Source organism: Sinohyriopsis cumingii, chromosome 14 (assembly GCF_028554795.1).
Source record: "Sinohyriopsis cumingii isolate HCF-2022 chromosome 14, ASM2855479v2, whole genome shotgun sequence".
Taxonomy (NCBI): Eukaryota; Metazoa; Mollusca; class Bivalvia; order Unionida; family Unionidae; genus Sinohyriopsis; species Sinohyriopsis cumingii.
Genome location: NC_142974.1, coordinates 90,658,147 through 90,776,261, shown reverse-complemented (window position 1 = coordinate 90,776,261; position 118,115 = coordinate 90,658,147). Strand labels below are relative to the sequence as shown.

Below are 118,115 nucleotides of genomic sequence, written 5' to 3'. Positions count from 1 at the left end.
TGTGATTAATAATGCATATAATGATTGTCCCTGACTGACAAGTAAGGTAACAATGTGATTAATAATGCATATAACGATTGTTCCTGATTGACAAGTAAGACTAGAATGTGATTACTAATGCATATAACGATTGTCCCCGACTGACAAGTAAGGTAACAATGTGATTACTAATGCATATAACGATTGTTCCTGATTGACAAGTAAGACTAGAATGTGATTACTAATGCATATAACGATTGTCCCTGACTGACAACTGTTTCTCTGGACTATTATATCAATTATGATCCATCAATGATGAAATTGATCTGATAACTCTTGTGATGACCTTGATAATTTAACTTAATTCAAACATTTTTTGAAATAATATTTACATATTTAATTTTGAAATACATATTGCTGACACTGCAATGATAAAACAAATACTGGTGTCGTCAATGATTAGTAGGTAACAGTCTGATCGAATTTTTACTAAGATTTCTTAAGTCCGGTCAGGAAATCATTCTGCTTTGGTGGTCTATAACAAGTACCAATACCACAGGTTTAGATTTGAGTATTAAAAAGCCAAGCCAAAGAGTTCCAAGTCCTGTCGTTACAAATCTGGTACAAAACTATATCATGTGGTGAAAATATAGCATCAAACCCATAGGCAAACCGCTTCTATATTTTCTATTGACACAGTAGTTTTCAAATGTAATTTAGTGAGACAGTCTTCAATCGTACATTATCATTGACAAATTAGTCACCAGAAAGTGTACGCCAGTCATCACCAGGTGTACAAATACTACTAGCCATCGGGCAAGTAGTCCAGTTGTAATGTTACTTAACTCTTTTACATAATATACGGTAATTTCTAACCTTCAAGAAGTCAAGCACAGGTCTAATTCACATAACTGTTATATATCCATAATGAACGGCGGTTATTACCTATTACATAAAAGATAAAATATTTCCCTTCACAGAACCGTAATTAGAACAGATATCCCAATTTAATCCGCCAGTTTAAATAAACGAGTAAAATTACTATATATTCCTTTGTATATATGAATTAGCCTGAGACCTTATTTTCTTGTACACATTTTAAAAATGCATCATCCTGTATATTTTAAGATTTACTGCATGTCATCGTTAGATTTAAAATTAATAATCACCGCCCACCTAAATCGACGTACACTGATATCTGTATCATATCCGTATACTTCCCAAGGAAGTGAAACATGTATGACTGGGACCTTACAATACCTTTCATTCATAAATTGTTTCCGGTGTTGTGACGTCATGCCCAGGGGGAATCCCTATGAACCATTGATAGGTCAAACAGTTACTTTTTCCGTACGCTGTTAGAGACTAATGAACATTATCCTTCTCACTATTATCAATGATTATGTATTATTTGTAATGCGATAAGAGTATAATTGAAGTGCACACCACTCTAGTTTATCAAAGGCTTACCGTCTGGGTCGTGAGACGGGGGATCTTGAAACGACCAATAAAACACACAGACACATTGTTTGACATGGGAGAAGATGGCGGCGATCATTACGGTTTGGCGATATCGGAGCTCGTTTGGACTAAGATCTATCCGGCATTTCTAGGATGATTATCATCAATGAGAGTATTAGGCATAGAAGATGTCGAAAAAGGGTAGATCATGACGTTATTATTAAATGCAGGCCAAGAAGCGTTACTTCATTTCACTGGTATGTGGAATATTGCTCCTTTTAAGCTACCTTGGGTTAAGAAAGTTGCCTTCTCGTTTAAATTATGGTGAGCGATTCTCCTCGTTCACTCGGAGGGACTTTAAGTCTTATGCTGACGCAGACGACTATAGCTATGCCCAGGATCTGCACATGTCACCTAAAAACAGACGGGAGTTCGTGTCGGCCAGCTATAAGTTCCGATGCAGGATGGAAACATGCTTTGATTTTTCTTTATGCAGGAAAGGATTCAAAGTCTATGTGTACCCCTTGCAGGAGAAAGTATCTCCTAGCTACAGTAAAATCCTTACTTCCATTCAACAGTCTCGATACTTTACATCGGACCCCAAAGAGGCGTGTATTTTTGTGCTTTCTATTGACACATTAGATAGAGACACCCTTAGTCAGGATTTTACAAAGGATGTCCCAAGTAAAATTGCAGCACTGTCAACTTGGAACAATGGTAGAAATCACATTATTTTCAATTTGTACTCAGGCACGTGGCCAGATTATGTAGAAAAAATGGACTTTGATATAGGGGAAGCAATTCTAGCAAAAGCTAGTATGTCAACGAATCGCTTTCGACCAAATTTTGATATTTCATTTCCATTGTTTGCCAAAGACCATTCCCAAAAGGGTGGAGAAAAAGGTCATTTAATAAGTACAGGAAATTTTATTCCTCCAGTTCGTCACTACTTACTTGGATTTAAAGGAAAGCGATATTTAACAGGGATAGGGTCTGAGACTCGTAATTCTCTATACCATATTCACAACAACAAGGATATTGTACTTCTTACAACATGCAAACATGGCAAGGGGTGGCAGAAAATGGCATCTAAATTGAATGACACACGCTGTGAGGTGGATAACAAAATGTATGAAGAGTAAGTATGGAATCAGAGTATTGTGCTCGTAGTATTGTATGAATTGTTGTTTTAGATGAATGCCAGGCTGTGTTGTAAAGGGCCAGTAAGATTGTTGTGTTAGATGAATGCCAGGCTGTGTTGTAAAGGGCCAGTAAGATTGTTGTGTTAGATGAATGCCAGGCTGTGTTGTAAAGGGCCAGTAAGATTGTTGTGTTAGATGAATGCCAGGCTGTGTTGTAAAGGGCCAGTAAGATTGTTTTGTTAGATGAATGCCAGGCTGTGTTGTAAAGGGCAAGTAAGATTGTTGTGTTAGATGAATGCCAGGCTGTGTTGTAAATGGCCAGTAAGATTGTTGTTTTAGATGAATGCCAGACTGTGTTGTAAAGGGCAAGTAAGATTGTTGTGTTAGATGAATGCCAGGCTGTGTTGTAAAGGGCCAGTAAGATTGTTTGATCTTGCTGGACCACACTTAACTCAAGATCAAGTTGTTTTGTACCTCTTTTATCCCCTCACATGCAGGTACCAGAGAACGACTGGGTGAAAACATGATTCATGCTGGAGCATCCACTGTAATTCAGTCAGATTATTGTTGGGAGCTAATTAATCAATTTTATATAGACTAACCTATGTATCCAGATAGGAAGTATAATCTCTCTTCCATTGATCCATTGCATTAAATCCATTAGAACACCCACTTTTTTAGTATTTGATCCCTGTCAAAACAAAACATCTGTGTATTCAGCAGCTGTTGAACTAGCTTTTGAACTTGCTGACCCAGGTGTGGAAAGCAACATCACCCCCAGACAAGAGCAGTGCATAATCACCACACACATCAGTCGTTCCCAGTGACATAGTATTTGCTATACCGTTATGATGTACAGCTCTTGTCTTCGGTGGTAGTGCTAAAATAACAGGTGTTCGGTTCAGACAGGGATTAATACTTACCATCTGGATAAAAAGGTTAATTGAAATAAATGTATCAATCAGTCACAAGTGGCCCAGTAAACTGACTGAATTACAAAGTGGACATTCCAGCATGAATACTATGAGTTGTTCTATGCCACTACTCAGACAGAGAACATCAAATGAGAAAATTGTTTTCTTGAATGGGCTTCTCTGCAACATGACTTCTCATTTAGATGCCTAATTTTTAGTTCTAAAAAGAGTGATCCAAAAGTTACAATGCCTATGCTGTTGTACTACACTGGTCGGTACAAACACAGCAAGTTTATAACAGTGGTAGTAAAGAATAATGAACCTTTTCAAACAACTTTTTCTTACTGGTAATTTTTAAAAGGTAGATTTTGGTGGATGGGGTTGCCCCTGATATCTCTCCGTGCATCCCCTGCTTTGTTCCACCCACCCCTAAAATCTGTACCCCCAGGGTAAACTACTAGAAGGTAAAAATAGATTCTGAGGCCAATTTTAGTTGCATACGGGTATATGAAATCATCTTTTCATGCCCATTATAGTGCCACCCCACCCCCAATCGAAAATTGAGATGATAAAAAGTGTATATGATTTCAAAAGGTCACCTTCTTTCATGATGAAATCTTTTCAATATACTCAGATTCAACACAATCTATCCCACATTAATTATTGTAATTTATTGGACATTAAAATGGGGGGAAATTAGTGTCATATTGTTTTGAAAAAGACAGTCTCTTTAATATCTTGAATCATATCTACTTAGCTGTGTTAAAACATCCAGTGATTGTAGTCTATGCTCTATGCTGAAGTTATTTATGGTTGTAATATAAGATGGGAATTTCAGTAGATCCCATGTTTTTACCAATGGGTCATCTCTGTTTTTGATAAGTATGTAATGTGAATTCATTGTCATTTCTATGTATAAATTGTTCTTTTCACCTGCAGTGTGCATGAAAATTAACAATGATAATGAATTTATTTAAAGAACATTTGACCAACAAACCAATCTTTCACGAGACCTACAATATATGGTTATAGGGTGATAGTTTTCAGACCTGTGAGACAAAAAACTTAATTGAAATTTAACCCTTTAGTAGGAGTTGAAAATTCCAAAAGTGTTTGGAACTGCAGTGGCTCAGCATGTTGGTCTGACATCCAAGAGAGCAGCCTGGGTGGGCTACATGTACTGTACCATATTGTGCATGACACTCTACTTCAAGTACTTCAGCACTATATAAACTACTTTTGTTGTGCCATAAAACATTAAATTAATTGAGAACTGTTGGCCCAGTCCATACCCATAGCTCTATCATTGACCAGTCCATGCACATTGTGTTGTCATTGACCAAAGTTTCATGTCAATACCGTTAACGCTTTGACCCAATTTCAGGTGTCAATCCATACTCATAGCACTGTCATTGATCCAGGTTTCATGTGTCAGGTATTAATGGTGTTGGAGGAGTTTAGGACATTTTAACATCAGATAGAAACCCACCAGGTTACCATGGTAACCTGGATAAGAGCATGATAACCTGGATTAAATTCAGTTGTCCAAAGAAAGCTCATGAATATATAAGCAGTGGTGGTGTGATTCTCTGTGTTTGCAGAAACCACCTGTGACCGAGTTATAATCGTTTGAATTATCCCAATAGAAAGTTCATAAATCCTGCCAAAATCTTTCCCTTTCATTCATATCCATAAATTTTATAGATTGTTAAGTTTACCTTTTTCTTTGACAGAAATCATCTTAATCATACAAAAGTTTGGTATTCAAGCATAACAAGACTTTACATTCTCTTATGTGCATCATCAAAGAACTGACAAGCAAGTAGACAGCTCATACATTTTTATTTTTTATGACATTCTGGCTCGAGTAGATGGCGAATCACACCTTGAGAATAAATATGAATGCATTTTCTACCCTTAACAAGTGCTAAGTTCCATATCACTTAGCATTGGCATGTCAGTTTTAACTAACTTACGCCAGACCAGCCTACTTGTTGTCAGTCTAAAAATATTGCAAGGAAAAGACATCTTTCTTTTACACAGTACCTGTTGTACATGTAAGCTAGATACTAAAATAAGTAAATACTATGAAAGTATTTTGTTGCAGCTTGACACTTAGTCGATTTCTTGAAGATGTTTACATTTACAGTGATGCTTTTCAGTAATTTAGGCATCATTTTGTTGTGAAGAAAGTTTTTCTTGCAAGGAGCTATCATGTCTTTGACTCTTGAGTCAGACCTTTCGAAGTTAAGAGATTGAAAATCTAAAAATTTGAGTGATTTTCATCTGGTTACAGTTGCCACAGATCACCATTATTTTCAAGACTTCATTGATATATTTGGTGTGAAAGGGAAGATGTCAGCAGATATTTTTAAAATCATGTAATTACTTTTCACAAGAAAAAGGTTGCCAATTTACATTTTTAGCATTTCAGCCAGTTCCCACCAGCTTTCACACAATGCTTAATGTTGTAATATATTTATAAAGCAGTTAATATCCAGACAACAGCTAATTGGTAAATATCTAATGCTGGTAGAGATGTAATGTTCCAGTTCTTTTGCCAGTCAGCAGTCTTCCTGTTTGCAAACCCCAACATAGATTTCTTAGTATCATATATCCATACAGTATCCCTTCATGGTATCATAATCCTATACATATAGTATCCCCACAAGGTATCATATAGTATCATATCCATACAGTGTCCTCGCTTGGTATTAGATAATTTCATATCCATATAGAATCCTCACATGGTATCACGTAGTAATACTGTATCATATCCATATAGTGTCCCCGCTTGGTATTAGATAATTTCATATCCATATAGAATCCCCACATGGTATCACTTAGTAATACTGTATCATATCCATATAGTGTCTCCACTTGGTATTAGATAATTTCATATCCATATAGAATCCCCACATGGTATCACATAGTATCATATACATTTAGTATCAAACCAAGATTGTGTAAGATCCAGATAACTGTGTACTATGATACCTATCAATAATTCTATACATTTTGTCCCCACCTTTTTGTATGCTACATATATCCTAAGGAAGTGGATTTGCTGCAATGCTTTTAGGTTAGGAAAGTGAATGGTTGCATGGTGTTGCTGAATCTCTGATCATGTGACGTCTTACAGTTATAAAATGCCCCCCTCCCCCCCCCGCTGGGTACAGTGTAGCTGCAGTGTTGCAGACCCAAGTTCTTATCATTGGAGAAGGCATGCCCTACTGAAGTACATATTATAATTGGAAAAGGCATGCCCTATTGAAGTATGAATTTTAATTGGAGAATGCATGCAAGTATATATTATTATTGGAGAATGCATGCACTTTTCAAGTATATTTTAGAATTGGAGAATGCATGGTGTTATGATTCTAGGTTTTCAAATTTGTAAAAGAAAGAAGTGAAACCAACAAATTTAATAAAATCAACAAACAATTATGAAGTGAAAATTTAAAGAGAGATTTATAATATTGTGAATTAAAATACAAAATAATCCTAAATATCCTATTGTAAGTTCAAAAAGTGTAGGAAGTTCACAATGAATACTATTGGTCTTAAAGGTCCTGATGTACCAGTAGTCATGGTGTTTTGGATAGTCTTGAATGTCTTGTGTACCACAGTATTTCAAATCCAGAATGTTTTTGACTGAGTTTACAGTAATTCCAAAGCAATGTGTTAGTCTAGAATTCATTGAACAGTTTGTAATTTCAAATGAATCATTTAGTTGAGTAATTCCCCTCAAAATATATCTGAACACAACAGTAAATGATTCGACATACTGATTTAAAAACAAAATATATTATTTGTTTATCAAGTCCCCAATATATACAAATTTCACTTGGCCTAAGATGCAATAGAATGTTCTGGGATTCTGATGGAAATTTCCACTAATTTGTAAACAAGTTAGGTCCTGAACTTAAATTACAAGAAATAGAAAAAAACAGGTGTGCAAAATTTGCATCCACAACCCTCAATCATGCGCAAAAATCAAGCACACAGTATAGATAGATATACATAAGAATGGGTTGTTCAAGTACACATAATTAATTGTCGTGTTTTTCTATTCCTTTTTACAGTAGTTTAATGTTTACAGTATCACAGTACCAAATGGCAATACTGTTTAGTATATGGAACAGTTTACATTGAAGTTTACACCAAAGTTTTTAAATTAAAATCTGTTTATTCTCACATGTGTGTGTGTGTGTGTATATATATATATATATATATATATATATATATATATATATATATATATATATATATATATATATAAACTCCCAATTTCCAGGGCCTGAAAAGATTGGTAGTCTTTTATTTTTCTGAGATTAGTCCTATATTGCCAGAACGGATAAATATGAATATTTCTTAGCTATTCCAATAATTAGCAATTCCAATAATTAGCTATTCCAATAATTAGCAATTCCAATAAATTCAGTAAAATGTGATGCTAAATAATTCAAGTCTCTTACAAGAGTTATACATGTTTATTGGTGTAAGTGGAATTAGATTATTCAATAGTGAGAGGGTGCGGTTAAAATCAATTCAGTGAGTTTACTTTCCTTCATGTCAAGGAAGATACATGACATAAGACTTTATGGTACAAGGTAATTGCCAGACTCACAAAGAGTATTGTTTGTTTATTGGTTTGTTTTAATTGCACTTTTAACACATTACTGGCATCATATATGAGTGAACCTCATGCTGAGGAAATGGGAGTTAAGCACCTTTCCCAAGGCCATGAGGCTTGTGCTGGTCTGGGTGGGTATCAAACCAAAGTCCAGTTCTTTACCAACTAAACTACTGCAACTCTACAGAAGAAAACAAAATTACATGTATTAGAGGTCTGTTGTATTGCTGGTACTGTATACCAGTTTACTGCAGTATTTTCTGTTGGTATGTACCACACTACTTTTTCCCTGTATCTGTACTTCTGTAGTCTCTGTCAAAAAGGACTGTAGAGAAATTCCAGAGTAATCTTGTTTTTATATAATGATATATTCACCATGTTTTGATTTTTCATGAGAAAAAAATAAAAGAATGATTACTATTTTCACAAAACAGTTTTATTTGTCATACATTAATGTTTGAATATTACAAATATAATTATATTTATTTTTTGATCCTTTATTTAGATATGTGATGATCAAATGGGATGTAGTGAAATATATTTGGGTCAAATCCAGGTTTAAAATTTCAGGTAAAAACAACACACAAAAACATATCAATTTTTGTCTATTTATTAGCATATGGTAACATAATTAGTACATGGTATTCCTTTGTAAAACTACAAATCATCTTCAGGAGAGCAGTTTTATTGTTTGAATTTTTTTTGTGTAATTTCTCAAGTGCACTCAATATTTTATTGTTTGTTGAGCAATTATGTTTTATGTTTACTGGTTATCTCTGATAAATATCTTGCCAGGGTGTTGTAACCCCACTGAAATTTTCCCTGCCAGTTCTAGAAGTAGAGTGGCTAGTAAATTGTTGGGTTCAGTGTCAACACTTCCATTTTTATCAACATGGTCTTTACTGTCAGCACAATGTATTTTATGGTGTCAGAGATAGCGTAAGCTTAATCATTCCAGTCTAGTTTGTTTTTAGATTACAGCTTATACAACAATTAACATTAGAAAATTAATTTATTGTAAGGTACTGACCATTTAAATTTTGAGGGGGTTATTATAGGGCTAAATTTAGTTATTTCAGGTGCTATGGTATTTATATTAGTTTTAGAAGGAAAGATATATTTGTGTATAAATTTTCTAAATTCTCTACATAAATTTAATAACAGTATGTCTATGATAGAGTAACTCTACAGTCACTGTCAGATTTAGAGGCAGAGATTTGGGGTCAATACAAGGTTACCAGCAGCTATTCAAATGCTATGGTGTCAAGTTACAGTCCAGAGAAATTGAAACAAAGGAGTCAGTAGGACAGTTGGAAGATGTGTTTGTAAAGCTAATTAAAATCAATTATAGCAAGTTTGCCATAATACTTAAACATTAAAATTAGTGACCATTTGAAGGGAAATTTGAATCTCTTTTAGTAGGTATAAAGTGCTTAAAATAGAGTTGAGTAGTTATAGTTTAATTTTGAAGTAATTTGCTCAAAAGGATAAAGTTTACAAGTAATTTCATATTCAAAATAATATTTTTGTAAATTCTAACACACAGCATCAGTGGAAAAAGAGTGTGTATGGAGAGTACATATATGGCTTTATTTGGGATTACAAAATTTAGATTCTGTGCATTGTGATATGTAGATTAGAGTTAGATAAAGGGTCTGCACCTAACACAATCAGACCAGAATATTAGTTTAGAATAGGTCTTCAGGGAATGTTTTCTCTGAAGTCCGCTAGGATTGTTTAAATAACCAGGTCAAACATAGTGCAGAGAGTCAGCATGAAGAACTAGGGGCAACATACATCATTAAAGGTAGAAAAAGAAGAAACCCTCTTGCTTGTGACTAATTCCCCATAGCGCAGTGACATCAGAAAGGCGCTACTACAGTTTGGTGGAGAATTTAAAATGGAAATGTTGTGTTAAATTGTATTCTAAAACTTTTACTGGATTTTGGGAATTCCATTTTATTTTAGACTGTGCTGACTCCATATGAAAGTTAAGTAGCAAAATTTTTGTATATTCATCTTTAGGACCTTTCTTTACACTTTATTCTACAATTTTACGAAGTGATCTGTCAGGTAAAAATTTGTCATTAGAGATCTATATGTGCCTTTGATTCTTGTGATTCTACTGCATCAAAATGGATAGAAGCTGCATGGATTTCAGTCTCATGCCACCTTTTTCGGGTGATGGAAGCCAAGATGCAAAGTTATGGTTGACACGTTTCCAACTTCTTACAACAACTAAGGGACTAAATGACAACAAGGCAAAAGCAACCCTACCACTACTGTTAACAGATAACGCATTGCGCTGGTATATGTCACTGGCACAAAATATAAAGGATGACTTGAGCTTGCTCCAGAAAGAATTTATCATTCGATATGGGCCAGATGAAAGAGTGCAGTGGCAGAGAACTGCAGCTCTGTATCAAACATTACAAGATACAAACGAGAAAGTGGAAGATTTTATTGCAAATATAGTTGCTAAGGGAACTGAGCTAGAACTACCACAGACACAAATCAAGCATATCATAATCAATGGACTAAAGCCACATATACGACAATTCGTCTTACAACAGAATCCAGAAACGATTGATGATCTCCGTCAAAGTGCAAGACTCGCTGAAGTCACTATGACAGACAGCACTAAAGAGCAACAAACACTTGTAGCAGCTATTCAGAGACTGGAAGAAAAACTTGAAGCAATGTCAGTGGCAGTGTCATCCAAGCCGGAATTCAAACATTCATTGAAAGAAAGGGGACAAGGGATCAACCACACCAGGCAGCAACCAGAGGTTTGTGGATGGTGTGGAAGATTTCCTGGTCACGCAAAGCAGAGATGCCCAGCAAATGGCAAACAATGCCATAAATGTGGAAAATTTAACCATTTTGCGGTAGTGTGCAGATCAGCTTCACGGACTCAGTCAACAACATGACTAGAGAAATTAAAATTCCATCACAGTCAGAAAATGCTGCAATCAAATCTCAGTAGCATACAGGATACAATCACATCTGACATTAACAGAAATCACTTAGCACTGATTATCAATAACACAAAAACAACAGCACTAATTGATACAGGAGCAGCACTTTCATGCATTTCATGCAGACAACTGCAGTGTTTGGACAGTAATTTTGATTTGGAACCACCCAAAATTCCCTTCATCATTGGGGTTAATGGCGATCAACAAAAGCCTATTGGATGTGTAACTCTAGACCTCAAAATCAACCGACTTACAGTTCCACACAGTTTCCATGTTTTTAAACATTTACATTGTGACCTTATTCTGGGCATAGACTTCTTAGAAAGCAAGAGAGCAACAATAGACTTGAACTCTAAAACAATATCCCTGTATGATGGATTAATAGTGTCTGCCTTAAAAAGTGAACGTAAACAGAAAATAAGCCTTACTAGAACGGTTGCCAGGATTGTAGTGCCGGCACAATCTGAATGTGAGATTCCAGTGGAAATTAAAAACTGCCCAAGGGACAATATATTGTTACAACCTGTGTCACACTTACCCTCCACAACCCAGTTACTTGGTGCAAGAGCGATAGATAAAGTTCAAGGAGGCAGAGGACGATTTCGTTTACTAAACCCCACAAACAAAGATATAAGCTTAAGACCTGGTAAAACAGTAGCAACTGTTGAAATTCTTGAAACTGATGACATTACACAGCCTGATTATGAACCTAATATATTACCAGAAGAGCCTTCTACTGTGAACTGCACACACACAGCTGACAGTTCTGAAAGGGATAAATTTGTAAAACTTGCACAAGACCTTGGCTTTGATTTGTCAGACTCTGATTTGACTTCAGATGAAAAATTGTATTTCCAGGAATTTATTGGGAGAAATAGAGATGTGTTTGCGGTGGACTTGTCAGAATTAGGATGTACAGATATCTATCAACATAAAATTGACACCGGAAATGAGAAACCTGTTAGGCAAAGGTTCTACAGAACCAACCCCATACAAAAGGCAGAAATTGACAGACAAGTTAAAGAAATGTTAAAGTACGATATCATTGAACCATCTACATCACCATGGCAAAGTCCAGTGGTTCTTGTGAAGAAGAAATCAGGAGAATACAGATTCGCTGTTGACTACAGGAAACTAAACAAGCTTACAAAACCAGAAGTATTTCCTCTTCCACGTTTTGATGACATGATGGATAGCATAGGCCAATCTTCCGCAGTATATTTTTCAGTGCTGGACATGTTTTCTGGCTTCTGGCAAATCAAGCTTGATCCAGAAACTAGAGAAAAGAGTACATTTGTCATAGCCGATGGTTGTTATGCATTCAAAAAGCTTCCGTTTGGATTGTCCAATTCACCCATGAGTTTCCAGCTTACCATGACAAAACTATTGCAAGGTATAGCCTATAAACATGTTCTGTGTTACATTGATGATGTGCTGGTGTATAGTCGCACCTTAGAGGAACATTTCTCTCATTTGCAAGAAGTATTTGATAGACTGCGTAAAGCCAATCTTAAATTGAAACCCTCAAAATGTCGGTTTGCAATAAAAAGAGTCAAATATTTGGGACACGTTATTTCCAAAGATGGAGTAGAAGTGGACTTGGATAAGACCAATATAGTATCAGACTTTCCAAGACCGAAAAATGCACGAGATCTCAGAAGTTTCCTGGGTTTATGCAATTACTACAGACGGTTTGTGAAAAACTATAGTAATATATGTGCACCCTTGAACAATCTTCTCAAAAAGGATGTAAAATTTCAGTGGACTGATAAATGCGAATCAGCTTTTAACAAACTGAAAACAGCTCTGACTTCAACACCTGTCTTAGCTTACCCAAACATGGACAAACCTTTTATTCTCTCAACAGATGCTTCGGGACAAGCCATATCTTACATTCTCAGTCAAAAAGACGACCGGGGCAAGGAACATCCAATTTCTTACGGAGGCAGAGCACTTCGTATATTTGAAACAAAATGGGGTGTATCTGATAGAGAAGGTTTAGCCCTAGTGGAAGGAGTACGGTATTATAGACACTTTCTTGAACACCAGAAATTCACTGTGGTCACGGATCACGCAGCCCTAAAATACCTTAAGGACATTAAAAATCCAACAGGACGCTTGGGTCGCTGGAGTATGTTATTACAGGGATTTAATTATGAAGTCATTCACAAAAGTGGGGTCAAGCATACCAACGCAGACTCTTTATCAAGGATTCCATACAGAGAAGCAATAAACAACAATGACACTGCTTATAGTGACGATGAAACTGACTTGAGTATTTTATTTATAAACAACAATGAACCTTCAATGGTGACCTTGGAATGTGACCCTCCATGCTTCCCCAGCAGGGTACAATCTCAACCAGTCTCTGTGTACAGTATAGTAGACCAGACAGCAGATAAGCAGCTAGTATCAGCTTTCATTTCCAACAGAGGGGAGGAAATCAAACAGGCTCAGTCCCTGTGTCCTGACTTGGCCCCAATTAAGTGCTACCTAGAAACAGGCCAACTGCCTAGTGACTCAACAAAAGCAGCAAGGACAGTGGCTGAAAGTGAGCAATACACCATGCTTGATGGACTTCTGTACCATTTATGGGACAGACGGGCAAAGAAACTTCCTAAAGAAATCCGCATTAAACAACAGTTAGCCATTCCTACCGGATTACGCCATGAAATTCTACATAACTGTCATGATTCCTTAACTGGAGGAGGTCATCAAGGCTTTGACAGAACTTATGCAACAATACAGTCAAGGTACTATTGGCCAAAAATGTATGCACAGATAAAAGACTATGTTAAAACCTGTGAGGAATGCCAACAAGCCAAACAGCCATCTCACTCTACAAAGGCACCCCTACACCCTATGCCATCAGTTGGAGTATTTGAACGCTGGCATATGGATATTCTTGGTCCATTAACAATAAACAAAGAGAAATACCAGTATATCTTGTTGTGTGTGGACAGTTTCAGCAGGTTTGTGGAAGCATTTCCATTACAATCGCAAGAAGCGACTGAAATAGCTGATATTTTGTACAAGGAAATAATTTGCCGTTATGGAGCTCCTACAGCTCTAGTATCTGACCGTGGCCAGAACTTCCTGTCGCATATCATATCGGAACTCTGTAAGAAAATGAATATTAAACGCTTCCATACATCAAGCTACCATCCAGAAACCAACTCTACATGTGAGAGATTCAACAGAACATTAGCCCAATCTATGCGTACCTATATTGACAAAGCGCAACAAAACTGGGTCGATTTGTTACCAGGAATCCTAATGGCTTACCGCAAGACACCATGCACCAACTCAACGGGATTCTCTCCATATGAATTAGTCTTTGGGAGAGAAATGAGAGCTCCACTAGATGTTTCTCTTGCTGATCCTACAAATACAGAGAAGTCAGTAAAGGACACAACAGCAACCTATTTACAAAAGCTAAAAACACTGATGGAAATAACTAGACAAGTCGCCCAAGACAACATCCAGAACTCTCAACAAAAATATAAAGAATATTATGATACGCACGCTCAAGAACCCTCTTTCCAACTAGGACAACAAGTATGGATGCACAATCCAAAAGTACCAAAAGGGAGATCATCTAAATTACACAAGAAATGGACAGGACCATGGTATATCAGTGACATTGGGCCCAATCATACATACAAGTTACGTGATTGTGATAATCACAAACTACAAAGATCATTGGTCCATGCAAACAGACTAAAACAATATTTCAGCCCTGACAACAGAAACGAGTTTTTGGACCATACTACACAAATAGCTACACATCAGGAGACCACAACACCAAAGGACACACAAACATCTTTACAGACTGAAACATCTGGTAGCAAACCCTCAATTAAACCAGTACACAACAAGACAACTGATATTCCAGCACCTACAACAGATTCATCTTCCAAGCACTTGGCATCAGATGAACCTACAACAGCGCAGTCAAAAGAAGAATGGGGTATTGTTGATCAAATTCTAGCCTGTAGTCGGCATCGTGGCAAGCGTGTTTATAGGGTTAAATGGCAAGACTTCCCCAAGACTACATGGGAACCTGAAGAAGCTTTACCGCAGTTTTTGCTCCGGGAATTTCATGTAACAAAGACACAAAAAGGAAAGAGAAGAAAGTATGCAAAGTGAAGATTCCAAAGGGACTTGATCAATTAGTTCTTAAAGGTGGACTCATTATATTTGTTTTGCTGTGCTATACTTTCCTATCAACCTTTTCTTCCATATCTATCCTGCACATCTTCCTTCCTATGGTATAGCAGAACAGATGTATAAATCCCACACTTGGACAATTGACAGCTATGTTGCACATTCCAAATGGATTATTCTTTGCAAACAAATAACTACTGTAATTTTAAAAGCAGTCTATGGCACAATGTTAGTGCCAGTTCTTATTCAGTTCAAGAAAATCTTGAAATCCTTGTGATACCTGCAGATTACATTCAAAGTGAAGTGACATTCATGGAACATTATACAAAGTACTGTAGATTGGTGAAAAGTCAGACATTTATGGAACTGTTGTTCATGTGACTTTTGGTAGACAAAAGATGATATATAAATTATTAGTGTGATTAATAATTAAGTGTTTGAAATTATTTTACATATACATGTATCAAGATATTTACCTAAAATTAGCATCCATAAGACCTCTTGGGATTATAAAGTTATTTCTGTTTCTAATTGAAAAGATTGTAATAAATCGCAATATTTTTGTACCTTAATACCCAGCACTATGGAATGTAAATTCTATTTAGGGAGTAGATTTTGTAGGTTTGTAGTGTGCAAGGAAGTGTGTGTGAACACTGATGCCACATAAAACATTATGAAATACATGTCTAAATCCAATTTATTCAATAATTTGACAAAAACAATAGTATGTTATAAAAATTTGGGGACCAAATTTTGCTGGGCCGGAGGGACATATTATAGGGCTAAATTTAGTTATTTCAGGTGCTATGGTATTTATATTAGTTTTAGAAGGAAAGATATATTTGTGTATAAATTTTCTAAATTCTCTACATAAATTTAATAACAGTATGTCTATGATAGAGTAACTCTACAGTCACTGTCAGATTTAGAGGCAGAGATTTGGGGTCAATACAAGGTTACCAGCAGCTATTCAAATGCTATGGTGTCAAGTTACAGTCCAGAGAAATTGAAACAAAGGAGTCAGTAGGACAGTTGGAAGATGTGTTTGTAAAGCTAATTAAAATCAATTATAGCAAGTTTGCCATAATACTTAAACATTAAAATTAGTGACCATTTGAAGGGAAATTTGAATCTCTTTTAGTAGGTATAAAGTGCTTAAAATAGAGTTGAGTAGTTATAGTTTAATTTTGAAGTAATTTGCTCAAAAGGATAAAGTTTACAAGTAATTTCATATTCAAAATAATATTTTTGTAAATTCTAACACACAGCATCAGTGGAAAAAGAGTGTGTATGGAGAGTACATATATGGCTTTATTTGGGATTACAAAATTTAGATTCTGTGCATTGTGATATGTAGATTAGAGTTAGATAAAGGGTCTGCACCTAACACAATCAGACCAGAATATTAGTTTAGAATAGGTCTTCAGGGAATGTTTTCTCTGAAGTCCGCTAGGATTGTTTAAATAACCAGGTCAAACATAGTGCAGAGAGTCAGCATGAAGAACTAGGGGCAACATACATCATTAAAGGTAGAAAAAGAAGAAACCCTCTTGCTTGTGACTAATTCCCCATAGCGCAGTGACATCAGAAAGGCGCTACTACAGGGTTGTGATTTTCTTTTTCGCTAAGATATTTTTTTAATCTGAAGTTAATTAATTTTTTTAATTTATTTAATTGATATAATTTGGTGTTATTTTATTACAACCCAGAATGAGGTATTTTTCCAGCTATTGATAAACTCCTGTCCCAAAACATTAAATTGTTGGTCCCTAAATATAATTGCTGTTTACCATGGTAAGTATTGCAGTACATTCAGAAGTTCCATGGTGCAAGATTTTTGTGGTACCCATCCCAGCAATATTTGTCATGGCCTTGCAAAACATGAGTTAAAAGCACATACTGCTCATGAAATTACAGACAGGTTCCATTAAATTATTCTTAACACTGAAATGAAACTGTACACAAAAAATGAAACATTTACAGGTGAAACCTTGAGCGATCAGCTAGTCTTTTGATTTAAGACAACCATACATGACATGCAGGTAGCAGGGTCCAGGAGATTGCATATCAGTCTTTATCTTCTGGCACATTTGTAAAGAAATGTGTACAGATTTCTTGTAAAGTGGGTTTTTAGACCAGTCCAATTTTTGTACAGATCCTGATGTATAAATAAATAGTTATTATGATTATAAAATATATATCTTAGGTCTGATAGATACAGGGTGGTGTAATAACTCTGATAGATATAGGGTAGTGTAATAACTCTGTCATGCAAAGTATAAATGGTATTTAACTTTTAAAACACCTGGTCAGATTGGGCAAAGAGACAATTCTTGGGGCTTGATTTTTTTAATTTATATTTGTCTTATTTTAAGGAGACCACTCTAGTTACTAGAGTGTCCACCAAGGATGTGGGAGATCATGGGTTCAAACCCCAGCCGAGTCATTCCATAGACCAAATAAATTACAATACAGTTTCAATTATAGTACTAAAAGTTACTTCCATTGTAACACCACTCCGGTGGCCTAGTGGTTAGAGTGTCTGCCTCGGATGCACGAGGTCGTCGGTTCGATCCCCGGCCGAGTCATACCAAAGACTTGCAAAAATGGTACAAACAGCTGCCTTGCTTGGCGCTCAGCATTAAGAGGTTATTGTTAGGACTGGTCGGCCTGGTGTCAGGATAATGTGACTGGGTGGGACATCATGCTACATGTCTGTGGCATGATGTCCCAGTGCTAGACATCAATATAAATTGTCACACTGCAGACATCATAGTGATATGACTGAAAATTTGTTAAAGTTAAAAATCCAAATCACACACACACGCCTTATTTTAATGCAGTGTCAGCTGATATGAAGATTTGTTAATGAGAATATGTTTTTCTTCTTCATGCAAGAAAATCAATAATTATCAAATTTAACGTCAGATTTAAAGCTGAAGTATGTGCAAGATTAAATCTTGTACACACTCCAGCTTTAAATCAGTCATTATCACTTTCTCAGGTAAATCTTTTACACACTACAGCTTTAAATAAATTATTATCACATTCCCATGTTAATCAGTTACCTGAGATATATTTTATTTAAAGCTGGAGTGTGTACACGATTACCTGAGAATGTGATATATTCTCCCACCAAGAGGTAAATCTATTTTCCAATGTCTTTTGGATGGCAGACTTGATAAATGTATACATGTCAATGCAGACATGGTAAACACTAATGTAATTAAATAATTCAGCTGTGAATCAAAACGTAGTAAACAATAAGATAATTAAATAACACATGGTAAACACTAGGGTAATTGCATAATTATGCGAGTCCAAACATGGTGAACACTAGGGTAATTACATATTTATACTGCAAATCAAAACATGGTGAACACTAAGGTAATTCCATAATTACTCCCACCTCACCTTTTGCAGCAATATTGCACAAATACTCCCACATCACCACTTGCAGCTAGATTAGTGCTATATATATATATTAACACCAGGGACCTATTGTCAGTATGTATATAAGGGACATTTTGCTGTATGTACTTTTATTATAGAGATCTTCATCGGGTGTGTGTCAAATACATGTAGGTCTAGACCACTCATTGTAAGGGCAGTAGTCCCAACTTCATGTCTAATTTGTCACAACCACTCATTGTAAGGGCAGTAGTCCCAACTTCATGTCACAACCACTCATTGTAAGGGCAGTAGTCCCAACTTCATGTCTAATTTGTCACAACCACTCATTGTAAGGGCAGTAGTCCCAACTTCATGTCTAATTTGTCACAACCACTCATTGTAAGGGCAGTAGTCCCAACTTCATGTCTAATTTGTCACAACCACTCATTGTAAGGGCAGTAGTCCCAGCTTCATGTCTAATTTGTCACAACCACTCATTGTAAGGGCAGTAGTCCCAACTTCATGTCTAATTTTTCACAACCACTCATTGTAAGGGCAGTAGTCCCAACTTCATGTCTAATTTGTCACAACCACTCATTGTAAGGGCAGTAGTCCCAACTTCATGTCTAATTTGTCACAACCACTCATTGTATGTGCAATAGTCTTCAAATTTCATGTCTAATTTGTCACAACCACTCACTGTATGTGTAATAGTCTTCAAATTTCATGTCTAATTTGTCACAACCACTCACTGTATGTGCAGTAGTCTTCAAATTTCATGTCTAATTTGTCACAACCACTCACTGTATATGCAATAGTCTTCAAATTTCATGTCTAATTTGTCACAACCACTCACTGTATGTGCAATAGTCTTCAAATTTCATGTCTAATTTGTCACAACCACTCATTGTATGTGCAGTAGTCTTCAAATTTCATGTCTAATTTGTCACAACCACTCATTGTATGTGCAGTAGTCTTCAAATTTCATGTCTAATTTGTCACAACCACTCATTGTATGTGCAGTAGTCTTCAAATTTCATGTCTAATTTGTCACAACCACTCATTGTATGTGCAGTAGTCTTCAAATTTCATGTCTAATTTGTCACAGCCACTCATTGTATTTGCAGTAGTCTTCAAATTTCATTTCTAATTTGTCACAACGACTCTGTATTTGCAAGAGTCTTCGAATTTCATGTCTAATTTGCAACGACCACTCAGTGTATGGGCAATAGTCCCCCAATTTCATGCCTAATTTGCAACAACCACTCATTGTATGTGTAATAGTCCCACAATTTGATGTCTAATTTGCAACAACCACTCAGTGAAAGGCATTATTCCCCTAATTTTGGATCTGTGTGTAACAGTAATACTAGGTTTGATCAAACTATCAAATATTTTGCATGAATCTCTGTGAGGGGCACTTTGTGACTGTTTCATAGTAAAGCCATTGTTGGTACTTCTAGATTAACCATTTGTTTTATTTGCTGATACCTAAATACTTGTACCTGATACTTAGTTCAGTATCATTGTTATTAAATGTGAACCTGAATTTATAAAGTTTTTGTCCAGCTTTGTTGAATACCATCATTTGTTTATAGTTTTGTCTGAGTGTATTATTTTCTAATTTGTTAAGTTTTCAAGCCATTTTAATTGGTTGAAAGTAACAAAGTGTAGCATGCATACAACTGCTTAATTTATGACTGCTAATTATTAGGGGATCACCTGACTCACTTTAATTATTTAGCAAAGCATTTATATATTTGTATGAGTTTTCTATTTAAAACACATTCTTGCCTAACTTAAAATTTGATGGGAAGGTGTCAGGTATTCCATCTTGGAGTTTATTATACAATGTTATGATACATTAGTCTTCCAAGTCATTGTGATGCATAGTTATGATACATTAGTTTTCTAAGTTATTATGATACATGGTTATGATTACATGAATCTTCTAAGTTATGATAAATGGTAATACTGTATTAGTCGTCTAAGTTACGATAAATGGTAATGCTGTATTAGTCTTCTAAGTTATGATAAATGGTAATGCTGTATTAGTCTTCTAAGTTATGATAAATGGTAATGCTGTATTTAGTCTTCTAAGTTATGATAAATGGTAATGCTGTATTAGTCTTCTAAGTTATGATAAATGGTAATGCTGTATTAGTCTTCTAAGTTACGATAAATGGTAATGCTGTATTAGTCTTCTAAGTTATGATACATTATTCTTCTAAGTTGTTATCAAGACTAGTATCTGAAATTGTACACAGTACAGTAGTTCACTTACATGACTAGAGATTATTACCCCCTCAAATTGTACACAGTACAGTAGTTCACTTACACGACTAGAGATTATTCCCCCCTCAAATTGTACACAGTACAGTAGTTCACTTACATGACTAGAGATTATTACCCCCTCAAATTGTACACAGTACAGTAGTTCACTTACACGACTAGAGATTATTCCCCCCTCAAATTGTACACAGTACAGTAGTTCACTTACACGACTAGAGATTATTCCCCCTCAAATTGTACACAGTACAGTAGTTCACTTATATTACTAGAGATTATTACTCCCTCATATTGTACACAGTACAGTAGTTCACTTACATGACTAGAGATTATTCCCCCCTCAAATTGTACACAGTACAGTAGTTCACTTACATGACTCGAGATTATTTTCCCCTCAGATTAGATGGATCGTCTGCCGATTCCCCCTTTAAGTATTGGGTTTATCAATTATGCTGTTCAGATGGAGAAGAAATATCTGGTGTTCACGACTGAATTAAGTAGTTTAGTGTCACATGGAATCACACTAGACATTGAGTACCTGTCATCTATGAGAGAAAAATCAGCATGTTACAGTGTTTGAATTCATAGGATTTTTGAAATGATTAAGATACTCTGTTGATATAGCTTTTCTCTATACTTTCTGATCTTTTGCAAGATTCTGTATCTCATCTACGGTTTACCTGAAAGATTTCGGTTTACTGTTTTCAGGTGTGTTTAGTAGATTTATTGCCTATTGGATTATTGTTTTCAAGTGTGCTTCACGGAGTAACGAAAGGTGATTTAAATGCATTGTGCTGCCACATAACTGTTTTATTTGTCCACACTGCAAAGACCTGAGACATTATCCATCTTTTACAAGGAATATTTAATGAATAGCTCAAGGCGTCTGCTGCATGATGTTTTGTATATGATTCATTATGTAATTACTTTTTTGTTCCATTTTCATTTTGCTTTCCTTTTAGATTTTGTGACAGGTATGTTACTAATATTGAAACACAGCACAGGAAATCTGTAAATATTGAATGCAGAATGTAGAACACCAGTCTTATATTGTACTTTGTCAGACAGACATTTGCCATTTCTCAACCCTAGCTAAAACCAAGCAGCTGATGTGTGAGGTTACTGAATTTAGCATATCAGATCTGGTTGTTCCGTTATTGTTGAATAAATATTATCAAACATGCTATCAAGTTCAAAAGGTCCATTTGATTTGTACATATTTACTTGTTTATAAGTGCCATTTGATATTAAACTCTTTGTCAGCAAGACTCTTAGGTAAGCTTTAAAAAAAGGTATGGTGATAAGACCTTTTTATATCATGATAAGCCTGTTGTTGTTCTTGACAACATCATGTATTTACTGTGTTCTTGACAACACCATGTATTTGCCGGCATTAGGAAGTGTTGATTAGGGACTGTACTTACATGTTATACACATATTTATAAAATGCAGACATGTTTTTTGGGGGAGATCAAAATTTCCTTTTGTTTAAAAATCACCTCTATGCAATGTTCAGTATTTTTTTTCTTCTTCTGTTTTGCTTGGAAAATTGTTTAACTTAAATATGCATTTTTCTGTTGTGCTTGGAAAATTGTTTACTTTAAATTTGCATTTAAAAAAAAATCAGATTCTATGCATTTAGGTCAGCTCGTAGATGCTTTAGCAAATAACTACCTTGGAAACTTAGTTTTCGTAATCCATAGTTCACATACATGTTTTACATTAGATCAGTTTCTGGAAAATTGTTGCTCTGTAGTAAAGAAAATAGATATGTGCATTGATTCTGATGAATACTGGACTACTGTTTATGAAAGTAACTGATCAGACCACTGTAGTAATAGTAACTGATCAACTTTTGATGCTCCAGTGATCATGAACGCTTTTTATGTTTTGTGAGTTTCTCCTGTGCAGCCCTGAAACCTAATATTTGCTTACATCCTGATGAGTACTACACCATTGTATAAGTTGGTCACTGTGACCTCTTTTTCCCACTTGATTGTCTATATGCCTTTGCTGGTTAAGTTCAGTTTCTTTGCTTGTTTTGCTTGTACAGTCATCATATTGGATATGAACATGCACCCTATGAATCACCATGCCAGACATAAAGAAGTAACTGTAACCTACATTAACCAGCTTAGTTAACCTTCCTCATGACTCATTTTGAATCACCTTGAGTATTCACAATACATAGGTTGGGGTTTGTATCGATTTCTTGTTTTTTTATCTGAGCATAAAGTCAGGGCTTGTATCGATTTCTTTTTTTTTTATCTGGGCATAGGTCAGGGTTTGTATCTATTTCCTGTTTTTCATCTGAACGTAAGTCATGGTTTTTATCGGTTTCTTTTTTTTTCTTCATCTGGGTGTAGGTCAGGGTTTGTTTCAATTTTTTTATTGTTCCTCAGGGCATAGGTGAAGATTCTTGTTGTTCCTCTGGGCATATATTAAAGTTTGTATCATTATTGTATCAGAAGACATACAGTGCAATCTGGGTGATGAAGGCCCACTGGCTTCATTAGCCATATTGTCATTTCTAAGTTGCCATAAAAAAAATTTGTACTTACATTTATTTCATGGATGCCTGCACATTGCCTCAGGGGCCCCGAGTGGCCGAGTGGTCTAAAGCACTCTCCGTTACGGATCACTGCCATCTCACCTCTATCTGCGTGGGTTCGAGTCTAGGATTCGGCTAATGTGGGTATGTGAGAAAGCTTGCCAGTAGCTTCTCGTGGGTCGGTGGTTCTTCCTGGGGTTCTTCCTCCACCATTAATACTGGCCGCCATGCATAGCCTATCGTGTGCTGAAATATGGCGTTAAACCCCACAACAACAACATCAACAACAAGCACATTGCCTCCTCCTGGATAAGCATGTTTTGGCCTACATCTGTAAAACTTAGTAGCTGACCAGTACATGTTTGCCCCCCCCCCTCCAATTCTGTCCCTGATCCCTGATTGATCTGACTTGAACATTTTTACAATATTAACAAATAACATGTTGCTGTCTACATGTAGACATTCTGTAGCTCTTAGGGACGGTAAAATCATAATGATGAACATTTGTGTTGCTATGAAGGTTTAGTTGTGCTGTATGAATAAAAGGTAAAGATATAGTTATCCAGTTTTCCTTGATACCAGTATATAAAGTACATGCAGTGTACAAATTACTTGCAGTTTACAAATTACAGACAGTGTACAAATTACATGCACGATGTATCATGTTAATTACAGAAGTTGCATGCATTAATTCTAATATTGGAAGCCATTTATTTTGATTGCTAATGGCATTGGTCATTGCTTTTATTCAGCAAATTGAAACAGCCATGCAGTATTAATAGAATTTGCATCTGCTTGATATGTTATTGTGTGCCTGCTCCCCAGCTTTATTGACCAGATGTGGCACTGACAGTTGATGGTACCAAAGTAATTAAATTTGAAAGCAAGATGCACCAAGAACATATAATCTCATTACACTATTTATCTTGGCAAGCAAATTTTAGGGCCTTTATTGCAGGTATACCTATAATTTTGAATAGTTACTATGTAGATATATCTGTAATTTGGAAAAGTTACTATGCAGGTATACCAGCAATTTGGAAAAGTTACTGTGTACATAGGTCTGTAGTTTGGAAAAGTTGCTATTCAGCTATGCCAGTAATTTGGAGGAGTTAACAATGTAAAACTAATTATATATTTGTAAGAGTCCAATTCCTGGACTTCATCTGCAGTACAAAATGTTCATCTGGCTGTGTCTTACTGACATGATCCAGAGTACAAAATGCTCATCTGGCTGTGTCTTACTGACATGATCCAGAGTACAAAATGTTCATCCAGCTGTGTCTTGCTGACATGATCCAGAGTACAAAATGCTCATCTGGCTGTGACTTACTGACATGATCCAGAGTACAAAATGTTCATCCAGCTGTGTCTTGCTGACATGATCCAGAGTACAAAATGCTCATCTGGTTGTGTCTTACTGACATGATCTACAGTACAAAATGCTCATCTGTCTGTGTCTTGCTGACATGTTAGTAGCAATTGAAAATTAAAAACATAATATTGCAGGTGTGAGTGTTTATTTGTGATGAGAAAAGAAACTAAAGGATTTTATTGTACTATGTAAATTGTAAATAATTCTCATCTCTAGCTCATGATTTAGAAATTGTTTGTTACTTTATGCACATTATTATCCATGAATAAATATATGGAGTAAAAGGAAACAAAATAAAAAATTTGTTTTGATTTGGTGTTGTATGGCATAGCAACCCAAGCACATGTAGGTTATTAAGTGCAGATTTAATTGGATAGAAGGTCACATCATGGTAGCTGACCTGGGCTGTTATAATGATAGGATTTGAAGAAGCACCCTTTCAGTCACAAATCTGGCACTAAGCCATCAAGGATCCTTGAAGACTTTGTATTTATTGTAATATTTTGTCATTTTATATACTTGTATTTGGGGAAGGTTTAGAGCAGGCTGACTCAGGCTGCCATATTTAGCAGTAAACAAGCTCTGTATTCTCTAAGGGAATCTGACTCAGTTTTTGGCATACAGTAATATCAAATTCATCCAGGTGCTGTCTGCAAGTTCAACTTGTGGAATTCATGCCGTCAGATTGCAGGCCAATAAATTTTCATCCTGACAAACAACCCTGCTGAGGCTGAACCTGATCATGGACAGTGCTACAGGATGGTAATGGATACAATTAGAATTGTTATGGTAATGTAATTCTCTAGTTTCAAATTATGTCACTCTGAATTAGTGGGGAATAACACTGCCATAACCAAACACTTTTCCACTGCAATAAATAAAATTAAAATGTTCATGACATTTGGAATTTTGTTGTTCCTATTCGTAAGATTAAAGAGTAATTTGGTTGCCATTTATGAGCAGTTTTGCTTACATGGATGGCAAAATTCAACAAGTCAGATGATTGTTTTAGCAATTATAGGTATTATCTCTGTTCAGCCCCAATCCTGCCTGTAGGTGTGATGAGGCTGTACCCTACTTCCGACCTCTGCAGCATCAAGGTCATTTAACATACACCAAAGTGGTGGTATTACAAAAAAGCAGACAGATATAGCTCTGCAATGATACCAAATAATCTGGACATTCTAGTTGCACTTCAGGGGCCCCGAGTGTCCAAGTGGTCTAAAGCGCTCACTGTTACGGATCACTGCCATCTCACCTCTGTCTGTGTGGGTTTGAGTCTTGGATTCAGCCAATGTGGGTATGTGAGAAAGCTTGCCAGTAGCTTCTCGTGGGTCGGTGGTTCTTTCCGGGGTTTTCCCCAGGTTCTTCCTCCACCATTAATACTGGCAGCCATGTATAGCCTATCATGTGCTGAAAAATGGCGTTAAACCCTACAACAGCAACAACAACAACTAGTTGCACTACCGAATACAGAGGGAAAAAACTAATTTTTTGGACCTGTTTTTTTTTTCTCACCCAAAATTTGCCCATGGTTGGAATCCGAGTTTGTGTCTGGATTTTAGACTTTTTGGCCTCAGATCTAAGGCAGACTGGTCTGAACTGCACACAGACAGGTGAACCTTTGCAAAAAGTAGGATAAGATGGGCATTTGGAATAAAGAGTGGTCTCGATATGAAAATGATGGGTCTGTTAAGCAAAAACACAAAAAAAACAACTTTAACCCTTCTGCTCATGTGCGAGCAAAATAACCAATGGAAGATGTTTCCTACACAACTAGGCATTAGGCTAATGGAAAATCTCTTGGAAGTCGATGTATTAGGATGTAATCAGAAATAGCCCCCATAATGTGTTTCCTACTCACATTTCAGGCGAAAACGACAAAAAACCTCCAGGGCTTAAACACCCACTTTTAAAAAATTTGCAACACAAAACTTTCTTGAAATAATCTTGTGTCAAGAAACCACATATAAGACCATTTTGCATCCTACATGTTTATACATAGGTAGTTTTGATATGTAGTTAGAAGACCAACAGTCATTTTTGTGTTGTTCAGTAATAAAAATAGTTTCAATTGCTACTGTGTTGTCAAAGTTCAGTGTGTTCTTTACATATTAACTGCACTCCATACCTGTCCACTTCAAACAGTTTAGCAGTTTAACTCAGGTGCTGTTTTGGATCTGTCTTTTATCAACATTTTGTTTTGTCAGGCAATGTGTTTAGTGAAAAAAAGCTACATTTATTGTCAGGGGAGAGAAAATGATTATGCCTCTATGCCTAAACAAAATCTGAAGTGGAAACTCTTTTGGACAGATACCACTGAATGTGTCTCTGAGTTAATGATCCAGTATTATACCCTTGAAACTGGTCAGGTGTTGACTTTTGTAAATTACACCACAACAATGCAACATGCAACAATTCAAAGTGTACAAAAGCAAAATCTTTATTCTTAGCTTATGTTTCGGAGTAGAAGAGTGCTTATGAAATACCCCCAGCATGGCCAAGACTGCCAGACCAACAGCGGCCTCATTGGTATATTGTTGTTTGTAATCCCACTGCCAGTGTTTTGCTTGACTGGTACTGCCGCCTGCCTTAGTGATATCCTTAGTTTATGTGTTCCATGTATCCTTTGGAACCTGCCAACTGTAGTGAAAATAGGTCACATTGGATAGAAGTGGACACTTGTACTTTAGACCCACACAGCAAATTTTCCTGTTGAGCATTCTCTACACAAATCATGTTAAATGCTAGCACCAGGGTCAAGGTTGTTTTCTTGTTTTCTCCAGCCATATATATAATGCACGTTCATTGAACTCATCTGGGTGGTGTGGGGGTGGGAGGGGGTTTGCATCATGAACTGCCCACATTGGTGGAGATGAAACCTGAACCCATGCAGAGGTGAGATGTGAGCAATCTGTAAGGGTGAGCACCTCAGACAACTTGGCCACCCAGGGTTGTGCATGTGTCAACAAAATGCTGAAAGTTATTGAAGTTTGTAAATTTAAATACATCCTTTCCAATGATACAAATTTGCTTCAGATCTTATCTAATGGATGAATACAGTAAGTGATAAGTATTTTACATGAATGTCTTATGGGTTTGTGGTATGATGGGTCTTTTTCATTTGGTACCTACTGTGGTCAGGCTTAAGTTATCAGGATGTCTCCCATGCTTGTTTATTGTATTTTGACTTGAAGGGCAAATGCAATAAAATCTGAGGGATGCCATAAAGCCCACTGCAGATGCAATATAATCTATGATGGAATTCCACTAGCCTGAATGGATATGTCAGTTTTGATGGACAGCCATGGTAGTGGTTTCGTTCGGTTTTGTAGGGTTTGACACCATTTTTCAACACATTATACTGTGCATGGTGGCCAGTATATTTTGGTGGAGCAAAATCCTGGGAAGAACCACTAGCCCACAGGAAACCACTGGCCAGCTTTCTCATGTACCTATGCTGGTGGAGCTGAGACATTAGCTTGTAAAAAATGAATAAGGACTTGTAATACGGACCGTGAGACACATTGAGGCAGAGTTGTGATATGTTTGTTTAAAATTGGTTTCTAATGGTATATAAAGCAAGCCATATGATTTATTACCTGTAGACTTGGTACAGTATATCTTTAGAAGCTCAAAGCACCTTACAATATTAGGTTACACAAAAACAAACAAAAAAAACCCCGATAACACCTTTAAAACAAAAACATGATAACAATAATTAAGTAAGCAAACATTATTAAGTCTTTCATTCAGGTTTTTTCTCTTGATATAAGTGAGTTTTAAGAGTACTCTTGATGTGTCTAAGATCAATAGGCAACTTGTAGTGGGGTCCTGGTTAGTAAAAGTACGATGTCTGTATGACTTTGTTTTAACAGTGCGAGAATATGAGTGTTGGAAGAGGATCTTAAAACAAAATAAATACTAAATGGTCAATAGTTTATGATACACAGGAATGAGTTTATGATACACAGGAATGAGCTTATGATACACAGGAATGAGTTTATGACACACAGGAATGAGTTTATGATACACAGGAATGAGGTTATGACACACAGGAATGAGTTTATAACACATAGGAATGAGTTTATGATACACAGGAATGAGCTTATGATACACAGGAATGAGCTTATGACACACAGGAATGAGTTTATGATACACAGGAATGTGTTTATGACACAGGAATGAGCTTATGATATACAGGAATGAGTTTATGACACACAGGAATGAGTTTATGATACACAGGAATGAGCTTATGATACACAGGAATGAGTTTATGACACAGGAATGAGTTTATGACACACAGGAATGAGTTTATAACACACAGGAATGAGCTTATGATACACAGGAATGAGCTTATGACACACAGGAATGAGTTTATGATACACAGGAATGAGCTTATGATACAAAGGAATGAGTTTATGACACCGGAATGAGTTTATGACACACAGGAATGAGTTTATAACACACAGGAATGAGTTTATGATACACAGGAATGAGCTTATGATACACAGGAATGAGCTTATGATACACAGGAATGAGTTTATGATACAAAGGAATGAGTTTATGACACAGGAATGAGTTTATGACACACAGGAATGAGTTTATGACACACAGGAATGAGTTTATAACACACAGGAATGAGTTTATGATACACAGGAATGAGCTTATGATACACAGAAATGAGTATGATACATATGTGTTTATGATATGCAGGAATGTGTTTATGATACACAGAAATGAGCTTATGATACACAGAAATGAGTTTATGATACACAGAAATGTGTTTATGATACACAGAAAACACAGAAATGAGTTTATGATACAAGAAACGTGTTTTGATATACGGAAATGTGTTTATGATACACATAAATGTGTTTATGATACACAGGAATGAGTATATGATACACAGAAATGTGTTTATGATACACAGACATGTGTTTATGATACACATAAATGTGTTTATGATGCACAGGAATGAGTTTATCACACACAGGAATGAGTTTATGACACACAGGAATGAGTTTATGATACATATGTGTTTATGATACACAGGAATGTGTTTATGATACACATAAATGAGTTTATGATACACAGAAATGAGTTTATGATACAAGAAATGTGTTTATGATACACAAAAATGAGTTTATGATACATAGAAATGAGTTTATGATACACAGAAATGTGTTTATGATACACAGAAAACACAGAAATGAGTTTATGATACAAGAAATGTGTTTTTGATATACATAAATGTGTTTATGATACACATAAATGTGTTTATGATACACATAAATGTGTTTATGATACACAGGAATGAGTATATGATACACAGAAATGTGTTTATGATACACAGACGTGTTTATGATACACATAAATGTGTTTATGATACACAGGAATGAGTTTATGATACACAGAAATGTGTTTATGATACACAGAAATGAGTTTATGATTCACATGTGTTTATGATATGCAGGAATGTGTTTATGATACACGTAAATGAGTTTATGATACAAGAAATGTGTTTATGATACACAGAAATGAGTTTATGATACACAGAAATGTGTTTATGATACACAGAAAACACAGAAATGAGTTTATGATATAAGAAATGTGTTTTTGGTACACAGAAATGAGTTTATGATACACATAAATGTGTTTACGATACACAGGAATGAGTTTATGATACACAGAAATGTATTTATGATACACAGACATGTTTATGATATGTAGCATTGAGGAGGAAAGATTATGGATCATAAAATTAAGTTGCCATAACCCATTTTGTCTATTTAGAGAATGACTGATTATTAGGTCACTGTAAACCCATTTTGTATATTTAGAGAATGACATTGATTATTAGGTCACTGTAAACTCATTGTGTAGATTTATAGAATGGCATTGATTATTGTGGATTTTAGAAAATGACATTGATTATTATTTGAGAGTATGGCAATTTTTAAATGTGCTGCAATTATTTTTAGTTGACAATTTTTCTCGAGAGAATGCAGAAATAGAAAATGTTATTCCACTCTTTACATCAGCTTTTTGTATTTAGAATCGAGGTTTTTGTATTTAGAATCGAGGTTTTTGTAATTATTTGGGTTATTAATCTGCTATTAATATGTTTCCTTGTTTCTTATATTTGTAGTTTGTGTCATGAATAATACAAATGAATTAAAAGCGTCAAAACTTGAAGTCAAATTTGAGCCAGTAATGCTATAGTAATCCAAACGAACACACTGATAGTATTTGCCAGGAACCTAGAATTAAAATCAAAGGTTACCGTGTGGATGTGTAACCTTTGAAGCTAAATCCTGTTTCACCTCCTGTTTGGAGTAGATAAAGAAGTTCAACCAAGGATACCCGTTTAAAGCCATAAAAAGCTATGAAGCACACTCAATGCAAGTACAGTTCCAGATAATTTTTTAGATTTGACAAATAAAGCATGTGGCGTAGCAAGTATGGGCTTTATGCAAGGCATTATTGATAATGTATTCAGTACAAGTAGATTCCTCTGATTTTCTTAAACAATTGACATTTGTTTTGCAGGTTATGATCTTCAGTGTCAGACAGACACTAGCATGAAGTCAAGCTTATGTTGCCTTCTTTGTTAGGAATATTAAAGTGAAATTTCATACAATAGAACTTTTTAAATCAGTGTTTTATAATACCCAGGTGGAAAATTTTACACAAAGTAATGATATCAGTTTCGTATCTGTCTTTTATGCTAAAGGACAGCCATTTTAATTTTTGAGCAGTGCTTAGGATTTTCTTTATGAGTTTGGAACTTTTTCACAAATTGTACATGTACTTAATATTTGTTTGAAACTAATACAGTGTACATGTATTATGAATATAATATAATATTTTCAATAAATCAGTGCAATGACTGAATAACCTCATGATTGTACATAGGAGTATTTGATAAACGACTATAATCCGAATGAATGAACACCCTCATGATTAAACATAGGAGTATTTGATGAACGACTATAATCCGAATGAATGAACAACCTCATGATTATACATAGGAGTATTTGATGAACGACTATAATCCAAATGAATGAACAACCTCATGATTATACGTGGGAGTATTTGATGAACGACTATAATCCAAATGAATGAACAACCTCATGATTGTACATAGGAGTATTTGATAAATGACTATAATCCGAATGAATGAACAACCTCATGATTGTACATGGGAGTATTTGATAAATGACTATAATTTGATTGAATGGACAACCAACCTCTTGTATTTAGTGTGTCTGTGTGTGTGATTTGGATTTTTAAGGTGGCTTTAAAAAACAATTCAGTCATATTGCTACAATGTCTGCAGTGTGGCAGTGTATAGTGATGTCTAACACTGGGGCATCTTGATGCAGACATGTAGCCCACCCAGTCATATTATCCTGACACCAGGTCGACCAGTCCTAACACTAGCTGAGCACCAGTAACAAGGCAGCTGTTAGTATATTTATAAGTCTTTAGTATGACTTGGCCGGGGTTCAAATCAGAGACCTTCTGCATCCAAGGCGGATGCTCTGACCACTGGGCCACTGGAGTGGTGTTTTGAATCATATTCCTTAAATGTGCAATGATTTATATTAAAAAATGAGGTTCAGCATTGCTGTAAAAATGTATTCTTCACTACTCCAAAATGGCAGATTTTTATACCTTATGGATGAGTTTAAAAACCATTGAGAGATGGAGTCTGCTTGGGACAGGAGAAGTAGTTGTTGATAGACAGGAACTAGTCATAAAAGAAAAGGTTACCAGAATATATTAGACTACTTGTTAGTTGTACATCCACCACAGACCTAAATTACATACATCATCTTCTCCAGTTGACATGTGGAACCAATTAATAGGGCTCAAAGTATCCCTGAATGACCATGTGTTGTACTAACAGGAGTCAGGGGGTAAAGAGATGCTTTCCAGAATGATATGGTATTACAGCTGTTCCAGAGTGGGGATATCTGTGCAAGGCAAAAAATAAATTGGCTCTCTTTCCCAGATAGTTCTTAATTAGGGTTTAAATTAAGCTTGGAGAAGCTGAGAAAAACAGTACCCAGTATCTTGTTGTACATGAAAAAGTAAATATTAAAGTTGCTAATGAGCAGATTCTGAACCTTCAGGCATTAAGTAAATTATTGAGACTGGCCTGGTTTAAACTGTTTTCAGTATGGTAAACTGATTTTCCAGTAAATGCCTTTTTGTGCGTTTTTGTGTGAAACAAACATTTGTATGGATTTTCACATTTGCTCCTAATTAGTTTCACAAATAAACAGTAGAGGGATTAGTTGTTTATATTTGCAGAAGTTAAAACACAAACTTTACCACCAAATATACCATTCCTGTTGATCAAACTGGTATCAGATGTATGAACTGGTGTTTGTTGTTTTAATGCAGAAAGACTTTGTCAAGTTAAACTCCTCTGGAAACATGACAAGTATGAACCATTTTATTTCATAGTCTAAAAAAAATTGATGCTTAATTAGAAGCATAATGGGGGGTGGGGGGTGGTGGAGTTTAATAAAACAATAAAAATTGTAAAGTTACACCCATATTTTTTGTTGCTGAAAACTTTTGGTTTACATGGCTGTTATCTTTCCTCTTGACCTTACATTTTCTTGCTGCATTTGTCTAGAATTTCTTAAAGTTAATCTAGGTAAATCTTAGTAATAAATGTTGACTTCTTATCTTCAATAAATATTTAAACAGGGGTAATACATTACCAGTTATCGTTACATTTGCTTTTTCTTTTCCTAACACTAATGCCCAATCTAAGGTGAATTCCCTCCTCCAATTACAGTTAGTAATTTTGAGGCCTGGAATGAAAAGAAACTTAGTACCTACCTGATACCCAAGTCAGATGTAGATTAGCACCTTGAACAGCAGTATGAGTGCATTTTCTACCCTTAACAGGTGTCAGACTTCAACATCTCTTTGCCCTTGTTGTGGGTCAGTTATAAATAACCTTTGCTCACCTTTCCTACTTGTTATCAGTCTAGATCATATTAAGAAGGAAACAACATTGTTTTCGTTTACATAATTACCAGATGTAAGCTTGATACTAAAATGGGAATATGTTATTAACACTCTTTTCCTCTATTTCTTAACGGTATTGCATTTACAGTGACTCTATTCTGTAATTTAGGTGTAATTTTGAGGAGAAAGTTTTCCTTTTAATGGTCGTCTGTCACACATATTTATGATCAGACTCAGAGAAGTTAAGAAAATTGGTTTTTGATTTTTGATTTGGTCCAGCAAAGTTACAGTGTGACTAGTACATTTATCTTCAAGATTGAAGTTTTATTGATACATCTGATACATTTGAAGGTGCCAGCAGATATTTTTATATATATGTAATTGCTGTTTACAAGCAAAATGTTGCCAACAAGTATTTGAAATGAAGTTTTTAAGTGTCTCAGCCACTTTCCACTAACTTTCACACAAAGTATGCTGTTGTGATCTGTTTGCAAAGCAGATAATGCTGAGAAAACAGCTGATGATTGGTCTAGTCTAGTTGGGGTAATGACCTAACAGTATTCTTTTGGCCAATCAAAAGTCTTTTCTACAGTGCCTGTGTGTAATTCTCAAGAATGGAGGAATGGACAATTTAGTACATGTACAAAAGTTGATTAAATTAAGGGAGTTGGAATTCTTCTTTCAGATGCATATTACTGACATTTTTCTTGTGAAATATACTTACATAAAAATCTGCTGGTGTCTTTATTCAGACATGACATTGTGTAGATGCTTCCCAATAAGGTAACTAGCAGACGATATTCTACCCATTTTACATGGACGTTGGGCAATCTGGCAGTTTCTCCTATATGTGGTCACCAAAATTTACCGTTTTTAACAAGGCACTCTGAAGCAAAGTCAACTTATAAATCACAAATATAGATAATAACAGAAAGCTTGATTTGCATTCTGTTTTTGTATGTAATGTTCTTAAAAGTATCTTGAGATTCAATGAATTTATTTCAACCTCCAAACATCATATAAAGTCAATGGTAAATCTGCAGCTGACCACAGATATGGTAGCTGATGACATCATTGGGGAACGATCTATTGATAATCTACTGGTGATGATAGGGCAAGTAGGTGTAACAATGTTTAACCAGATGACAATGATCATTTTTGGACATTCTCTGTCTCTCAGCATCTCCAGTATAAAACTCATAAATATGTGTGACAACTCACTGACAAGGAAAATCATGACACCTGCATTACTGAAAGGTTTCACTGTGAATGTGATGAGAATACCACTAAGAAATCAAGCTGTACCTGCAGCTGCAATTTATTGCATTACATACATTGTCTCACATTACATGATTATCTTAGAAGCCAGTATCATATTTTCATGGTGTTGAGTATCAAGCTTATGTGTGGTTCCTTAGTAAAAGTGTTGAATGTTTTGTGAAGAAGTGTACTTGGTTGAGTATAATGAGTACATGGATGGGTAACTCTTGCAACTCACTTGTCCTATGCCCTGCATGGGAATGTTTTTTCCTGTGTCCTGTACAAGATATGTTCACTCTGACAGCTAGACAAAGTCTTGTCAGCATCCCACAGGGCAGGAAAGTCAGCAATTTAATAACAATGGGTAATGTATTACTATTATTAAATGTAGTTTTAAGGGATAAAACAAATTTTAATGATGTAATACTTGTTATTATTACCAAATTCCCTTCTCCAGCCCCACTCTGATGTCCTTTCATTCTGGGTTCAGGTCAGAGAAGTACATTGCTCCAAGTCATGAAGCGAGGAATGCATTGGACTGGGACTATATTTTTATTAAACACCTTCAATTACTATGTACTTCCAGTTAAAAATTGTAGGAGGAAATTCACATTAGACTGATTATTAGTGATTATTAGTACCATGAAAAGTGAAAGTTATGTAATACTAACAACAGGTACATGTGAGTAATATATCATTAAAATTTGTTTTACTCCCAAAATTACATTTGTCATTTAAAAAAACAGTCTTGAATGAGTTTGTTCACCATCAGAACCAATCAAAGTTCTGAAGGGATAAAAAAAAGTCAGTCACCTCTTTAATGTGCCTAAGTGGTGGTTTCTTATCCATTGACCCGATTTTACATATTTTAAATATTAAAATATGCACTTAATCTCATCAGATCAGTCCGTCACGGTAACTTGTTGCCATTCATACCTTCTTTATGTATGACACAGTTGTTATTTGCATTTCTGAGGAAATCATATACTGGGTTATATAGGTGACAGTTCTCCTCATTGTTAATCTTAACACCTAAGGGGATCATATACTGGATTATATAGGTGGCAGTTCTCATTGATGATCTTAACACCTAAGAGATCATATACTGGATTATATAGGTGGCAGTTCTCCTCATTGTTGATTTTAACACCTAAGGGGATCATATACTGGATGATATAGTAGGCAGTTCTCATTGATGATCTTAACACCTAACGGGATCATATACTGGATTATATAGGTGGCAGTTCTCATTGATGATCTTAACACCTAAGAGATCATATACTGGATTATATCGGTGGCAGTTCTCCTCATTGTTGATCTTAACATCTAAGAGACAGACCTGCCAACTCTTACAATTTTGCCATAAGTCTTACGAAAATTATCCTTAAAATATGAACTTACGGCATACTTGCAAAAAGTGTGGAATAACGATTGTTGCCAAAAAATCTGGATAATTGGTTCATCCATGTTTTGTTTGGATCCAGGTTTCATCTCAGAATTAGTGAAATCAGTCAGGGAACCAGACTATCTTTACAGCAGCACCCCAGGCACTTTGAAATGCATCTTATTGTTCATGCAAAGTGTCTGCATGATCAAAACTGTTGATCATAGAATTTTTAAAAATGGCATCCAGAAAGCAGTGCATGTTTAAGACGAAAGGGAAAATAAGCTTCTAGAAAAGTGTTAATAATCAACACAGAAGAATAAAAAGGAATATTCAGATTCTTATGAATAAAAGCTGGAAAGGACACAATTACATTTATTGGACATCACATGCCAATTTGAGTATGTCTCATGGCAGGAGATATGATTGCTGTCGTCATGTGAAATGGAAAAGAATTTCCAAGAATTATGTAAAGTTGAGAGAGAGCAACAAGCCATTGAACTGCATAGGGTTTGGAACTTGAATTTGTGCAACTATACTAGTGGTAAATAAAGTCTACGCGTACTTTACAAACTTTTCAATTGAACATGATGTTTATCGTTGATGTGTCAAACTTTTAATTACGTTTTCCAGCTCCACATTATCAGTTATTGATATTTTGTTACACCTTACTGAAAACTGATCAATCTTATGGAAAAAAATCAACTGCCTTACTGAGAAGAGATCATATACTGGATTATATATGTGGCAGTTCCCACTGTTGATCTTTACACCAAAGAGATCATATGCTGGATTATGTAGGTGGCAGTTCACATTGTTAATCTTAACACCTAAGGGGATCATATACTGGATTATATAGATGGCAGTTCTCCTCATTGTTGATCTTAACACCTAAGGGGATCATATCCTGGATGATATAGTAGGCAGTTCTCCTGATTGTTGATCTTAACACCTAAGAGATCTTATACTGGATTATATAGGTGGCAGTTCTCATTGTTAATGTTAACACCTAAGAGATCATATACTGGATTATATATGTGGCAGTTCTCATTGTTAATCTTAACACCTAAGAGATCATATACTGGATTATATAGGTGGCAGTTCTCCTCATTGTTGATCTTAACACCTAAGAGATCTTATACTGGATTATATAGGTGGCAGTTCTCATTGTTAATGTTAACACCTAAGAGATCATATACTGGATTATATATGTGGCAGTTCTCATTGTTAATCTTAACACCTAAGAGATCATATACTGGATTATATAGGTGGCAGTTCTCCTCATTGATGATCTTAAACCTAAGGGGATCATATACTGGATGATATAGTAGGCAGTTCTCCTGATTGTTGATCTTAACACCTAAGAGATCTTATACTGGATGATATAGGTGGCAGTTCTCATTGTTGATCTTTACACCAAAGAGATCATATGCTGGATTATGTAGGTGGCAGTTCTCATTGTTAATCTTAACACCTAAGGGGATCATATACTGGATTATATAGATGGCAGTTCTCCTCATTGTTGATCTTAACACCTAAGGGGATCATATATTGGATGATATAGTAGGCAGTTCTCCTGATTGTTGATCTTAACACCTAAGAGATCTTATACTGGATTATATAGGTGGCAGTTCTCATTGTTAATCTTAACACCTAAGAGATCATATACTGGATGATATAGTAGGCAGTTCTCCTGATTGTTGATCTTAACACCTAAGAGATCTTATACTGGATGATATAGGTGGCAGTTCTCATTGTTAATCTTAACACGTAAGAGGTCATTTACTGGATTATGTAGGTGGCAGTTCTCCTCATTGTTGATCTTAACACCTAAGGGGATCATTTACTGGATTATGTAGGTGGCAGTTCTCCTCATTGTTGATCTTAACACCCAAGAGATCATATACTGGGTTTATATAGGTGGCAGTTTGCCTCATTGTTGATCTTAACACCTAAGAGATCGTATACTGGGTTTATATAGGTTGCAGTTTGCCTCATTGTTGATCTTAACACCTAAGAGATCATATACTTCACTGGATCCAGGTTTCCATTGGAGTCCACCTGAATTTTACTCAGAATGGAAAATGTCCTTTTGGTGTCTGCATTAGAATGTGGCATGGTTACTACAAGTCTACTGAGTCCACGAAGAAGTTTAAATTGTTTCCAACCTCTGGGTAGATTTAGATTGCTTGGCTGACTACAAGAATTACTCAAGTACTGTCTGGGTCTAAACTTCTTTTAATGTCACTTAGATTTTCCACACAAAATACAAACTCGTATATTATAGCGTTACACCCTTTGTAACTATAAGCCTGATTTGCAGACACCTTTAATGTCATCATTATCATCATTATCATCACTGTCATCACTCTTTAATAATGGCAATCAGTTCTGGAATACAAGTATCAGTTGCTAATATTATAGAGGTAGACAAAGATGTCATTCATTCCAGGTGTTACATACAGATTACATTGACAGTGACATGTACTTTAGTCTGGTTAACATTCATGTTTACAGAGTATTAAATCAAGGTCATTGGTGTTTATATTCATATTTTGTTGTTGTGATGTATTGTTTCATAGGCATGTTTTATGCATATTTACATAAAATCATGGTCGCTGATTGTTTTCTGCAGGTGGTAACTCAAAACATTTATTATTATTATTATTATTATTATACAGTTAAGATTATGATTTCAGATGAACAATAAAATAATCACTATGTGAGTGGTTTTTCCCCCATTTGTATGGGAACTTTAGTGCGATTTCTGAGTCCAGGAACATTTCTTGACACGATATGAAAAACGATATGCTATTAGAAATGGAAATTATGTTTGGCTATAAAGTTGGCAAATAGTTTCTCTGCATGAGTAACTTTATCAATATTTGATACAGATTTAGATGAGGTTTCTGCCTGACATATCATTGAAATTTCAAATGTTGACCCATGTACCTTCATGAAAGTTTGTGAGTAAGAAAGAAGGCTATTAATTTGGGGTTAGAAGGTCAAAGGTCATGGCCACTTTGACTTTTAAACAAATATAGTTTCTGCACAAGACAGAAAATCACGTTGATATTGACCCCTGTTCGTCAGTAAAAGTCAGCTTATCCAGCTAGAGCTTGCAAGGAGGGCTTTGATAATAATGCTTTATTCAGTAATTTAGGAAACCAGCTCATATTTAAAATACAAGTAAATGTAGTGTGTGCTGTTGTGTATACAAATTAAATGTGGTGTTCAACATGAGTATGCATACACAATTTCCTATAAATATGGTATTATACAGGTGTTACTACATGTACCAGTAAGTGATCATTCACCATTTGTATGAGTTATAAAATTATGTCTCAGCAGAAAAGCCAGATTTATAATGTAAGAAAGATTTCTTATAATTATGAGTCATGAGGGATACAGTTTTTCCTATAGATGGATCAAGATATTGAGCTTCTTTAATGTATTTCATTCTTAAATGGCTGTAAGCTGGAAAAACACAGATGACCTGCATATGTATCATTAATAGTACCTTGGTGGAATTCGTCATTTTGAACAAGTTTTAAAAAGAAATCTGTAATAATCATTTACTATTACTTACTGTCTGTCATTATGCTTTTATAATCTAAATTTCATTTAAAGTAAATTGAAGAAGGATTTTTTATATATTTAGTGTCATGTCTTAAGATAAGTTGCTGGAAACTAAGGTGTCTAGTGCACGGTTTAAACAGCCACAGGCAACTAAGGGGGCACTCATCAGTTAATATGTACTTTTGAGAGAGTGACGTATGTAAGGTCAAGTAATTCGCATTTAAAAAATGCACAATGGAGAGAATGTTGGCATACCTCTATGCTACATTAATGTAATGTGGATGGTATTTCTTTGGATATTGTACTTTTGGAAATTTTACATGATTTAAGCACACTGCTAACTAAAATGACTGCTTACTTGTGTTAAAAAATCAGCCTGAATTAGTCTAAAGTACACTATACACAGCAGCTATTAAAATATGGAAAATGAATTTTGCCAGACTAGACAATATCAGCTTCTGAAAGTGCAATGAATGAATTACCAAATATATAAAATGTAAAAAAAAGTTATCGGCTTTTTTTTATACAATTTACCTCTGAAGATTAGGAAGTGAAAATGACCAAGTAGAGCTAGCACTTTCTTGAAAGGTGCACATCTGAAGTAAGGCCAAGCTGTATACTCTATAACCCATAGTACACCCATCAGTCATACAGCAAAATAAAGGGAATTAAAGGTTCTTTGAATTATACCTAAGATATACAAGGTCTTTTTTAAATAGCCAGTATAACCAGTGAGGAAAGCCAGGGAAATTCTTTTTCTTTAAAATCCTAACCCTATGCAAAATACGAAACTGTAGAGCGCCACCTAAGGTGTCTAGTGTAAGGTTTAAACAGCCACAGGCAACTAAGGTGTCTAGTGTAAGGTTTAAACAGCCACAGGCAACTAAGGTATCTAGTGTAAGGTTTAAACTGCCACAGGCAACTAAGGTGTCTAGTGTAAGGTTTAAACTGCCACAGGCAACTAAGGTATCTAGTGTAACGTTGAAACTGCCACAGGCAACTAAGGTGTCTAGTGTAAGGTTTAAACAGCCACAGGCAACTAAGGTGTCTAGTGTAAGGTTTAAACTGCCACAGGCAACTAAGGTGTCTAGTGTAAGGTTTAAACTGCCACAGGCAACTAGGGTGTCTAGTGTAAGGTATAAACAGCCACAGGCAACTAAGGTGTCTAGTGTAAGGTTTAAATAGCCACAGGCAACTAAGGTGTCTAGTGTAAGGTTTAAACTGCCACAGGCAACTAATGTGTCTAGTGTAAGGTTTAAACTACCACAGGCAACTAAGGTATCTAGTGTAAGGTTTAAACAGCCACAGGCAACTAAGGTGTCTAGTGTAAGGTTTAAACAGCCACAGGCAACTAAGGTGTCTAGTGTAAGGTTTAAACAGCCACAGACAACTAAGGTATCTAGTGTAAGGTTTAAATAGCCACAGGCAGCTAAGGTGTCTAGAGTAAGGTTTAAACAGCCACAGGCAGCAAAGATGTCTAGTGTAAGGTTTAAATAGCCACAAGGTTTAGAATGCCATGTCATCAAACGTGTTTTATCAGAGTCTGCTTTTGTCAAATATTGTGAAAGTTATTTGTCTTCAAAGTGTTTGCTTGTGTACTGCTGCCAAGTTTAACTGACACAACTGGAATTATTTTCAAAATGTCTATTTGCTAAAGCTTTATGAAAGAAAAACTAGCTTAAGATAGTATTTGTTTCCAATAGCTTTGCATTACTAGATAACTGCTTATCATTTCTTTGTCCATCAGGGCATTGGCATTACAAAGTAATTGTCACTTCTGTCCATTAGGGCATTGGCATTACAAAGTAATTGTCACTTCTGTCCATTAGGGCATTTGCATTTCTAAGTAATTGCCACTTCTGTCCATCAGAGCATTGGCATTACAAAGTAACTACACTGTACTTGTCATTTCTGGCCATCAGGGCATTGGCATTACAAAGTAACTGCACTGTACTTATCATTTCTGTCCATCAGGGCATTTGCATTACAAAGTAACTACACTGTACTTGTCATTTCTGTCCATCAGGGCATTGGCATTACAAAGTAACTGCACTGTACTTCTCACTTCTGTCCATCAGGGCATTTGCATTACAAAGTAACTACACTGTACTTATCACTTCTGTCCATCAGGGTATTTGCATTACAAAGTAACTGCACTGTACTTCTCACTTCTGTCCATCAGGGTATTTGCATTACAAAGTAACTACACTGTACTTATCACTTCTGTCCATCAGGGCATTTGCATTACAAAGTAACTACACTGTACTTGTCACTTCTGTCCATCAGGGTATTTGCATTACAAAGTAACTACACTGTACTTCTCACTTCTGTCCATCAGGGTATTTGCATTACAAAGTAACTGCACTGTACTTCTCACTTCTGTCCATCAGGGTATTTGCATTACAAAGTAACTGCACTGTACTTATCACTTCTGTCCATCACTTCTGTCCATCAGGGTATTTGTGTTACAAAATAACTGCACTGTACTTGTCATTTCTGTCCATCAGGGTATTTGCGTTACAAAGTAACTGCACTGTACTTGTCACTTCTCTGTCCATCAGGGTATTGGTGTTACAAAGTAACTACACTGTCCTTATCACTTCTCTGTCCATCAGGGCATTTGCAAACTGTTTTGCACCTCACTTGTGTTGTGTATTTGTAAAAATATAGTCTGCAGCTGGAGTGCAGAGGGATTAATATGATATTAATATGATTAAAGAGTTTGTCAAAAATAGTGACAAAAAGGTGGGTATCCCATGTGTGTGTATGTTCTCACTAATGTCCCGGTTTTACAATTTACTCACACATATACACAGGCACATTCACATACAAAGTTGCTTTATTCTAGCTTGAACACCTTATGTCCATCAGATTGGAAGTCTTCTTTCAAACTAGTTTAAATCTTAAAGCGTTTAAAATAAAAAAGATATTGAAATTTCCTTTATTTTCATGACCCTCATTGCACTTTATATATCTGGAGGGAAGTTTGTAGCAGGCCTTGGAGTCAAGACTACATTTTGCAGTAAACTGTTGAGCAGAGTGTGACAATGTCCATGAACTTAAAATTCACGGATAAAAGCAAACAAATTTGTCTGATTCCACTCTGCTTTCTTTGTTCAAAGTCTTTTGCACAAGTGGCTTGTACCACCTATAAATAACTGGCATCTGTTAGTGTAATGTAGGTGAAGAATGGGTGAATATTTTGTTCCCTTTTATTTCATTTATGTTTGCATGCACCACATTATATAGCAGATATTTGTATTAGTTGAGTAGATAATCAGTATATTTCATTAAATGAGATGAAATATATCAATTATTCATTTGGGACAAGCAATTATTAGAAAATTTTGTGCTCAAACATTGGCTAGATGTAAGTAAAACAGGTTGAGGTAGCAGATCCCTTACAGTAGTATATATGGTAATGTCGGCTCTTTGAATAGTGTGTGTGGTAATGTCAACTCCTACAATAGCCTGTATGGTAATGTCAACTCTTACAATAGTCTGTATGGTAATGTCAACTCTTACAATAGCCTGTGTGGTAATGTCAACTCTTTCAATAGCATGCATGGTAATATTGGCTCTTACAATAGCTTGTATGGTAATGTCAACTGTTAGAATAGTCTGTATGGTAATGTCAACAATTACAATAGCCTGTGTGGTAGTGTCAACTCTTATAATATCCTGTGTGGTAATGTCAGCTCTTACAATAGCCTGTGTGGTAACGTCAAGCCTTACAATAGCCTGTGTGGTAATGTCATCTGTTTACCATTCATGTGCCAAGTTTTGGGTATATTTGCATTTAAAATAACGCTAGTAACATAATTATCTTTCCATAACAAGGTAAAGAAAAAACACATTAAAAAAATGGAAGAAAAAAAGAACAAGCTTATTGTGGGATTTAACTTGGTACTTTCCAAGACAGGTGGCCATGCTTACCACTTAAAAGACCAAGCTGGTAATAAAATGGTTCATCCAATTTCTTGATTGTAATCTTATCGATGTCTATTGAATGCAGTGATAAAATATTTTTGATTATTCACTCCAGTAGTTGTCAAAATTTATTTATCTTAGAAGATCCACTAATTCATGGACTAGCTTAAAATAAATTAAAGGTGTTGGCCTCTGTAAGTCAGGCATACACCACTTGTAAGTCAGGCATACACCATTAAACCAGTACTATATACAGCATAGCCAGGATTGTGTTGATGTGCCATTAAACCAGTACTATATACAGCATAGCCAGCATTGTGCTGATGTGTCATTAAACCAGTACTATATACAGCATATCCAGCATTGTGCTGATGTGCCATTAAACCAGTACTATATGCAGCATAGCCAGGATTGTGTTGATGTGCCATTAAACCAGTACTATATACAGCATAGCCAGGATTGTGTTGATGTGCCATTAAACCAATACAGCATAGCCAGTATTGTGTTGATGTGCCATTATACCAGTACTATATACAGCATAGCCAGGATTGTGTTGATGTGCCATTAAACCAATGCTATATACAGCATAGCCAGGATTGTGCTGATGTGCCATTAAACCAGTACTATGGTAGTGCATAGCCAGCATTGTGCTGATGTGCTTTTAAACCATATATATATATATATATATATATATATATATATATATATATATATTTTTTTTTTTTTTTGAACTACAACTATTGAGACTTCTGAGGTGGAACATCAAACCCCATTTACTTTTCCACTCATTTTTTTTTTTAATGAAAATACTGAATACTTAAACATATGCTCCTGTGACTTTTCCTTCGTTTAGAATTGTAGTTTGTCATCAGTTGCTTGAAATTAGCAGCAGTGTATCTCAGCGTAGTTGAACACAATGTTGGTGCCATTTTGTATGTCAAGTTTCATATTGATGTAGATAAAATGCTGTAATGATTCTGTCATTTTTTACAGATATGATTACAAAAAGCTGCTCTACAATGCCACCTACTGCCTGGTGCCCCGAGGCCGGCGACTGGGATCCTTCAGGTATGTCCTTCTTTCACAGACTTTGAAGGTCAGGCAACCAATTTTACAACATTTATTATGTTTTGGAAAGTATGCTCTTGTTTTCAAGATGCTACAGATGGAAATTCTCGTTTGCAACTTAGTAGATTTTTTATATTCAGTATCAGCCCTCAAAAGTCTTTGTTACAAGAAGCAACTTTTCTGTATCAGAGTAGTATCAGCCCTCAAAAGTCTGTTGCAAGAAGCAACTTTTCTGTATCAGCCCTCAAAAATCTGTTACAAGGAGCAACTTTTCTGTATCAGAGTAGTATCAGCCCTCAAAAGTCTGTGTTACAAGAAGCAACTTTTCTGTATCAGGCCTCAAAAATCTGTGTTACAAGAAGCAACTTTTCTGTATCAGCCCTCAAAAATCTGTGTTACAAGAAGCAACTTTTCTGTATCAGAGTAGTATCAGCCCTCAAGTCTGTTACAAGAAGCAACTTTTCTGTATCAGCCCTCAAAAGTCTGCGTTACAAGAAGCAACCTTGCTGTATCAGAGTAGTATCAGCCCTCAAAAGTCTGTGTTACAAGAAGCAACTTTTTTGTATCATAGTAGTATCAGCCCTCAAAAATCTGTGTTACAAGAAGCAACTTTTCTGTATCAGCCCTCAAAAATCTGTGTTACAAGAAGCAACTTTTTTGTATCAGAGTAGTATATCTTTATTCATAAGCCACCATGACATCATGGAGCACAATATTATCTTGTCAATGACAAGAGCTGAACCCATATTGGGGTTGGTGTAAAACCATGGTAACCCCCCGCCTCCCACATCTATGCAGTTTTTCCATGCATGCATTTTGGCTCACTTGGCCTGAAGGTGTTGTGGTCATTAGATTGTTGACAGTCAGAGTGGTTATGTTATGAATTCCACCTGTCTGTCAGCCTGTTTCCAATTTCATTTGCTCTCATTCATTAACTTGATTTGTCCATAATCTACAGTTACCAAACTTTGCAGATAGCTTGGGTCAAAAGGTAAAAGTCAAAGCTCATAATGACTGACTGAGAGCAGAAAAATGGTTTCTGCACAATGTTAAGAAGAAGAAGAATTTTTGGGTTAAAAGATAATGGTCACTAACTAAAAGATAATGGTCACTGACAAAAAGAAGGAAAATAGTGCATACAAATTTCTGTTAATCATCCATGCATCTTCAACAGAGTTTGGATGAATTACATGTTGTGTAAGAAAGAAATCATGGTATGGGGTCAAATTGTCAAAGGTTACAGTAACTGTAACTGAATGATAAAAATGGTTTTGGGGTAATAACTTCAGTCCAACACCATGTATCTAGACCAAACTTGTTGTTGGTGGGGGGGGGGGCGGGGCTTGTGCTAACTAAGATATAGGAGGCATGTTGATTTGGGCCTTAGAGAGTCACTCTTTTATCAGGTCATTTGTGTCTTCAAGAAACATGGGTGTTGCTGAATAACTTGTTTTTGAGTAAGTTAGTTCACCAAACTTTGTGGATGGTTTGTACTTAGGATAATACAGAAATCAGTAGATTCTGGTGTCTAAAGGTCAGAGGTCACTGTCATGGTGAGTCTCATAAAGAAAATAATGGTTTCCTCAACCAAAGTTTAGGTGACACTGTATTTTTGTATTTTGCATTGGGTTGACACACTGTATATTTGTGTTTTGCATTGGGTTGACACTGTATTTTTGTATTTTGCATTGGGTTGACACTTTATTTTTGTATTTTGCATTGGGTTGGGTTTTAAAGATAGAATTTCCCAGTTTTTGCTCACTGTTTATACTGGCTGTTTTAAAAAGACCCCATATCAGTTGTTAAAAGATCTTTTAATTCTCTTCATTTTGGTGTATGAGTGATGGGTGTAATTTGGGTTATAGAGTACACAGCTTTCCTTACTTTAGATGTTCATCAATCAAAAAGCTGCCTGCTCTGCTTGATCATTTTCACCTTCTGGACTTCGAAGATAAATTGTATTAAAAAAGAGCCAATAATTATTTTTGACATTTTATATATTTTTTAATTCATTCATTGTATTTTCAGAAGTGGTATTGTCTAATCTGACAAAATTCATATTCCAGATTTTAATAACTAATTCAGGCTGATTTTTTGAGCAAATGGAAGCAGTCATATTGGTTAACTGTGTGTTTCGATCATGTACAATTTCCATAAGTACAGTATCCAGAGAAATTTTAGCCATAGTACATGAAAGTAACATACAGATATACCAACATTCCCTCCAATGTGCATGTTGCAAATGCAAACCACGTCACCTTGTACCTGTCACTCTCTCAGAAGTTCATCATATCTGTAGAGCACCCCAGTATTTGAAGACTTCATACCTTGACTAAAGGTTGAGGTCATTCAGACCCATTGGTCAGTAATTTTCAACCATACTCTACTCACGTCTACCATTAAATGTTGAGCCAGCATATAATAATGTGCCTTTCATGGTAATCTTTTATGTCAACAAATTTTTTTGCTTAATTTATGTGGATTGAGTACATTAGATTGCTTTGAAGTTGAGGAAATAATTGACAGCTGGCTAAGAAAAATGGATTACGCAGTGTCAAACATAAGTGTCCATTATGTACACCTGATTATGGGGTGACTTAACACAAGGTTTACAGAACAGGTGTTTCAGAGCCAAAGTTGATAGGCCATATAAGCAATCAAAAATACTGTTTTGTAATACTTTTGTATTGGGCCTATAATTTTCCAGGTGGTTTGGTCCAACAGTTACGATTAGTTCCACATGTTCTAGTTCTTTATGTTGCTTCATGTGTTTTATTTTTTATGTTTAAGCAACTTAAAAGTTTGCTTTCTGCTAATCAGACCCAGTCAGGCTAAGATTAATTTAGTTGAAAATCATTCCTTTATTACAACTTGCTATAGCTGACTTGTCAGGTACTTTGCCATACAGGAGAATTATTTTGTGACTAAACCATCTACAACTGTACCTCATGGTACAGTCACTATACTAAACTCTCTACAACTGTACCTCACAGTACAGTCACTATACTAAACCCTCTACAACTACACCTCACAGTACAGTCACTATACTAAACCCTCTACAACTACACCTCACAGTACAGTCACTATACTAAACCCTCTACAACTACACCTCACAGTACAGTCACTATACTAAACCCTCTACAACTACACCTCATAGTACAGTCACTATACTAAACCCTCTACAACTGTACCTCACAGTACAGTCACTATACTAAACCCTCTACAACTACACCTCACAGTACAGTCACTATACTAAACCCTCTACAACTACACCTCACAGTACAGTCACTATACTAAACCCTCTACAACTGTACCTCACAGTACAGTCACTATACTAAACCCTCTACAACTACACCTCACAGTACAGTCACTATACTAAACCCTCTACAACTACACCTCACAGTACAGTCACTATACTAAACCCTCTACAACTACACCTCACAGTACAGTCACTATACTAAACCCTCTACAACTACACCTCACAGTACAGTCACTATACTAAACCCTCTACAACTACACCTCATAGTACAGTCACTATACTAAACCCTCTACAACTGTACCTCACAGTACAGTCACTATACTAAACCCTCTACAACTACACCTCACAGTACAGTCACTATACTAAACCCTCTACAACTACACCTCACAGTACAGTCACTATACTAAACCCTCTACAACTACACCTCACAGTACAGTCACTATACTAAACCGTCTACAACTACACCTCACAGTACAGTCACTATACTAAACCCTCTACAACTGTACCTCACAGTACAGTCACTATGTTGGCAGTCCTTGTGTACTTCCTATTTCTTGTGTGGCTATTAAGTGAGCGATTGGTTGTTACGGTGCACCAGCACTGTAAGGCTATTTGGCTCTGTTTTAAGTGAGTGAAAACTACATCTATACATGGAACCTATTTAGTCTTGGTCTGCAATATTTTAAGATTGTGTTCAATTCATGGTTTAATTCTTTTGGATTGTGTTACAGGTCTACAGTCTTAAACTAAGTAACAGAAAAAAGTGAAAACCAACAAGTTTTGTAAAATTCAACAAATAATTTATTTCCATAGAATACAAATTGGAAAGTGACTGCTCTGGTGGCCTAGTGGCTAGAGTGCCTGCCTTGGATGTGGGAGGTCCCAGGTTCAAACCCTGGCTGAGTCTTACCAAAGACTTATAAAAGTTGTACTATCAGCTACCTTGCTATGCACTCAGCATTAAGAGGTTAGTGCTAGGACTGGTCGGCCTGGTGTCAGGATAATGTGACTGAGTGGAACATCATGCTACAGTTCTGCGGCATGATGCCATCACTGTAAATTGCAACACTGCAGACATCGTAGCAGTATAACTGAATTTTTTTTAAAGCTACATTAAAAATCCAAATTACAAACACATACACACATATTGAAAAGATAAAAGTAACTTAAAGTATTGTGAATGAAATCCCAGATAGTTTTAAAAGTTCTGTCACAATGCTAAAAGTATAGACTATTCTGCTTAAGTTCAAATGGTGTTCTGAATGAAGTTCAATTTTGAATGTGCTGATGTGCCAGTAGTCTCAGATGTGATAATTTGCCAGCAGTCTTGCTCTGTTGCAATGATATGATCCAAAATGTCTTAAATGAGTTCACAGTTATTCCAAAATAGTTATTTAGTCCTGAAGTCTATGAGCATTTTGTAATTCATATGAATAATTGAACACAGCTAAATGGCCAACTCCACATCAGATATTTAAGATCAGAATAATTAATTCTGCTACTCATTACATTATCTAAGTCAGACACAATTTCAGAACCAGGATGAGTGTCAACATTTCTTTTTTCCAACTTGTTAACGAGGTCAGGTCCTTTAACAGCCAACCAATCAAAAATCATGTGACTTTGCTCAAATCCTATCCAATTCATCAGTAAGATCAAAAGGTCACATACACAGGTTTACCAAATTAAAAGTGCAACCCGCTTTCATGGAACTATGTGTTTATAAAATGACCGTTGCAGTCTACAGTCAGAAATAAAAAATTAAATACATATAAATATACATAACTATTGTATATGCTTCTTCATTCAGATTTATATTTGAGGAATCTTCCATATTTTCCCAGATTTCTGTCTGTTTCATCAGGACTGGACTCAAATACTTTCATCAGCATGGTAGAGAAACTTTCTTCTGATGGTAAATAACCATGGTAAATGGTAAATGACCAGATTTGTTTGGAAGGTTTCTTCACTAATGAAATTAGGACTTATGCTCACAAATTAAGACTACATGCTCGTCGTACTGCAAGGATGGATGGCATTGTCTCAAGTTGGGAAACCATGAAAAAACTGGGACATGAGTTTAAATGTGCCCTGGGCTTAGATATGTGTTGTGGGGATTCACCCAGAAAAACAAAAATGTATACAGTCTCTTAAATGTATGTAAAACCCATTAAAGCCCCAATGCTGCTGTTTGTCATAAATGTCACCATTCATCCAATCTAACTTGAGTTTGGAAGGAAGGAAATAATTTGTCAAAAAATCTATCTGACAAACCAATTTTTGAAATAATCAAGATGTTAGGTTTAAATGAAGTTAAGATATTTTATTTAGAATTCAGAGGTGTCACCCGTTTATTCAGTCAACAAAGTTACTCATAATTCTGTTTTTTTTATGGAGTGCTTTAAGCAGTGATGTGATACATTTGACAGATTCCTTTATTCACTAATCTAAAAGCAACAACATTTGCATGTGGCGCATAAATTGATATGAGAGGTGAATGAAGAGAGGCAGGTCTGATTTTTTAAGTTGATCTGAGAAGCAGATGCACACATTAGATAAAAATAAAACTCTGGTGAATATTGGTGATTAGCTGGCATACTGAAATACTTTGCAGGGTTAACTTTGACTAAAGAGAATCTAACATAGCATTGTGTTAGTTTTTTACAACTGAAATTGGTTCACTCACAGAAGTTGCCAATCAACATCAGATTAATTTGCACACATGTGAAAAATGGACTGGTTTCAGAGTTCAAGGGAAAAATTACATAGCTCATAATGTGATGAAACATCAGTATTATCTGGTTTTAATGGAACTCAGTGGTGTTTAGGGTCACTATAAGATTCAGTATTATTCAGATGATTTGACATATATGACTTTTTGCACTTAACAGCGACATTGGGGCTTTAAAGAAGTCACTCTCTTTGGATGTTTCAAGTTTCCCTAAGCTGTAGCTGACTATTCAAAGGAGAAGGAGACCTTGACAGTTTTTATAGCACACAAACATACTTTTTTTCCATCAAAATTTGTACCAGTTGGGATGCCAAGGGGGCCGCTTGACATAAAAGGCCAAAGTTATAATGGTACAGCTTTCGGAATTCTGAGTGGAAATTAGGCATTCACATTGACAGAGTACAAACCCAATAAGTCTAGCCTCACCAATTCCATTTGCAGAGGCAGAAGTCAATGATGGACCTGGAAGAGTTGAAAGCCAAAAGAACAGAAATGAGGACTTCCCATTCTATTTGGCTTCTGTCTTAAATTTCATGATATATTTGTTGCCCTTTGTTGAAGATATCAAGTCCCTTTTCTAGATTCCAGTGTGAGGGAGGCTGGCAGTCATTGTCTTCAAGCCAAGATGACAAATGGTTGGGTCTGGTTGGTTATTTTTGAGATGGTATATGAAAGACAGAGGTCTCGCTAGGATTTTAAAACTAGGAGTCCAGGACTCCCATTTTTTTGTAAAAATAGGAGTCCCACCAGCAAAAGTTGCAGTCCCCTGACATATAAAACTATGCAGATTATAAGAACTATTGGTTGCCATTGAGTTTAATTTCAACACTCTTTATCACAGACATAGCTATTGTTTGTCCATCAGAGTGAGCCTGAATTTTGTCAATCCAAGGAAGGTCTTACTCAAAGCACTAAGCTAGGCATTACACACTTCTTAGACTTGGCTACTGTCCTATCCAAACTATCAGTTCTAACAACTTTAGCACTCTCCTGAATCTCATTACAGTCTTTGTCAGTTTGCCACTGAACGCCAAAATACTCATTCAAATATAAGTCTCAACATATCTTGATTCCAAGGTCCTGTGCACTGCTTATTCCGCTACACTCAGAAATGAACACAATAATGAAAGCTAAAGTTGTTTATTTGATGTACTGTTGTCAGTGACCACATGTACATTTCTGGGTCTTTCTGCCTCTGAATTAAAGCACTGTAAATATCAGTACATTTTCCCACCCACCTGCCAGTCAAAGCCTTTGATATTGCCACTATTGCAGCATGTTCTTTTGATGTACTCTTATAATGGCAACATGTAAGGGGGGGGGGGAGGGGGACAGGTTTTCAGCCACTAAATTCTGTCACTGTAAATACCAGCACAGATAATTGATCAACACTTTTCCTACACAGCATGTGGCTCAAGCATGACTGGCAAGCCTTTGAATTTTGCCGCCCACCTATTACATGCATATGGAAGACTCCCAACTAACTGATTATCTGTGTCCCCAATAAAAAAAACAGCGTACAAATACATGTGATTAACTGTTTCCGAGACCTCGGAAAGAGTAAAAGTTGGCTCTTTTCCTTTGTTAATAATTCCTCTCATGGATTCTACTCCCAAAGATTTCATAAGAAGAGGGATATTAAAAGGAGCGGTAGAAGAGCTATCAAAAGGGGCAGTAGGCCCAACATATATAGCTGAGTCCTTCTTGTTCATAAACAAGACAGGTTGGTGTCTCATAGAGACCTAGCTACTGTCAATTTGCACTGTCTGCATGGGTTTGAGTCTCGGATTCGGCCAATGTGGGTATGTGAGAAAGCTTGCCAGTAGTTTCTTGTGGGTCGGTGGTTCTTTCTGGGGTTTTCCCAGGTTCTTCCTCCACCATTAATACTGGCCACCATGTATAGCCTATCGTGTCCTGAAAAATGGCATTAAACCCAACAACAGCAACAACAACAACTGTCAATTTGTTCATTTAAAACTGAGGCAATAGATTCTGTCTGCTTTTTACTAAGGGGGCTGAGTGGTCAAGTTGCTTACTGTTAGAGATTATTCACACATATCACCTGTCCACGAGTTTGAGTCTCTGTTTGGCCAAGAAGGCTTGCTAGTAGCTTTCCGTGAGGCAGTGGTTGTTTCCATTTTTTTCTTCTTCAGGTTCTTCCTTCAAATCTACTGGCCATAATATCTACCCTATTGTGTGCTGAAAAATGGCATTACATCCACATAAACAAACAGACTGCTTTTTGCTGTCATCAGGGAAATGGATATTTGTAGGTTTAAATAATCCTTATCTTCAGGTACCCATGAACAAGAACTCAGAGAAATAAAGAAGGCTTCTTTTTCTAAAAGAAGATGTATCAGTTTAGAGTCTTCCTCTTTGGTCTAGCCCCAGTGTCTTGTACCTTTACAAGATTGTTGCAAGAGCTTGAAGCAAGTTTGCATTGCAGAGGTATGAGACTTAATTGCAGTCTGAATGATCGGCTTCTTGCATTAGCTCAGTCCAGAGAATTATCCACAGAGAAAACTGAAAAATGTTTGGTGGAGGTGAACAGTGTGGGCTTTTCCCAATAAGGGTGAAATCCAGTTTCACCCACTAATAAAGCTTTGTGCTTCTGGGGACCCAATTTACTATGGTTCGTGGTCTTGATGGACCAAGCAGGAAAATGCATTCAAAGGTTTTGGGGTTTGCTATAGGATCAGAGAGATGCTTGTTTGGCACTAGAAAGGCAATTGTGTGTTCTCTGGGAACAGATGGAGTTGGTATCATGTATTCTCCTACTAGAAATGGTCCAAAAGAAGACCTCTTCAGCATATTCCCTGAGACTCTGAGTATCAAATGTACTCACTTTGGGACCAGGAAATACCCCTAGGTGCCTGGTTTATCGGAGTGATGAAGGATTGGACATGGAAATATTTGGCCTCTTTAGGTCCCAATTCGCCAGATCACCTCCTCTCCAAGATCACCTGAGATGTGAGCAAGTTGGGCTTGGAAGCATAACAAAAAGGATTTGAAAGCAGTAGGCTTTCGATCCTCATGCGTTTCTAAGCTTCATATCAGTGTAATGGAATTCAAGGCAGTTTTTCAGGTTCATCACAAGTTTCAGCCAATGATAAGAGGTGTTTCTGTGAAGCAAGCTTCAGACCAACACCACAGTGGTGGCCTATATGAAAAAAGCAGGGAGCAACTTATTCCCATTGCCTTCTAGCTGTTGAAGTCCTTCAGTGGTGTGTTTCCCACCTGATTTATCTCAAAGCAAGATACATACAGGAAAAAGGCAATGTTCTAGCAAACACACTTTCTTGGAAAGTATTGATAATCCATACAGACTGGACCCTTTATGGAGTCATTCTGAACCTTGTTGAGGTGTTCGGATTGCTCATATGAGGACCTGTTTGTCAGAAGACTGAATGCACGCCTTCCAGTTTTTGTGTCCCTGGTTTCAAACCTTAAGAATTGGATTCTACAGTTGTAAACACAAAGAAAGTAAATAAAACGTTTAGTTAGAAAAGAGGCCCACATTTTGTTGTATGGATTTATTTTTCTTTTCTTTTTTATTTTTTGTTTAGATTTAATTCTCTTCAGGGGCCTCAAGTGTCCGAGTGGTCAAAAGCACATTCCGTTCTGGATCACTGCCATTGCATCTCTGTCTGCGAGACTGCTCCGGTGGCCTAGTGGTTAGAGTGTCCGCCTCGGATGTGGGAGGTTGTGGGTTCGATCCCCGGCCGAGTCATACCAAAGACTTCTAAAAATGGTACTTACAGCTGCCTCAGCATTAAGAGGTTAGTGTTAGGACTGGTCGACCTGGTGTCAGGATAATGTGACTGGGTGGGACATCATGCTACATGTCTGAGGCATAATGTCCCAGTGCTAGACATCACTATAATCTGTGACATTGTAGACATAGTGATATGACTGAAAAATTTGTTAAAGCTACGTTAAAAATCCAGATCACACTCACACACTGTCTGCGTGGGTTAGAGTCTCAGGTATGTGAGAAAGCTTGCCAGTAGCTTCTCATGGGTTGGTGGTTCTTCCCAGGGTTTCCAGGGTTTTTCCTCCATCAGTTATACTGGCCGCCATGTATAGCCTAGCTTATGCTGAAAATGGTGTTAAAACCCTATAACAACATTTTTCTGCATGATAATTAAGGTTTATGTACTGTGTATGTTAGAGACTGCTAAAAGCTTTGTAGAGTTGAGTTGATTGTTTATTCTCTGGTTTTGGTTTTTTAGTACTAGTTTAAGTTTTACTCCTGCGTTATTTTGAGTGGCTCCACAGGAATGTTTTGTATGCATTCTGAAGAGATGTTTCTAAGATGAGAAAAGGAATTTTGCATTTGAGACTTACCATATAACTGAAGAGATATGTAGGACTGAAGAGTTAAACAAATGCGTACAGAAACCTCACAGATCTTTTTAACCCAAGTCTTTCCGGTATGACAAAAATTTTCTAAAAGCCTTCAGTTAGATTAGATGTCCTTTCAGAGGAATTCTCTCACCCATATGTTCAGATGAGTAAGTGTGTAGTATTTTGTATTGAATAGTGTGTAGTATTTTGTATTGAATTTAACCAGTTTTGTTTGTATTTGATTATTTGATACAAATTCTTACACTTAAAATAATACATGTCCCTTCCTTCTCCCCTCTTTTCCACAAAAATGGTTGTTTTTCTCTTGGAAAGAGGAAGTACACATGTGCTAAGGATTGTGATGTTGACAAGGATGGGTGCAATGTGGTTGTGAAGGGTTGAGTTACTAAAGAAATCTTCTGTGTGGTGAAATATGAGGCATTGAGGTAATAGCATATAGTTGCAAATATTTCTGATAAATATATAAATTACTATAACTGTCGTCAGTTTTCTTTCATGTAATTAGTATATTAGTTTGTTTTTATGCCCCCCAATGCTTGCAGTCTGGACATCTTGATTTGGTCATGTCTGTCTGTCTATCCCAAAAAGTTTGTTAGCTTATCTGAATGAAAATCACTCAACATAGATGAATGAAGTTTTGCTGGCATTTATATATCCATATGCGTATGACATGTTTAGATTTTCAGGCCATGCCAGGAAATTCAATTTTGAAGATATTTTTAAACTTAGACCTTTTAGAGAAAAAAAAGGCTTGTTATGGCAATTAAGGAAAATCTGTTTGAAGTAGATTTGGTAGGTCTTTTTGTATTTATGTTTAGAATTTCAGAGCATTGTTGAAGTTTTTAATTTTTTTTGACTTTTTATTTATTAATGAAAGCAACATTAAGCAAAAACCTCCGGAGGTGGATGGATTACCAGTAGGTATAATGGGCTTCTTGGTACTTGTATGTTGATAACCTGATTACTGTATACACCCACCTATAGGTCACATCCAACCTGATTACTGTATACACCCACCTATTGGTCACATCCAACCTCATTACTGTATATATCCACCTATAGGTCACATCCAACCTGATTAGATTATACACCCACCTATAGGTCACAGCCAACCTGATTACTGTATACACCCACCTATAGGTCACATCCAACTGCTGACTGAAAAGATCCAAAATGGTTTAACCGATCTGGGTCTATTCAGTTTGTTAGGAATAGTCAGTAGAACAAACAACATAGACCCTGATCTTCCAGCACATTATATGATGGCAAATCAGGGTTATGTTGTTTGCAGTCAGTTTCGACTTGTTAACCAATTACACTGGAGATTTTTAGTGTCTTTTAGCAATTTGCAGCTTTTTGGAATCCATATTGTAAAACATTTTGTGATGAAAGAGGCATGATTTAGTAAAAACCATTTGAGATAAATAACTGAAATTTGGAGACTTGATGTCATATGCATATAGGTGACATAAATCAATTTATTTTGCTATATTAGCAACTGCTCAAATTTTAAAAACTTTTTGAGCAATTTTTGGATACAGACATTTTGGTTTTATAGATACAGATCCAATTCATTTTCAGTTTGAACATTTCCAAAAACTTATTTTTGCTGTAGGTTCCTGGAGGCACTTCAGGCAGCATGCGTACCAGTCCTGCTCAGTAATGGTTGGGAGCTTCCTTTCTCTGAGGTGATTGATTGGAACAAAGCAGCAATATGGGGAGATGAAAGACTTCTTTTCCAGGTGAGTCATTCCAGCATTCACCAGCTACATTCACAGTGGGTGAAAATATCTAATGTACACTTACTCTTTGAGTCTTTTTAATCCACCTGGCTGAATTTGTATGTCCACATTTGGTGCTTTTTACTTATTCTAAAACATTTGTTGAGCTTATTTGGATCAAACTTGACAGGCATGTTCCTAAGTACATGCTGTGCTAGAATTGTGCTTTATATTTAGCTGACTCTTCTAGCATTACTGTGGCTTCCATAGCAACTGAAATAGAAAACCTACTTAATCTCCTTCTCCAGGTTTGATCAGAAGACTACCAGGAATATGTCTTGGAGTATGCTCCATCAAAGTAGTGTTCAGAGTGGCCTCTTCAAGTATTAGGTGACAAATCTATTCTTTACTTTTCTTGAAGGATGAACAAGTTTTGATCAAACATGGTTGGATTGTTTCTTAGTGCCAAGGATTGCTCCCCATGTAACATCTTGGCTTTCATAGCTAACTATATGGAAAACCTATTTTCAGCTTGTTCTGAGATGTTCTGCTGAGAGAATTTGGGGCATTGCTGAAAGAGGGGAAGGTATAGGACAGACTTTGTTTGCTTTCATGGTTTAGAGAAAATTAACATAAACTTACTTGTGCTTCACTAACTTGGATTGACATCTACCTATATTTTTGAAATTTATTATGAAACCATGAGCTTCCTGAAGCAGACACCTGATTCAGATGACTGATTCTGTATCCATAGAAAATTTACTTTAAACGGCATGAAGTACACTAACTTGACCCTGTTTTTCAAATACAAAAGCAAAGTTTTAAATTTAGATATTTTCTGACAGCTTTAAAAGTCACAGGCTCGTTTTTTTATTTCACTTGGACGGTCAGGCAAGTGAGCTTATGTTGTCTATCTCCTGTTTATCAGCATTTGCTTGTTACAAATCTGTATGCCATGTTTTGATAACATTTTGATCAAACTTGGAAAATAGACATATCATTAATATCTTTAAAGTTTAATATGTGTGAGATCAGTGCAAATGAGTTGGGAGTGGGTGGCTGAGCTTGTTATAACTCTGGAGGCTGCTTTTCTGATCCCATTTTTGATTCAACTTGTAATATCGGCTTGTATGTTAAGATCTTGCAAGAGTCCTGTAATGAGGAAGGTACATACATATTCATGGGGCAGTCTTTTATCTGGTTGGCTGAACTAGAGGCTGGGCATGGAATCTGATGCTGCCATTAATAACCAGTCTGAATCATTGTTGAAATAGGAATGATGATCCTCATTCATTGACTTGTCATCAATGGCATCATCAGAACTTAAGCTCAGCTCCCAAAGATGAGGCTATGGCAGTGGTTCTTAACTTTTGTAGGTGGCGCCCCAGATTAGGTTTGTGGTATTAGCCTCACCGCCCATCAAATGCTAAAAAACCACTTGGGTAGGAAATTTCAAATGTATTAAGGTTGATCTCCGTGACCCACTCAAAACAGCATGGCACCTCAGTTATGGGAAATGACCCACTGGGCAATGTTACACAAAGTACAGTTGCCAGTTAAATATGGTCTGCAGAAAAATGAGTCCCATCATTGGATTTCTGGAACAGGATAAAATGCGTCCACATGATCAGAATGAACAGTTAACAGTTTTGGCCATAGTATGTATCCTGTTTCTCTATTCTGTCTTCATTTGCTTCAGACCTTGGGGGCATGCAGGTTGAACTTGAGGGTATGCATACCCTCTCTGGGGGTATCATGTCCACTTTGAGGGCAAAGCTTCAAAATCAATTTTTGTGATAGAGTCCTGTATCACACATGGTGGTGCCACTGGCTGGTAGAGATAGGATTAGATTTATCAAACCCCACAGAAGTGAGTAATGAAAGTTACTGAAATTTTCACATGAAAATAATCTGGGGGTAATAACTGCAAATGCTGGGCTAATGAGTCAATTTTATTTTAGTTTAACTTGTAATTGGCTCCATCCTATATATTGAAGTCCGTTTGTAATCATACACAATGAACTATCATAATAGAAATATTTGAACAGTATTTCTAATTCTAGACAGAAAGATGGTGCTGCCTGATATAAGAAGTGGAGACACTCCCTCCCATGTGCTTGGGGTGGCCTAGTCACCCTCAGTCCTGGACCAGTTTCGTTATCTTTGTATCTCATCAGGGGGAAATGGTCTTGTTGATTCATTTTTTCAACTGTCTTGTCAGTGCCCCTAGCAATGCCACTGCATTTTTTTGGTCATGTGACAATCATTTATATCATCATGACCTATTGTTGCAGCCAGTGTACTTATTTTCATACTGTAGTGATAAAGCCATGTTTTGAATAAAATAATTATCATGCAGCAGGGATTTGTCTTAAGTATTGGTAAAAAAAACCAAAGTATGTTTCTCTGTAAAAGTACGGGTAAAAAAGAATTAGTTAGAAAATTCTTTTGAAATATATACATTTTAATTACAAGTCCTTTGTATTCTGTGTTGTGTAGATGAACAAGGTTAATGCTTGTATTGCTAAACATAAAACAACCATGGTATTATATAGGTTTTGTAGTTATTTTGTGTCTGCCAGGGTGTCATATTGGTTAGTAGTCCTGGTAGGGTTATAAGACTATCAACAGGATTAATAAAAAAAACTAATTGTGGCATTGTTGAATTGATCTCGGAATATTATATCTGTTTCCTGAATCAGTTTCGGGGAGGCACAGGCCGAATTGAATAAAATATTCAAAACTGGCATTAAGTTACCTTATATTGAGGAACTCTTATGTCTTCAGAAGATTATCCTTTATAAGAGACGATATCCATGTTTTTTTGGAATATCAAATACAGTCATGTATAGTTGGATTGGATCACATGTTATATCTGTATCCATAATAACTCCATTTTCAGGTAAAGTTGAGATCTTTCTTTTCTTCTGATGATTTTATTACAATGATGGAATGACACCTGTAATCCGGTATATGTGTAGCGTTTGTGATGCAAAAGGAGCACTCATGGTTTATGATGTAGTCATTCAAATGTGAGGGCAGTATTAATGGGAGGAAAGTGTTTCCTCAACAGAACTAATTTTGTTTCCAGCAGAAAGCATTGGGGGCTGAACACTATGTTCTCATGGGAGGAATCAGTAAATTCAATTTAAAGTGCCTGTACTTCCATCCCTACTAGAGTATGTAAAGCATGTAATTACTGTATTCATTAAAGTTCTCTCAAATAATGTTGCTACTAAAGAGCTCTGGGTCAGATTGGACGATTTCTATTATCTGATACTGACCACAGTTTATGTTGTGGTCAGATTGGATGATCTCTGTTATCTGATACTGACCACAGTTTATGTTGTGGTCAGATTGGATAATTTCTGTTATCTGATACTGAACATAGTTTATGTTGTGGTCAGATTGGTTAAAGTATGTAGACACTGGGGTATCATTTTTATTATAGATATCCCTGAGGTGTTTTTTATTCTCACTTGGAAATCATTTTACTCTCACCTATATTTTGCCAGAGATGGCAGGTGAGTTAGTACTTACAGATGGTTTTCCATACCTTGCCCATGAAACATGAGAGCAAATACTTCTTGACTTCATTAGTCCAACATTTTCAGTTATCACCCCAGGCTATTTTCTTATTATAACTTCAGTAACTTCCATTTGTCATTTTTGCGAAGCCCACATTTGTTGGAAGCAAGACATACCAGTCACTTTTCTGGCATCATCTTCATTAATAGTTTAAGGTTTTTGTTAAAGTTTTTCATTTCCGTGTATTTCCTATTAACCCTATAATAGAATCTTGTCACACTTGACATGAAACATTATAAAGCTAAGACAATTCATTCTACAACATGCTTAGTGTTATTGTTGGCCCAGGTCAGTTACAGTAATTGTGGAATGTTTTAGTTGAACGTTTGTTTACATGTATTTTCTGAACCCATGATAGCTTCTTCTGATATATACTTGGCATGAATCATTTTAAAGCTAAATCAAATTATTGTACAACACACTTGTCCCATTACCACAGATTCAAGGTCACAGTTATAGAAAATGTGCATTTTGGTTTTGGTTTAAAATTGCTGTAATTTGCATTTATTTCCAGCACCTCTTGATGGATTTTCTTTACAGCTAGGCGGATTCATTATGAAGCATGCTGTATTGAGGCTAGGGTCAAGGTCACAAAAAATTTATGTTCAGGTTTTGGTAAAGTTTTCTAATTTACATAGATTCATTAAATTCTGAGATGGAATTTCTTCATACTTTGGGATGAATCATCATGAAGCTAAACAATTTATTCTGAGATGTGCTCCCTTAATCTTTTGATGTTGTAGTCAAGGTCACATGTTTAAAGACTTTTAAAATATTTTAATAGATATATCAAAATCAACAAGCAAACAGTACTCAAAATTCCCTAAAGACCTGTTTCCAGTGTATTCTTTAGTGTACGTTAGCCACGTCCTGTACCAGTATTATGAAAAGTTATTGATGCCTGAATGTCATTCCAAATAACATTATATCAGGACCTCAGTTCAGAAGTATGTGAGGTATCAGTGTACCAGTATTGTTTAGGATCCAAAAGTTATGTCACTGTATTGCTTAGGATTAAAAGGTATCTCGTGCATTGTTTCGGATCCAAAGGCTATGTCACTGTACTGTTTAGGATCCAAAGATATGTCACTGTATTGTTTAGGATCCAAAGATATGTCACTGTATTGTTTAGGACCCAAAGGCTATGTCACTTTATTGTTTAGAATCCAAAGGTATGTCATGGTATTGTTTAGCATCCAAAACTTATGTCACTGTATTGTTTAGGATCCAAAAGGTATGTTACTATTGTTTATGATCAAACGGTATGTCACCATGTTGTTTAGGATCAAAAGGTATGTCACTGTGTTCTTAAAGATCAAAAGGTATGTCACTATTGTTTAGGATCCAAAAGGTATGTTACTGTGTTGTTTAGGATCTAAAAGGTTTGTCACCATATTGTTTTGGATCAAAAGATATGTCACTTTATTGTTTAGGATCCCAAAGGTATGTCACTGTATTATTTAGTATCAAAATGTATGCTCTTATGTTATGTGTTTAGGCTTGAATAAACAATAACAAAAAAAAGTGAAAACAACAAGCTTTGAAAAATTTAACAGATGATTTATTTCCCTGGAAAAAACACTGTAAAAATGAAAAAAATAAGAACTTACAGTTTTTAAGAATTAAATCCAAAAATAATCCAGGAATAATCCACAAATTAAATTTTAGAAGTCCTAGTAATGAAATGTTCTAAGGAATTTGAAAAATCCAAATTGAAGGCAATGACATATACTGTAGTCAGTGTTGTGCAGATGTGTCTACAGTTCTTTTTTTTGTTCCATGAACAATATTCTGGTGTTTGAATTTCCAAAGAAAATTTGAATAAATGTCTTTGGCCAAGAATTCTGTATGAGCACTGAAATATTTCTAGGAAAAAGAATTAATCTTTTAGAATTTGAATAACAATTAACATTTAACTTCTTACTGCCACAACAGACACTTTCCAGTGTAAAGAAAAAATCCCAACTCAGAGATCTCTCTTTAAGCATCACTATTACAACTAACTAATGCGCAATGTCATAAAGCCCAGAACTACGAAATGGAGGCTGTTTACATATAAAAAAACCATGTAGCCTCAATATGACCTTGATAAAAACCAATCATTTAACACCGAGGATAAAAAAGTAGATAAAGTTGTTTACTTCTCCCACTGATTTCTAAATCAAGGTTGGGAACTAGGTGAGCTTTAGGTGTTTACAACTGAAGAGTCAAGCTCAAACTATTTTCTGAAATAAATATCGAGTTCCTAGTAAGCAAAGCTACATTATTTTGACAAGTAATGAAATTAAAAAATAAAAAGATTTTGAAACTTACAATCAATTAAATTAAAACAAATATAAATTAATCAAATATACATAACAATGCCACTGTGTTATTTAGGATCAAAAGGTATGCCACTGTGTTGTTTACGATCATAAGGTATGTCACTGTGTTTTATAGGATAAAAAAGATATATCACTGTATTGTTTAGGATCGAAAAGGTATGCCACTGTGTTGTTTATGATCAAAAGGTATGTCACTGTGTTGTTTAGGATAAAAAACATATGTCACTGTATTGTTTACGATCAAAAAGGTATGTTACTGTATTATTTAGGGTAAAAAAATTATGCCACTGTGTTGTTTAGGATCCAAAAGTTATGTCACTGTGTTGTTTAGGATCAAAAGGTATGTCACTGTGTTGTTTAGTATCAAAAAGTATGTCACTGTATTGTTTAGTATCCAAAAGAAATCACACCGTATTGTTTAGGATCCAAAAGGTATGTCACTGTATTGTTTAGGATCAAAAGGTATGTCACTGTGTTGTTTAGGATCCGCAAGGTATGCCACGGTAATGTTTAGGATAAAAAAGATATGTATCTGGATAATTTCGTTTATTGAAAGATTATGTAGAATGCTAAATGTAACAATAGTAATATTGCTCACAACAATGTACCATACTCATTTTATGATGAAATTCGAATTTGTATTGATATATCCTTGCAGAGACATATCTCTGATTTTATAAGTGCTGTACTCATAATGCACAAATACAAGTCAAATACTATATTACTTTATATACATCAATGAATACAGTACTCTAGAGAATTCATTCCATTTGGATATAATGTATATAGTTTTAAATTTGTTAAGCATGCAGTCATTGGACACTGATAGTTTGAAATAAAACAATATTAATGGTAATATACACAAACAATATTAATGGTAATATACACAAACAATATTAATGGTAATATACACAAACAATATTAATGGTAATATTCACAAACAATATTAATGGTAATATACACAAACAATATTAATGGTAATATACACAAACAATATTAATGGTAATATACACAAACAATATTAATGGTAATATACACAAACAATATTAATGGTAATATACACAAACAATATTAATGGTAATATTCACAAACAATATTAATGGTAATATACACAAACAATATTAATGGTAATATACACAAACAATATTAATGGTAATATACACAAACAATATTAATGGTAATATACACAAACAATATTAATGGTAATATTCACAACTTGCAGTGAAATTGATCAACTGCTATACATTACCATCTACTGTTAAAAACATCTTTCAGTTTCAGCTCAGTGTTAAAATTTTTTAAAAAGAAGTGTTTTCAAGCTTAATACAAATGGGGCTTAATGAAAAGGAGATTTTGTGTTTGTTATCTTTAAGTTTTGCAAGAGACACTTTAGTTTTGATTTTGACTTTTATTTAGATATGTAAACCACTTCAAATTGAAGGTTGATTGATACATGAACCTTGAGGTTAATTTAGTGAATGGACAGACATACAGACGTACATACATATGCTAAAGTGATCACTATGTTGAACTTCAACCAAGTCAGGCTTGACAGTAATGACTTGTTTTATATTTATGATTAACATATTTGCCAGATGGTTATTGATTCATTGTAGTATGGTCTCATTGTTACGTCAAAGAGGATTAGAGTATACTTATTATATTTATAATACACAGATGTTTCAATTAACAACAACAACTCAACTAATTTGCAGGACATGGACACTGTGCCACCAAGTTTTATGTGGTGTCATAGGCATTCAGTGGAGGGGGGCACTGGAACCCTCTTGAACTCCTAAAAAGCTGACTTTCTGATTGATAATAACGTGACTGAAGTGGTTAATAGAGCAGTTACTTGAATTAACTTTGACATTAGATCTAAATCAGTCCAGACTGACTTTTAAAATGTCCTATATGTAGCATGGTGTTTGTTGGAACAAAAGTAATTTCATTGAAGTGTAATCAGTGCTATTTCATGGGGAAAATGCCTTTATAAAATTCATAACTTAATGGAGAAAGAGAGTTTAAATTAGGGAAAATCATTTGGCTGCTTATATATTATTAGCGTTTAAAGAGCAGTGTTTCTATTTATCCTTGTATACATTGTCAAAGAATTAACAAACCATTGTTGAATTATGTTTCTGTAATGGTACAGAATTTTCCTTTTTTGGGAATTTTCAGCTCTTTCCTTCATACAACTGAACTTTCCTTGGTACAGAAGATTCTCTCTTGTTTTTGTCTTATTTTGAAACAAAATAAAGTAGGTATTTTAAAGTGTCATGTAGATGATTTTGTAAATATTTTAGCAAATTGAACTGTTGAAAGAAAAAAATCTTTTATAAAACATTAAAAAAGATTTTACAGAAAACTTACATAAGCTAGTTTTTTAATCATGATTTTATTGTAAGATGTCTCTTGTTGGATTCTGATTTGTTTTATATGGTGATGAACATTACATGCATATGTTTCTACATGGCTTCTTGTTATGGGTGTATGTGTGAACATTACATGCATATGTTTCTACATGGCTTCTTGTTATGGGTGTGTGTGTGAACATTACATGTGTATGTTTCTACATGGCTTCTTGTTATGGGTGTGTGTGTGAACATTACATGTGTATGTTTCTACATGGTTTCTTGTTATGGGTGTGTGCATGTGAACATTACATGTGTATGTTTCTACATGGTTTCTTGTTATGGGTGTTTGTGTGAACATTACATGTGTATGTTTCTGCATGGCTTCTTGTTATGGGGGTGTGTGTGAACATTACATGTGTATGTTTCTACATGGCTTCTTGTTATGGGTGTGCATGTGAACATTACATGTGTATGTTTCTACATGGTTTCCTGTTATGGGGGTGTGTGAACATTACATGCATAGGTTTCTACATGGCTTCTTGTTTTGGATGGAGGTGAACATTACATGCATGTTTCTACATGGTTTCCTGTTATGGGGGTGGTGTGTGTGAACATTACATGCATATTTTTTTACATGGTTTCCTGTTATGGGTGTGTGTGAACATTACATGCATGTTTCTACATGGTTTCCTGGTATGGGGTGGGGTGTGGTGAACATTACATGCATATGTTTCTACGTGATTTCCTGTTATGGGTGTGTATGTGTGTGTGAACACTACATGCATGTTTCTACATGGTTTCTTGTTTTGGGTGGGTGGTGAACATTACATGGAATATGTTTCTACATGGTTTCTTGTTTTGGGTGGTGATAAACATTACATAATATGTTTCTACATGGTTTCTTGTTTTGGGTGGTGAACATTACATGGAATATGTTTCTACATGGTTTCTTGTTTTGGGTGGTGAACATTACATGGAATATGTTTCTACATGGTTTCTTGTTTTGGGTGGTGAACATTACATGGAATATGTTTCTACATGGTTTCTTGTTTTGGGTGGTGATGAACTTTACATGCATATGTTTCTACATGGTTTCTTGTTTTAAAAACCTCCTGGCATATTTTGTACAATCATGACTGTTAAAAGTTAGGTCTGTCCAGGAAATGATCCCATGATATGAAACCAATCATATTTAGATTCACCAGATTATTCTATTCCAGATGATTTTAATTTCAGGAAAGATGAATTGAGTAATTCTAACTAAAAACATGTCATTGAATTTTCTGTAGCTGTTGGTCTAAAACTCATCATCTGGTAATAAACCGTCTCCAGTAGATGAATAGAATCTGCAGAAAAAAATTACGGTTTTATTCTTTTTGATATCCTGGCTGGTTTCTTTCATCCCATGTGAATACTGTTATTCTGACAGCATCAGAGATGATATCCTGGCTGGTTTCTTTCATCCCATGTGAATACTGTTATTCTGACGGCATCAGAGATGATATCCTGGCTGGTTTCTTTCATCCCATGTGAATACTGTTATTCTGACGGCATCAGAGATGATATCCTGGCTGGTTTCTTTCATCCCATGTGAATACTGTTATTCTGACGGCATCAGAGATGATATCCTGGCTGGTTTCTTTCATCCCATGTGAATACTGTTATTCTGACGGCATCAGAGATGATATCCTGGCTGGTTTCTTTCATCCCATGTGAATACTGTTATTCTGACGGCATCAGAGATGATATCCTGGCTGGTTTCTTTCATCCCATGTGAATACTGTTATTCTGACGGCATCAGAAATGATATCCTGGCTGGTTTCTTTCATCCCATGTGAATACTGTTATTCTGACGGCATCAGAGATGCAGCATGCAGTCCAAAGCAATTTACCATTACTGTGACTGCCATGAATCATCATATACTGTGTCTGCCATAAATCATCATATACTGTGACTGCCATGAATCATCATATACTGTGACTGCCATGAATCATCAAGCAGGAACATTTCATATACTGACTGCTAGATGCAACTGATTTGCTGTGCTGTCATATAATCCACCAGTACAGAAATTTTCTTGGACCTTTCTCAGGTCCAGATTCGAGCTCCATTTGCATTCCCATATTTGGATATGTACAGTATTCTTGATCTTATAACCCTGAAAGAAAAGATGTATGTATGAGATTCAGATTACAAATAAAATATTATTTTTGTTCCCTTCTTGCAGCTTGAAAGGAATGAAGAGAAAGATGTACTAAAATTTGTATTCATCACAGTCATTTTATGGAAAATTTTGCAATGGTTGAATGTATCACATCTCTCACTGACTGTGATGACTCATTCCACTTTACAGACTGTTTTACAGTATTACAAATGTGATGTGCTTACTAATACAAATTCAGTCTTTTTTTATTGTTCAGGAAATTCCAGGTTTTGCTCATTCACATGCAGATTTTCCAGTTTCAAGGGCCATGTGCTCCACTTGTGTAATGGCATGAAAATCCCTGAAAAACAAAATGAATCAGCTTGCATCTATGATGGTGTTTTTGAATATGATTCCTGCTTTGTGTTGGTCAGACCACACAACAGTGATAATGACCAGACTTTTATCCATGACCAACACAAGGATTTTTGAGGAGTTTGGTATCTCCTTTTGTCGGTCATATTGGAGTCATGCTTTCAGCAATTAGTTCAGTTCATGCAATTATGATTACATACTTAAAGAGGAATCTATCATAGCAATATGAAATTTAACTGGTTGGTTGAAAATTTAATTAAAATAATCAAGATTCAGATAGGACCGCTCCAGTGACTTAGTGGTTAGAGCATCTGCCTCAGATGCGGGAGGTTATGGGTTTGATCCCCAGCCGAGTCATACCAAAGACTTACAAAAATGGTACTAACAGCTGCCTTGCTTGGCGCTCAGCATTAAGAGGTTAGTGTTAGGACTGGTCAGCCTGGTGTCAGGATAATGTGACTGGGTGGGACATCATGCTGTGGCATGATGCCCCAGTGCTAGACATCACTATAAACTGTCACACTGCATACATCATAGCAATATGACTGAAAAATTGTTAAAGGTACGTTGAAAGTCCAAATCACACACACACACACAAGATTCAGATACTGTTACACTCATAGCATGATTCTCCCATGGTAAGTCCATTCTTGATAACACACATCTCCACTTGTACAATACTGTTACACTCATGCGATGATTTTTCCCATGATTACAAGCACATCTCCACTTGTACCATGATTTTTGCATGATAACACCATGTTCTATTACAGCCACATACTGACAGTACAGTCTTTGGTACCGGTATATTTTTATTTTACAATTAAATCCCCATTCATTATTGCTCAGCAAATTTGTTTTGAGCTAATCAAACGAGAAAGTTTAAAACAGGATTCTGAGATTATTCTAGTTTTTAGATTTTGATATGAAATCGCATTCAATTTCAGTTTGGTGCAAATAAAAATAGATCACATGCTGAACCTGTTACATGATGACCAAGGGAAACAAATATCCTTAAAATAGGCCTCTGTGAAACAAGTATCATGCTGGTCTATGTTTGACACTCACTCAATCATTGGCTGTTTGGGTCATTATTATTGGAATGAATACGTAAATATTTTTTGCAAAATCAAGAAGAAATAAAACTGTTTATTATTGAGGAAATTATTTTGCAAATACTGTAGAATTACATTACTAACTCACCATTATATATACCGCTCCCGTGGCCTAGTGGTTAGAGCATCTGTCTCAGGTTGGGGGGATTTGCAAGTTCGAACCCGACTGAGTCATACCAAAGACTTATAAATATGGTACTAACAGCTGCTTCCCCAGATGCTCAGCATTAAGAGGTGAGTGTTAGGACTGGTTTACCTGATGTTACGATACATGTAATGTGACTGGTGGGACATGATGCTACTGTATTTCATGTTATTTTTTGTACACGAAAAATAATTATTAATTTCAGTGTATGAAAAATTATACATAAAATAAATAATTATCATTTTGTAGTAATGACCGTGTACAAAAAGTAAAGGGATCATACCTGGACAAGGCCTGCGGAACACAAGACACTTGACAACCTAACATACAAAACTAATATACAAATTCTGTCTCATTCTGCTCTCAATTCAAGAATCTGATTGTTGTTATGAGAGAGAGAGAGAGAGAGAGAGAGAGAGAGAGAGAATAATCTTTATTGGTCAGTTACCTGTCAGTTATGTTATTCCTTATGTAAACTCTACAAGGGCACTATTATATTCCATTGGCAATTAAAACCTGAATCAATAAATCGTTTTGGTTGTAATTATGAGATCCATTGTCACTGTGCCACATGGATATGCAGATGTAATATACATGCTAAGTAAATACTGGATTGAAGATTCATCTCAACAGATCAAATTAAGGAGGCTCTACATAGGGAAATGAAGCTACCCATGTGGCATTGAAAATGTGCACAACAAGCCCATTAGCTCAAGAACAAAATTAATCTACTGATACTTGTTCTGAGGCCAGTTGAAAAAAAAAATGGCAAATGAATTTAAGAGAGAGAGAGAGAACAACAACAAAGCAACATGTATACAAATATTTTTGTATTTATAAACACAGCATGTTATTTTCAAGGATATAATTTGTGATCCAACGTTGGACAAATGCACAAAACAAATGCAAAAACAGGATGCAATGAAACAATCATAATTTTCAAGAGTTGTACAAGTCTTCAGCTCAAAACCCTCAAACCATTCACATTCTTCGTCACTAGAAACACTTTCCACCGGAGCTGCATTGTCACTCCTTATGTAGTGGTCCTCTCTACCATGTAATACATTTGAAAGGCCAGTAACTTTGAAGCTACTGATTATCATGTCCTTTTTTTTCTTTAATTCTTCACTGTCTTCAAAAATCCAGTCAGTCATCTAGTGTTGCTTTGAAGGGGCTGGAATTTTTTCGGTAACCTCCTCACCAGCTTTCCTGGTTGCAATATTTGTGGAAGCCCGGTCCTTCATGTACATTGACCATTCTTTCCGCAGCAGTCCCTTGAAAGGCTTATTTAGATATACATCCAGTGGGTGTAGTTTACTTGTGCATCCACCAGGGATTACTGCCATTGTTGTTCTGGATTTTTTCATGGAGTTTTTTACTAAATCAATCAAACAGCCATGGAATGAATCCAACACTAGGAGAGAAGGTGCGAGCTTTGCGTGTACTTTCCAAACTTCATCAGTATAATCCAACATTAGGTGTTCATCCATCCATGCTTTTTGTTGAACTTTCACTTCAACTTCCTTTGGGATTTTTACATTTTTTTAAGTTTCTTTTTCCTCGAAAGATTATCATGGGTGGCAACAAGTCACCAGAAGAATAAATTGGTCTTTTTGCTTATATAAGTGATACATGAGTATTTTTTCTGACGCCATTTGAAAAGTGATGCAAATAAAAACTTAAAAATATGTAGTGAAATACAATAATAAAAGAAAGAAATTATCAATGACCTACATGCATGATTATAAACGACGATGGTTGTATTGCGTGAGTCTCCCATTTCACTATTCGATGCCTCAGTTAAGAACATGCCTAAAGTTAGTCACTTCTCATAACCTGCTTAGCAAAACAATACCCTAGTTATTTGATGTACCTAAATCAAACTTTGGTATATTTTTTAATCCATTTGAACTGGGAGCCTGTCTTCAGTTTTAACAAACTGAAATACAAATAATAGATTAAAAAAATTCAACTAAAACAATGATTTTATCTCTTATTCCTAGCTGTAAAATTTAAAGAGCCGTACCTTTATATCACTTTGGCAAAAGTAAATCTTCACAGTAGATTGTTTTCTATATGAACAGTAATAGGATGACCGAAAAAATATTAAATTGTGTATGAAAAAAATATGATAGAATTAATTATTATTTTTATGGCTAGATGGTGTACGAAACATTAAAGGGTATGAAAAATAACATGAAATGCGGTACATATGTCTGCTGCATGAAGCCCCAATTCTGAACATAACTATAAACTGCCACACTGCAGACATTGTAGTGATATGACTGAATTTTTTTAAATGCTACGTTAAAAATCCGAATCACACAAACACCCACCCACCCACTTTGGTTATGATAGCCCCCTTCCCCCCTAATATTTGGTCTTTGTGAAAGTCCAAAACTTATAGCAGATCTTCTCATTTTTCAATGTAAATTGACTCAAATCAGAGCATCCTGTCATGGTCATACATACATATATGGTTCAAAGGATGAAGACGGTGTTGGAGTTGCCATTGCAACACTAGATATCAACGCCCGAAGGCGATACCCCATATCAGTGCCCCAAGGCAATACCCCATATCAATGCCCCAAGGTACCATTTCATTTGTTTATTGTATAAAGCCACCATTTTAGCAGCAAACGTTACAGCCATACTAAAACCTTACAAAACTTTACATTTGACAACCCTTTAATATCCCTAATCTTAAGATACATGATTTGTTCACACAATCTTGAAACAGTATTCTGGACTAAATGCCGTAGAGCCTTGCTGTTATTAAGGATTTTGAAAGGTCGTGTGTTAAAAATAGCCCAAGTTACCTATTTTCCAAATGGAAAATTCCATATGCTGACTTCAGATACTTTATTAATCAGCATGTTCTGTATGTAGTGAAATATGTGGAATGAAAACTCTCAAAGGCAAGCTTCAGGACATTAAAAGAACCATCATTGGAGAGTGGTCCCAACACATTGTGGAGATGAGGTGGTATTATGCTGATCTCATATTAGACACATATACCTGTTTCATCTGTGCTGATTTAAGGGTGAACCTCGACTAAAGTGCAATTCTCTGCCAGTGTCCACTTGGAGTGAAACGTTCTTGTTGAGTGTGTTTCACACCCATCCTGTGAGTCAGAAATTTTTATATCTGAAATGAAACAAAAAACCTTTATGATAAAGTGCCACTTGAAAATCTTTTAAACTGTTAGAAGGATTGCAGTTTATATAGCAAATTTTTACTCAATATTTTATGGATGTTGTATTTTTTGATCTTCTTGATTATATTTGCTTCCATTTTATAGAATGTTTACAACAGTACCTTATTTCTTATATCTTGATGTATGTCATACTTTTATTTATTTGAAATGTTTTATCTTTATAAAGTTTTTCAGCAATTCTTCATATGTGCATGTTTAGAGCTTAAACCTTAATTGGCACATTATAGCCTGTATTGTGCTGTTGTGCCATTAAAATGTAATATATATCTGCAAACATACTTGCAGGTGGAGTCAGAACAAAACTATTCATGTCCAGGTTTAATTAGTTGGTCTTTAAGTCATGGCAATAATTATTGCTTGTTAAAAGCTGGTTGCTGTGGTATTGATGCAGGGAAAGTCTTGGCAGTAATAGTGGCTGGTCAGATAAGTTGGTTACTAAAGTATTGATGTTAGGAGAGACTTGGCATTAATTGTTGTTGGTTTTAAAAGTTGGTTGCTAGGGTAGTAATATTAGAGTCTGACAGTTTGTAACTTAGAGTATAATGGAGGCAACACTCTGCAAAATGCTGGAATTTCATGCTTATTCGGTGATATGAAATCTGAACATTCTTTGTTACAGAAATACACTGAAGATTATTCTGGATCTTTTATATGACCATAAGGTGGAATGTATTTTGTTATGATGTCCAGCGATTGGTCTGCTCATCAGTCTGTTAGTTTTATTTCTGCACAATAACTTAGTTGTCCACATCAACAGTTACCAAATTTTGTGGATGGCTGGCACATGGGATGAGGAAGAACCCTTTCAAGCCCAATTGTCAAAACAACTGTGACTGAAAGAAGGAAAATGGTTCCCACACATTAATTATTCTTCAATATCTATAGTTAGTTAACTTTGTTGATAGCTTGTACCACTGGTAATGAAGAATCCTATCAATTACAGGGTCAAAAGATCAAACATAAGTCATTGTAGCTGAAAGAAGATAAATGGATATTTGTTTCAGTCTAAGTATCTAACTGACAAAGAAATCACCCACATTGAAACCTGAGAATTTGCTCTAGCAGTATTGTTTTAATTAAAAAAGCCATTATGGTGGTATGGTTGTCAGAGTAGAAAACTGCTGTACGTTTCCTGTCCTTATTAATAGTAATATAACACTTGCAGAAGCATATTCACCAGTTGAGGTATGCATTAAATTTCTAATGTGACAGGGACTGTCGCATGTTACTAGCACAAAAGGCCTGGAATATGGGTGTGTGTACATTGTGACTACTTGATAAATTCATTAATTGCTGCACCATTTGAACCTAATCCATATAATAGTGTCAGGTAGGAGGCAGTCTCCACCCTGCCCTTAGCTATAACTAACAACTGCAGTCACTATCTACAGTTTAAATGTATATACCAGCTTTATCTTAAGCTGTTAATAAATGTTTTTAGTTTCAAATGAAAGAAATGAGTTTGCTCCAGCCTTTTTATTTCTAAAATAATACTGTTTGCAACTTTTGCCAGTTCTGAACTTGAAAATCAGTTTGGACAAAAATCATTAACATGTTGGTGTAGCAATTAACATTCTAGATATTAAAACAACCTCAAAAATACAATGTGTACACAAACTAGAATTTAAAACTAATAAATTCTTATGAATTACTCAAGTGTTTACTGTTGATATTGATGAATTGATGCATTGTTTACTTGTGATATGTATGAGTTGATGCAGTGTTTACTTGTGATATGTACGAGTTGATGCAGTGTTTACTTGTGATATGTACGAGTTGATGCAGTGTTTACTTGTATGAATTACTGCAGTGTTTACTTGGGATACATTTGAATTACTGCAATGTTTACTTGGGATACATATGAATTACTTAAGTGTTTACTTGTGAGATGAATGAATTAGGTAGTGTTTACTTTGGATTTGTATGAATTATGATAGTGTTTACTTGAGATATATTATTCTACTTTATTTGATACATTTTTAGTTGTTGAGGTTACATGATGGCTATTCCATAGGTGAAGAATTTTTTGATCGTTCAATCTTCAAACAAAGTGCACTGCTGGTACTTGTTTCAGTTTACTGAAGAGAAGTGAAACTGCAGCAGTTGGAAAATAAAGGCAGAAGAAACAGAGTTAAAAGGACTTGTTGTGCTTGTCACAGCGTAAAATGCTCTTAGGAGAAGAGCAGAGGAAAAGATGACAGAAGTGGCTTCTCTTTCCAAAATGATTGAAGAGAAAAAACAGCAAATATAATAATGCGTTTAAAGCAGTGCTGATGTCTATTAAGAGAACAATTTATTTTGTATTAAATCTGATGCACAAGTTACAGATTTCTGAAATAACAATGAATGTTAACCTATCTTCCAGATCATTATAAGGCAATTTTAGGAAATTAATTATAGTTTGAATTTCATCATTAAACAATATTGTAATATGTGTTATGTATTTTTGATTTAATTATATCTGATTTATTTGTTTGTAAGTTTTAAAATCTTTTTATTTTTTATTAGAGGTCAAAATAATGTAGTTCTGTTTGTTAGGAACTTAATATTTTTTTAGAAAATAGTTTGACCTTGACTTCGTTTTAGTAAACACCTGGTGTTGACCTAGATTCTGACCTTGATTCAAAATTAGTAGCGACCACATAAAAATGTTCTGTTTTTATTTTAAAATGATTGGTTATTATCGAGGTTGTGATGGGACTACTGATTTAAGATGTAAACAATTTTTTAAATTTTATTTCTTAGAGTAAAATGATTGGTTTTTGTCAGGGCCACAGTGGGTGTACATGATTTTGAACAAGTAAATAATTTCAACAGGGTTCTGGAACATGATCACGTGACTCCCCCCTTTTGCATTTTAGAATATGATATAACCTTTGTTTTAGAGACATAATCTCAGTTGGGCTTTTTCCTTTAGACTGGAAGGTGTTGTGTTGTGTTGTTGGAAGTTATTTTAAGTTACTTGGATTCAAAGGGATTAATTTTTTTTCCCTTGAAATATACATGTGCTGATACAAAATTCTTGATCAAAGACAGCTCTCATAAAAATTTATTCAGATTTCCAAAACTGGAGTGATATTTCTTGTCTATACAAGGAAATGTAGACTTCAACTTTACAGGTTACAGCATATGTCATCGTCTTTCATCTTGGATTCTTCGTCGGGACACGAACTTGATATCATAAGAACACTTTATTATTAGGACTCCTAAAATTTTATTAGTGGATTATTCTTGGATTATTTTTGGATTTGATTCTTAAATATAAGTTTATATTTTTTCATTGTTACAGAATTTTTCCAGGGAAATAAATTATTATATTTTGTCAAAGCTTGTTGTTTTCACTCTTTCTTCCATTACTGTTTATTCCAGCCTAAACATGTAACATAAGATATGTTGCATTCATTGTTTTCTCATATAATGTAACTTTTATACAAAATGTTAGCAAAAAGAGGTCTTGGAAATCTGTTTGTGGACTTTGAAAGTTTGGGAAAAGTCTTTGCATTTATGATTTAGAATTCTTTATTAACTGTGGTCTTGATATCATTTCTACAGAAAGCATCCTGCTAACCCAGATTGTTGGTCAGCTGTTGTTGTATTTGACTATTAGGCAGATGTCAGTCAGCTGAGTGATCTCAGGTCCACTTGGGGCTCTTGTTTGCTGGTGCTTAAACTGAAGAACTTTCAGAGGATTGAAATTTAGATGCAGCCAGCACCATTTTAATGCTGAGGAAGGTTTGCAACTTATTCTGCACTTGTTTTACATATCAGCCACTGTAACCATGAAAAAGAGCTAGAATTATTGTATAAAACTTCAGTGGAGGTCTGTTGTCAGGATCAGTGAACCAGGTAGGATAGGAATTTGGAATTTTATTGAGAACTTATTATTTTAAGTAATATTGTAGGTACATGTAATATCATTAAGATAGTTTAGCACAAGCAAGATCTTTCATTAGTGAGTTTGATTTTTTTTTCTTCTTGTGAGCACAGACAGTGTGCTGTTATCAGAACTTTCCCAGCAGCATTTTTCAGTGGCTGGCCTGGTTCTGATTAAGTTGTGTATGGTGTTGCTATCTGATGCATCTTTCCCCCTGACTGATTCCCTGCAAAACTGCCTCATCAAATCAGGTGCACTCTACATCTGTCAGACACCCACTGATCCTACCCCCCCCCACCAGTCACCATCTCCAAGTTAAGGTTAAAAAAAAAAAATACAATGTACAAAGTAGTACCTTCTCATAGGTTGCTCACCCTGGGTATGTTTAATTTGGTGTGAAATGGGCTATACCTTTTGTTTTGCCTTTTTTGATGTTTAGGTAATGTACTATAATAAAGTTCATTCGTGTTTCCCATCTTCAACATCAGTGGCAGTATATTCAACTGAAACCATGTGAGAATTGTGTATTAAAGTGTAACTGATTTATTGGGAGTTCTTGTCCTGCCTTCATTATAAGGTATCATTCACATATTGGGAGTTCTTGTCCTGCTTTCATTATGAGGTATCATTCACATATTGGGAGTTCTTGCCCTGCCTTCATTATAAAGTATCATTCACATATTGGGAGTTCTTGCCCTGCCTTCATTATAAGGTATCATTCACATATTGGGAGTTCTTGTCCTGCCTTCATTATAAGGTATCATTCACATATTGGAAGTTCTTGTCCTGCCTTCATTATAAGGTATCATTCACAGATTGGGAGTTCTTGTCCTGCCTTCATTATAAGGTATCATTCACAGATTGGGAGTTCTTGTCCTGCCTTCATTTTAAGGTATCATTCACATATTGGGAGTTCTTGTCCTGCCTTCATTATAAGGTATCATTCACATATTGGGAGTTCTTGTCCTGCCTTCATTATAAGGTATCATTCACAGATTGGGAGTTCTTGTCCTGCCTTCATTATAAGGTATCATTCACAAACCAGTCATTATGCTCTTGCAGAACACTTTTCATATATTTTACTTGCAATGCTTGAAATTTAAGGAAACTGGATATTAGACAGAAAAATAAAGATGACTGATTTGTTGAATGCTTGTATAATTCTATTCATGTCTAATCTATATGTGCCCCGCAAAGATATAAGTTCGTTTCCTCTATTTCTGATACTCTTATGTGAGAAAAATGTTGTTGCAAAGAGCCCTGCTGCCTGAAGTTAAAATTCATCCAAAATGTTGTCATTGTAAAGTTGTACCTCAACATAATGGAGATCCAATTATGTCATAGTGTATAAACTAAAGTGTATGCTTCAGACAGTGCTGTAGAAAATGAAGTGGATGCTTCAGACAGTGCTGTAGAAAATGAAGTGTATGCTTCAGACAGTGCTGTAGAAAATGAAGTGTATGCTTCAGACAGTGCTGTAGAAAATGAAGTGTATGCTTCAGACAGTGCTGTAGAAAATGAAGTGTATGCTTCAGACAGTGCTGTAGAAAATGAAGTGTATGCTTCAGACAGTGCTGTAGAAAATGAAGTGGATGCTGCAAAACAATTGTCAAAAGTAAAGTGCATGCCTTGCACAGTAATGTAGAAAATGAAGTGTATGCCTCGGACACTAATGTAGAAAATAAAGTATGCCTTGGACAGCATGTAGAAGATAAAGTGTATGCCTTGGACAGTAATGTAGAAAAAAAGTATGCATTGGACAGTAATGTAGAAAATAAAGTATACCTTAGACAGTAATGTAGAAAATAAAGTCTATGCCTTGGACAGTAATGTAGAAAATAAAGTCTATACCTCGGACACTAATGTAGAAAATAAAGTCTATGCCTTTTACAGTAATGTAGAAAATAAAGTCTATGCCTTGGACAGTAATGTACAAAATAAAGTATGCATTGGACAGTAATGTAGAAAATAAAGTATGCCTTAGACAGTAATGTAGAAAATAAAGTCTATGCCTTTGACAGTAATGTAGAAAATAAAGTCTATGCCTTACACAGTAATGTAGAAAATAAAGTCTATGCCTTTTACAGTAATGTAGAAAATAAAGTCTATGCCTTAGACAGTAATGTAGAAAATAAAGTCTATGCCTTTTACAGTAATGTAGAAAATAAAGTCTATGCCTTGGACAGTAATGTAGAAAATAAAGTATGCATTGGACAGTAATGTAGAAAATAAAGTATGCCTTAGACAGTAATGTAGAAAATAAAGTCTATGCCTTGGACAGTAATGTAGAAAATAAAGTCTATGCCTTGGACAGTAATGTAGAAAATAAAGTCAATGCCTTTGACAGTAATGTAGAAAATAAAGTGCATGCCTTCGACAATAGTGTAGAAAATAAAGTCTATGCCTTTGACATTGATATAGAAGATAAAGTCTATGAATTAGACAGTAATGTAGAAAATAAAGTCTATGCCTTGGACAGTAATATAGAAAATAAAGTCTATGCCTTGGACAGTAATGTAGAAAATAAAGTCTATGCCTTCGACAGTAGTGTAGAAATTAAAGTGTATGCCTTTGACAGTAATGTAGAAAATAAAGTGTATGCCTTTGACAGTAATGTAGAAAGGAAAGTGTATGCCTCAGACTTCTGTAGAACAAAGTGCATGCCTCAGACAATTGTGAAGAAAGCAAAATGTATTTCTCTGTTAATTGTGCAGAAAGTAAATTGTATGACTCAAATTTTAGTGTAGAAAGTAAAGTGTATGCCTTAGACCAGGGGTCTCAAACAAGTGGCCCGCCAAGCTGTATCATGTGGCCCACCAAATGATTGGTGTCACAAGGTACTGTGAGAGATAGCAAAGGAGGTGTGGCCTTGGGCCATCAAAAATGCCCTCATCCAGCCCTCAGGATGATTTGAGATTGAGACTAATGCCTTAGACAGTACTGTCGAAAGTAAACTGTATGCCTCAGACAGTAGTGTAGAAAGCAGAATGTATGCCTTAGATAATTTTGTAGAAAGTCGAATTTATGTCTCAGATACATGTGTAGAATATAAAGTGTATGCCTCAGATTTTTGTGTAGAAAGTAGAATGTATGCCCCAGATACCTGTGTAGAAAGTAAAGTGTATGTCTCAGATGGTAGTGTACAGATGCCTCAGACAGTACTGTGGAAAGTTAAGTGTTTACCTCAGACAGTAGTGTAGAAAGTAGACTATGCCTCAGATGGTTAGGGATAATAATAACTTTACTACATGATGACAAAGAACGCTTACTACATGATTCATGTGAGCTTTTGTGAGTTAAAGCATAATGTCAAAAATTCAATGTAAGTAATAATCTATACCCAGCCTTGTCACTGTCTTTTGAAGAGCCAGATTAAAAATAAATATGTCTAAGTGTATGCAATCATATAACAACAACAAAAAATGTTACAATGTTGTAAAACTAGACAACTCAACTGGAAAATTAAAAGGCAATTTAGCTGGTGTCCAATTCATAATGAGAAGGCTGATTACCATAATTTTGTAAGGAAATAAAGGTGTTTGCATTTGGTTCTTAAGTGCAGTAACTCTATTTAATGATGACATAGAATTTGAACAATACAAATTTTGGAAGGTATTATCACCAGTAAACAGTTTACCAAAATGGCTTCAAATCCAATTTCAAGGTTCTTGTGAATGGTAATTTGGTCACTACAGCCATTGATATATGACATTTGAGCAAAGTATTCTTTCTAGCTTTAAGCAAATGGAGCTAGCTAATAGGAAACTCTTTCAACTTTGCTAATAACTGTCACTATTGTACGTGTTCCAGGAATAATCTTTGATCAAATGAGTTGTTTCATTTATAGCTTTATCCATCACTAGTACATAAAAGGATACAACTTTGATTTTAAAAAATTGGTTCAGAATTTCTTATTCACCTTTTTAATTGACAGTTATAATAATATGTTTATTATATGTTTATTAACCATTTTTGTGACTGAATCCTGAATTCATGCAAAAATAATCTCAGAGATCAAATAAATGAAAGAGAAAAACATGGTGTTTTTTTCTGCAGTCTGTACAGTTCATTGTCATACTTGAAGAATGTAGATTAAGTTTAGTTAATGATCTTTAATCATTTGGCAAGTTAAGTTTGTTGGCAACAACTTTCATGTACTATGGCTAAATGGATATTTTTATTCTGTTCAAAATCTATGACAAATCTATATATTGGATGGTCGAAATAGCATAGAAATTGATCAAAAAATACCTCTGTGGTCATTATGAGAAAATATGGCATTCATCAACAGCTTTGTCAGCTCAACAGCCTTCAGCTTTTACAAGTTTTAACACTGTAACACTTTTATGCTACTGTGACAGTGTTATATTATTGCTTGCACAGTCTTAAGCATAAAGCTAGATTGTATTTTAATTTTGAGTTGACCACTTCAAAATCAAGAGGAATACTGCATCAGGATTTACATACTGGCATTCCCCTAGGTTAATAAAGAGAAATAATGTATTGATGGCTGTTTAAGTATTAATAACAAAAATATGCTTGTTACCACTCAAGAAGCCATGTTTTGATGATGTTGATCAAACTTGGAACAGTTGTTTATATCATTGATACCCGGACTAGATGAGCAAAATCCAGTGAGATGACCATGCATCTGAGTGACCGAGTTTTTTTACTACTTGGAGCCTATATTTCTGATCCAATTTTGATCAAGCATTCAATAACGAGTGAGATACATACATATTAATGTGTTGATATTGCATTTGATTGGCTAATCTTGTTACCATTTTAAGATGAATATTTTTAATCTAATTTTGATCAGACTTGGACTTTAGGTTTATAACTTCAAGCTCTTTGATGATGTCAATAATGAGTGAGACCTGTTCATGATGTGATTCTGCATCTTATTGGCTGGATTTGTTGCCACTGTGGAGACTGTATTTTTTATCCAACTTTGAGTACCGGTAATCTTAGTAAATAGACATAATTAATCTTCAGGATGTCCAATCAGGTTTATTATGAAAATATCTGTGCATATTAATTAAAATCCAGTTCTCAAATCACATGTAGTGTATATTTTTTTTACAATGAAAATAACTAAAGGACAGCAAGGGAAATAACCCATCATATTGACTATCGAGAATTGCTGGTTTAAGTTGTTCAACTTGTCAGTGATTATGCATACCAGATTATAAAATAGAATTTTAGAACTCAAGATACACAACTTTTAAAAGAACAATTTTTTAAAAAATATCTGCAAGTTATGCACATTGTGGATTAAAATGAATGTAAAATTGAATAATTTTAGAGAAAATATTGATGTAGGCTAGCATTCAGCAGCTGGTGTGTGTGTATGTGTGTGTACTATTGTGATTTAAGGATAAGAATTTCTTTACACTGTTGTAGCTATATGTTTGCAAGTAATTGTGTTTATTTTGTTATTAATTTTGGTTCAGTAAGCATAATACTTGTAAAATCCATATTTCAAGTTTAAATAATTTTGCTGACAGTAAATTTGAGAATTTTGGTCAATTTGAAATTCTTAAATAGTTTTGAACTTAATTTGATTATTATGTTTTGGTGAGATAGAGCTTGACTCTTTCTTGTATTGTCATATTAAAATACCTTAAACATTGAGAAAAAAGTTTTTATCACATGCATTTTACAATATTTTATGGTATTTCATCTAGTTTTTGACATTACTCGACAAATGTTTTGAATTTTTTTTAGTCAGTTGTTTATCCCATTATTCTTTTCTGCTGTAACTTTCATATTTAGTTACATAGAGTAAAGAAACTCATTGCTTTAAGAAAAAAGTTAAATTTGTGTGAAAGCCATGTAACTCTGTGGACTACAATTTAAAACTTCTGTAAATTTAATTAGTAAAGATTGTACATGTTTTAGACCAGGGGTTGGCAACCTATGGCACGCATGCCACAAGGTGGGCACATCAAGAGGTTTTGTGTGGCATGCGAAGGGCAGCCAAAAACCTCGATTTTAACAGTGCTGCTGTCTTACTGGTGGCATGTGCTTGTTGATTTTGTCATTAATCTGAAAAAACAGTACCACGTTATGTAAAATAAGATGCTGACTCCTGTCTTAGACTATGAGCCAGAGACTAGAGTTATGTCCTAATATCTATGTAAAGAATTTGTGTCAGCCTTGTAAAAGAAGTAAAATGACATGATACAAAGTTTGTGAGATAGTTTATATATAGGTTGTGTTCATATAGTACTACGTGTATATAAACCTGCTTAGTGAAAAAGTCAGCTGGTATATAACAAGATCAGTGAAATGCGGTGCTTGCTTTTGCCTCTTGTGTTGTCATTTTATGGTATGTACATCAGGAATAGACAATATCTAATTACTGTCATTACACTAATGAATGGTTGGCAATGTTTCAAATTCCATTCTTGTTGTAGATGTAAGTTAAAATGACTCACCCTTGTGCTGTGTTTAGAGTTCACATAGTGTTTTAATTTGTCATCAATCATTTATTCTTTAAAGTTTTCATAATTTATCTTTCCTTATTGTTTCATAGCAGACCTTTTTGTTGTTCCTTCTTTCATTGTAATAATTCAAGATCTACATTATTTAACTTATTGGTCTGCCATTATTTGGTACTTGCATTTAAATACCTGTACAGCAGGTAATACATTCATCCAAACATTGCTTCCATGTATACTCACTTATAAGCCTGGATAAATTGCACACAGCATAAATCCTGATATGCCATCACATAATGTGCCAGCAGATCAGGGTCTGTGTTGTGTGTTGTACTCATTACATAATGTGCCAGCAGATTAGGGTCTGTGTTGAGTGTTTTACTCATTACATAACAGATTGCACAGAACCAGATCTGCCAGTGCATTATTTGATGGCAGTTAAGGGTCTGTGAAAACTGCAGTGAGTACAAAAGGCACTTCTCAAAATCAAAACAACGCAAGCAGTAGATGTCAACCTTGTATCTGCTCAGTTAAAAAAAAATTGGATGGATTTTTGCTGATTGAAACAATAAATTACTCTGTTTTGTATATAATTTTTGATGTTTGTTTTCCTGTCAGAAACATTAAATTACTTTGTTGTTAAGAACAAACAGTAAACATTTGTGGTTCCATTGAAACTAGATAAAATAATGTGCTACCTATGAAGTAAATAAAACACATTTATTTGTCTTGAAGTGTAGAGTGTTGAATGAAAAACAGAATTGACTTGCCTAGTTGTTGTATTTGATAGATGTTGCTGTGACAGGGTGAGAAAGACTTCTGTGAAGAAGTGTAACATTAGATAAGGCAGACCTGTTTCAATGAACAACTTAGCAACATTTTCCATTAACATGATTGATACACAAAAAAACACAAGTCATGGGAGTGAATAAAGAAAGTGTTTACCTCATGGACAGTTGAAAACAAAATGACTGATAGGTAGGAACTTGGTGTCAAAGTATATTCAAAACTTTTGCTGGGAGCAAGTGTCAGCCTTTTGCTCTGGGACTGTTAGTACATAGAGCCCATCCCCTACAAAAACCTGGTTGTCCAATAATAATTTAAATGGTGTAGATATATATGAGAGAGAGAGAGAGAGAGAGAGGTCACAGGGGAGGGAGGGAGAATACTTGATACCTGTATAATATATAGGGAATTGAATTGCCATGAAATAGTTCTAGTTGAAGTTGATCTTTCATTACTGTTGTTGACTTGGAAGTTTAAGTGTAGTGGACAGGAATTTTCCCACACAATATAAATGCCACTACTGCATAAAATGTTTATGCTTGGAAGATAACTTGACTGTTAAATGGCATTGGAATAAACATAAACCTGAGTTCCCTTCTACCCATGTAAATGTTGTTTTTGTTTGATCACTTGTACTTTTGGGATCATTCATATTTCATTGGCACAGGGATAAGGGTTGTTTTCTTTCTTACAGGTGTACTGGTATTTTACATGCAGACTTGGCAGTGTTTGATACCAAAAGCAGCTGGTGTGATGTGTGTGATTAAGATTCTAAAAAGCATGATCCATTTGTTATTGTACTCTTTTATGGACCTCCATCCATTGTATGTTGTACATCATCTATCCATCATTCATCCAGACTCCATCAACATTTGCTGTTGTCAGATTCTTAAAAGCTGCCACATCTATATCAGCCAACTTGGCACAGAACATCCTGGCATAAAGGCCTTTTCAATTTAAATAAATGATGCTGATCAGCCATAAGATATGGCCACCATTACTAAAAATAGAAAAACTATTAAATTACTTTTTTTCAGAACCAATGTACAGATTTTGATTAAATTTGACAGAAAGCATCCTGACATGAAGACTTTTCAAGTTTTTGCAAATTATGCTAATCTGCCATCAAATATGGTCACCATTACCCAAAAAGATAAATCAGTGCCTTGAAGATGTTGATACTGGTCCTTGAATGTAAGATGTCAGCCCAGATATGTATGTTGTTTGGGTTGATGTCTTACTGCCTAAATAAACAGTGTTGTATAGTGTGTTCCGTGGTTGACAAACGTAGGAAGGAGATGCCAAATTTTCATTAATGTCTCTGACATTTGACAGCCCATATTGATACTTTTCCACAAATTAAAGTCGATGTGCTTTAGTCAGACTTGACTTAGTCTGATTTCTTTTCCTAAAGGCATCAAATTCTGACACAAGCAAATAGACATGTTTTCAAGTTCCGTTGACATACATTTCAGTTATACTACACATATAATGAAATCTTCCCAATATCATTTCATATAATACACTTATTTGATCTACATGCATGGCATCACTTATTCAGAGACACTTTCATGTAACATCCTGTATGATTGGCATGTGCAACCTATGTTGCCGGCCAGGTTCAGCCCACAACCTGGTTTGATCTGATTATTTTCATCTTGGGGTGTGATTTTAAAAATCGTTTATCTGGCCTGCACCTTGTTATGCAAAATGTTAGTCATTAAAAAAAAATGTTTTGATGAACCTGTCATTATAAATGACACAGGATTAAAAATTATATTGATCATATTAAAGGGAGAATCCCACCTTCACACATGTTAATCACTTAAGTATTAATCCTCATTAATTCTAAGTTTTGTATAATTCTAACATTTTGTATAATTCTAAGATTCTGTATCAGTTTTTATAGTTCTGACTAATCTCATAATCGAGAAATAGGCAATAAGTATTACAGGGCCATGTTGATTTCAGGTACTTGGTGATGAACTGGTCAGAGCCAAGTTGAGTTCAGTATGTGGGAATGAACTCATCATGGCCAAGTTGACTTCAGTACTTGGGGATAAACTCGTCATGGGCAAGTTGACTTTAGGTACTTTGGTATGAACTCATCATGGCCAAGTTGACTTCATGTACTTTGGTATGAGCTCATCATGGCCAAGTTGACTTGTGTACTTGAGGATGAACACATCATGGGCAAGTTGACTGTATGTACTTGGGTATGAGCTCATCATGGCCAAGTTGAGTTCAGTACTTGGGGATGAACTCATCATGGGCAAGTTGACTGTATGTACTTGGGTATGAGCTCATCATGGCCAAGTTGAGTTCAGTACTTGGGGATGAACTCATCATGGGCAAGTTGACTGTATGTACTTGGGTATGAGCTCATCATGGCCAAGTTGAGTTCAGTACTTGGGGATGAACTCATCATGGGCAAGTTGACTGTATGTACTTGGGTATGAGCTCATCATGGCCAAGTTGAGTTCAGTACTTGGGAATGAACTCATCATGGGCACGTTGACTCCATGTACTTGGGTATGAGCTCATCATGGTCAAGTTGAGTTCAGTATTTGGGGATGAACTCATCATGGGCAAGTTGACTGTATGTACTTGGGTATGAGCTCATCATGGCCAAGTTGAGTTCAGTACTTGGGTATGAGCTCATCATGGCCAAGTTGAGTTCAGTACTTGGGGATGAACTCATCATGGGCAAGTTGACTGTATGTACTTGGGTATGAGCTCATCATGGCCAAGTTGAGTTCAGTACTTGAGGATGAACACATCATGGGCAAGTTGACTGTATGTACTTGGGTATGAGCTCATCATGGCCAAGTTGAGTTCAGTACTTGGGTATGAGCTCATCATGGCCAAGTTGAGTTCAGTACTTGGGGATGAACTCATCATGGGCAAGTTGACTGTATGTACTTGGGTATGAGCTCATCATGGCCAAGTTGAGTTCAGTACTTGGGGATGAACTCATCATGGGCAAGTTGACTGTATGTACTTGGGTATGAGCTCATCATGGCCAAGTTGAGTTCAGTACTTGGGGATGAACTCATCATGGGCACGTTGACTGCATGTACTTGGGTATGAGCTCATCATGGTCAAGTTGACTTATATACTTGGAGATAAACTCATCAGGGCCAAGTTGACTGCATGTACTTGGGTATGAGCTCATCATGGCCAAGTTGAGTTCAGTACTTGGGGATGAACTCATCATGGGCAAGTTGACTGCATGTACTTGGGTATGAGCTCATCATGGCCAAGTTGACTTATGTACTTGGAGATAAACTCATCAGGGCCAAGTTGACTGCATGTACTTGGGTATGAGCTCATCATGGCCAAGTTGAGTTCAGTACTTGGGGATGAACTCATCATGGGCAAGTTGACTTCATGTACTTGGGGATGAACTCATCATGGGCAAGTTGACTTCATGTACTTTGGTATGAGCTCATCATGGCCAAGTTGACTTGTGTACTTGAGGATGAACACATCATGGGCAAGTTGACTGCATGTACTTGGGTATGAGCTTATCATGGCCAAGTTGAGTTCAGTACTTGGGGATGAACTTATCATGGGCAAGTTGACTTCATGTACTTGGGGATGAACTCATCATGGGCAAGTTGACTTTGGTACTTGGGTATGAGTTTGTCATGGCCAAATTGAGTTCAGTACTTGGGTATGAGCTCATCATGGCCAAGTTGAGTTCAGTACTTGGGTATGAGCTCATCATGGCCAAGTTGACTTCAGTACTTGGGGATGAACTTGTCAGGGCCAAGTTGACTTCAGGTACTTGGGTATGAACTCATCATGGGCAAGTTGACGTCATGTACTTGGGTATGAGCTGATCATGGGCAAGTTGACTTCAGTACTTGGGTTTGAACTCATCAGGGCTTTGTTGACTGCTCCATGATGAACTCATCAGGGCTCTGTTGACTGCTCCATGATGAACTCATCAGGGCTCTGTTGACTGCTCCATGATGAACTCATCAGGGCTTTGTTGACTGCTCAATGATGAACTCATCAGGGCTCTGTTGGCTGCACCATGATGAACTCATCAGGGCTCTGTTGGCTGCTCCATGATGAACTCATCAGGGCTCTATTGGCTGCTCCATGATGAACCCATCATGGCTCTGTTGACTGCTCCATGATGAAATCATCAGGGCTCTGTTGACTGCTCCATGATGAACTCATCAGGGCTCTGTTGACTGCTCAGTGATGAACTCATCAGGGCTCTGTTGGCTGCTCCATGATGAACTCATCAGGGCTCTGTTGACTGCACCATGATGAACTGGAAATAGGCCAAAAGTATTTCAGGTCCATGTTGACTTCAGCTACTCCATGATAAACTCATTGGGATTATGTTGACTTTAGGTACTCCATGACAAACTAATTGGGACTATATTGACTTTAGGTACTCCATGATAAACTCATTGGGACTATGTTGACTTTAGGTACTCCATGATAAACTCATTGGGATTATGTTGACTTTAGGTACTCCATGATAAACTCATTGGGACTTTGTTGACTTTAGGTACTCCATGATAAACTCATTGGGACTATGCTGACTTTAGGTACTCCATGATAAACTCATTGGGACTATGCTGACTTCAGGTTCTCCATGATAAACTCATCAGGACTATGTTGACTTTGGTACTCTATGATGAACTGCATTTACCCACTTTCTTGTTAGGTGATGTTGCACTGGTAATAATAGCTGGGATTGTTTTTGATGTATGTCACCTTCTTCAGGTTGGTTCTTTATTAAAGTATTGCATACTAAATTTATTTAGATGGATATTAAATAAAAGATATATATATGTTTGCATAAATATTATACATTTTATATTGCTTGTAATAGTTTTCCAGTTCTTCTTCTATTTATGCATCAAAACTGTATAAATACATTAATGCTATGTTTTCAGGGTTGGAGCTGGCTTTAAAAAAGTTATCGGCAATAAAATTGCCAACCTCAGTATTTTGTTGCCAATTTTCAAAAAATATTGCCATTTTCATAATACAGTCCTGTCTTTTTATCTCAACATACATGGGACCAAGGTAGTGTTGTCAACATAAGCAGATGTTTGCATAAGTAAGAGGTGGAATGAAAATAAATTGAAATTTTGCATACAAGTGAAATCTTTAAGAGTTGACCTGTTGTCAGTGACTAGGATTTACGCAAAGAAAAAATAGAAATTTTGATCAAATGAAGACAACTGGTCTAAAATACACTTGCATATTGACAACTTACTTTTGTGTAGTACACACCACATTGCGTTAAATAATATACATGCATATGAAAAATCCATGAATTCAAGTATTATATCATGTTAGAAAATTCATGTATCAGTCAAATCCTGTTAGAAAACACAGCTAAAACATATATATATAAAGAATGGTAGTCCGTGTTTGATCAATATTACATTGTCAATAATGTGTTTTTGAATGTGCCACTAAAGGCCTCTTTGAAGGACCAAACAAATGCCAGTTTGTTATTGCAGCATCAGATAATTGAAAAACATTGATGGAGACAATGTTTGTGTTTCATTTGCATAGAGTGTATATATACATATATATATATATATATATATATATATATATATATATATATATATATATATATATATATATATATATATATATATATATAAATAATAATGCTTCAAAGGAAATGTTTTCTTTGAAGCTTCAACAAAACTATTTTTTCTGGTATACATTAAAAAGAAAAAGAAAATGCCATTGCCTGGTAAATTGGTTCCAGGCTTCAGAGGTGGTCGATTGTAGCTAGTCAGGTGGCATGACTATTTGGGTTATATTACAGCACAGATTACTAAAGCCAGACATCAGCATAAGCATATTATGATACAATTCCATGTTAGGGTGGTTTGTTAATATGAACAAAGGATTTGTTTATGTAACAATAGATTCGAGTGCAATTTTATATCCAAGTTTGCGGCTTCCTGTCATGGTGCCTTTAAATTTCTCAAATCCATGCCCTAGACAATATACAGTTTTTAACAGCCAAAATAGTTGTTGCCAAAAAATCACCAGATGGTATATTTTGTGGCTAATAAGGAAAATAAAATTGCAATCTGCGACATTGGTGAAGCCCAGTGCGATCCCTGTATTTTATTTGTTTTAATAATTAGTGAGTAATCCTACATGTATCATGTTAAATTATATTTTACAACCCAATCAACAGATTAAGGACATGTGTGATTTACTATACTTTATTACTTGGTCTTTGGGGCCCCGAGTGGCTGAGTGGTCTAAAGCGCTCACTGTTCCAGATCACTGCCATCTCACCTCTGTCTGCATGAGTTCGAGTCCAAGGCTCGGCTAGCGTGTGTACATGGGAAAGCCCGCCAGTAGCTTCTCGTGAGTTGGTGGTTCTTCTCTGGGTTTTCCAGGGTTCTTCCTCTACCAGTTATACTGGCCACCATGTATAGCCTATCTTGTGCTGAAAAATGGCGTTAAACCCATGAACAACAACAACATTACTTGGTCTTTCAACGTATCCTTCATAGCACATGATAAACTTTATTTTTAATGATCCTAGGCATTAAGAATTCCTTGACATTGGGATTTTTTGTTTTGTTTTTATATTTGTATAAAACCACATAACCATTAAATGGTGACTGAAAATGCCATCAGCTTAATTACTTCCATTTGCAAGACTACTTACATGCATATCTCTCACACACACACATGAAGACTGGATTGACTTTGCTTACATGGCAGTAAATGAAAGTGCCAGTTATACAGATCATAAATGCAGCAACCTCCACAAGAAAATGGTGAATGTCCTGTGTCAGACAAATTGAGAAATGATTGCTTGATTTCTACTAAACCACTGGACCAATTGGGCTTCCATTGATTTTTTAAAATACAAATGGAGCAAACAAAATCAACTTTATTGATTAAGTATGTATAACTTACTGTTCTGGATTTTCCTTTTAAACATTTCTTGCTTAGTAAGTGCAAATAATTTCAGAAACAATTTGGTACCCCAAAAAATTGATTGAAGCAAACTTGATTTCTGTTTAATTGCCAATGAACATGATTTAACTTTTGCCTAACAGCAAAACATCAGGTTTCCTTAGATTGTGTATGAAAACATGTTTATAGAAAAAATTACTGTCAAACAATTTTGTAAAAGACACTAAATATTATCCCAGAAAATAACTTTTTGTTGTAAATAAAGGGGGGGGGGGTCAAAAAGCATACAGATACCATAGTATATTTACGAGTTAGTATATTTATCTTTTTTAAAATGTAAATTGGGACATTGTTTTCAATCCTGCAAAACACTGCCTAATTACAAAGTATGTAAAGAAACTTCATAAAATGATGATCTTTCTTAATGTTAGGTTGCAGAAATCAAAGTGTAGACAATGAACAAATGTGATTACTATAGGACTTCTGTGGACTTTGTCATGCCAGTATTGAATTGAATTTATTTTGTGTAATTGGTCCAGTAATGTTCTTACACTATGATATCTTATAACTCAGGGGCCATAACTTGACAACATAGAAATCAAACAGTGAGACTCACTGTTAATATCAAGCTGCATACGGTTAACTATTCTGCTTGAAATTTATTCCAGAGAATGTTAATATACAGAAACTAGTGTTGATGGATGGATGGAATGTTAATATACAGAAACTAGTGTTGATGGATGGATGCAATGTTAATATACAGAAACTAGTGTTGATGGATGGATGGATGGATGGAATGTTAATATACAGAAGCTAGTGTTGATAGATGGATGGATGGAATGTTAATATACAGAAACTAGTGTTGATGGATGGATGGAATGTTAATATACAGAAGCTAGTGTTGATGGATGGATGGAATGTTAATATACAGAAACTAGTGTTGATGGATGGATGGAATGTTAATATACAGAAGCTAGTGTTGATGGATGGATGGAATGTTAATATACAGAAGCAAGTGTTGATGGATGGATGGATGGAATGTTAATATACAGAAACTAGTGTTGATGGATGGATGGATGGATGGAATGTTAATATACAGAAACTAGTGTTGATGGATGGATGGAATGTTAATATACAGAAACTAGTGCTGATGGATGGATGGAATGTTAATATACAGAAGCAAGTGTTGATGGATGGATGGATGGAATGTTAATATACAGAAACTAGTGTTGATGGATGGATGGATGGATGGAATGTTAATATACAGAAACTAGTGTTGATGGATGGATGGAATGTTAATATACAGAAACTAGTGCTGATGGATGGATGGAATGTTAATATACAGAAGCAAGTGTTGATGGATGGATGGATGGAATGTTAATATGCAGAAACTAGTGTTGATGGATGGATGGATGGATGGAATGTTAATATACAGAAACTAGTGTTGATGGATGGATGGAATGTTAATATACAGAAACTAGTGTTGATGGATGGATGGAATGTTAATATACAGAAACTAGTGCTGATGGATGGATGGAATGTTAATATACAGAAGCTAGTGTTGATGGATGGATGGAATGTTAATATACAGAAACTAGTGTTGATGGATGGATGGAATGTTAATATACAGAAACTAGTGTTGATGGATGGATGGATGGAATGTTAATATACAGAAGCTAGTGTTGATGGATGGATGGAATGTTAATATACAGAAGCTAGTGTTGATGGATGGAATGTTAACATACAGAAACTAGTGTTGATGGATGGATGGATGGAATGTTAATATACAGAAGCTAGTGTTGATGGATGGATGGATGGAATGTTAATATACAGAAGCTAGTGTTGATGGATGGATGGATGGAATGTTAATATACAGAAACTAGTGTTGATGGATGGATGGAATGTTAATATACGGAAGCTAGTGTTGATGGATGGAATGTTAACATATAGAAACTAGTGTTGATGTATGGATGGATGGATGGAATGTTAATATACAAAAACTAGTGTTGATGGATGGATGGAATGTTAATATACAGAAACTTAATATATAGAAACTAGTGTTGATGGATGGATGGAATGTTAATATACAGAAACTAGTGTTGATGGATGGATGGATGGATGGAATGTTAATATACAGAAGCTAGTGTTGATGGATGGATGGATGGAATGTTAATATACAGAAGCTAGTGTTGATGGATGGATGGAATGTTAATATACAGAAGCTAGTGTTGATGGATGGATGGAATGTTAATATACAGAAACTAGTGTTGATGGATGGATGGAATGTTAATATACAGAAGCTAGTATTGATGGATGGATGGAATGTTAATATACAGAAGTTAGTGTTGATGGATGGATGGATGGAATGTTAATATACAGAAACTAGTGTTGATGGATGGATGGATGGATGGAATGTTAATATACAGAAACTAGTGTTGATGGATAGATGGAATGTTAATATACAGAAGCTAGTGTTGATGGATGGATGGATGGAATGTTAATATACAGAAACTAGTGTTGATGGATGGATGGAATGTTAATATATAGAAACTAGTGTTGATGGATGGATGGAATGTTAATATACAGAAACTAGTGTTGATGGATGGATGGATGGATGGAATGTTAATATACAGAAACTAGTGTTGATGGATGGATGGAATGTTAATATACACACAGAAACTAGTGTTGATGGATGGATGGAATGTTAATATACACACAGAAACTAGTGCTGATAGATGGATGGAATGTTAATATACTGAAACTAGTGTTGATGGATGGATGGATGGACATAATTATCTTATAGGGCCCTAGCAATAGCCCAGCAAGAAGGAATGGGGTTTGCAAATAACAGTTAAGCACATGTTACTGAATTTGATCACACAATTTTATTGCAGGTTCCATCCATTGTTAGATCCCTGAAACACATGGACATATTGGATAAGAGGCAACAGACACAACTTCTGTGGGACACTTACTTCTCATCAGTTGACAAAATCATCAGCACAACCTTGGAGGTATGTTATCACTTACATTGGCTTCCATCTTTGTTTTCATAAATATCTTGCCAGTAGTATTGTCAGGTCAATCCATTTATGATTGTATTGTACATTTTTGTGCATGCTGTAAGGTGGAGCATAATGTTATGCTGTTGTCTGTCTGACCATCTGTCCATCTGGCATTCAGTTGGTAAAGCATTAGATTCATAACCCAAGGTTCAATACCTGACAAGGCCAGTCCAGTGCTGCAGCCTCATTATGTCCATAGGAAAGGACACTTAGCTTCATTTCTGCAGCATGATGTAGTTAATAATGTGTCACAAGTACAATTAAAGTAGAAAAACCTTTATATAACTTCCTTTCAAACAGTGCTGAATAGAATTTGACTAAAATGCACAGAAAGCAACCTGGCATAAAGGCCTTTCAATTTTATACAAACTGTGCTGATATTCACCAAATTTGGCTGTACAGATAGATATACCTCCAAATTTGGCTGTACATATTTACCAACAAATATGACTGTACAGAGATGTACCACCAAACTGCCCACTGCAGCAGATGGTCTGGTGGCTGACTACCAGACTGATGCTACTGTAGTGGCCCACTGCAGCAGATGGTCTGGTGGTTGACTATCACTGATGCTGCTGTAGTGGCCCACTGCAGCTGATGGTCTGGTGGCTGACTATCAGACTGATGCTGCTGTAGTGGCCCAATGCAGCAGATGGTCTGGGGGCTGACTACCAGACTGATGCTACTATAGTGGCCCACAACAGATGGTCTGGGGGCTGACGACCAGACTGATGCTACTGTAGTGGCCCACTGCAACATCTGGTCTGGGGGCTGACTACCAGACTGATGCTACTGTAGTGGCCCACTGCAGCAGATGGTCTGGGGGGCTGACTACCAGACTGATGCTGCTGTAGTGGCCCACTGCAGCAGATGGTCTGGGGGGCTGACTACCAGACTGATGCTACTGTAGCAGTCCACTGCAGCAGATTGTCTACCAGAAACTGATGCTGCTGGAACCAGGTGTTAACAGAGTTTTGGCAGGTTACTGTTGAGCCCACTTTCATGCAGAGTAAAAGATGGTGATCAGACAGTAGCAATGGCATCAACAGTGCTTGCAGCAGTTTAGGTTCATGCTTTTCAAATGAACTCTTTAAATTGTTCGGACCATTTATTGTCAAGTTCACTTACACCTACTTGGGATTCATAGAAAATTTGTGTTGAGGCTTAGTTAAGGATGGAACATATCAGGTTCATAGGGATCAAAGTTCAAAGGGTAGTTTGCTGATTCTTCTGATAAATGTATCAGTAAACAGAAGCATGCAAATCATCTTTGTCATAAAAAAACTTTCCTTAATGTTTTACAAATAAATTGAATGCAGATTTATTGCTGTATTTTCTTTATGTAAACCAACAGTTTTAAAAATAAGTTGATCTTACTTCAGTGACATATCTTCCCCGTATTTAAAGACATTTCATTCACAGTACTGATGTAAGGCATAATTAGTGTATTCTCATACATAACATCAATGTTATTGTACCATTTTATTGAGAAAATAATACAGAAAGGCAGTTGTACTAATGACCTAAGGTTTGGCTCTTTGCACAGGGTTTGTTTTTTAAAGAAGAGAGTTTCCCACATTATCCTCACTGGTAATCTTAGTTATTTAAAAAGAGACTTTGGATATATTATGTACTTTTAAAAAAATCCTTTAATTTGACTGATGGGTGTAATTTGGGTTATAGAGTATGCAGTTTGGCCGTATATCAGAGATACATTTCTTAGCCGACTGCTGTCTGCACTTGGTCATTTTCATTTCCTGTATTTCAGAGATAACTTGGAAATAAATTACTATTAAACATCTTGTAATTTTAAAAATATTTTATTATTCATGTGTTAGACATCAAGAATCTAAAGTAATGTTGTCTAGTCTGGAGAAATTATTTTTCCTGATTTGAATAGCAGCTGAACTTAATGTACTTGGGAATAGTTGAGGTTTGTTTCTCAAGCACATGGGAGTAGCCATCTTGATCAACTGTTTGTTTATGCAGCACATTCTTTCCTAAAAACCACATACAGTATAAAGAAATGTTTTTCACAGTACATGAATGTATCATAGAGGTATGTCTACATTGTCAGTTTGGCTGTTTGCCAAGTTAGCTGTTTGCAGATGCACATGACTTCCACCTGATACCACCTGATACCTGCCCCTTTTTCAGAAGTACATTATAACTGGAGTAGAACCATAAAGGTTTTGGCCAAAAAAACATTTGCTTGCACATATTTATTTAATTGATGGATCTTCTTTATACTTATGGGGTGTTGTGGCCTAGTGGTCTAAAGTGCATGCTTATATCGATCTGCCATCTGTCATGCAGGTTTGAGTCTCAGGGGTTCACCAATGTGAGTGTTTGAGAAAGCTTGCCAGTAGCTTCCTATGGGTCAGTGGTTCTTACTGGGGTTTTCCTGGCTTCTTGCTCCACCAGCTATACTGGTTACCATGTATAGCCAGCCAATCATACGCTGAAAAATGACACAACATCTATACTTGGGTTGTATAATTCTCAAGCAGAGAAAATTCATTCATTGAAATGGATGCTAGGACATTGGGTCAAAGTCAGTCATAGAAAAATAAATTTGCCTTAATTACTTGGTTCAAGTTTTTTCATTTGCTTGTAGTTCCTAAACCCCTTAATTTTCATAATACTTGGGATGAATCATTATAAAGCAAAGACAATTTATTTTCTGATAAGCATTCTCATTCTTTTGATCTCTGGTTCAAGGTCACAGTCATAGAAAATGACATGGGTTTGGTTAAAGGTTTTTTGGCTTATATTTCCTTGACCCTTTGATGGATTTTGTCTATAAATAGTGTGCATTATTATCAGGATAAGACAATTCTAACACACGCTTGCGCTCCCTTTTGGCCTTTGTGTGAAGGGCACATACCTTACAATAATGCTTTGATAAAGGGTTCAGCATGCAGGCCATGACCTTATTGTTTGGTTTTCCTTGATTGGCTGATTTTACTATTTAAACAGTACAAAAGCTAGAACACCACCAGTCTTTCATCTGTGACTTTTGTATCCCTCTTACTTCCATAAGATTAGTAGGAAAACCCATTTTGATATTAATTCCACAAATATATGCAAATTTAAAAGTTATTGGTAAAATATGTAAACATAATTATTTACACTTTTTCTGACTAGTTCAAGAAGAAATCTGTATCTTTTTTCCCCTTGTCCAAATTGAAAGCAAGAAATGCTTTTTGTGAACTCTATGGCCTGCAGACATGTGGCTCTCTTGTCTACGCTGTGCTACTTTCATTGTCAGATTCTGTCTTAGTTTCTGTAATTCAGTATCACTAAATTCAGAAATTCACTCAAAAAAAACAACTCCAATTCTGAAACACAGGCCAGTTATTGTCTCCATTATCAACAACTGAGCTGCATATATTAACTTTCTTGTAGCACAAATTCCAGAAAACCCCATAATCTATATTTAGTATACAATGAGGCATATATTCCAGAAAACCCCATAATCTATATTTAGTATACAATGAGGCATATATTCCAGAAAACCCCATAATCTATATTTAGTATATAATGTGTCTAATAGCAAGAGCCATCATTTCTTAGTTTTGTTTTGATTGGTGAATTGTCCTATTACTGAACTCCAAGTGAGATTATTGTTCATTAATGTAGATAGTAATTTGTCTATTTTCAAGGAGATAATAAGTATGGCCTGCAAGCCATGATGATTAGCAGTAATTGTTTAGAAGTACCTAGACTTTACAAGGTATATGTATGCAGTGGATATTGAGGATCTTTGCCAAAAAAATTTATGAAACTTTTCAAATAATTAACAAACCTTGAGTTTTAACATTTCTATTTTTTTTAGCATTGCCAAGCAAATTACTGAAATTATTTCATGAGTTTTATAAACTTCATAGCTACATGTATGTAAGAATCCCTGACATCATTTTCACTGACACTGTATTTCCTGTTAGCAGCCATATTTCCTCCATTCCTTTCTGTGAAATTAACAACTTTCAGCTTAGAACTGCCATGCAAGACCTATGACACCTGATGGTATGGTAGGCATTGTGAGATAAGTTTATGGAATGCATGTTGAGATATGTTGATGGAAGCCATTGAGATAAGTTGATGGAAAGCATTGTGAGATATGTTGATGGAAGGCAATGTGACATAAATTCATAGAAGGCATTGTGAGATAGGGTGATGGAAGGCATTGTGAGATTAGTTGATTGAAGGCATTGTGAGATAAGTTGATGGAAGGCATTGTGAGATGAGTTTTTGTGGATATTTTTATATGAATGATTAGGAATGAAAGGGTTGATCATAACATGCCTAATTTGTTACTTCCAGTCAGTATTATAACAATGAAAACAGTGCCTAACATTCATTATTTATGTCCATAGGAGAGAGAGAGGGCAACATTTCTTGTGATCTGAATCCACTTGAGATGATGAAGCTGGTAATTGTTATGGATTAATGATAGGGAACAAAGGGGTACTGGCATTTCCTATTACCCAAAGCCAGTATCATCTGTTAGACAGTTAAGTGGCTTGGATTCTTGTCAGAACAAAAGACCAATCAATCAATTATAATCAAAGAAAGATGCAAAAACAACAGCTTGTTAAGCATGAATACTGGTAATGTGTTGATATTACGTTTTGCTTTAAGCTGATACATATATATATATATATATATATATATATATATATATATATATATATATATATATATATATATATATATATATATATATATATGTAGAGTTTTTATGAACAAATGATACAGTTTGCATAAGTACAGCACACTATAGAATATAACATTTAAGCACTATGCGGCTCACGAATCGTGAATTTCTTAATTGTTTTCTTTTAATGCTTGTTGGATGTATCAGATAATAGAATTCATGCAAAATAATGATGAAAATTATAATATAAAAGCAGCCCTTTTAGTGTATAACAATTTATTTGACATGGTAATTGAACAAGAATTGGTACAGCTGTGTGACCCGGTTTTGATTTTGCTGATTGTATCTCAAAAGTCACAGTATTTTATTGGTACTTAAAGCAATTTCAATGACATAATCCAGGTTGAGACTGCTCCAGTGGCCTATCTGGCTAGAGCATCTGCCTTGGATGTGGGAGGCTGTGTGTCTGAACCCCGGCTGAGTCATACAGTTAGTGTTAGGACTGGTCTGCCTGAATGTCGGAAAAATGTGTCTGGGTGGGACATGATGGAACATATCTGCGGCATGATGCTCCACTGCTAGACATCACTATAAACTGCCACACTGAAGACATCATTTTGATATAACTTAAATTGCTAAAGCTATGTTAAAATTCCAAACCAGAATCACACACATATACAATTTGATTCAGAATATAAAATTAAGCTCAGACTTTCAGGATAAAAAAATATTAACTTGTACACCAAAAGATATGGTACTCAGAAAAAAACATCTTGTCATATATGAATCAAACCATTTTAACATTTTCAGGAATTACAGTGAAGATGTGAAATTGTTTTCTTTCAGATTTTAAAGGATCGAATCCAAGGGCAGCTGTCCCGATCTCATCACATGTGGAACTCAGTGCCTGGTGCTCTTACCCTCCTCCCTGAGTATTCTGATGTAATAGATGAATATCCATTTTTCTACCCAAAAACTGGAACATTTCCAACTGAGAAATTCACTGCTGTTATCTATGCCACAACACCAGTGATGTTTTCCTCCTCCCCCTTATTTAGACTTATCCGAACAGTGGCCAAATCTGTGTATATAGACAAGGTATGTAGATGTGCTTGTGTCTTATGGTAATTTCATTTTAGTATGTTTAATTAAGGAAATTTATTGAAATGTTCTGTATTGGTAACTTAGTTTAAATATATCAGTTTTCCAGACAAAATAGTCTTGAAAATTGATAATTTTTATTAGTACAGGAATTATTTAGATAGAGAGAAATGAAATGACTTTTTAATATCTGGATATTAGATCAATTATTGACAATGCAGCAGCTATGTATTCCTAGCATTTCTTTACCCTCTACAGTTCAGTAGATCTCAGTATTTGCATTCACAAGCTGACATGTCCTGTACAAGGTGGGTGATATTAGGCCCACTGGATCCTCTTGTTTCTATACCTTCTATCTTTGTCTTCTTTTGGTTATCATGGAATGACACCTTGAGTCATTCAGTATGTCCATATTTTATTGATCTGTATAGAAACCCCCTAACATTCTTCAAAACAAATTTTAGAACTTGTCAGTGAATCGATCAGTGCCAGACTATTTCCTTTTTCCATTTGTTTCAAAGACTTTAATGAGTTGTAAGCAGACATTCAAGTGATTTTCTGTCCTCTTGTCAGAGTTTAATGTTGTGAAGATCAATTTTAATGAGTTTTAAGCGGACCTTCAAGTGGTTTTCTGTCCTTTTGTAGGGACTTAATGTTGTGAAGATCAGTTTTAAGCTTCATGAGTATCAATAATAGATAGATGAACAAATCTATGTATTACAGTTTCATATGAAAGTGTGTTTACTCTAAAATATATATTTGTCCCATCATCGGAAATTTTATCCTTTATTGTCTTATTGACATAAATTCTTTTTTCAAGATTAAATGCGTTTTTTCCCCCTACCAAACTCATACCCATCTGCCTTGGATTTTAATATAAAACCTTTGTATTATTTTCTCTCGATTATTCTGATTTGGCAGTCATTTTTTAAATTGAGCAAAGTTTGTCCATCTATTTTGTTGGTATGTGTTCTTCACAAATTTGTATATTTTGTGTTGAATTTATTTTAGTTTTCTCCGTTCCATTTCTCTTTCATTTTCCAAATAGATCTTATTTTCATTTCCAGAGTTTCAAAGAAAATGTGATCATTCTTTTAAAGAAAAACATGTAGAGGGTCATTTTTACATCTTCCTAAAAATATTCTTCCACATTATCAGTTATACATTTTATGACCAAATCAATACATTTAATGCACCTCAACAGCTGGGCATTAAATTTCAAATAATGATTCCCCCTTGGACACTTTGAAAAGGCACTTTCAAAACAATATCTGAATGGTCTGCCCGATATACTGGGAAGGGGTTGATTATATTCCTAGGGATTTTTGTGTCAATCATCATTTTTGCATTTTCAGGTTTTACTTGTTTTTGACACAATCCAGCCACATGGGTGCTGGTAAACACTACTACGTAGCACATATGCATCTTACATTCTGACATGGGTGCTGGTAAACACTACTACGCAGCACATATGCATCTTACATTCTGACATGGGTGCTGGTAAACACTACTACGTAGTACATATGTATCTTACATTCTGACATGGGTGCTGGTAAGCACTACTACGTAGCACATATGCATCTTACATTCTGACATGGGTGCTGGTAAACACTAATACGTAGTACATATGTATCTTACATCCTGACATGGGTGCTGGTAAACACTACTACTATGTAATACATATGTATCTTACATCCTGACATGGGTGCTGGTAAACACTACTATGTAGTTCATATGTATCTTACAGCCTGATATGGGTGCTGGTAAACACTACAATGTAGTACATATGTATCTTACATCCTGACATGGGTGCTGGTAAACACTACTACGTAGTATATATATATCTTGCATCCTGACATGGGTGCTGGTAAACACTACTATGTAGTTCATATGTATCTTACAGCCTGACATGGGTGCTGGTAAACACTACAATGTAGTACATAAGTATCTTACATCCTGACATGGGTGCTGGTAAGCACTACTACTTAGTACATATGTATCTTACAGCCTGACATGGGTGCTGGTAAACACTACAATGTAGTACATATGTATCTTACGTCCTGACATGGGTGCTGGTAAACACTACAATGAAGTACATATGTATCTTACATCCTGACATGAGTGCTGGTAAACACTACTACGTAGTATATATGTATCTTACATCCTGACATGGGTGCTGGTAAACACTACTATGTAGTTCATATGTATCTTACAGCCTGACATGGGTGCTGGTAAACACTACAATGTAGTACATAAGTATCTTACATCCTGACATGGGTGCTGGTAAGCACTACTACTTAGTACATATGTATCTTACAGCCTGACATGGATGCTGGTAAACACTACAATGTAGTACATAAGTATCTTACATCCTGACATGGGTGCTGGTAAGCACTACTACTTAGTACATATGTATCTTACAGCCTGACATGGATGCTGGTAAACACTACTATGTAGTATATATGTATCTTACATCCTGACATGGGTGCTGGTAAACACTACTATGTAGTTCATATGTATCTTACAGCCTGACATGGGTGCTGGTAAAGACTACAGTGTAGTACATATGCATCTTACATCCTGACAAAATGCATGCATAAATTGGACTCCTATGAAATTGTCAGATACAAGTAAATAATCTGCTTTTTTATTGGAGATTTTTGCCTTTTGGTATACATCTTAATTCTTTTATTTAAATCTCTTCATGGTGAATTAATTCCAAGTCATTTTTCAGATCTTGAATTGCTGCTGTAGACAGTTGGTGCTTGTAATGTAAAATATTAAAAGTATCCAGGTCTTATACAGAGTTCCAGTCTGTACATGTTGTAATGGAGGAGTTATGAAACAACTAAAGTTAATTATTGTAACTTTTTTAAAACAGTTCAAATTTATCATCATTATAAGTGTACAAATTGATGAGAGTTATTCCGTTAATATTAACTGTGATATCAAAAATAATAAATCTCCCATTACTGTCACACCTTTCTCTATTGAAAAGAAGTTTATATTATTTAAAAACAAAAAATTTTGAGATCCCAGCACCGTAACTAAAACATCTGACGAAATATATTCATGTAACCCCATTGATTAGGCCTGTATACTTCATCACTGCACAAGGAGTTTCATGAAAAGCTAATGTTACTTTTGTTTCCTTTTACATAATGAAACATGTCCCATCATTTTAAATTCCAGGCCTATAGCATTCATATGCAAAACATATATCTTATTATCGATACAACAGCCAGGACAATGCACCCCTTGCCTCTAGCTTTAAATGTCCTACTTTATTCCACATGATATAAATAAGTACATGTATGTAACAAATGTAACCCAAGATGGGATTTGCTTTCCCTGGATGTCTCAAACTGGGTGGGTGAATACCTAAGTAATATTCAGCTCATGGTTCAGGTGTGAGGATATGAAATTACAGAACTAGTCTAATTGCCCCAATTTGGATATGAAATTACAGAACTAGTCTAATTGCCCCAATTTGGATGAGAATAAAAGTATTAAAAAATGACAAAACTTAGGATGAGGAAGATTAAATGAAGGTTTGAACATTAAAATACAAAAAATGTTTTTAAAAGATTGGGATGATGCAGTGATTTTTAAACTTCTGACAACTTGTTTAGCAGCTAGGATACACAGAAAGAAGGAAAGAAAGACAAATGAGGGTGTTTATATATAAGACTATGTTAATTGCCATCCTAGGATGGGAATAAAAAAAGTAAAAAAGTATTAAATAATTGGGTTGAGTAAGATGAAAAGAAAGTTTGAACATAAAAATACCAAAAAAGTTTAAAACTTGTGACCTCATGTTTGGCAGCCAGGACACAGAGAAAGAAAGAAAGAGAAATGTGGGTGTTTATATATACCATACGTTAGATACTATTTTGCTGGTGGTTCAGGATATGATATCATGTTAAATAGTATATTCAAATTACATACGGTTTCATATGTTGGAACATATTTCTTTCTGTTGTTGATATATGATAGTTACAATGTGTTTCAGATGATTGTGATCTGGCATTGTGACATTGCTCCACCCCCTTCACACAGGTGGCCTGCAGATCTGGGTGTACCAGTCCTGGTCAAAACTAGGAATATAAAGGTGAGTTATTGTAAGTCACGCATGTAGATTATGTACAGAATATTTGGATTGGTTTCTTACAAATATTGGATCTTTGGTGAAGCTGCAGATAAGGCCAAGAAGAAAAAAAACGTTTCCTATTGCATTGGTTTTAAAAGTAGGATAGGTAGGTCATCTTTATTTTAATCATATATGTTTACAGTGGTTGTTTTGGTAAACTTTTTTGTACATTTTTAAATATATTTTACCATGGGGGAAAAGCGCTAGGGTCAGCAATGAGAAACACGTATTTCTTGGTTTGGCCTAATGAATATAGATCTTGCAAGTCTTACAGTCCAGTATTTAGTCCCTCCATCTGCAGCTAGCTATCAGTCAGACAGTGTAGTTTTAGTCCCACCATATGTAGCCATCTATCAGTTAGACAGTGCAGTTTTAGTTCCACCATATGTAGCTAGCTATCAGTCAGACATTGCAGTTTTAGTCCCACCATTTGTAGCTAGCTATCAGTCACAGTGTTGTTTAGTCCCACCATATATAGCTAGCTATCAGTCAGACAGTGCAGTTTTAGTCCCACCATATGTAGCCATCTATCAGTCAGACAGTGCAGTTTTAGTCCCACCATATATAGCTAGCTATCAGTCACACAGTGCAGTTTTAGTCCTACCATATGTAGCTAGCTTTCACAGTGCAGTTTTAGCCCCTCCATCTGCAGCTAGCTATCAGTCAGACAGTGCAGTTTTAGTCCTACCATATGTAGCTAGCTTTCACAGTGCAGTTTTAGCCCCTCCATCTGCAGCTAGCTATCAGTCAAACTGTAGTTTTAGTCCCACCGTATGTAGCCAGCTATCAGACAGTGCAGTTTTAGTCCCACCATATATAGCTAGCTATCAGACAGTGCATTTTGGTTCCACCATATGTAGCTAGTTATCAGTCAGTCCAGCATTTAATCTGATCATCTGCAACTAGCTGTCAGGCTGACCACTGGTATTTAGTCCCACCATCTACAGCTTGATGACAGCCAGACAGTCCAGTATTTAGTTCCACTAACTACAGCTTGATGTCAGCCAGTCAATCCAGTATCTAGTTACACTAACTACACCTTGATGTCAGCCAGTCAATCCAGTATTTAGTTCCACTAACTACAGCTTGATGTCAGCCAGACAATCCAGTATTTAGCCCCACCATCTACAGATTGATGTCAGACAGTCCAGTATTTAGTCCCACCAACTACATCTTGATGTCAGTTAGACAGTCCAGTATTTAGCCCAACCAACTGCATCTAGCTGTTAGTCAGTGAACAGTCACATCAGATCAACCAGATGTTTATTAACTTGTTTTTTTAAAAAACAAATGTCAAATAATTGCTTTTTAGGAGTTTAAACTCTTCTTCATCAGTTTTGCTAGACTCATGTTACCGTATATACTTGTATATAGGCCAAGCCCCCAAACTGAATAGGTAAATGTTAAAAAGTGCATGTCCTGTGCATATGCCAACCCATACGTCCAGCCAAAATAGAATATCTTGTTATTGCTGCTCCATCAGAATGGATGGTCATATTCACATGGGGTTTCAGTACAGGACATCCTGGGGGTTCAGGTTAGGCATGTAATCTCATACTTTGGTGATCTACAATAACAATACAGTGGTAGTCAACAATAAAACTTAAAAATTTTAAAATTTAGACCTTGTCCCCGATATAGCCCATTCTCCTAATGGTTGATGCCAGTGTCAAATGATTGTAGAGCCCATTCTCCAGATGGTTGATTCCAGTGTCCAATGATTGTATAGCCCATTCTCCAGATGGTTGATTCCAGTGTCCAATGATTGTATAGCCCATTCTCCAGATAGTTGATTCTAGTGTCCAATGATTGTATAGCCCATTCTCCTGATGGTTGATTCCAGTGTCCAATGATTGTATAGCCCATTCTCCAGATAGTTGATTCCAGTGTCCAATGATTGTATAGCTCATTCTCCTGATGGTTGATTCCAGTGTCCAATGATTGTATAGCCCATTCTCCTGATGGTTGATTCCAGTGTCAAATGATTGTAGAACCCATTCTCCAGGTGGTTGATTCCAGTGTCCAATGATTGTATAGCTCATTCTCCTGATGGTTGATTCCAGTGTCCAGTGATTGTATAGCTCATTCTCCTGATGGTTGATTCCAGTGTCAAATGATTGTAGAACCCATTCTCCAGGTGGTTGATTCCAGTGTCCAATGATTGTATAGCCCATTCTCCAGATGGTTGATTCCATTGTCATTAGGTATCAGGATGAACTTTCTAAGTAAGAGTTGAGAGCATTGGTTCATACAAGTATTTTAATTGGAATAGTCAAAACAAATTCAGTGACTGGTCAAATCCTGTTCATAAGCATTACTTAGTACACATGATCACCACTGAGATGACACTGATGATTTTACTTTGCCATTTCAGACCATTAGCTCCAGATTTTATCCTTACCAAGAGATAACCACGGATGCTGTATTAAGCCTGGATGAAGATTCTTTACTCACAACAGATGAGGTATAGAGTTTTTTGTCTATAAGTTCTGTATTGATGTAACAAAGCATGCACATTGGAGAAGTTTACTTGGTGTCAAAACATGAGTCAGAATTGGTCACAACTTAAGTCTTGGACTCGCTTATACTTTATCTCTAGGCTGTGTTTTTGCAGAAGGCAGTTAGATTCATGACTTGAAGGTCGATTATTGACAAAAATTACCTCCCTGTAGTATGTAAGTATGAGAAGTATTTTTTGGTGAAACTATGATAAAATTTAATTGGAATATCATTGATAGTTTGAAGTCACAAACCTAGAGAGTGCTAAGAGTAATAGACAAATGCCATTAATAAATACCTCATGTAAACAGTTTTCAAATATGGTAAAACCACTGTATGACAAATGTTGTGATGCTGCAGAAAATGTTTGTTTTACATTGAGTCTTTTACAGAACTGGATAAATTCTTGGAAAGTGTCATGATAGAGCCAGATCTTTCTTTCACATCCTGGTTTGTAATCAGGACTTAGAAAAACCCACTCATCCTCTTATCATGACCCATAGCTGCCAACCCTCATGATTTTGGCGTGAATATCCCGACTTTCTACAGGATCCACGAATTCATGCCATATGCAAAAAAAATCATGATTTTCCCATTTTTCACTTATTTTAATTTTCCTGTTAAGTGCTAGTTGTGACATCGGCTGTTGCCATAACGGTTTGGTACTGCTAGTCACGATATTAGTAGAACTATAACCAATTGGTACCATTGGCCTGGTAGCAAGCATTTTAGCGTATTTTAATCTATATGTGTTAGAGTAGTTTTACAAATGCTTTTGAAAGAAACTGGGGCCTAACTGGAATTTTTCTCCACACATTTGCTGCCAACACTGATTTGAATTACCGTTCAGCATCGGATCTTTAAAATGTTTTCACCACCAAGGGAAAAGGAATGTAGTGCACAGAAAGTGATGTTTACTTTGGAATATACCAAACATTTGCTGTGCATTCAGCAATCAAATACCAATGTATGTCATGCTTTTTGCACACAGTGTGCCACAAATTTTAGCATTAGGCATGGTGGCAGAGATGATGTGAGGAAGCACACTGGTAGCAAAAAGCACATAAAGGTTGGGAAACTACATGAAGACAGATTTTTTGAGTGTTGGAATTTTTTAGATTTAAAGATTAGCATATATCGTAATTTGCTTGAGTTCACAGCTTTCCGCACATGCACCGACATCACTAATCATTCACTGTTTGACATTTCATCTTCTGGATTAATACTATTTGTAATTAAGCTACACTGCAGTTAAAATATTTTCACCTCCATGGAAAATTATTTGTATTCCACAAAAAGTGAAGTATAGATTGGAGTACACCAAAATTTGGCTTAGAATTCAGCCATCAAACATTGATGTACATTATGCTTTTTGCACAGTAGTGTGCCAAGAATTTAACAGTTGGGAATGTGCACAAGGGCTGGTATTGTTGCTTATAATTTACCTGTCATATATGTACCATGTAGTAATATTATAAGCACATGTATGAAAGATAAATTGTAAGCAACAAAACGGGCCATTGGAGGTATGTGGTAGAACGATGTGAGTCAGCACACTGCTATAGCACCCTCAGCAAATTTCAGTTTTGGAGTAGTTTAAGCCACTTACTCAAGTTCTGCAAGTTACCAATGCTGAAGCATTGTTTGTGAGCTTTCTTGTTGAACATAACCTGTCTTTCGCAGTTGGAGATAGCAACAGTGACAATGAAAGATTATTTCCTAATTTGAGGAAAAATAAGACAAACTTTAAGTGTCTCCTTAGGTGCTGAAAATTTGCAACAATTTTAGTCACCAAAATTGACTAGCAGGCAAGAAGCCTAACCTGTTTTGAAAACAAATTTACCATGGTCTAATTGAAGAAGTTCAAGACTGCCACTGCATCATATCATGACAAGTAGCATGAAGTTTATGTATGTCAGTAAAATTTGGCCGCAAATATAGTAGTACATGTAATTAGTGTAAATAATGTTTTATTTTTATTTTGGGATTTTCCTATAATGGAGTACTGACCATCAAAGTGGATGGAGTTAGTGTCATGATATTATTTTTCACTAAATGTGTTCAAAATTCACTAAAAAATTTCCCCACTTTTCACTAATTGCGAGTCTGGAGGGTTGGCAGCTCTGATGACTTGGTAAAAATTGTCCAGGCCAAGTAAAATTTTACACATACTCATTCCTGGGCCAAGTAGATGCATAGTTGCATTTCAAGAGTAAATCTGAGTTCCTTTTCTACCCATAACATGCACCAAATATTCAACATTGCATAACATTTATAGTGTATCTATTTGTACATTACTTTGTTATAATTTGCCTGCTTTTTATCAGTGAAGAACATACAGCAAGTGAAGCCGATTTCCATTTTTACACATGTACCTAGTGTTTGCATGATACTAAAATGAGTAAAGGTCATGTACATGTTATGTTGCAGTTTCATACTTGACCCTCTATTTCTGAATGATATTCACATTTACAATGAACGTTTCAGTAATCTAGGCCTCATTTGGATATGGAGAAAGTTTCCCTTCCAACAATTTAAAACACATCTTCACAAGTCAAACCTCTGAGATGTTAAGAGACAGAGATTGTCACAATTGTGTGATTTTGTGTCTGGTCAGGCAGTATTACATTTGCCCCAGGTCACCAGTACTTGTAAGACAGAAGCTTTATTGATACGTTGTCATGCCAAAGGAAAGATGCCAGCAGATAGTTCTGTAAGGATATAATTAATTTTCACAAGATAAATGTTGCCAACATACTGTCAGAAAAAGTTTTAAGTGTCTCAGCTGATTTCCACCAATGTTTAGATAATGCATGCCATTCTAATCTTTTTATAAAGCACATAATGTTGAGATAGCAGCCTATTGGTCAGACTTTAATTGGGGTCATGACAGAAATGTTCTAGTTCTTTTGGCCATTCAGCAGTCTTCCTTTGAGTATCACTTTAATGGAGGTTTGACTAAAATGGATGATTCATTACAAAAATTGGTGGAAATTGGGACAGATGAAATTTGTACAAATGCAATTTACTGACATTTTTCTAGTGATAATTAATTATATGTATTAGTAAGTATCTGCAGGTGTCTTTCATAAAGTGGCACTGTCTTGATAATGCTGGTGATCAGTAGTAAGTGTAACACTGTGATAAGACAAAAATAATAAAATTTGGACATTCTTGTCTCTTCATTTCTTCCACTCTTAAAGATGTGTGATAGCTTGTCATTACATTGATCAATGAAAGGTTTCACTATAATTTTGAATATTACTAAGAAATCAAGGGCTTTGAAAGCAACTGCAATTTTTCAAGTTACAAATCTTGTCTTTTATTATATGTTTATTGAAGGGGCAGTGAATTAAAATGCAGTATTTTCCTGGATTTGAACCATTTTAGCATAAAGTGTGCATTAGGTACCTGTGGTTCTTTAGTAAAAGTGTTAGCAGTGTAGTTGAGAAGAGTGCTGTTTTAGGTACAATGAGGACACAGACAAGTAACTACTGCAGCTCACTCATCTTAGGGACAAGTGCTTGGACAATTCTTTTCCTGAACCATGATAATGATTAAGTTTATTTGTGCTAATAAACACACTAAATAAAACTATATTAAGATGCTAGTCAATGAGAGACATAATTGCCATACTTTTGGTGTTACGGTAGCAGTCGGACATGACACTGTCCATGTCCTTGTTAGAATAGCAGGATGTCTCTTGAATAATTTACTACCAACACTATTGCAGATTGACTTTGCCTTCAATGTATGGAGGGAATTCCCGGAGAGGATTGTGGGATATCCAGCCAGGTCCCACTTCTGGGATGAGAAGAGAAATAGATGGAGCTACTCGTCACATTGGACGAATGAGTACTCTATGGTTCTTACTGGTGCTGCCATTTTTCATAGGTAATATCTGGATAAAATAACTGCTAACATAAAGTAGAAAGTTTTAATTTTATTACTAGACTTAGAAACCAAAAATTTGATTTTGTCGACTAGACTTATAAGCAGTACTACTTGCAAAGACTTTCTTCAAATAATTGAGTTTTGTTAGAATTGCATGTTTGCAGCAAAATAATATTTACTGATATTTGCCAGAAATATGGGTGCCATCAACCAAAATCATTGCTTTTTGGGGGGACACCAAAATAATACTCTCTTGTGGAATTTTTCCAGTAAGCACTTTTTTGCCCCAAAATAAATATTAATTAGTACTACATTCACCAATGATATTAATTAGTACTACATGTCACCAATGATATTAATTAGTACTACATGTCACCAATGATATTAATTGGTAATACATGTCACCAATGATATTAATTAGTACTACATGTCACCAGTGATATTAATTAGTACTACATGTCACCAGCAATATTAATTAGTACTATATGTCACCAGTGATATTAATTAGTAATACATGTCACCAATAATATTAATTAGTAATACATGTCACCAGTTATATTAATTGGTAATACATGTCATCATTGGCACTACATAGTCACAATAAACATAGCTTTAAAAGCAAAAAGAAAAGCCAAAACCAGAAAACAACCAGAATTCGGTATTTGTGAGAAAAACAACACTGAAACTTTATCATGAAAGTGTTTATTGGCATGCAATCTAGTTTATCTAAACCACTTTCAACCAGCATTCAACTAGTGTACACATTGATACACAATCCCAAAATATAGTTATTCATTACATGAACACCAGAATTGTAATTTTCATTAGAACAAAAATTATCCAGGTGGAGAGAAAAGTAATTTTTTTTTTACATCCAGATAATTTTGTAAATAACAATATATCCAAATTTGATCCAAATTTACTAACTTTTATGGAAAGTTAAAGTCACCTATAATGAACTCAGTTTGTTTCATAAACAGAATGGACTTAACCATGATACAAGTATGGACTATTGCTGTTTTCATAGGTGAAGAGCTTACAGAAATGGCAACAATCTCTGGATTGGTAAAATCATAGATTGTGGAAAACAAAGCAAAAATTTATCTCTTAACAAGGCACTAAAAAGCAAAACTTTGTAATCACCAAGTTTGCTACAAAATTTGTAAAATTAATAAAACTTATTTTTCACAAGCAGGTCATTTTCTTTTAAGGGGAGTCCTAATGCATGTATGTAAAATGATTTGACTGCAGGCATGAAAATATAAAATACTGCAGTAGTAAAGTTAAACTTAAATGTACATAGCCATGCAAGATAATCTTTGAAGAAATAATGCAGTTATGCTTCTCATGTAATGCCATGAAATATTTAGCCCATTTGGAATACCTTCTTAGAAAATCTGCCGGATCAACTGAAACACATTTGGTGTTGAGTTAATCTCAGCACGAAGACCATTAAGGTTCATAAAATCATTCAGATTGACTATGTCCTTTGTTATTGAAAATTACAATAGATCTTTCTTTTTCAAATTTTTTGGGCTTTATTTTGACTCAGTTTTAGAGCAATTTCAGGATATTTATATCATTTGTGGCACTTTTTAATGGCTGAATACTTATTTTATAATTGCATTGGGGGGCTAGAGCACCAGTGTCAGATGCAGAAGGTGGCAGGTTCGAACCCCAGCTGAGCCATATGAAAGACTTATAAAAATGATAACTAATAGCTGCCTCGCTAGGCGCTCAGCATTAAGAGGCTTGTAGTGCTAGGACTGGTCGGCCTGGTGTCAGGATAATGTGACTGGGTGGGACATCATGATACATGCCTGCGGCATGATGCCTCAGTGCTAGACATCACTATAAACTGCCACACTGCTGACATCGTATCAGTATGACTGAAAAATTGTTAAAGCTGTGTTAAAAATCCAAACACACACACACATAATTGCATTGGGAATAATTATCAATTAAAAAGCTTTTAATAATGCAAATATTCACTTTACTGTGTAAATTAAATTTATTTTCAAGATAATCAATCTCAAAAAGATCATGAAAAACACAATTCCAAGAGGTTTCAGCACATCATATACATGTATACCTTTTTGTGTACATGCAAAATATTACTTTTTTTCATCAAAACAAGTTTCCTTATGTTCAAAAAGTTGATACCTTAGTTTTGTGAAGAAAATAAATGCTGTTTACAATTTTATGAAATATTGATGCTGTGATTTCATTGGCAGTTATATTGAAACTTTTGCTGAACCGTGAGCAAATCTCTTGAGGGCCAATTCAAGAATTTTAAGTTCACTACAAACTTTAGAACTCCATCTATCAAACAAAGCTTTAAATTCACTGGGAATTCCTATCACTTGGTTGCCTTGCTATCTTTAATCTGATTTTTGGGTAACTTGGAGAATTTAAGGTAGTTAAATTGTTACTTACACAAAAATATTTATAAGTGTTGAGTAGGCAACTGGAATGAGTTGACCTGACACATAATCATGACGACTAGCTCTTAAGGCATGTAAGATTTGCATGACTTTTATCTTTAAAAAAAAATCTTTTCCCTTTATTTGATTTGATAACTATGACATAATTAACTTGATAATATAAAAAAGCATGTCTGCTTTTAATTGAGTGTGATAGTGCAACACATGTCTGCAAATCAGAGATCAAAACAGTCATCAGTTAATTAGATTCTTATAGAAATGCATGCTGTCATAGATGCGATGGTAGATTGACTTTTTTCATGTTTGAATTGAATACTGCATTTATGATAACTGCACTGAAAGTAAATTGAATTTTATGACTAAAGCACAAATTTCACCTGTTTAATTGCTATTTATTTCTTTAAGTGTTGCTGCCAGTATGCATTAGTCACGTTTCCACTGACCAGAATTTCATCAAATAATGTTATTTACCATCTACAGAGAGATTTTTTGGTAAAGAAAATGTAACAGAATATAGGACTGCTTATCATAAGTGAAGAATTTCATGATGCTGATTTAAGTTTCTGGACACTAACTACCATTTTCGACAATAAAACAAGGTATTTAAGGGTTTATATATCCCTGATTGAAGATGTGTCATTTCTCACAGGGTTATACCTTCAGAATTGAGGACATAGATATATGTACTGGCACTTGATTATGTTTCTTAAAGATGTGTAGGGGACATAAAGTATCAGAATTTGTTTGTTCATCTCTCTACTGTATAAATATAATTTCTACTTAACAATATATCCAGTTCTGTTGTATTTTTCAGGTATTACAATTTTTTGTACACAAACTTTCTGAGCCATGCTCTCACAACAACAGTTGACCAGTCCCAAAACTGTGAAGATATCCTTATGAATTTTCTAGTCAGTCATGTGACCAAGCTTCCACCAATCAAAGTGACTCACAGGAAACAGTATAGAGAATCCATGGTGAATAGCAGCAATTCCAAGGGATCACAAGTTAAGGAGGCATATCATTTTACACAAAGACAAGTTTGTGTGGATACATTTGTAAATATATTTGGATATATGCCATTAGTTCGGTCCAAGCTAAGAATGGACCCCTTGTTGTTCAAAGACCCTGTGTCAAATCTAAGGAAGAAATACAAACAGATTGAGATGCTTTGAGATGTGTGTGTGTGTGTGTGTTTTTAAATGGAGGTAAAGTAAAGAACTACTCAGCTTTCAACACCACAGATACAGGTATATGACTGTAAACTCGTATGTCCATGCTGATAATTATCATGCAGCAGAGTACATGGCTTACTAGATTTAGAGCTTGCATTAGTGACAATATACTTTTCTATGCATTACAAGACAGAGATTAAGGGGAGGAGAAAAAAACATTGATGAATTACGATCAATGGTTTCTCATTAATGATCAAACTCAGTCTTGGTAATTTCCACTTTTTTTAATCAGCATTTTCATCATTTTTCATGATTTTTATGTCCATTTTAGATACCTGTTTTGTTGATTGTGGGTGTGTAGAATCTCTCGTCACACCAGACTTTTCCACCCAATGAAAAACTTTGTTAGTTTTAAATATAATAAAGAAATTTCATATAATCTTTTGGAAGTATTCACAAATTCACAGACGTCTTGATGAGTATAGAGTAAGCGAAATAGATGCCATAAGATGTCTTTTACAAAGCTGTGTATTAGGTGGTCATATATATGGAGAAAATATGTTGGGAACGAGCTGCATCCACAATTGAATGTTCTTAAAGTAGACTGTGATTCCATTTTTTAATATAAAAATTGTTTTTTTAAATCATCTAATATTTCCAGTTGTTTAATCCTACCAATGATGTATCAAAAACATAACCGTATATATTTACTTATAAGTTGAGTTCAACCGGTAAATGCAGACATAGATCTGCCGGTACAGTATGCGGTGACAGATCATGGTCTATATTGCTGTCTGTGTGACTTGACTTAAATGCGTTTATATATGGCAGTAGTACATCATTAATCTTTGCTTGATGGTTGTATGCTACAGTATCATGTGCATCACAATACAGTACCTGAAGTTAATTTTGTTTCTACAACTTATCATGAAGCCGACTCTGGCATCACAAATTATTACTGTCATATGATTTGTTTCCAGCCTTTTAATAAATTCTTAAGCTCATTTTTTTTTTTCTTTCAATGTGTAACATGGGGCAGATATAAGACTCTGTTCATCTGTCTGTAAATATATTTTTCTGAAGCATTCAAAGTATTTCAACCAGACTTGGCACGTCTTTAGTAGATTTTATAGAGATGTCTTTTCATATCTAGAATTTTCCATATTCTGTATTTTTTTTTATTGTAGCCCATAAAACGAATAGCTAAGACAACATTCTTGTGATAAACCTTGTAAACAATGAGTATAAACAAATATATCACAGTGGTAAATTAGTTAATCACTGATCAAAATTTTCTTCATCAAATAATGTAGTCCTACATCTGGTATTTTATTCAAGCAGATATCCCATGAGAACATTAGCTAATCTGTTTTGAAGGATTTGGAATAGAATTTGATGCCAGTTAATGAGCTTCATTGCAAGAGACCATCTTGTAGTGTTGGACAAGGTTTTTTCGTGTGGTTTGGATTCAAGGAGATTGATTCAAGGAGATTGGGTGAAAAAGAGGCAGTGACAAAAATACTTTTTGTCCACAATCATGCACAAATCTCAGAGGCAGGGAAAGAACCATTTATAAAAATAATGTTTTGTCCAAAATCATGCATAAATCTCTCTGGGAGGGAAAGAAAACCCAGTGATTAATATACTGTTATGTCAGCAATTGTGTACAAATCTCTTATTCACATTTTTAAAAATATATTATGAGAAGTACAATTGTTATTGTAGTTAAAAGCTTGTAAGACCATGCACTCTTATTCACAAATGCCATCTAAAGAAAAATGATTTCACATTATCCAAAACTCTTATTTCTGCAACCATAGTCTGTGATTAAAGTTTTTGAATTTTTAAATTTGCATCTATGACTTCAAAACATCTGTTTATAAAGTATTGAAAGTTTCCAAATTTATTCCTATGATTCATAAATAAACTAAATATTTCATCGGGTCACATATTGTAATTTGCTTCTTCTTCATAAAAAATACAGAGTAATTCACTGTGCATGTTTATAAGTGGTATAAGGAAATTAACTTATAAAATAGTGCCTAAAGAGACACTTGGAAAAACTTGTTTCAACATGCTAGCCTTCTCAAGAAATTGAAATACCTTCAGCGTTCTTTTAGACTTCAACTTGCTGTTCAGGACCAGGTAAATTTAGCAAGGAGTAAATACTTCTGATGTTAAGAAATGAGATTATAATAGAGTTTAATTCACATGTTAATATTTTATTAAGAACTTTGTATTGAATTAACTAATTAAACCACTGTAGCAAACTGGCTGACTTTGGAATAGGAGACCCAAGTTTTAATATCAGTGATTGATCTAGTCATTATTGAATGCAAATGATCCTCAGTGAAATTTGACCATTCAGATTATGTGTGCATTTTGTATTGTTTATCTCTAAAAAAAATTGACTATTCAGATTATGTGTGCATTTTGTATTGTTTATCTCTAAAAAAAATTGACTATTCAGATTATGTGTGCATTTTGTATTATTTATCTCTAGCAAAAATTGACCGTTCACAAAATTTAAACAGAGGTACTTTATACGTTGGTTGATATTTGTCAATTTCTACCTCTTGTTTCCAAGGAAACTGCATATTTGCAGTGGTTATATGTATTTCAGATTTTATTATTTATGTGTGCAATCAAAATAAGAGAAACACCAGTAAATGTATAGAATATATCAAATACATACACTGAAAATTACTGTACTTAATTTCCTCTGTAAAACATATTAAACATTACTATAGCTATATAATTTTTTATGATTTACTATAGGTACATAACTTGCTATTCCTTACTATAGGTACATAACTTGTTAGGCCTTACTATAGGTACACAACTTGTTATGCCTTACTATAGATACATAACTTATTGGGCTTTATTATGGCTATGTAACTTTCTAGGCCTTATTATAGATACATAACTTATTGGGCTTTATTATAGATACATAACTTGTTAGGCCTTACTCTAGATATTGTATCATCCTTACCAGCTTATAAAGCAATGTTATTGATACTCATGTATAACTGCACATGTATGAAAAGTCCTCTGCATGTGTATAAGTGGATCTGTTTAAAATGTTGGATAGCCTGGTTTTATTTATTTTTGCTTATATATACACTTTGCTACTAGAACAAAAACTGCTTGTTTAATTGCATGTTGACCAAACATGTTGAACTTCTTACTTGTCATGTGAGTACAAAAGGTCAAAACCATTCAGAGCTGACTTTTGTATGTACTACAAAAACATCTGTGATGGTATTTAATATTTTGTTTTTAGCTTTACTGGTCATGGAACAGAGGAGCTTATAGGATTGTCTTGCTTCAGTCATCCAACCATCCAAGTTTGTTATTGCTATTCGTCTTAAACTACTTGCCATGAAACTCGACACACACACTTATGCCATGGTCTAGTTGGTCCTAAATGAAAAGTGATGCTTGGATATTCAGTATGGTCACCACAGTAGACATCTTGAAAATCTTGCTGCTACACTTTCTTGAATCAGCACATATGGTGTGTGTGTATGATTTAGAGTTTTAAAGAAGCTTTACAAAATTTCAATCATATCGCTACAACGTCTGCAGTATGGCAGTTTATAGTGATGTTTAGCACTGGAGCATCAGGCCATAGACTTATAGCACGAGGTCCCACCCAGTCACATTATCCTGACACCAGGCTGATCTAACACTAACCTTTTAATGCTGAGACCCAAGCGAAGCAGCTGTTTTAGGACCATTTCTTTGGTATGACTCGGCTGGGATTCAAAGTCCCGACTTCCTGCATCCAAGTCAGATGCTCTAACCAGTAGGCCACCAGAGTGGTGCATATCAGCATGGAGTGTTTCACTAAAAGACATGATGTTTAGTTGGTCTTAAATGAAAATAGTGCCGATCTGATGTTCAGTTTGGCCACAATGGCAGCCATCTTAAAAATCTTGTTATCACTATGACCACAAGCTCCAATGTACTTGCCACATTGGTCATCTTAAAAATCTTATTACTTTTCCTCTGGAATGGAAAGTCATATGTACATAGTGTTTTTGCCAAACGATTTCTTATGATGTCTAGTTAGTTGTAAATTAAAATGGTGCCAATCAAATATCTAATATGACTTTCATAGGGCCAGATTAAAACCTTATCACTGTTTCTCCTGTATAAATAGTCTTATCAGCCTGGGGTTTTACTAAAAGACTTTTTTAAAATAAAATGGTGCTGATCTAAGTCCAGTATGTGGCTATATTGTTTTCATGACTTAAATTGAAGGTCTTTTTGTCATGGGATTTTAATCAAAAGAGTTCTAATGATCAAGTTGGTCCTGAATTGAAATGACTTACGCTCAATATGGCCACCATGGTGACTGTTATATTGTTATCTCTACTCCTTTCAAATGGATGACTATATTAACATGGGGTTTTCACCAATAGACTTATTATGATACCTATTTGGGCCTTAATGAAAATGGTATTAGCTGTACATCCAATATGGCTGTCACAATAACTGGCCTACAGATCTTGTTGGCACTAATTCCCATGATGGATGATCATTATGATACAGAGTTTTCACCTATAGACTTCTAACAATATCTGCTTTGATCTGATAGAAAATGTTGCCAAGGTGACATCCAGGGTCACCATATTGAAA

At 35.5% G+C, this 118,115-nt stretch overlaps 1 protein-coding gene across 1 annotated transcript; it reads left to right on the top strand.

Annotated features, from left to right (window-relative positions):
* The first annotated feature begins 1,270 nt into the window (after positions 1-1,270).
* LOC149784364 (exostosin-1b-like) lies at positions 1,271-116,143 on the top strand. The gene is made up of 9 exons (XM_089932418.1): positions 1,271-2,578; positions 45,026-45,100; positions 57,074-57,200; positions 93,378-93,497; positions 99,055-99,306; positions 103,322-103,420; positions 105,834-105,923; positions 109,692-109,852; positions 113,111-116,143. Exons 1-9 carry the CDS (start codon positions 1,665-1,667, stop codon positions 113,469-113,471), a joined length of 2,199 nt encoding a protein of 732 aa, XP_089788544.1. The 5' UTR covers positions 1,271-1,664; the 3' UTR covers positions 113,472-116,143.
* Positions 116,144-118,115: the final 1,972 nt, after the last annotated feature.

What these genes read in the sequence shown, in the direction of transcription:
- LOC149784364 (XM_089932418.1), top strand. Translation starts at nt 1,665, where the DNA reads ATGCAGGCCAAGAAGCGTTACTTCATTTCACTGGTATGTGGAATATTG. An exon ending in ATGAAAGACTTCTTTTCCAG is followed by an intron (nt 57,201 to 93,377) that starts GTGAGTCATTCC and finishes ATTTTATTGCAG; the next exon opens with GTTCCATCCATTGTTAGATC. An exon ending in CTTTACTCACAACAGATGAG is followed by an intron (nt 105,924 to 109,691) that starts GTATAGAGTTTT and finishes ACACTATTGCAG; the next exon opens with ATTGACTTTGCCTTCAATGT.